General features: G+C 53.7%; 6 protein-coding genes and 1 long non-coding RNA gene across 23 annotated transcripts; 3 read left to right on the forward strand and 4 right to left on the reverse strand.

Moving 5' to 3' along the window:
- Positions 1-1,823: 1,823 nt before the first annotated feature.
- On the reverse strand, positions 1,824-20,911 carry GGT5 (gamma-glutamyltransferase 5). The gene is given in 16 exon segments (XM_060121660.1): positions 1,824-2,216; positions 2,218-2,591; positions 4,092-4,170; positions 5,108-5,218; positions 5,353-5,471; positions 5,611-5,717; positions 6,115-6,305; positions 6,613-6,749; positions 7,601-7,747; positions 8,267-8,424; positions 8,981-9,176; positions 9,690-9,785; positions 10,088-10,218; positions 19,924-20,100; positions 20,433-20,531; positions 20,782-20,911. Coding segments are annotated over 16 exon segments (2,256 nt in total). The 5' UTR covers positions 20,793-20,911; the 3' UTR covers positions 1,824-2,093.
- Positions 20,912-23,009: 2,098 nt separating this feature from the next.
- On the reverse strand, positions 23,010-55,786 carry GGT1 (gamma-glutamyltransferase 1). 14 transcript variants are annotated; one of them, XM_060121670.1, is made up of 14 exons: positions 54,325-55,786; positions 33,595-33,763; positions 32,942-33,106; positions 32,188-32,318; positions 31,953-32,039; positions 28,997-29,189; positions 28,606-28,763; positions 27,529-27,678; positions 26,987-27,123; positions 24,457-24,644; positions 24,149-24,276; positions 23,942-24,054; positions 23,756-23,869; positions 23,241-23,416 (listed from the first exon to the last, which is right to left on the reverse strand). In XM_060121670.1, the coding sequence occupies exons 3-14, from the start codon at positions 33,100-33,102 to the stop codon at positions 23,270-23,272; spliced, it is 1,707 nt and encodes a 568-aa protein (XP_059977653.1). In that variant the 5' UTR covers positions 33,103-33,106; positions 33,595-33,763; positions 54,325-55,786; the 3' UTR covers positions 23,241-23,269. The 14 variants fall into 14 exon arrangements, with proteins under 14 accessions (XP_059977644.1, XP_059977653.1, XP_059977652.1 ...); XM_060121669.1 differs by having other exon boundaries at positions 28,976-29,189; XM_060121665.1 differs by adding an exon at positions 35,579-35,651 and having other exon boundaries at positions 23,756-24,054; positions 28,976-29,189.
- Positions 42,625-45,652, forward strand: LOC132504347 (uncharacterized). Its single transcript, XR_009534856.1, has 3 exons — positions 42,625-42,839; positions 43,662-43,737; positions 45,550-45,652. It is a non-coding gene; the product is annotated as an uncharacterized LOC132504347 (long non-coding RNA).
- On the forward strand, positions 46,117-52,683 carry LRRC75B (leucine rich repeat containing 75B). Its single transcript, XM_060121677.1, has 4 exons — positions 46,117-46,293; positions 48,784-48,912; positions 50,463-50,578; positions 51,930-52,683. Exons 1-4 carry the CDS (start codon positions 46,117-46,119, stop codon positions 52,453-52,455), a joined length of 948 nt encoding a protein of 315 aa, XP_059977660.1. The 3' UTR covers positions 52,456-52,683.
- Positions 55,787-69,630: 13,844 nt separating the features above from the next.
- SNRPD3 (small nuclear ribonucleoprotein D3 polypeptide) lies at positions 69,631-80,991 on the reverse strand. Of its 2 annotated transcripts, none has more exons than XM_060170541.1 (5): positions 80,791-80,991; positions 80,381-80,427; positions 78,840-78,983; positions 71,625-71,817; positions 69,631-69,875 (listed from the first exon to the last, which is right to left on the reverse strand). In XM_060170541.1, the coding sequence occupies exons 3-5, from the start codon at positions 78,963-78,965 to the stop codon at positions 69,814-69,816; spliced, it is 381 nt and encodes a 126-aa protein (XP_060026524.1). In that variant the 5' UTR covers positions 78,966-78,983; positions 80,381-80,427; positions 80,791-80,991; the 3' UTR covers positions 69,631-69,813. The 2 variants fall into 2 exon arrangements, with proteins under 2 accessions (XP_060026524.1, XP_060026523.1); XM_060170540.1 differs by lacking the exon at positions 80,791-80,991 and adding an exon at positions 80,564-80,769.
- On the forward strand, positions 80,558-93,275 carry GUCD1 (guanylyl cyclase domain containing 1). Of its 2 annotated transcripts, XM_060170538.1 has the most exons (7): positions 80,558-80,729; positions 81,255-81,422; positions 85,731-85,815; positions 86,666-86,831; positions 88,011-88,102; positions 89,981-90,222; positions 90,900-93,275. In XM_060170538.1, the coding sequence occupies exons 1-7, from the start codon at positions 80,624-80,626 to the stop codon at positions 90,989-90,991; spliced, it is 951 nt and encodes a 316-aa protein (XP_060026521.1). In that variant the 5' UTR covers positions 80,558-80,623; the 3' UTR covers positions 90,992-93,275. The 2 variants fall into 2 exon arrangements, with proteins under 2 accessions (XP_060026521.1, XP_060026522.1); XM_060170539.1 differs by lacking the exon at positions 81,255-81,422 and having other exon boundaries at positions 80,560-80,729.
- Positions 93,276-103,134: 9,859 nt separating this feature from the next.
- UPB1 (beta-ureidopropionase 1) lies at positions 103,135-125,461 on the reverse strand. Of its 2 annotated transcripts, none has more exons than XM_060120834.1 (9): positions 125,158-125,461; positions 123,711-123,798; positions 117,396-117,490; positions 114,016-114,177; positions 112,247-112,416; positions 107,869-107,950; positions 106,906-106,945; positions 105,595-105,749; positions 103,135-103,618 (listed from the first exon to the last, which is right to left on the reverse strand). In XM_060120834.1, exons 1-9 carry the CDS (start codon positions 125,353-125,355, stop codon positions 103,535-103,537), a joined length of 1,074 nt encoding a protein of 357 aa, XP_059976817.1. In that variant the 5' UTR covers positions 125,356-125,461; the 3' UTR covers positions 103,135-103,534. The 2 variants fall into 2 exon arrangements, with proteins under 2 accessions (XP_059976817.1, XP_059976816.1); XM_060120833.1 differs by having other exon boundaries at positions 106,906-106,948.
- Between the last annotated feature and the right edge of the window lie 13,207 nt (positions 125,462-138,668).

Consider the following 138,668-nt stretch of genomic DNA (forward strand, 5'->3'; position numbering starts at 1 on the left):
ATGTTCCTCCGGGCTCTACACTGTGGCGGCTTAACTGGCAAGACAGGCCTCTGATCCTAACGGCAGGACACACTCGCCTGGGAAACTTTCCAGAAGGGCATTTGAGATAGACCAGTGTTCCTGCCACGTTCTCAGTTTTTTTGTGTGATCACTGACATGTCTAGACCTTTGCTCTTCCTTGGACCCGTTTGTCATTTATACTTAAGCTTGCCAGATTTAGCAAGTAAAAATAAAGCCTGCCCAATTAAATCTGAATTTCAGATAAGTGCCAATGTTTTTAGTATGTGTTAAGTATCGCAATTCTACTTACATCATCCTAGAAAGTAATTTATTTTGTCAAGTTTCCAAAGTTATTTTTATTAAAATGAGTAATCTTTTCTAGTACTTCTAACTTCCTCTATAGCTTAGGTTATTTCCCCGTTCTCATTTCTTTTTTGTGTGTATTTACACGTCCTTCATTTTTACTAATTGGGTAGCTAATAGCTTATATATCTTTTTCAAAGATCTGTTCTTCTGACTTCAAGTTTATCAATTTCTGCTTCAGTTGTTACTAAATTCTTCCTCTTGCCTTCCTTACTGTTCTGGTTGTTCTTTTACTAACTTGGTATGCTAGATATTTTGTTTTGATTATTATTAATGTAACTATTTAAGGCAATATATTTTCCTCTGAGCCCTGCTTTAGCTATATTCTGTGGGGGCTGATCTGTATTGATGTGAATGTTATTTTGAAGATACCGCTTTGATTTCCTCTGTGTAACAAGATGTTTAAAGAGGCTGTAAGAGTCGCTAACTGGGCTGGGAATGCATCTTGGTTGGCATTACTTGTGGTCCAAGAGGGATGTGGGCAGGGGCCAGGCAAGTAACCTAGGGTGGGATGAGCAGGGAGCAAGAGGAATGGGCTTCCTCCGGGGCCCCCAGAAGCCAAGGAGGGCTCTGTGTGGCCTCATGGCAGGATCAGGTATGCATTTTCCAAGGCTCATCACTGTCACGAGTAGGGAGTGGATCGAGGCTGTGGCAGCGGCAAGGAGGCAGAAAGGGACGAAGGGATGGAACCAAGGCCAAGCCACGCATATGGAGGGAGAAGACTGGGTGACTATCATGGAGGGGGGAGAGGGGGGCACCAGAGAACTTCCGGCTGCCTCAGAGCTGGCTTCTGGTTGGGTGTATTGAGTCCGAGGTGCCCGTGGATCCCAGGTGCTCTGGAGGTGGGCGGGTGAGTGGGTACGTGAGTCTGATGGTCCAGAAACCTGGGCTAGAGCCTGGGCGGGGACCCATCAGTTCACAAGTGGTAACTGAGGCTCCAGGGGACAGTGAGGGTCCCAGGGATGGCAGAGGGTGAGTCAGGAGTGCAGGGACACCGTTCTCATGCTCTGGGGATGCAGCTGGGAGGCACTGCGGCGAGGGTGTCTGTTGTCTGAAGGCCCTCGGTGTGTAGTGCTCTGTCCCAGCAGGCACAGGAGCAACACCCAGCCCGTCCTGTGCGGCTGAACTCCAGGCAGAATGGGAGGTGATGGATCTGTAGTGGCGCCCTTCCAGGCGGAGGTACACCCCTGTGGGATGTTTGGGGTGAAACAGGAACTCCCAATGCTCCCAGGACTCGGCATGGGGCAGGACCCCCCCAGGGAGGGTGGCGCACTCAGGAGCTGGCGGAGCCATCCACGGTGGCTGGGGGCTCGTGGGTCTCAATCGGGGGTAGTTTGGTGACTGGCTGTGGGGGTGGGGTGACCCTGCACCTAGCAAGGGGAGGCCAGGGCTGCTGCTCCACCGCCTACAGTGCGTGGACAGCACCCCCGCAAAGAATGACTCACCCAAAACATCAACAGTGCTGAGGGTGAGAACATGTTGGAGTTGGGGGCTGGGGAGGGCTTAGGTCTCGCTTCCTCCAGCCTCTTCCTGGCACGGAGGACAAGCTCCAGGACGGGCCTGGGCCAAGGGCCCCCAGGAGCCAGGGACAGGTGCCCCCAGGCCACACCCCTGCCTTCCTCCCAACGGCGTGTGCGGAGCCCCAGCAAGTGTCCAGGGGTGGCCTGGAGAAGGCCCAGCCCGTGTCTGGTTTCCCTGGCTCCGTGGTGGTGTGTGTGGAGGGCTGCAGCTCACTGCACGTGCTTTCTGAAGGTCCCCTCCCCACCTCGACCCTGAATCAGGCGTGGTGCAGCCTTTTCTTTAATCTTGGACTGGAAGATACACAGGTGGGGAATGGGGTTTCGGGGAGCGGGGGGCCCAGTCCTGGGTGAGAGGCCTGGGGAGGTTGGAGGGGTCAGGGCAGGGCCACAGGGGCTCTGGGAGGGCAGGGCTCGGCCCCCACAGCCGTCCATCTGCTGGGCTGTCCCCACCTCTTGAAGCCCCAGGCTGACCGTCCAGCCAAGGGGTCCAGATTCTGCCGGACCAGGCTAGCCTGGACGTGTGCTGGGTGGGATCCCAGCTCTGGGGAGGGAGCAGCCTCTTTAGTAGCCTGAGGGCTCCCCACCCTTCCTGGGGTCCGCTGCGGCGTACACGCAGGCCCCGTCCTGGGACACGGCCTGGACCACGTTCAGGAAAACGGGCCTCTCGGTCTGGCTCTGGCCCCGGTACTGGAGCCCCTTCTTCACCTCCTGGAGAGGAGAGAAGGCTGGTCATGGAGGGGCTGGGACCCGGGCAGGGAGCTGAGGACCCTGGCCGAGGAGGCAGGACTGGCAGGGGCGGTCTGGGAGAGGACGGAGGGGCGCTGGACGCAGCCTTGTCTGCAGGCATGGAGTCTACGGCCTCCCACTCCAAAGGCCCCAGAGGAGAAGCCTGGGCTCCAGGGGATACGATAGGAGGACATCGCCTGGACTAGAAGGAAGCTGAGATGCAGGTTCACTTCTGTCCTGGATCAAGGACACCAGGGGCCTCAACGTGACAACCAAGGAGTCCAAGGGCTTCTGTGGAGAAGATAGCTTTCAACGTTTTGAGGACCTTGAAAGCAAAGTCTTCTAGAAGGCAGAGCTTGGGCCCTTTGGAGTCCCAGGTCACCCCTACATAAGAAAGGCCCAGCTCAACATCTGGCTCCTGCCCTGGACAGGAGGAATGGCCCTGGTGCCAGCATTTAGGACCTGCCGTCTCAACACCAGCATGAGAAGACGTGGGTCCCAGACTCTCCAGGGCGCCGCCCCGCTGGTGGAGGAGTCAGCTAGAGGCTTCTGAACACCCATGAGTCCAAGGACATGGACCCCAGGCCACAGGCACCAGCGGTCCCCAAGGGTGAGGCACTACGAGCACGGGCTGTAAAGGCTCAGGTCTGAGACGGTGAGTGTGTGGAATTGGAGGGCGTCAGGGCCCAGGTGTTGGTGTCTGAGCGCCCGAGTACCTTGCCTCGGGGCCTGGTCCCCACACTTGCCAGTCTGTGGCTCTTCACACAGATCCTGGCACGTGGACACCTGTGTTACTCGGGCCCCGCATTCGCACTTAAGGTCAAGGACCCCCGCCCACCAGGGCCCTCAGTTCCAGGTGCCCTGCAGTCCCCAGGACCAGGGCCTCCAGGACCTGAGCCATGGGTACGGCGAGGTCTCCAGGCACTATGGCCTTGGGTGTGTCTCTGCCTGCCGTGCTAATTACCTAGTGTCCTTAGGTTGGAAGGCCCAGCTCCTCACAGCCCTGCAGTCCCCAGGACCAGGGCCTCCAGGACCTGAGCCATGGGTACGGCGAGGTCTCCAGGCACTATGGCCTTGGGTGTGTCTCTGCCTGCCGTGCTAATTACCTAGTGTCCTTAGGTTGGAAGGCCCAGCTCCTCACAGCCCTGCAGTCCCCAGGACCAGGGCCTCCAGGACCTGAGCCATGGGTACGGCGAGGTCTCCAGGCACTATGGCCTTGGGTGTGTCTCTGCCTGCCATGCTAATTACCTAGTGTCCTTAGGTTGGAAGGCCCAGCTCCTCACAGCCACAGCAGGACCTGTGGTCCTCGGAGACCATTCTTTAGCGTCGTAGTGGCCAAACTCCAAGGCCCTGAGGAACAAGGACCCTCCTGGCCTCAGGCCTGGGCCTTGGCTCTGAGGGCCCTTGGAAACTCAAGGTCTCCACCCAGTGCCTCAGGTGTTCTCCATGGGAGGTCCTGACCTGTGTGGCCAACACGCTAACCTTCCAGGGAGCTGAGGGCCGTGGGCTCGGGGTTCTCTGGATTCCAGGCTGTCAGGTCCAAATTCTCAGAGTTGAGGTCCTTGGAGAATGGTGTTCACAGAGTAAAGACCTTCAGTCAAGGTCAAGGAGAAGGGCCTAAGAGGATGAGTCCTGGGAGAGCATCAAGTCCTCCTGCCACGGGGAGGACCCAGGGAGGGAGGGAGGCTGGGAGGGAGGGCCTCGGACTCTGAGAGTTTGGGCCTGACGGGCTGAGGTCCTTAGTCTCCAGGCCCAAAGACCAAGGTTCTCAGGACTACACACCCCCTTGGACTCAAGGCCCCTCACTCTGTGGTCCTCAAAATTCCAAGGGCCCTGGGAGGCGGCCTTGAGACCAGAGAAGCTCATAACAGGAACGGCAGCTTTGATGACCTTGAACCCCAGCTGCTTGAATGGACCCTGGGCATGAAGTTTGGAGTCTTGAAAAGCTGCTAGTCCTTTAAAGTGGGTCCTAGTGAGGGCATCTGCCAGCCCAGAGACCTTCCAAGGAGGCCAGCCATCTGCCCAGGAGGAGGGGAGGGGCTGGGAGTCCCACAAGAGAATTCAGCTCCTGGGTCTGCTTGTGTGGGGAACCAAGAACCCAATGCCATTGGAGGGAAATCCCTCTGCAGACTCCCAGGAATAATAGACTCCTTGAGAAATAAACCCGCAGATAAAAGCTGCAGATCGCACAAGGAAGCAGATCACCATGAGGGAGGGTCCGAGAGGCCTCAGCCGGGGAAAGTAGCTTCCGGATAGAATGGCCCAGAAAGAGGAGGGACCAGGGTGCAGGGGAGCTCGTTCTGGGAGTCGTGTGAACAACACCCTGTCCCCTGCCGTGGAGACCAGCTGCCTGTTGCCTCCCCCATGGAGCTTCTCAACTCCTGGTGGCCCCCAGAGCCAAAGTGCACCGGGCACACTCAAAAGCTGAGGCCCCACCGGCGGCTCTGAAGGCAAGCGCTGAGGCGTCTGTCTAGCGGTCTCTCGGCCCACGGCCTCACCTGGCTGAAGCTGGGCTCGTACTCTACCCGGCCCTTGCTGTCCACGTGCAGGATGGGGGCTGCAATGGCAGCTTGCAGGTCAAGGCCCAGCCACAGCTTGTTCATGATGGCCTGTTTGGGGAGAGAAGGATGCAGGCAGGGAGGGAGGGAGGGGCACCAGCCACCCTCCCCAACCCCTCCCAGGACATGAGGACAACAGGGCCGCCCAGCAAGGGCACGTTCCATCCAGGAGCCCCCAGACTCACCTGGGCCACAGCAGAGATGATGAGCTCCCCGCCAGCCCCGCCGATCACCAGCTTCGACCCCTGGGCTGCGTTGACCAAGATGGAGGGGACCATGGATGAAGGGGGCCGCTCACCTGGAACTGGAGGCCGGACAGGTATCAGTGCAGCCTCGCTTCTGAGCCAGCGCCCCCCGGGGCCACCCCCTCCATCCCTGTCTCTGTGCTGGGCCTGCCCGGCCTTCCTGCCTTCCCTCCTCTCGCCCGGGGGCATTGTGCTCACCGGGAGGGGGGGTGACTCCGGAGCCCCGCCGGTGCCTCCAGCACAGGTCCAGGAGCTCGTTGTTGAGGAGGATGCCCGTGCGCGGTGAGTACACCATGGCTCCAAAGCTGTGGACAGAGGCAGAGCTGGGCGCAGGCCGTGGGCTCCCGACACACATGGGCTGCACCCCAGCGCTCCAGAAGCTCCTCGTTTTAGCAGCTGTCCTCCAGCATCCTGGAGCTGCTCTTCCCTCCCTGGCCCTGCCCCCAAATATCCACCTTGTCCCCCACCACGGCATCCTCCTGGTTGTAAGGCCCATCCTCATCCCGGCTCAGGGCCACCCCATCAGCAGCCTTTTCGGCCAGAGGTGTCAGGGTGTAGGACCCTTTTGACACAGGAGAGGGGAAAACAAGGTACCACTCGATGGACACAGCCAGGGAGGTGCTGGGAGGCCAGGCTGGGGGTGGAGGGCTGAGGTCTAGGGGGTGGAGTGGGGCCTGCCCGCCTGCCCCCGGCCCCACGTACGGCGTATTGATGGTGCTGGTGGCAGACACAGCGCTGCCATCCTCGCCCAGCACGGACACGTGGGCCGTGCCCATCCTGTGGCTCCAGGTCTCGGCCAGGCTGTAGTGGCTGAGCTGGTGGTCACCCCGGGTGTCGATCTGCTGGTGGATGTGCTGGGCCAGAGCCTCCCCCAGCAGGTCCTGGGAGGCGTTCTGGGGTGGGCAGACAGGTGACAGGGTCAGTGAGAGGCCAGGTGGTCCCCTAAGGGTGTCAGAGATGCAGCGCCACCACTGCCTTCCCGTACCTGCCCCTCCAGGGCTCCCTTCAGACTGCTGTACCCTCCCTGCTCTGGCCCACTGCCAGGCCATCCGGTTCTAGAACCAACCATGTACACATCCCTCCAGCCTCACCCGCCAGGCTCTCAGGGTCTGTGGATGGAGCACCCGTCGGCCTGACCCTCCCTTCGTGCTGAGCCCTGGGGCAGGGAAGGGGGCTCTCCACCAGCTCAGGGCACCTCACCTGGACCTCCGGGTGGCTTCGAGGGTCCCACAGCCGCCACTTCTGCCCCCTAGCAAACTTGAGCGTCTCCACGAGGTGATGGTACAAGTTCACCCTCCCCTCGGGCCTGGCCACTGACTCCGCGGAAAAGTTGAACCCTGGGGAGGGGGTGGGCGCAGGTGGGGGTCATCCTGTGTAGTGGGTCGAGAAAGATTTGTCCATGTCCTAATTCTCAGAACCTGTGAATACCTTATATGGAAAAAGAGTGAATATTACCTTGTATGGCAAATGTGTGATTAAATTAAGGATCTTGAGAGGAGCGGATTATCCTGGATTATCCGGGTGGGCGCTAAATGTAATTACACATATCCTTATAAAACAGACACAGAGAAGAGGGAGGCTGAAACTGCAGGGATGCAGCCACAAGCCTAGGAATGCTGGCAGACGCCAGAAGCTGGAAGAGGCAAAGAACAGATTCTCCCCCAGGCCCCCCGGAAGGAATGTGGCCCTGCAGACACCCTGATTTTACTTCTGGGCTCCAGAACTATGAGAGAATAAATTTCTGTTGTCTGAGCCACCAGGTTTTGGTAATTTGTGATACTTTGTTACGGCAGCCACAGGCTGCATCAGGCAGCCCCATCTCTGGACGCTGCCAGGATGCCTCCCGCACCCCGCAACCCCCTTGCAGGCTGCAGTAGGCTGGGCCTCAGCCCTAGCTGCACACAATGGACCGGCAGCTCACCACCTGCAGAGCCACTGCACCTGTGCCCTGCGCCGGGGTCACCTGGGGGCACTTAGTGGGTAGATGACGGCAGACTCTTCAGCAGAGCCCAGGCGTGGGCCACACCGGAGGCCAGCTCTAGAACGCACCGTCCTGGCCCACTCCTCAGCCCAGTCTTCAGCATCTGAGGAGGGGGCTGAGCTGGAGGAGGCAGTGGCTACCCAGAGCCTGGCTGGGCCTGGAATTCAGTTCACGGGCGCCAGACCCCCTGGCTCCTGGGGGCCTCACCTTTGAGCACATTGAGGACAAAGCTGAGAATCGCGCCCCCTGCAGGCGGTGGCGGTGAGTACAGGGTGTAGTCCCCCAGGGGCACCTCCAGGGCGTCCACCACCTCAGGCCGGAATGATGCCAGGTCCTGCGGGGTCAGCCGGCTCCCTGGGGTGAGACAGAGAACTCCATGTACAGACGGGGAAACGAGGTGCAGAGTGTCAGCCAGGGACCTTGGTTTACACAGTGGGGGCCCCCCTCGTTCCCTAGCCTTCTAGGCTCAGAGGGGTGGTGCTGGGCCTGTGGGCAGTGGCCTCAGGGCTGGGGGATGGGTGGACAGAGGCCAGGGACGGGCAGGTTGGAGGGGAGAGTGGGAGAAGGTGGGGGAGGTAAGCTGGCCTCTGAGAGACTGAGGGTGGCCAACTCCAGGCCCAGGAGCACCCCTGCAGCCACCGATAGCTCCCGTCTCGTGGCCCTAACCCTCAGGGTCCTGCTCCTCGGGGGCTTTGACTGCAAGGTCCCTGAGACCAGCAGTGGGCATGACTTGGGCAACAACCTCTCCAAGCCCTGGGAGCAGCTGGCCCCCTCTCAGGGCGAGGGGAGGGGAGGGCCGGACCCACCCTCAGCCCTGGCGCCCAGACCCCTCTTTCTCTGGCGGAACGGGGCTGTGGGGCCTCACGTGCTGACCTTCCTTGGCAACGTCCTCCAGCAACATCTGGCCCAGCCTCCCTGTGTAGAGGGCCTCTGCGCCTTCCGCAGCCACGGTCTCCAGGGTGGCGGCCAGCGCGGGCCAGGGGAGTGGGTCATGAGGACTCAGGGGTTCTGTCCCATTGAAGAAGAGCTGCCTGGGGGGTGGGGGGCAGCCTCAGGGTGAGGCCAGGTCCTGGAGGGCAGCCACACTTCTGCAGGGACCCTACAGGGAGGGAGTCCTGGTCCGGAGTCCTGAGGGGCTGTGGTGGACATGGGGGCAGATTCTCCAGGATTGGGTGGGGCTGACACCCCTCATGTCTCTCATCACCCAGGCCCAGGGAGGACACGCCCCCCACCACCACCACCACCACGCCAGCGTCCACCCAGGGCCTGACAGCCGGCATTCCTCCTGGTCAGTGGGCTGCCCGGGTGGGCGAGTGGGATGGCCAAAGCCCTCCTGCCAGCCCAGAGAGAGTGGGTTGGGGGGGGAGGGCAGGACCCAAATCTGCACCCTGGGAGCCCCATCACTTTGGCATAAACTGTCCCTGGCCTGAGCCCTCTGATGAGGTTCTGCCACGTGGAACCGGAGGTCTCTGAGCTGTGACATAGCTCAGTGACATATTGGCCAGCCAGGGCCCCGGCCCCCAGAAGGTTGATCCGCTGGCTGGAGGAGGAGCTGAGGAGGGGCCCTGGGCCCCCATCGGAGCTCACCTCAGGGACGATGCGTGCAGGGAAGGGCGCAGGTAGCTGCTATGCAGGAAGCGGCTGAGGATGCGGGGCACGCGGAGGCCCCCCCGGAGCAGCGCGATGGTGGGCCTGAAGAGCTGCGCCCAGGGCAGGTGGCCGTGGCGGTGGTGGGCCTCAGCGTAGCCACGGAGCTCCCCAGGCACCCCGATCCACTGGGCACCTGCACGGCACGGGGGTCATGCCCCTGCCCCTGGGCCGCCCCCCTTGGCCCCCGGGGGCTGTCACTCCACTCTTGGCTGCCTCGCCCCCCAGCCGTGGCAGCCAGAGCGAGCCTTCTGGAGCCCACCTGGGACCACGGCCCTCCCCCCTCACACTCCTGTGCCTCCCCATTTCCCTCTGCACAAAGTCCATGGCCAGGCCTGTGGGACCCAGAAAAACTGGCCCCATCCCCACCCCCCACCCCCAGCCCCCCAACCTGTCTCCACTGAACCCTCCGGGCCTTCAGCTGAGGTGGTCCCTCTGCTTGGATCGTCCCTCCCAACTCAGAGAGCCCTCCCCCGGGAAAACCCGGGGAGTCAGGACCTCCACAGGGGCTCCCCATCCCCAGCTGCCACCCCTCAGTGCCAGGGTGGTTCAGCTGTCCATCAGGGGCGCTGCCCCTTCAGGGTGGGGGCTTCTGGTCAGCCCCAGTGGTCTGGTGGGGTGGGAGCGGGTGGCCCCTCTAGGGCCTCACCTGTGCCCAGAGGCTGGGCCTGCTTGCACTGGTCCAGCAGACCTGGGACGTGGCTGGCGGGTACCGTCTCCCTGGCGTTGATGACCTCCACCTTCCCTGGAGTTGGGCAGGGCGTGTGGGGTGTCAGGGGCACCCCGGTGGCTGCCAGGCCTCACTGCACACCAACAGTCCCCCTCAGACAGCCCTGGCCCTGCTCTCGACCTCAGTTTCTCTCTCTACCATGAACTGGCCTCTGCGCTGGTTTAGGCTTTGCAGAGGTTGGGGGGCACCAAGAGACTCAGGAAGGGGCCTGGGTAGACAGGGCAGGTCGGCCACACTCTCAGGTGGTCTAAAAGGACCTCACTGTTAGCACCTGTGGACAAGCCCATCCTCCCCACGGGGGTCCCATATGGACTCACCTGTGGACGCATTGTAGATAGTGAAGATGACCCCTCCACCCAGGCCCATGCTCTGGGGGTTGACAACCCCGGTGCAGACCAGAGCCGCGATGGTGGCATCCACGGGTGAGCCGTGCTGCTGGAGGATGGCTCTAGGGAACACGGCACAGAGTAAGTGGCCTGGCTGCCCTGCCCTGGCCTCCTGACCTGGGCTGCTCTGCCAGCATTCACTGGGGAGTGGGGACAGCTGGGTGGTCTGCTTGCTGCCACCAAACCGCAGGTTAGTTTTGAGACCACACTGGGCTGCCGCCTCAAGTCCAGCCACTCACAGGTGTACAGCGCTCTACAGATTGCAAATTGTGACGCCATTTACACTGCCCCTGGCTGTATATAAGGTTCTTCTCAGTTTACAAAGTGCTCCAGCTGCCATTAGTCCCTAGGTCCTCCCAGCAGCAGTGGCTCATTTACAACAGGCAGAACCAGGCCCGGGCCAGCCCCTCCGTTCCTCCCGGCAGCGCTGGGAGCCTAGCCTGGCAGATGCCACTCCTCATCTCACTGGGGACACGCTGGCCCAACCCCTTCAAGACTGGATTTTTTCAAGTCACCCCGGGATCCTGCCCTGCCATCAGGGCTTAGGGCTTGGGCTGATGGGTTCCACAGCCCCTCCCAGGGCCCCACGGTCTGTGGGAATGTTCTCAGGCCTCAGTCTCCCCACCTGTCCATGGGCAGCGAGGGGTGAACCCTTCAGCTCCTAGGTGCTGGTCAGACTGGCCTGTGCCGAGGAAATGCCCGTCTCCCTGGGGCACAGCCTTGCACAGCTCACTGGGGGCTGCCTCTTCCCTCACAGCCAGGAATCCTCCCAGCACCTCAAGGTCACAGATGCGAAACCAAGGCCCGAAGAGGGGCTGGGCCTGGGTCCCCTTCCCCCACCACTGACCCCAGCACCTTCTCAGCTCAGGCACACTGATCCGACGACTCCATGCTGGGCTCACCCCTCCCCGGAGCCACGTATCCCTGCTCTGGGCCCACACGTGGGCACACATGGGGGCCACATGGACACAGGTAATCTTAGAATGGGAAAGAGGGCACAAAGACAGAAGTATGAAAGAACTAAGATTCTACATCCAGGCACAGAGAAACACACATTTTAATTAGAATAAAACACCATAAACAAAGAAAAAAGACAAACTGGAAAAAACTAATTTAAATTCCCATCACAAAGGCCGCATCTCACTTGACCTCGGAAGTGCTCTCCGCACTAGGCTTTCAGGACCCCCACCTACCACACTCCGGTTTTCCTCCCACCACCCCAACCTCAAGATGTTAGAAGCCCCAGGCTCAGTCCTCGGTCCTGGTACATCTGTGTCCTCCCCCAGATGAGCTGATCCAGGCTCAGGGCTTAAAATGCAACCTCTGTGCTGATGACCCCCAAATTTGATCTCCCCTAAACTCTAGGCACTTATCCCCAGCCATCCACAGGCTACCTCCCCTAGGCATCTAAGAGGTATTTCACTCTTGACATGACCTAAACTGCACTTTTTCCTTCCCTCCCACCTCTGCCCCCACAAACTGCTCCTTTGTTAGTCATCATGATCCTAGAAAAGGACACAACCATTCACCCTCAGGCTATAAACCTCAGAGTCATCCTTGATTGGTCACTTTCTTTCATCCCCATATCCAATGGCCAATCCTGCCTGTTAGTTATACCTCCAAAATACACCTAGATTCCAATCCTTTCTCATCACCTCCTCCACCACACCACCACCCTGGTCTAAGCCACCAGCATCTCTCACCTGGGTTACTGTAACAGTCTCCTATCTGGTCCCCTGCATCTGCCTTGCTCCCATAGGTTTTTTAAAAAATAATCTGTTAACATGTAAAGCAGACATCCTAGTAATGAAAGACTAAACAATTCAGACCAAACTTCCACAGACAACTAGAAAAGCCAGACAAATAGAAAACATCTGCTCAAAGGTGTCAGAAGCAGGAGAGAAATACAGGCCTCCGAGTGAGAGGAGCCTGGCTTTTGGAGCCGCTTTTCCCCTCCAGACGACTGCCAGTCCTGGAAGAGGAGGCTGAACGGCCAAGCAGGGCTTCTGACATCCTCAGAAGAGGATCTTGCTGTGGTTTATGTCAAAGAGTGTTTTTCCTCTAAGTTTTTTTTTTTTTTTTTTTTTGTGGTACGCGGGCCTCTCACTGTTGTGGCCCCCACCCCGCCCCCCGTTGCGGAGCACAGGCTCCGGACGCGCAGGCTCAGCAGCCATGGCTCACGGGCGCAGCCGCTCCGTGGGATCTTCCCAGACCGGAGCACGAACCCGTGTCCCCTGCATTGGCAGGCGGACTCTCAACCACTGTGCCACCAGGGAAGCCTGTTCCTCTAAGAGTTTTATAGTGTCTGGTCTTACATTTAAGTCTTTAATCCATTTGGAGTTTATTTTTGTGTGTGATGTTAGGTAGTGTTCTAATTTCATTCTTTTACATGTAGTTGTCCAGTTTTCCCAGCACCACTTATTGAAGCGGCTGTCTTTTCTCCATTGTATGTTCTTGCCTTCTTTGTCATAAATTAGGTGCCCATATGTGTGTGGGTTTATCTCTGGGCATTCTATACTGTACCACTGATGTATATTTCTGTTTTTGTGCCAGTACCATACTGTCTTGATTACTGTAGCTTTGTGGTATGGTTTGAAGTCGGGACGCCTGATTCCTCCAAATCCGTTTTTCTTCCTCAAGATTGCTTTGGCTATTCGGGGTCTTTTGTGTTTCCATACGAATTGTAAGATTTTTTGTTCTAATTCTGTGAAGAATGCCATTGGTAGTTGTTAGGGATTGCATTGAATCTGTAGATTGCTTTGGGTAGTATAGTCATTTTCACAATATTGATTCTTCCAATCCAAGAACATGGTATATTTCTCCATCTGTTTATGTCATCTTTGATTTCTTTCATCAGTGTTTTATAGTTTTGTGAGTACAAGTCTTTGGCCCTAGGCAGGTTTATTCCTGGGTATTATATGTTTTTGCAATGGTAAATGGGAGTGTTTCCTTAATTTCTCTTCCTAATTTTTCATTGTTGGTGTATAGGAACACCAGAGATTTCTGTGCATATAGGCCTCAAATTATTTCTAAACAGTTTTAACAATCTTTATACACGCTCGTTAGTGCTCAATTAAAAAGGACTAAGCTGGGGCTTCCCTGGTGGCGCAGTGGTTGAGAGTCCGCCTGCCAATGCAGGGGACGCGGGTTTGTGCCCTGGTCCAGGAGGATCCCACATGCCATGGAGCGGCTAGGCCTGTGAGCCATGGCTGCTGAGCCTGCGCATCCGGAAGCCTGTGCTCCGCAATGGGAGAGGCCACAACAGTGAGAGGCCCGCACGTACCGCAAAAAAAAAAAAAAAAAAAGATTAATATAATTATAACCATTATAACAAACATATAAACCTTTCTCAGTATCAAAAAGTATATCAGAAAGAGAAAATAAGAGATATAGTTTGCAAAAAACAAATAATTTTAAAAGAAATAGAGAAAAAAGAAAAGAAAAAATATATATATATACACACATACACATATGCATTTGAAAAAAGAGAAAAGAAACACAGGAAAAATAAATCCAAAACAAATGAAAATGATTTCCTCTAAAAGAGAGAATAGGAACAGAATAAAGGTGATATGGATGAGAGTGAGACTTTTGAGAATACCTTTTTATACAGTTCTGACTTGTATTCAGAAGGAAAATTAAACAGAAAGAATGAAAAAGAAAACCCTAAAATTGAATTTTAATTGAAAAAAACTAAGCTAATAGTATATTGAACTGTTAACATAATCACACAGGAAAAAGAACTTAATTAACTGCACATCTTTCATGGGATATATCTTAAGGACCAAAAAAACCTCTGCAAAGACATCTTGAATTTTCTCTAGTAGATTCATTGTTCATAGTGTATTGTTGAAGTAATTCTGAAACTTTTTTGTGAGTACCTGGGGATACAGCAAGTAAGTAAATATATGGACATTGCTGGGAACTTCTCATAGTTGCAGAGACAAGATGGGATGGAGGAAGATGCAGAAGACCCCATCATAGTGGATTTGAACTGGAGGTGTCAGAGATTTTACATTTTTTCTTGTTCTATGCACTGATACTACCTAGAAGCAATGGCATCCCAATAATAATGAACCCTCTTAGCATCCAGATTTTCATTTCTAAAATACCATTCTCTACCAATTCCTGATTTCAGGTCTGAGGGAATATACAAATAGATCCTGGAACATTTTGTGTACAAGTCAAGAAAATTCTCTAAGACTGATGGATTCTTGTAAAAGAACATAGATGCTGGCTTAAAGGGGCTCTCACTGGTCAAATTTGTGACAATTTGAGCATCAGAAAGAGTAAGTGATGGATTATAACATAGTGAACTAAAATAATCCATGAGTCAATAGTAATACTCAAGAATATCTGGGTTGGGGAAGGGGGATCTTTTTTACAGAAGAATGTCGGCAATGAGTGGTGAAGAAATGACTAGTTTAGAAATCGCCTTTTTGCAAACACAAATGTATCTGTTGAGACGATGATAAAAATCGATGCTAAAACATGGGATAAATGTTGTTTGAGAAAAGGATATTCGCCTGGTCTCAAAGTATCAAACCCTATGTTACTAATTTAATAGGGAAATGGTACCCCGTACAATGGAGAGATCTGGAAGACACCACCTTTATGAAGTGATCCAACTTGGCATCACAATGATGAGAGGGTCTGACATTGTGTTCCCTCTTGTGTGATACAACGGGAAGGCAAAATACCTATCTTATATTGTGTTTAACCTGAATCTGATCGTAAATAAATTATAAAAACAAACCAAGATTGTAAAGAAAGACTGATACAACTGAACCGACTTCTTTAATGTCACAGAATATCAACTTTTTTTTTTTTTTAAAGCAGGGGATTATTCTAGATTAAAGAAGACTAGAGAAACATGACAATCACTGGATACTGGATCTAAAAAGAAAGATGGGTTGGGGGTGGGGGTGGGATGAATTGGGAGATTGGGATTGACATAAACACTAATATGTATGAAATAGATAACTAATAAGAACCTGCTGTATAAAAAAATGAAATAAAATTCAAATTAAAAGATGAAAGAAAAAGAAAAGAAAGAAAGAAAGAAAAAGAAAGGAAGAAAGAAAGAAAAAGAAAGAAAAGAAAGAACAAGAAAGAAAGAAAGAAAGAAAGAGAAAGAAAGAAAGATTGGGTCAATTGGAAAATTTTTGAATTGGACTAGGTATTAGGTACTATAATTTTACCAAGGTTAAATTTCTTGAGTGTGATAATGGTATTAAGGTTATATAGGAGAATAATCTTATTCTTAATAGATACATGTTTGAAATATTTAGGGATAAAGTGTCATGATAAATGCAACTTATTTTCCAAATATGTGGAAAGATAGATATATGGAGAGAGAGTGAGAGAGCACGAGAAAGAGACAGAGAGACAATGTGGCAAAGTATGAACAACTGGTGAATCTAAGTGAAGTGTATATGGGTATTCTGTCCATTTTTCTGTGGGTGTAAAACTTTTTCAAAATAAAAATATGAACATTTAGGGGAAGAACAATAAAAAAACTCGTGGAATGCAGCTAAGCCAAACTTTGAGGGAAAATTATAGCTTTAAGTGCATGTACTAGAAAAGACTTTAAAGATCAATCATCTATGTATCCACCTTATAATTTGTTTTTCCCAAAATGTATCTCAAGATGAATATTTTTTAAAAAGCAACTTAAACTCAATGGAAGGAGGAGAAAAGAGCCAAGATAAAAGTAGAAACTAATGAAAGAGGAAATAAATGAATCATAAAGAAAATCAACAAAGCCAAAAGTTGATTCTTCCAAAATACAATAAAATTGATAAAACCCTTATCAAGAATGATAAGAGAAAACGCTAGTTACCAATATCAAGAATGAAAAACGGGGGCTTCCCTGGTGGCGCAGTAGTTGAGAATCTTCCTGCTAATGCAGGGGACACGGGTTTGAGCCCTGGTCTGGGAGGATCCCACATGCTGCGTCGCAACTAGGCCCGTGAGCCACAACTACTGAGCCTGCGCGTCTGGAGCCTGTGCTCCGCAACGAGAGGCCGCGATAGTGAGAGGCCCGCGCACGGCGATGAAGAGTGGCCCCCGCTTGCCACAACTAGAGAAGGCCCTCGCACAGAAACTAAGACCCAACACAGCAAAAATAAATTAATTAATTAATAAACTACCCCCAACATCTTCTAAAAAAAAAAAAAGAAAAAGGGGCCTCATTACAGACTCTGGACATTAAGAGGATAATAATGAGAGGACGTTATAAACAATTATATGCCAACACATGACAACTTGCACAAACTGGACAAATTCCTTGGAAAGAACTTACCAAAACTGACTCAAGAAAAAATAAAAACTTGAAAGTCTTATACTTGTTAAAGAAACAGAATCTGTTATTTGAAACCTTCACATGCACACAAAGAACTCAGGCTCAGAAGATTAACCAGTAAATTCTTCCAAACGTTTAAGGAGGAAATAACACCAATCTTAGGAACAAGAAACAACAACAACACAAAACCTATTCTTGCAGACTATGGAAAAGGAGAGGACATTTCCTAGCTCTTTTTATGAGACCAGTGTAACCTTGACACCAACACCTGACAAGGACATGAGAAGAAAGGAAAATTACAGACCAGTACCTCTCATGAATATGAAGAAAAAAATCCTAAACAAAATATTAGCAATTCAAACTTAGGGATAAATAAAAATGATATTAAATCATGAACAAGCTGTGCTCCTTCCAGGAATGCAAGGGCAGTTTAACATTTATTGCATTTTTTTCTTTTTTGGCCGTGACACCCGCGGCATGTGAGATTTTAGTTCCCCATCCAGGGATCGAACCCACGCCCTCTGCATTGCAAGTGTGGAGCCTTAACCACTGGACTGCCAGGGAAGTCCCACTGCACTTTTTTAAAGGGAGAAAAATCATTTGATTGTCTTGATAATGCAGAAAATGCATTTGATATACATTTGACAGAAAGATGGGCAAAAGATTTTAACAGAAATTTCACAGACGAGGATACCCACAATGACCAATAATCACTTCCAATCCCTCAGCATTAGGTGTGGAGTTATTGTCTATCTCCCCCCACTACGAAGGCAAGAGCCTCGACCATCTGGTTACCACTATGACTCCAGGACAATGGCTGGCAGGTGGCAGGTGCTGCAGGTAGCCAAGCATCACACACCTTCACGCATCCACGATGCCCGCCAACATGTACCACGAACACGGTCATGTCAACAGGCAGGATGGTATGCGCTCGGGGCCACCTGGGTTGGGGTTCCTACTCACCAGGCACGTGCCTCACCCTCCCTGAGCCTGGGTCTCCTCAGCTGTGAAGGGGCCAGTTGTGGCCAGCAGAGAGCTGCGGTGCAGAGCAGTCACACTTCTCTCACCTGCCTGTCCCCAAGGAGCTGGAAGGCTGCTGTCACATACACACTCGGACACGCACGCTCACACGTGTGTATGCATGATGCCCAGGTATACAGGCTGTTTCCTCCTGAACCCCAGAGGGTTGGAAGTGCAGTAATTTCCCGGTGAGCCAACCGGGAGTCCAGAGAGCCACTAGGGTCACAAGGGCTGGGAGGGGAGGAAGGGTGACATCACACCATAATCCCGTGAGCCTTCCCCACAGCAGGGTCCCCTGTTGAGATGCCGACCACATCCAGACCAAGCCACTGTTACAACAGGCCAGGGACACCTCCTCTGGGCTGCGTGCGCTCCGTGACAGAGGTGCCAACACGAGCCCCACTTCACAGGTGGGGAAACCGAGGCTTGTCCAGAGTCCCCATTCTCCTCTGCACCCAGGGCATGACCCACAGGCCGACTCCTGAATGGGTCTGAAGCAGCTGACGAGACCCAACCTGCGGGGCCCAGCCCCTCCCTACCCCTGACTCCAGGGCCCCACAGGACAAGCACCCTGGGCCCCCCGCCGGCTCCCTCTACAACTACCCACATGGCCACTGAAGCTCTGGCCTTTACGATCCGAGCCCAGGGGCTGGGCAGGCTGGAATCCTGGGCGGAGGGTGGGGACCCTGGGAAGACTCCACCCTCCAACAACCCCGGAGAGATTCCCCCTCTGCAGGGGCAGCAGAGCAGGACAGTCCCAGCTGGGCCCGCTCATGCTGTGACACCCAGCTGGTCCCTTCTGTGCAGGCCTAGTTTCCTCTAAGTCAAGTGGAACTATGAACCCTCCGCTCAGGATCCTGTGTGGCGTTTCCGAGTGATCACAGCAGACAGACATCACAGAGCCTAAAAATCACCACTAACCCTGGTCTCCCTAGAAGGCAAGCACTCACGTGGAGCCTTGGAACTCCCAGTTTGAACATGAGCCTAACACACTGGCATCACGCAGGATGGGACGGGCCTCGTTGTCACCGTGCTTCTATCGTGTGTACACTAGGCTCGGAGCCGGATCCTCCCCCAGGGGCTCTGGCTGCTGCAGGAGTCCCAGCCCCACTGAGAGAACCCAGTGCTCACAGGGTGGAAGGAGGTGGGGTCTAGGAGGCCCTTGCAGGATCTCCCCAGCCCTGCCAGATCGTGTGAGCCTCTGTCCCACAGCAGCTGTGGCAGCTCCAGGCTCTCTCCCACCCCTGGTTTCTTAGAACAAGAACAGGAAGTGGAACGCCGAGGACATGAAACACTTGGGGGGAACCACATCTGCTCACCTCACCAGCGAGGGTTGCAGAGCAGAGACCCCAACCCCCGGCCCTCCAAAACCCCCAACAAAGACTTGGGGAGACACAACAGGCCCGGAACCCCCTCGCAGATCCGTGGCAGCAGCCCCCCACCCCTGGGGGCCGCGTCCCCATCAGTGGTCTCTGGGTCTGAAGCCCCAACTTGTTTGCATCCTTGCAAATATGGGCTCAGGGGGCGCAGCGCCTCTGCAGTTCTCAGAGCATTGAGAGGGGTCATTCCCCTCCCGGCCCCTGGGAGCCCTCTGGGAAGACCAAGCAGTCTGCCCCCAACTTGTCCCTGTCATCCTAGAGGGAGCCCTGAGGGAGGGACAAGTCCTCTTTGGTTCACAAAGCACTCCTGATTCTGACAACGGCCCTTGAGTCAGATATTCCGGGAAGCAGACTGAGCCGGCAGGGAGGGGGCTGCTAGCCCAGGCTCCCACAAGCCCAGAGTGGGGCAGGGGCCAAGAGGGGTGTCCTGCGCATCCTGTCATGGCAGGCAGCGGAAGCCTCCCGTGGGCTGGGCTTCCTGGAAGAGCGTTGGGAAACATCAGTTGGGGCCCCTCTCCACAGCCCCCCTGCCCCGGCCCACCGAACATCAGTCACTCTGCCTGCCACTGGCCTGGCCCCAAGCCTTGACACGCAGAGGGGAGGCCGCAGGGGACATGATGCCATCAGAGGCCAGTTTTCCAGGGCCAGGAGGGGAGCCTGGTCCCGGCAGGCAGTCCTCACATATGGAGCCCCTGAACCCCCTCACCCATGTCCCTGGGGAAAGACCCCAGCCTTGGAAAACTGCCAGGGCTTCTCTGAAGGGGCCGGGACCAGACAAGCAACACTGTAGCAGTGCCCTCGCTGGGCCTCCCAAGCCCCGGAGCTAGGACCAGCCTCACACACCACCTCTGCTCTGCCCACACTGTTGTTACCCTGTGCACACCTGCTACCTGGCCTGTGCAAGGGCCCTGAGGCTGCTTCCTTACTGGAGCCCAAACCCACACGACCCCCACATGCCAACATGCACACACGTGTGCCTTCTCCACACTCTCACCACTGGTCACAAAGTCTCCGGGAGGGGTCAGCGCCAAGGGCCACCCAGTTCCCACCCACTTCCTACTCACCGTCCAATGTCCGAGCAGATCTTAGAGTCCGCAGCAACCGCAGCATGGGCAAAGGCCTGGGGGCCACAGTGGACACGGTGCCAAGAGACGACCACGATAGGCACGATGATGGCCAGCGCCAACCCCAGCCCCAGCAGGACCATGCTGACCGTGGCTCCGTGTCCCTGGGCCATGGCTCTGTGGCCCAGGGGGAGAGAGGAGGTAAGTGGGGACACACACCAGGGGGCGGAGAGATACAGAGAGACAGGTGGATGAATGGACAAGATGAGCAGATGGGCTCACAGATGATGGGACAGATGGACAAATAGACTGGAGCCAGAGACAAACAAAATGGATTGACAGCCAGATGGCTGGACAGAGAAGGAAGGTCAGATGGACAAGTGGACAGAGTCAGGATTACAGATAGATAGACAGACAGGTTTCCAGGAGAACAGCGGGCAGCCAGGCGGACAGGTGGGAATGCGGACGGGCGGCTGGCAGCAGGGCTGCTGCCTTCCTCCAGCGCCCACCTCAGAGGCGGAGCTGGCCACCCGCCTGGACTTCCAGTTTTCAGCCCGTCTTGGCCCTGGCAAGACGCCAGGCAGCAGGGCGTCTGTGGGGAGTTTTTCCTGCCAGAGAGGAGTCAGTGGCTGCCGTTAACTCCCTCACTGCTGTTCCCACTGCTTGTCCCCTGAAAGCCTCGGTACAATCACCCCTCCCACCGGTTGCCAACGCCCAGGGCTACCCTGTCCTGTCCTGTGTGCGTGAGGACTTTGTGCCTGCTTGGCTTCCCGGGGGAAGCTGGGGTGCAGGGCTCCCAGGACCCTCCCCTGGATCAGGCTCAGTGGGGCAGGGGGCCAGGGCAGAACCCCAACTCACCTCCTCTTCATGGGGCCCCGCCCAGCCGCAGCTCACCGCAGCATCCTCAGAGCCAGAGGACACTGGGGCTAAAGGGGACCAGAGGCAGACACAGGGGGACCCAAGGCAATGTCAATCAGGACCCGAGTTCAAGTCCCAGCTCAGCTGAAGCCAGGGCAGGGGGGTGGCCAGGGGTGACCAAGAGGGGACTTGGCTTCCCTGCCTGCTCAGGGGAGGCGACTGGAACACCAAATACCCAGGACAAGACTTCTGTGTGGGGAATGAAGACAGGGCCTGCGTCCAGCCCTTGGCACACAGTGCCCACCGGACTGTCCACCCCCGGGGCCTGCTGTCCCAGAAATGCCACTGGGCCTCAGGGAGCGGGCTTCCCTTCCACCTGCATCTCTGCCCATCCCTGGTGGAATGTCTGCTTCCCTCTTCCTGAGCTGACAGCACCTCCTCTCCTGGGGGCACCGGCCTGCACCCTACCCTGCCCAAGCCTCAGGGTGCCCAGCTGGGAGGTGGCTGGGAGAGTGGGGGCTCCCCGAGGTGCCCCCTTTGACGAGACTCAGCAAGGCCCAGGGTGCAGGGGCTGGACTCCCACCCCCAGAGCCCGCACATTCTCCCAGCTTCCTTTCCAGCTGAGCTTGCCCTCCCCAGGTCTCTTTACCCCTTCTGGCACAGCAGAGAAACTGAGGCACGTGCCCGCACTGCCACAGAGCCTGCCAGGCCCCCCTGTCCGAAGCCCCTGCCAGCCTGATCTGGAGGGGCTACTGGGGCACCCTTGGGGGGTGGGGAGGGCTGCGGTCACCTCCCACCACCCCCACCGGACCCCCAAACCATAGTGACATTGCTCAACCAGGAACCAGAGTGCATTCCTGGGCCAGGGCCAGCCCGGGAGGCAGAGGAAGCAGGGACAGGGAGGTCAGCGGGGTCAGGGTGGAACAATGCCCCCTCTCCCCAACCTTCCTGGTCAGGCAGAGGCCAGGATGCAGGGACTGCTAGAGCGAAGGCCCAGGGAAGGAACAGGCATTGTGCTGGGCTGGCCAGAAGTACGATCAGGGAGGCACAGCCAGAAAGGGCCCTGTGTCCAGGGGCACAGGGCATCTGTGTCCAGGAGATGAGGGGCGGGAAAGAGAGGGGAAGCCAAGTCTCCAGGCCCCAGGGGGGAGCTGAACCCCATAACGGCTGGGGAACTGGGGTGCACCCCGTCCACGTGCTGGGGCCCAGGGAGTTCCAGGCCAGCCCCCACCTCCGCTGGAGCAAGGCCCACCCCTCAGGCCTCAGTCTTCTCCCCTTCCCTCTGGGGCTAAAATGAGGGCTGAGGAGAGACCTGCCCACCCCACCAGCTCAGCCTCCATCTTGTCCCCCCATCCCCCAGGGACCCCAAAGATGCCACCCTCCAGGGCTCAAGGCTCAGACGTGGGGGCACTCTGCAGACCAACACCCTGCTTCCCTGTGGGCACTTTGGAAGCATCAGGATTTTCTGCCTCATGAAGGAGAGCCCAAACCTGGGCTCTCCTAGCCCCGTGCCCCTGCCCTCAGGGGCCCCCACTGGTGCTCACTAGGCAGCGGGACGTCTTGCTGTCGTGCTGGGACCCCCTCACCCCTGCCCGCCTCCCCAGGTCTTTCCCAGCACCTCACCTTGGGCGTTACAACTGTGTATAAAGGATGAGTTAGGAGGCCCTGAGGGAGGGAGGGGCTGGCCCCGGTGGGGGAGGCTGGGTGCTGCGTCTTGTGGTTCTCCCCCACCCAGAGCCACCCTCCCTGGGGTGCTGGCCCAAGCCCTGACCCCTGGGGATTTGGCGACCTCTTCCAGTTCATGGATCCCTGAGAACCGGGCCTCCTTCTGGAACGGATCACAGCTTGGGTTTCACTCTGGGTTTCTGCTTGGAAAGCCCCCTGGGCCTGGCCCTGACCAACATGTTTTGCTCCAGCCTCTTGCCCAATCCCACCCCCACCCAGACCTCAGCTTCACCTCAGTGTGTGCTGGTTATGGTGAGGCTGGACACCCGCCGGGCTGAAGAGGTACCAGGGCTCCCAGGAGGAAACGCCGGGGCCATGCGCCCCCTGGTGGCTCACACTGGGAAGTGCTGCTGCCCAGCCCAGGGAAGAAGTGGCCTGGCTCTCGTCGTGGGGCTCAGGGTGAGGAAGAACAGTGCTTGGCATGGCCCACCCTGGGCCCCCACCCCAGCCCTGCACCCCCAACTCCCGCCCCGTTCCAGTGAAAATGCTGAGGCTGGCTCCAGTGCCTGAGCTGTCCAGACCTCTGAATCCCTTCTCTCCATCCTTCCCTGCCAGGTGGTCCCACTTCACACAGGATGCTGAGGCCCAGGGAATTGGGAGCTGGCCGGCAAGACCGCCCAGAGCCTGGCACTGCAGCCCCCATTTATTGCACTGCTTTGCCGCTCACAGGGGAAGCATGTCCCCCAAAGTCCCACTCCCAGCCCCCCACCCCCAGCGGACATCTCATCCCTGGGCTGCTGGTCCACCTTGCCTGCCTGAGTACTCAGTAGCCCGCAGGCTCCCCGCCTTTCCTGGAGTCTGAGGCAGCCGCCCAGCCACCAGCTGTGCGGACAATGGCCTGTACCACAGCAATGAAGGTAGAAGTGACCTCGGTGTGGTGGTGCCGGGTCTTCAGGGCTGCAGCCACTGCCTGGGGGTGGGAGGGAGAGGGAGGCCTCAACGGGGGCCCAAGACACCATCTGAACCACGCCTGTGTGGGCATGGCTTCCAAAGACACCGGTGGCGCCATTTCTGTCTGAGTGGCCACGAAGAGCAAGTTGGGGGCAGCTGGGCCGACTGGGTCTCATCGGAGCAGGTGGCCTGGCCCTCAGAGCATGGGGTGCAAAGTGGCCCAGGCAGCGGGCATGAGGGTCATCTGCCCCAGGCAGAAGACAGCAGCCATCGTCCACTCCGCAATGACACAGGAGATCCAGGCCCTGTTCCAGGATTCCCAGGGGCCCCCACTGTGACTCAGCACCACCCCCCCAACCTGGTCAATGTCTTTCTCCAGCGTCGTGGTGTTGGGCAAAAGCTGGTTGTGCAGCCGGGGCTCCTCCACTGCCTGCTTCACATCGTAGCCGAACCACAGGCTGTGGATGATGGCCTGCGGATGAGGGGATGGGGTCAGTGTAGCCCAGCGGGCAAGGGGCTGGGGGCACAGGCAGGTGGCACATACCAGTGCAGTGGACGTGGTGATCTGCGTGCCCCCAGAGGCACCCACCACCATGCGGACCTGGCCGTCCTGACCCACGATGATCGCCGGGCACATGGACGAGAGCGGCTGTTTCCCTGCAGCCGGCCGGTGGGAGGGAGGGGACAGAGGAGCTGGTCAGCTGCCTGCTGGGACACCAGCCCCCTCCCCACCCAAGCCCTGTGCCCACACCTGGCGTGATGAAGTTGGCCGGTGAGGGGGGCACCCCGAACTTGTTGATGATGTTGGGGGAGCTGAAGTCATCCATCTCATCGTTGAACAGGATCCCATTGGCCCGTGACAGCACCTTGGAACCGAAGCTGCAGACCAGCTGGGTCAGAGAGCTGTGCCCACCCCTGCCCCGTCCCACCAGCCCCACGTGCCCACCAAAGTGCCAACACGCTCCCTGGGGAGCTGGGGGCAAGCACTCTACCAATGTGGAGCCCCCCTTCTAGGACACGCAGGCAGCCCCGGCCCACCCGGCCACCCAGCAGCCCTACTAGAGGTTGATGGTGCTGGTGGCCGACACAGCACTGCCATCCTCTGAGACCACGGACAGGTGGGCGGTGCCCCCGTCATCCGGCGTGTAGAACTCGGGCTCATAGTAAGAGGCCGGGTGAGTGGTGTCATCGGAGATCCGGGCCCGGAGCTGGGCAGCGAAGAACTCGGAGCTCATGTTGCGGACCACCTGCCGAGACCCCAGAGCTGGCCTGAGGAGGTGAGGGAGGTGGGGAGGGGGATGGGCTTGTGCGAGCAGCTCTCAGGAAGCCCCCAGCCATGGCTCTGACCATAACCCTCTTGCACCCAAAATCTCACGTGGCCCGTCTGACCCCCTCTCCCCAGCCTCTGTCTCTGTTGCTGTCCAGCAACTCTGAATGTCTGTCCGTCCTCGGAGTCTCCACTTTCATTGCATCCAATCATTCATTCATTCAGGGAGCTTGTAACTTCATGCCCAGCACTGGGGGATCAGCAGGGAACAGACACGCAGGTCCCCACCCTCACAGCAGGGAAGACAAAGGCAGGCAGGGATGTGCTGGAAAGAACAAGCCAGGTGAGGGGGGTTGAGTGTGATGGGGTGGGAGCAGAGTGGTCAGGGAGGGCTTCTCAGAGAAGGTAATATCTGAAAAAGCCACCTGAATGGTAATGCAAAGGCCCTGAGGCAGGCCTGTGAGTGACAGGTAGACAGTGAATGGGGTTAGGGAGAGAAGAGGCTGAAGATGCCAGCAAGGGCTGATCCCATACGTCCTTACAAGCCCTAAAAGGACTTCAAAGCCACCTGTGCTTAGGGCAGAGGAGTGATGGGTGTTATCCCTCTGGCAGCTGTGTGGGGGTGAAACCCAACCGGGAGGCTATGATATCCACCAGGTGAGAGTTGCTGGGGGCTCACCAGGTGGAAAAGAGGAACGGAGAAAGGCCCCAAGTCTTCAGTCTATAGTGGCCGCTAACTGGGGCAGGTTGGGAGCCTGCTTTGGGAAAGGAGCTCGTCGGACCCTGAAGAATCTGTCTCAGGTGGGTGATGGGCCACACCTGATGTGTTGAGTTCATGGGCAAGGCAGGGCGCAGGAGGCTGAGCAGAGGAAATGCCTCCAGAAGGTTCCAGCAACACCCATGAATTAAGTGACTAATCCAAGGGGAGAACGTTCAGCCTGAATCTACTTCCAAGGAAACAGGGTTGAATCCAGGAATTGGGACATCCTAAAAGACAACTGCCCTGGGCCTTAAAATCAACAAAACAGCCCAGGGGGTCCATTGAGGCTAAGAGATGGCAGACGTGACAGCAACAGCAGGTGTGAGCTTGACAGGCTGGGGGCCTCAAGACACGGATGGGACCCTTGGGAAAAAGCCGACCAGACATCTAAAAAGGAAAAAACAGGGAGAGCAAGGGGGAAACGGATGGAGATGGGGAGAGAGGAAGGAAATGTGTCGAAATGTCCATAACCTTGCAAATTAAAAAGTCAAGGGAGGGAGGTGCTGGTGAACGTGGTGAGATGCTGCAGAGAGTGGACCGAAGGGGAAACGGAGGCTGGTCTCAGGACCTGGCAGCGCAGGTATGGAGGGAGGGAGGAAGGGCGGGCACCAGGGGAGAGGGCTCCAGAGAGGAGGTGGTGGCCAAGTTTGCCCCAATGGGGAGCAGAGGGACGGGGAAGCAGCTGGAGGGTTCTGGACCCACAACCATACACTTCTTTCGGAAATGACCCATCAGAAAGGGCAGACTGGGAACCCAGGAGGGAGAGCAGCAGTGTAGGAAGGGCGTGCAGAGTCAGAGAGTGGATGAGCAGAAGGCCAGTCTCAGCCAGGAGGGAGGGCAAAGAGGGGCACGATGCACTGGCTTCCACCACCTCAGGGATGCCAGGTGCTGATGTGGGGAGCAGTGAGTGCAAAATCATCCCCAGGTAAGAGAAGAGGGGCTGCTGAGCAGCTGCGGGAGGTCACAGGTCAGTGTGAGGGGGTCTGCGGGTCCACCTTGCGGGGAGGGGGGTACCCAAGTAGGTAATGAGGGATGTGATCGGGGTGGAGGTGGAAGTCCAGCCTGGAGCCGGGGCACCTGGCGAGTGGGTGGGTCGGGCAGTGCAGGGCCTGGGTGGGGATCTGGGAAGTTAGCTCCTGGGTGTGACCAGGGAGCATGTGGCTGGGGCCTCTGCCCACCCGGAACACTGGTCCCCTCCCTGAATCCACCCTCCTCCACCCTGAGGGCTGTGATGCCCCTGTGCATTCCTCACCTCGGCACTGACCACTCCAGAGCCTTCCAGGCCAAGGACACAGCACATGCAAAGTCCCCGAGGTTGGACCGTGGCAGAGGAGGGCACTACCACTCACTGACAAGTCTGTCTCTCCCACCCTGTGAGCTCCGTGGGGCAGAGGCTAGGACTCAGGGTCAACAGTCCATCCTAGCACACAGTAGGCCCGAGGGCAAGTCAGTGGCAGAAATAGATGAATAAAGGCTGAGTGAGGCTGGGGTGGCCCGGGGAGCCCTCCTGGCATCTCCATGGTAGGCCCCCCACCCATCGAAGGCCAGCCCCTGCCCTTTACCTCAGTCACATTGACAAACTTGGGGTCCCCAAGCAGGGTCCTCTTGGCGTAGGCAAACCGGAAGGCCTCCACTATGCGGTGGTAGGTCAGGCCCTTCTGCTCAGGTGTCTCCACGCTCTCCCGGGAGAAGTTGTACCCTGGTTGGGCAGAGCCAGGCAGGTTGGTGGTCCCGGTGGCCCCAGGACATCCCAGCTCAGCCAGGACAGCTGAGTGCCCTGGAAAGGGGGTGGTCCATGCCTCCCTGACCCACCTGGTTCACCTTGAGAAGGGGGATGTTTAATAACCAACAGCAGTGGCTGCTTGGGAGGCGGGGGAGGATGGAAGGAAGCAAGGGTCCCCCAGGTCTGGGCCTCACATGTCAGCCACAGGGCTACCCAGTCCACGGGGTCACAGATGCCCACTCAGATTTACCAGATGTGCCCTTTGGACCAGGCCGCCCAGCATGAACTCTGGCACTGAGAGCCACCCCGTGATCCCGAGACCTCACACGGCTGTGCCCACCCCCAGGACGCTGCTCTGCAGGGCCGCGGAGGGCAGCTGACCTTTGAGGATGTTGAGGATGAGGGCCAGCACTGGCCCGCTGAGCGGGGCACTGGGCACATAGAGCTGGGCGTCCCCGAGGCTGATGCGGAGTGGGTGCTCGATCAGCTCTGCGCGGTAGTTGTTCAGGTCCTCGGCCGTCACGATGCCCCCTGCATGGGGTGACATGGAGATGGGGCACACTTCTGGGGGGCCATCAAGCGGGGAGCCCTGTCTATCCCCGGACCTCCCTGACGGTGCCACCTTCCCCTGGCCAGGTCCAGGCCAGCGCCCTCCACCTGCTGCCCCACTGGCCTCTGGGTCTGTCGTCTGTCCTCTTGGCGGCCAGAGGATCTTCTCTAAGTGGGAGATATCTGCTCCCATCCCCCCGTCCCCTACCTCCGCCCGCCCCCCCCCCCCCCCCCCGTTGGGTGGGTGGAGGGAAGCTCTTAATCTCTAGGGAAATGGCTCCAGACATACCAAGTATTTACAGGCTAATTTCCGATGTCAGTGGTAAAGGTCAACATGCTAATCACCCTCCTCCCTGACACACTGGAAAAACTAACATGAAGAGGCCATGGCTCGGTGAGGGAGAGGCAGCATGGGGCTCCTGAACCTATAAGAACCTGCCCACAAGTTCCCAACCGCAGGCCCTGCATGCAGCTCCTCCCATGCCTCGCTCACCAAGCCCACCCTCATCCCCTGTGATCCTCCTGGAGAAATAAAAGCCTTCTCTCCAGGCCTCAAACTGTTCTCTCTGCTTACAAAGTCCAACCTCACCTGTGGCTCAGGCACCACCTCCTCCAGGAAGTCCTCCAGGGTCTGTACTTTAGCACTTCCCCAACCCTGGCTCCTGCCTACACCTGCATTCCCCCCACCAGGGTTTTCTCTCCTGGACTGCAGGGTTTCTCTCAGCTTTGACTTAACCAGGAGCTGTGGATCCGTGTGGCCTGTCATTAACTGCAGACACATCTGTGACCCTCCCCTGCCAGACACTCCCTGAGGGCCCAGTGTCCAGGCCAGGTAGGACCCAAGGACCCCAGGCTCAGTGTTCCCACTGTGGAGTTCCTGGCCCCAGGCCCCTGAGGTCGCCCGCTCACCGGCCTCCTGGATGTCCTTGACAATCTGGGCCGTGAGGCTCCCGTTGTAGAAAGCCTGAGCGCCCTCCGAGGCCAGCGTCTCGTAGGTGTCGGCCAGCCGAGGCATGGTCACTCGGTCCCCCTCCCGCAGCACCTTCCCATCCCGGCAGAACACCTCGCTGGGGCAGAGGGGGCTCCCGTGAGGCAGGCAGGTGGGGCGGACTCAGCCACCCCACTCACACACACACACAAGAGAACAAAGGATGGGGTGCCCCTGTCCACAGAATCCAGCCCAGGTGGGGCCGGGACCCCACCCCCAGGCTCAGAACAGGCAGGGCTTTGGTCCCTCGTTCAGTGCAGGTTCCTTAAAGTGCCACCCGCTCTCGCCCACCAGTAGGGACCACAGACGTGCCACAGCTCAGGGTGCCGCTGGATAGCAGCCTGGCTTCTCTGCAGGGCTCCCGCCAAGCTCTTCCCCACAGGGAAGCCCTGGCGGGCCAGCTGGATGCTGGGCTGGAAGAGGCGAGCCCAGGGCAGCCGCCCGTGCCGCTGGTGTGCCAGCTCATAGCCGCGGATCTCGCCTGGAACCGCCACCGACAGCCCACCTGCGAAGACAGGGACACAGCTAGTGGCTCCACACGGGGGATGTTCCAGGCACATCCCCAGGTGGGACCAGTGAGGCTCAGGAAGGACATAGATTTTTGAGGTCACATCTGGACTCAGCAGGCATGAGTGTGGCTCAGCTCAGCTGTCTGATGAGGGCACAGGAGGGAGGGGCGGTAGCACGTGGGCTGGGTTCCGCTGTCCCAGGCCTGGATGCCTGTCTCCGCAGGTGCCACCGTGTCTGAAATCCCGTGCCAGGCCCACGGTTGCACAGCGAGAGTATAAGGAAGCCAGACCTCACCATCTCTCCGTTTGAGCCTCCTGGGCCACGAGGCCCCTCATCCCATAAGACTCAAGTGTTTCTCCAAAACCCGCCAAAGCCCCCAGTGCAAGCCCAGGCCACTCTCAAGGCCGGGCTGGTCCCAAAGCAAGGGCCTCTCTCTTCCTCTCTTCCATTGTCCCAACTGGGACCTGAGCCCAAACCCCTGCCCTGTCCCCTCTCTGGGTCTCGGTTTCCCCATCTGACCATAAAGAGTTTTGTTTCCCAGCACTGTCCTTTGAGGAGCCATGATTCCCCTGGAAACAGAGCCCTGGACCCTGGTTCCCCACTAGGCCTCACTGCCCCTGCCACACCCTAAAGCCAGCACTGACCCAGAAAGTTTCAGCCACAGCCTCGGCTCCCAGGCACCCTCCTGCTCTCAACCCTGAGATGCAGGGTAGGGGGGCACTCCCAGGCTTGGCGGCTGCAGCTCTCGAGCTGCCTCTCCCACCCTGAGTGGGGCACGAGGTTCCAAGAGCCGGGTTGTTACGACATTGGCACATCCTGGAAGGTTTGACACCCAGCACACAATTCCTCCCCCTTATATAAGTGCTGCCCTGACCTTGGTCAATCAGGCTCTCATGCCACACTCTCACCAAGGTCACCAGTGACCCCCACGCTGCCATCGCAGGGCCTCTTTCTCATCTTACCTGGCCCATCACTCTCTCTTCCTGCGTCACTTCTGCATCTCCCTGCCCTCTCCTCTGTCTGCACCAACGCTTGGTGCCCTCCTCCATGTCAGGCTGCAGGGTCCATTACACGCTGACAACTCCCAAACTGACTCTTCGGCCTGCTCCCCTGATGGCCAGATCTGAGGATGCACCTGCCCACTTGAAAAAGGCTTCTCAAACTTAACACCTTGCTGGTCTCTGTAAGGGCCACCCTGTCCTTCCAGGTGCAGACCTGAGACCCCAACTCACCCGAGACTCCTGGGTGAGCGTCACACCCAACCCATCAGCAAATCTGCAGCTCCGCCCTCCAAGTGTGCTCGGCCCAGCCACCAGCCGCCAACTTCATCTCTCCCTGGTTATCACCGTGACATCCTGATGGGCCACCTGATGGGCAGGTAACTTGCTCCTCCTCTTTCACAGCAGCCTGAGGGGGTCCCATCAGAAAGCGGCCAGATCCACCCAGGTCCCCCTTTCGACTCAGGGAACACCTTTACCTCACTCAGACATGATGACCCATGAGGTCCAACATGACCTGGGCGGTTCTACCTGACCCTGTGTCCTCCTCTTTCCCCCAGACACCCCCACGGCTGCCCCCAGCCCCAGCCTCTGGGTCTTTGCTCACATGCCCTGACCAGGGCACCTGATGAACCCACAAGCCCTCCAACCCTTCCCACCTCTGCTTCCCAGGCAGTGCTGTGGCACATGGCACACCCATGTGTGTTATCTCTCCCTGTTCCACCTGGAATGTGCATTTCACCTGTTACCTTTGTTTCTACTGGCTTAGGGAACAACCCCTGATGCTGTAGGAGGTGCCCAACAAGCTCTAGTTAAATATGTGAATTCCAAGCATCCAAAGATGCTAAGTCTGTAAGATTCCCACAATCTCACACTCTGAATGATTTCATTTCTACACTGAGTTTCCCAATGGGTAAAAATTCAAAGACTGTTGGAGGGGATTCCAAAACGACTGCTCTCAGCACCCTACACAGGGCTCCACCTGCAGGAGGGGTCCTGCAAAGCCTGCAGGAGGGGTTCAGACCCACTATGGCCTTTAATCCCCACACCTCCTTCCCTCCAACCTCATCCTGCAATCCACTGGGGTCCTTGCAGGGGCGCCCCCTGGTGGCCATTGATTTCCCTTGGCTGCCTGGGGAGTTGCAGGGATTTCCTTCTTGGCTTAAGGACAGGTTAGAAAAAAGAGACTCCTTCCCATACTCTAGAGAGCTATCCCCACCGATGAACAAAAGAACGAACGAATGAATGACTTGGATGCCCTTTAAAAACCCAGGGTTTAGATAGCCTGGGTTCAATCCCAGCTTTACCACCATCCAGCTGTGTGACCTTAATCAGTTTACATGACCTCTCTGGGCCTCAGCATCCCCACCTGTAAAATGGAAATCAACACCACGCTACCCCTGCCAAGCGTACAGGGAGGATTCAAGGGGCTCATCGGTGAAAAGGGCTGAGCAGAGTGCTGGCCCCAGGACCCCAGCACATGCAAGCTGTTGTAATAGTAATCACTCTCTCCGTGTTCTAGCTCCGGGTGGCCCTGGAGGGACCTGAGCAGAAATAACAGAAGCTCTCTTTACCCTCTGTGATGATGGGCTTGACCAATCATTATGGAGGGTTTTGTGGGGCCAGGAAGGGATGGGAGGGGACTGCCAGAGCCACTCCCAGCCCCAGATGGGATGGGGGGAATATGGAGGGTGTGGGGGTGTGCTCATGCCTTCCAGCAGCTCGTCCTGCCCCTGCACCCACACCGAGCCTGCACTCACCTTCCTCCGACTGCTCTGAGCTGTTGAACATGCCGGCAGAGGCCAGCTGAGGGGCCACCTCTCGAGCATTGATGACCTCAGCCTTTCCTGGAAGAAGAAGCATGTGGGCAGTCCGGACCAACACCAGCCCCTCACTTGTGTGAACCTAGGAGTTGCCCAGCTCTGCCTGCCCAGCCCAAGTGCAGCCTGAGGCAGGCAGCCCCGCCATTCACCTCCCACCCTGCCAGCCACTCACGTGTGGTGCTGTTGTAGATGGTGAGAAACAGGCCACCCCCGATGCCCATGCTGTGTGCGTTCATGAGCCCCACGCACAGCAGGGCCGCGATGGCAGCATCCACCGCTGAGCCGCCGTCCAGCAATGCATCCCTGCCAGTGGCACGTGCCGGGAGTGAGAGCCGGCGGGCTCTCTACCCTCCGAGATGCGCACCCCTCCACACGCCTCCCCACCGCCTGGCCACACTGCCCAAAGGAGGATGGAGAGGAGCCCATAGTTTTTGATTTTTTAATGTAAAAGACTGTTGTATTCTAAAACCAACGGGCTTAAATGTTCCTCTTTTTCAAGCAAACAGATGTACGTGACTTATAATCGGAAAAAAAGGGGAAATTGTTACTTTTTATTAATAACATCTTTTTTCTGTTTAAGTTTTTAAGTGAGAACTGATCTTTGTACATGTGAGCTAGGGGTCTAAAAATAAAACAGCAGAGTTTATCTGAAGAGACAGACACCCTTGAACTGAGAAAAGGGCTCAGCTGGACACTGGGAGACCCACACCCTGCTCTCAGGGCCTGTGTCCCCTTCTCCCCTGACCAGAAGCTGCTGAGAAGGTCCAGGGACAGGATAGGCAGCTCCATGCACACCGAACACCCCTCATCCAGGCAGCCCGTTTACCAGTGGGGAAACTGAGTCCCAGAGAGGCGAGGGTCTTGCCCAGGTCCACTTACGGTGGCTGTCTTCCAGGGCCTGTGTCCCCACACCCTGCCCCACTCACCTCCCGATCTCTGAACAGCGCTTGGCATCCGCGGCCACGGCAGCTCTGGGGTACACGTGGCTGTGGGGCTTGAAGGTCTCAGGCAGCCAGACGCAGAGGCCAATGATAAGGAGCATTAGGACCACGGCCACCAGGGCCAGCAGCATGGACCGCTTCTTCATGGCTCTGCGGGCACGGGGGATGGAAGGGTAGAAGGTCAGGGGGCCACTGCTGACCTGGCCTTGGGCGCATCATCGTCCCACAGGGCACAGCACAAAGTTGAGCCTCAGACATATGTCCTCGTGTCTCCTTCCGGCCCCCAGAATGCATGGGCCACCCAGTCCCCAGATTTTTGCTCAAGCCACTCCCTCTGCCAGAAGCTCCTGGTCCTACCTCTGCCCCCCCAAATCCTCCTGCTTATCCTCGGGGCCCCCTCCCAGTAAGGACCCCATCTCCAGCAGGGAGCCCCCCGGATTTCACTTCCAGAGAGGAGCCCCTGATCCTGCAGTCACTCCGGGAGGCACAGGCCTGGCCTGATTCCTTCCCGGCACTGTTCTAGGGTCCCCAGAGTGACCTGCCACAGAGCGTGGGGTTCAGCTTTTGTTGTGTCCTCAAAGGGGGCACCCACAGTCTCCTGAAATTATCAGATGAGCCACCGTGGGACCAGAGCCTACCTTCCTCGGCGGGTGGGAGCCCTGAGCCTCCCAAGGAGGTGGCCACAAAAGACGGTTTGGGCTGAACAGGCCGGAGAAATAACTGAGGTCTCCTTCACGCTCTGCAGGAGCCTGCGGCCGCAGAATCTGCTCCAGGGAGACTCCCGCACCACGCAGTCTGCTTGTTCTCCTGAAAATGGAGCAGGTGTCTCTGACGCGGGCTGGGCCTGGCCCTCCGGGGAGCAACGTGAGGTGTCCCTGCCTCTGATGAACTCCGTCAGCCACTCCCATGTTGGTGAATATTCCGTCCCCACAGTGCATTTCTCTCCTGCACAGCACGGGTGTTGCACAGAGCAGGGCAGGGAGCTGTCATGTGACCAAGGGGTGAGGGCCAGTGTGCCAGCCGAGGGGATGGAGCATGGGCTCTGGGGCCAGCCTGCCCCGTCTCACCTGTGTGGGACCTTGGGCAAGTCACTGACCATCTGACCATCTGTCCAGTGGAATGACAGAAGGGCCTGCTGGGAGTATTGTGAAGATGAAGTGGGTTGGAAAGCATGAAGTGTTAGGTAAGTGTTGGCTATGTTGGCAGGGCCTGGAGGTCTGTGTATGGCAGAGGGGAGCTGGTCAGCCTCCACTCACCGTTTATTTCCCTGTTGACTTCCTGCCAGGCTGTGAGGGAGGGATGGAAGTAATCCTTGGGGTCCCCGTGGCAATGGCAGCAGGCGAGGGGTGTGACCCCAACGGGGGAGGAGAGGTGTGGTGACAGAGGCAGGGTGCGTCCTCTCCCGGACTCAGTTCCCTCCAAAGGGCGATGTCTGCTGGAGAGCCCAGGGCTGGGACCCCTCTGGCTACCCTGTCCCTATTCACAGGGTCTCCTAGAGCTGGTCTAGGAATGGAGTCCCACCCAACGTGGGGGCCCAGACCCCAGCACAGAAGGGCTTTCTCCTCCCCAAGCTCAGGGGGCGGTCACACAGCTGACTACCACTCCACACCCCCAGCAGGGTCCAAGCCAGCCTCCTCTCTGTCTTGACCACCTTGACCGAATCTAGGCACCACCGTTTCTCGCTGGACACCCTCCCATCCCCCACCAGCACTGCCTGCTCTTCAGTCCTTGGAAGAGCGGTCAGAAGGCAAGGCTCTCTCCAAAGAGCCAGCCAGGTTCTGCCACCACCACTGGCCTGAGGACAGGCCATGCCCTCTGCCAGGCCTAACAGCTCTCAGGGCGTACCCCGGGCCCTGGCAGGGGGCCAGGTCAGGGTTCCTGATAGAGGCAGCTGTGCTGGGAGGTCTGCGGGACCTCAGGAGCTGGGCCAGCAACCTGAGGCATCTGTTCCAGACCTAGAACTTTCCCATTATATGAGGTGGGGTGGGCGGGGCAAGACAGGAGCCGGTGTCCCCCTCCCCAGCACAGGCACAGCCCCACCCGTCAAGGAGGACCCCCAGTCCTGTCCACTGGGTCAGGCCACGCTGGGCAGCTTGAGGGCATGGCCTCATTTCTCCTGGGCTTGGGACCATCCGCTGAGACCCCACCCCCACAACTCTAGGTCCTCCTCTCCACCCTCAGGCCCCTAGACAAGCCAGCCAAGACCTCCTGAGGTCCACACTCCAGCCCCCCACCAACCATCTGCTTGCGCATCCTTCCACCCAAGGGCCCAAGTGGGCTCCCCAAAGGGCAGGGGGTACCCTGTGAGGCTCTGTCTGCCAGGGAGTGGGGGGAGGGGTGGGCCGCACTGACCCATCCCCTTCTCCCTGGGCAGGGCAGTAGGGAGGTCTGACTCAGCCCCCCATAGGCAGCCATCCCAGCCCTGCGGAAGACACCCTGCCGGGTGACTGTGCTTCTGTTTCCCATCCCCCACACACGTTTTTCTCAGCCTCACTAAAACAACGTCCAAGCCCAGAGGACTGGCTCTCACCCAAATCAGTGTCAGGAAGGGAAACTGAGGCCAGAGAGCGGGTGCTTGACCTCCAATAGCGACCCTGCTCCTCCCCAGCCCGGTGGGCTTACCTGAGGCCTGAGGGCAGCGGGGGCCCGGGACAGCCCCTGTTCCTCAGAAGACAGCTCTGGGCTGGGACACTGGCTGGGGAGGAAGAGGCAGATTTGTCTGCCTGGGAAGGTCTTGGCCACAGTGTAGGCCAGGCCCCCCCACTCCCAGGAGCTGCCCAGAGCCACGCCTGCAGCCCTGCCTGGGCAGAGCTCCTCTGGGGGCCTCAGAGCTGGGCTGGGATCTGGGGTGGGGGTGGGCTCCTCCCAGGAGGAGCAGAGGCAGGAAAGGAGCAGGAGGGGCCAGAGGAACTCACATGCTCACGTAGTCCAGGGGGTGGGGGATGGGGGTGGGAGGGGTGCGGGGGGAGACGGGGAGAGGCTTGCAGGGGGGGGCACCTAGAATCCCTGTGTGTGTCAGAATAGGTGGAGAGCGGGCGGTCCTCAAAGAGAGGTCTGGCCTGGCAGGGAGGATGGCCGGAGGGTGGCCGGAGGCTGCTGTCATGTCACGGCAACAAGGAGGCACAGGGACTCGGCCTATTGCCAAGTGACTAGAGTTCACGCAGCCCTGGGAGGGCCCTGGAGGTACGAGGTGCTGTCAGCAGTGACCCTTGCGGTCCCCTGGATGGTGGCAGCAGGCAAGGGCTGTGGCCCCAATGGGGAAGGCGAGGTGTGGCGACAGAGACAAGGCATCCCTCCTCCTGGACTCAGGCCCCTCCGAAGGGTGGGTGTCCCCCACAGGCTTGCCCTGTCCTTGTTCAGAGTATCTGAACTCCAGGGTCAGACATGGTGTCCCAGAGATGGTTCCTAAGGCCGTGGAGCAGGGGTGTCACCAGCACCAGAGCAGAACCCAGACCTGAGAGGCTCACCACACCCCACAGCTGGACGGCAAGGGTACCTCCCTGGGGCACGGCCCAGGGCTTCAAGTCTGGAAGGTTCCACCACCTATCCAGGAACATTAGTGCCCCAGGCCCAAGGAACGACCTAAACAGCCTGGAAAGGCAGGGCCCAGAGACGGCCAGAGCGGGTCCAAGGTCACACAGCCCACCAGTGCACACCTGGCTACCCCGTACCCGCCCCAAGTTGCTGCATGTCCCTGACCAGCCCACCAAGGAGTCCAGAGCCAGGAGCAGCTGCAGACCCGCCCCAGGGAACTTGGACACTGCCCCCTCCCCCTTTGGCTTTCGTCAGCCAAGGAGAAGGCTCAGCCACTTCCTGAGTCATGCCTCCCTCCCCCTCTCCCCAGCTCGCTGTGCCGAAGCTGCCCAGGAGCCCCCACAGCCCCCATCTGTGCCATCTAATCCGCAATAACCCCGCAAGGCTGCATCATTTGATAGGTAGGAGACGTGGAGGCTGACCAGACATTGCTGCCTGCCCTGGGTCACACAGCCAGAACAGGCCTGGTCCTATCACTCAACTGCCCTTGGGCGGGCTTGGCATGGAACCGAACCAATGCACTACCATGAAATCTTCAACCAGCATGACCCTGGGATGGGGGTGCCATGACAGCTCTTTCCCTAGACACCATCCCCTCCCCTGCAGACCAGGGTAACTAAGAAGATGGACAAGGCAGGATCCAGGGACCAAGGCCCAAGACCTGTCCCCAAGGACTGGACATCAGCCAGGAACATCAGGGTATTTGGTCCTGCCTGAATGGCTGCATTGCAGCTCAGTCGGCTGGGAGGGGTCTGCAGTGGAGAGCCACAGGGCTCTGTCTCAATGCCTGAGCCTGCTCAATGGTTTTCTCCCTGCCTGGGATGGCATGAGACATGGCAGAAGTGGCAGGAAGGTAAAAAGAAGGTCTGAGTGGGCAGAGGATGACCCAGACCCCCCAGGTGACCTCAACAGGAAAACCCTGAGCTGAGGCAAGTTGGAGGAAGCCCAGCTGCAGCTGCAGGTTCTATGGAGGGGAGACAAAAGCGAAGGTGTCTCAAAGGCCACGTCAACTGAGGCATACATACGTACAGAACAAAGAAAGCCCTTCCTCACATATCAAGTGTGTCACATTCTGTCCCAGTCAGCCCCCCACACCCACATGCAGAGAGGGGACCTGGGGGCAGTTGGTCTGGGCTGGAGGTCTCCTCCAGACCCCACGGCTCCTGTCCTAGGCACAAAAGGTGGTGAGTTCTCTGCCCCCAGGAATATGCAAGCCTCACCCAGCCAGAGATACTGACTCTGCCATCAGCACCACCCCCTCCGTGGGGTTTCTCTGTTAATCCTCCAGCCCCAGAGTCACAGGGGCGAAACTGGGCACAGCCCCAAACCCATTCACAGGCCTGAAGCCGAGGCTTAGGTAGAAGCGACTTGGCCCTGGAGGCACATGGATGGACAGGTAGGCACCCTTTCACCTTCCTTACTACCAATGCCCACAGTGAGGAGTGACGTCCCCTAGGTATGAGAACACAGCTCTGGGCAGGAAGCTTACCATGACCCAGACTGGATTTGGGAGGCTCCTTCCCCAAGACCTGATAACCACTACCTGCCAGAAACCTGTCGAAATAGCTATACATGCCTGCAATGACCACAAGGGGGCGGGCGTCCCCGGAGTTGTGCAATCACCCCTTGTACTTGTACCGGCCATGCCCCACCCCCACCATGAGAGCAAACCAGAGCCCGAGAGATGTGGCCCGAGGACACAGCACCTCAGCCCCCATCACCACTCACCTCCACTCCAGACCCGCCACCCCAGTGACCCCACCACCACCCCAGGCTGCCCCATCCTTCTGGGCCTCAGTTTCTCCACACTGCCCTCCTCCCTCTCAATCCAAGAAGCCCACTTCCCCACCCTCCTCCACCCACCCCACAACTGTAGCAGTCAGCCAGAAAGCCTTGTCAGGCAGCCTCAAACCCACTTACTGGAAAAGAAACAGAGGCTCCCAGCCCAGACCCAGTCAGACCAAGGGCCTAAGGCTCTGCCCATCCGTGTGACCCCTCTGCAGGATCCGTCCACACAATCCCCACCCCCATCACCCTGAAGGGCAGCTCACTCCCATGACGCAGGTGTATAAACTGAGGCTCAGAGAGGACGGGGGACTCCTCCAGAGCACAGCCAGGACATAACAGAGCTGGGGCTGGAACCCAGTCCTCCAGATGCCCCCGAGAGGCCCCAAGCCTGAGCTCCCCACTCCTACGATGTCCAGCAGCTCAGAGATGGTGAGCTGAGCTTCAGGGTCACATAGCACTGGGGTACAGCCAGACGCCCATCCTGCCCCAGCTCACCTGGCTGCAAGGCTGGTCCTCCTTCTGTACTCCAGCACAGAGCAGAGTCCCCAGTGCCCAGCTCCTCCCCTCCCTCCCCCTGCTGGCCTGAGTGGGGGAGGCTTTAAAGGCACAGGAACCTTTCCAGGTGGGAAGAGGACTGGTTCCTGGTCCTGTCCCTGGGGCTGTGTGACCTGGGACAGCAGGTAGCCTCTTCAAGCCCAGTGGGGTCCCAAACCCTGCATAAGAGACCTGAGCTTTGAGGGCCTCGGTAGGGCTACATGAGGCTGGGTTTCAGGCAGAGGCCAGTTAGGCCAAGGGTCCTCTGGGAGGAGGAGAACTCCCGGCCACGTTCAATATCCAAAGAGAGGTCCCACAGTGCTGGGGCACAGCCAGATGCCTCCACCAACAGGGGTGGGTGTGTGAGCATCAGAGGCCCCGCCAGGCCTGAGAAGCCTGACGCTTTCTCTAGAGTTCCTGGTCAGGGGATGCCCTCGCCCCCACGCCCGGGGCTGCAGATGTCCACAGGCTGTCACTCCAAGGACCCTGGTCACCGTCACCAGGACAGAAAGGAGTCACATGAACCGGGGAGTCTTTCCTCATCCCTCAACTTCCTGGGGTTGAGGAGGCAGGCTGATGGAGGATGGGGCCATCTGCTCACGCCCCCGCACCTGCTCCAGCCAACAGGATGGGGTGGGTACCCCCACAGGGCTGGCAGGCCCAAGTCTGCCCATTCTTCTGAGGTCCTGCTCAGAAGGACCTCAGCCTGCTGCTTACACGTATTCATCCATCATTCATTCATTCACTCACTCTCCCATCTGACCCTGGCCCATTCAGATTCTTCTCTCAAGCAGCCCCCAGCCAGACTGAAGATGGGATAGTATAGTCAACCAAGGAGGAAGAGGAGCCCAGGACCCCCAGGGAGGGGCAGAAACTATGCGGGGGGGGGGATCCAGATAGCACTGGGATCGGACTGTGGAGGCCAGCCAGGCAGAGGGAACAATTTGAGCCTGGGGCATCTCCGCAGCAGTGAGGGTACAAGGGAGACTCTTGACCGCCCTGACCCTTCCTGAGCCCTGAGGCATCAAAGCTGGAAAAGGAAGTGGCTGAGCTCAGACCCTGAAGGCCAGGCCAGTGCATCTGGACTTAGAGAGCCCGGGGAGGCTGGTGAATGTGCCACCGGGCTGGGTAACCCATTAACCCCAGCTCACTCATTAAGACCCTGGTGGGTGACCATTAGCTCCTCAGCCATTCTGGGAGTCAGGCAGAGGGCAGGGGCCATGGGAAGAAGGGAGTGTTGATGGGGCGTTGGCTGGGGGCTGGCTGAGCTTGGGTCTCTGTGTCCCTGCTCCTGGAGGAGCTCCCCTGGGTCAGGCCGGCCTCCAGCCAGGGGAGCTGCCAAGGCAGCCTGGGGGCCCCACCCCACCATCCCAAAACCTTTCATCTGCTAATCACCCCTGTGGTGCTGGCACCAGCGACCTAGAGAGTTTGGGGGCCTTGGCCAGACAGGAGGCTCAGGCCCTGGACCAGTGGTCGGGGAGGCAGGCACCTGGCCCATCCCCCACTCTGAGAAGTGGGTCCACAGAGGCCTTGGAGGCCACTTTCCTGCTCTAACAGGTTCAGGTCTGCCCCACTTCTATGCCTGGAAAAACAAAGCACTTGTGGGGCAAGCAGGGTGTTCCTGGCACAGGAAACCTCACCCTAAGTAGAAAAAGCACTTACCCAAAGCTACCCAGCAGGACAGCAACCCAGGAAATGGGGAAAGACCTGCAAACCACTTCCTACCAGTGGTGCCCCACCCTGCTGTCAGGTCCTGGGAGTGGCTGTGTCTGAGCCCCCAGAAGTGCCAGCTGAGCCTGTGCCCCAGGTGGGCCACATCCGGCTGGTAGAGACACAACATCCTGGGCGTTCCCTGGTGGCCTTGTGGTTAGGATTCTGGGCTTTCACTGCTGGGGCCTGGGTTCAAAACCTGGTGGGGAACTGGGATCCCACAAGCCACGTGACTCGGCCAGAAAAAAAGACACAACATCCCAAAATGCAGTTGGGAGCCTCACAGTGAGTGAGCCAGGCAGGCAGGTCCAGACGCAAGCAGCATCTGACCCATCCTCCAGAGCTGCTGGGCCAGGATCTCAGGGCCCACCGGGAGTCAGGAAACCTAATATCATCCGAGACATTTTGTGTCCCCTGGTATCTGCACCAAGGAGACATCTGGTCAGTCGGCTGAACAAAAGTTCATCTTCATCAATTTGAGGACCACAGAATCTCAAATGTTTGGCCTCTGAGCTCCCATCTCCATCACCCCAGAAGGGTCGGCTTGCACACCTGCCATGACAGGGAACTCACTACCTCTAAGGACAGTGAGACTGGTTGTTTGGCAGGTTCTTCCCAATGTCAAGCCCCAATTGCCCTTCTTGGAATGCCTTCTGCACCGGCTTCAGGGGGACCTGGCCTAACACCCTGCCCACTGTCAGAGGCCACAGAGCAGGGCTCCCCATACCCTATGGCTATTTGGCCACCACCTCTCAGAGCCACACAGACCACACTGAAGGGACGGAAGGAGAACTCGGGTTTGGTGAAGGGGCTGGTGAGGCCCAGTGGTAGTGGGAAGTGAGCTCTGGTCAACTGCAGGCATAGGCAGAGAGCCCCCTGTGTCCCAGACACTCCCTGGTGCCCTTGTAGCGGTTCACCATCTCAGCACCCACCTTTGATGTGAGGACAGAGGCTGGAGCTCCGGCAAGTACATGGGCCTCCAGGGCTAGCAGCTTGTTAACACCTGGAAACTTCCAGCAGCAGAGCCAGTCTGGCACCTGGTGGACCAAGTCTAATTCCCAAACTCAGAGGCAGCGCAACCAAGGGCATGGGCTCTACAGTCCCTAGGTTCAAGTTCAGTCCCAGCCCTGATGGCCCAGGGTCTCCTCTTCCTGCCTTCAGTTTTCTATCTGGATAGCAGGGATCATTAAAATAGTTGTTGGGCAGATGCACTGAGACGGCCATGCACAGGCTGCTGTGAGCACCATGACCTCCATGGTCCAGCACCCGGGCCTGCAGCTGCCTCTCCCTCCTGGATGAGGAGCTCAGAGCTCAGAGGTCATAAGTGCCCCACTCCTGGCCGCCGCATCCTCCCTGCCTACGGCTCCCTGCATAGGTAGCATTTATCACATGACCTCATAATTATCTGCGGTGTCTGGGAGCTCCAGGGGGTGGGGGAGGAAGGCTGCGTCTTGCCCACACCCCAGCCCCCAGCCCAGCACATGGCTTGGTCTCCCGGAGAGCCGACATACTCCTATCTCCAGGTGTGTGTGTGTGGGTGCAACGCCCAAGCCCACCTGTCCACGGCTGCCATCCCCCACCCCGTGACCCTGCGCAGGGCTAAGTGGGTGCGCGGTTTCGCTAATGCCAAAACTGCCCCACACTCTCCATGCACACCCTGCTCAGCCTGCCTGGGCTTGTAGAAGCCCTGCCCCCACCCCCTTTTTCAGCATCTCTTTGGCCCCCCCTCACTGAAACATCCTGTTGGCTGATGTTTCAGATGCCTAACCAACAAGCCGGAACCTGAGCTAGGCAGCTACCCTCCCAGACCTCCACCGGCCATGTTAGCCAGGGCCTAGCCCTGGACACCAGCCCACGCATCCTCCCCGGCCCTGTCCAGCAGCCCCTACCTCTACACCCCCTCCTGCTCGCCAAACCTGACCCCCCAGCCCCCCGCACCGCCCCCTCTCACCTGGCAACTTTGCAGAGTCCCCAGCCGCTCTACTACTGCATCCGCAGTGCTCTGAGCACATCCCTCCCCCACTGAAAAACACTTCAAAGGTTCACGTGGCCCTCCAGATAAATTCCTGTCAGCTGGGGCCTGCCCCTTCCTCTGTGTGATTCACCCACTGTCCTACTGCTGGGGCTCTTCCATCAGGCCCCAACTTCAACGCCACCGCCTCCTCATTGAAGCCCTCCTCTGTCTCCTGGTCTGATGTTTTCCTCGGCTCCCGCAGTGTCTGGGACCCCCATTACAGCTCCCCACCTCTGCTGTTCCTTTAACCTCCTGCGTCTTTGTCTCTGAAGTATCCACAGGGCCCAGTGATCATCACTAAATGTAAGTATAATGGCTGTCAGGTGGCTGGGTGGATTCGGCATGAAGCCACGGAAGATTGATTAGAGCCTACACATGCCACGTGCATGTGTGCTGGACGCTTTCCTTGCTGCGTCTAATCCTACACCTTTGCCAGATGGGCATTCTATTTTCCCCATTTTACAGAGGAGGAAACAGTTTTGCAGAAGCTACTGTAGTGGGCTGAATAGTTTCCCCCCAAATCCACATCTGCCTGGGAGCTCTGAATGGGACCCTATTTGGAAATAGAGTCTTTGTAGAAGTCATTAGTTAAGATGAGATCATCCTGGGTTAAGGTAGGCTCTAAATTCAATAAGGTAGGCTTCCTGTAAGAAAGGAGACACACAGACACAGTGAAGGAGGCCTTGTGGCCATGGAGGCAGAGATTGCAGTGAAACAGCTACAAGCCAAGGAAGGCCGAGAACTGCCGGCCATCGCCAGAAGCTGGCAATGGGCAGAGAGACGATTCCCGAGCACCTTCAGAGAGCACAGCCCTGCCAACACCTTGATTTCAGACTTCTGGCCTCCAGAACTGGGAGAGAATACATTTCTGTCGTTTTAAGCCATTACCAAGTTTGTGGTAATTTGTTATGAGAGCCACAGAAAACTAGTACCACTAACTACCTTGCCCGTGTTTATATACCCCAAAAGGGGGCAGGTCCAGGGGATTAGGAGCTGGGGCCTGAGCCTACACCTGTGACCCCCGTGGTGACTCCTAGCCCTGCAGGAAGCTCACAACCTATACCTTAGAGCCAGATCCAGGGGAAACTGTCTCCATAGATTGTCTGTCTGCTTCCTTCCTCCTAGTGAGTTCTGAATCCATCCTGCATCCTTCTTTGCAGTGGCTGCCAGGAGGCTCAGTGGCACCTGGCTCCTTGCTGAGGTACCATCAGCCCTGGGCTTCCCTGCCTCCTCCTGGGCTTGAAATATCCCACTGGGTGGGTAGAGGAGACGCCCGAAGGTGGGACAGGTCCAGCTGCAGTGCCAGCAACAGCCCTCCACCCAACCTGCTGGGTCATCAGGACCCTGCTTCCCTGTCATTCCACCTGGGCCACCAGCTGTCGGTGCTACTTGTCTCCTGGAAGTTCCCACTTGGGGCCCAAGATGCCCCCAGCAGGGCCTGGGTTCCATCCACTTGACTCTCTGGCTCCCAGGGGTGGTAAGGCTGCCCCGAGAACCCCTGAACCTCCACATCAGCCCTGGGGGCTGAGAGGGCAACACCACAGCCCTCCACCCACGGGGTCTCCCCAAACACAGCTCAGCGGCCCAGGGCAACTCCAGGCAGAGGGGCCAGCAGGCTTTAGTTAAGCATACATGGAGGCCGGCCAGTGGGGGGACAATGCTACCATTCCGGAGGGCACAGCTCTGTCTCTGGGGTCCCCTGTCCCAATCAGGTTAGGCCAGAAAGAGTCAACCTCGCCACCCCTCACAGGAGGCTGAGGGAGGCCCATGCAGGGATTTCGGCCCAGATGCCACCCCTCCCTCCTTTCCTGGAAAACGTTCTCCAGGAATCTCTCAGCCAAGGACACAGAGGGTGGGGCAGGGGTTGAGGGGTGGGGCTGGGGAGCAGTTCTCCACTTTCCATGGGATTCCAAGCTCTGGGCATACTCCCTCTGACGCTGCCTGACGGCCCCCCTTCATGACATCCAGGCTCAGCCTTCCCTTGCCTTCCCCCCGCCCCCACCCCGTCCCCACCCCACCCCCTCCCCCAACCTCGGCCTTCTCGCTTTTGAGGAGACAATGTCCAGACCTGGCTCAGCCTCTGGAAGGATATGGTCACGATCTGGGAATCATCCCAGCTCTGGCTCCAGCCCTGAGATTGGGGTGGGGGACGTCTTACCAGCCTGCCAGCTCTGGGTAGGGGTCTGCGAGGCCCCTGGGGCAATGGGGCTGCTGCTGAAGTCTCTGGCCCAGTTTAGTGAGAGCAGCACCTTGGCCCCGGAGGAAGGCAGGCCGGGCAGTCATGCAGGTTTGCCAGGGAGGAAACCTGTGGTGCCAAGGTGGCCCCAGGACAAAGCTGGCTACATAGCAGCGAAGGGAGGTGTCTGGGTCCAGTCGCAGATGGCAGGAAAGAAGGGGCTCCGGGATAGGAAGGCCCCAGGAACAGGCCCAATGGGGGCACCCAAGCAGGCAACGACAAGGGCTGGGGTTCAGTGGGTGGTCAGGCCCTCTGCCTTGTCTCAGGGGCTCAGCCCCAGGGCACCACAGAGCCCAGCACTCTGTCTTGGACAGTCTTGGGGGGGGCAATTCTTAACTCAGAAGAAGGAGCCTAACTCTACCCTCACTTACTACAGGCCCTCGGACAGCCTCTCCTCCCCCTATCGCTGTCCATGCTCAACCCCCGGCACCCGTGCCCAGCTACACTGTCCTCCCAGGCAGGACACACCCTCCTTGCTGTGGAGGTCAGGGTCTGGAGCCTAGTGCCCCAAATGCCCCCTACCCTGGGAATGTGAGGGGCCCAGAGCTGGGTGGGGGGTGCTATAAGGGGCAGCAAGCCTCCAATAAAGACCTCTCCAGCTAGGGGGCCCTTGGCTCAAACTTGGTCCCGGAGTAGCCAGCCCCCACCCCACACACTTTCCCCACTTCTGTCACGGGGAAGACTGAAGCAGGGGCAGGTGCGGCTGGCCTGCTGCCAGCCTGCCCAGAGCCAGGCTGAGATGGTTAACCAGCATCCCCCATCCCATTTATCTCCCAGGTGTCTGGCAGAGGAGGCTGGCCTGCCCAAGTCTGCCCCCAGCCAAGCAGGGAGGGGTGATAAACATTTGTCAACTCAGAAGTGTCCACGCAAGGCGGACAGGTCAGATGCTACAATTGCTCGCTGCGGCTGGGGCGGGGGAGATTCTGAAAGCAGGCGCTGGCACTGTCTAAAGCTGGCAAACGGCAGCGGAACCCCCACCCATCCCGCCCTGACTGCAAGTCCAGTGCTCTTTGCCCCGCCAAAGCGACTGTTCCACAATCAGCACGGAGGCTCGGAGCCTTTAAAGGCGCCGAGGGCCACCTCGTCCCGGCAGCTCCAGTTCCTGGCGACAGGGCTCGAGCCAGGTCTAGCGCGGGCGAGGGCCTCCTCCAGGGACACCCCCAAACCGGGTGTGGGAGCTCCGGGGCCCCCAGCAAGAACCCTCTTCCCTTCCTCCGCCTCGGCCCTGCCGGGACGCGCAGCCTTGGATCCCGCGCTCCCCGCCCAGAGCATCCCGGGCGGGGCCAGGGGCGGGGCGCAAGCGGCCCTGCCTCCCGCCGGCTCGGCGCCCGCCGCGCGGCGGCCATGGGGGCGCGGCTGGGCCGGCGGCCCGGTCCCGAAGCGGGCTCGGAGGCTGGGGCGACGGCGGGGTGCGGGCCGGCGCCCTATGAGCGCCGGGTGCGCTGGCTCCGCGAGATCCAGTCGACGCTCCGCGAGCGGCGGCCGGAGCGCGCCCGGCAGCTGCTGCGCCTCCTGCGCCAGGTGAGAGAAGCAGCCAAGCAGCCGGCCGACCGGCCGGGGCTGGAGGCCGAGGAGGGGCCGGGAGGAGATGCGGAGCTGGCCTCGGGCGCGCGGGCCGGGCGGGTTCCGAGGGGAGGGGACGACTGGCCTCAGCGGTGGGGGTCTTGTCTGGGCCGGAGGGCGAGGGAGGGAAGGCAGTCAGCTAGAGTTGTGGGGTCGGGGGGACTGTGAGTGTGGAGGGGGTCCCATGACTGTACGCGTCTCTGGGGTTTGAGGGTGCTCCCAAGCCTGGAGCTAAGAGTCCACATTCAGGCCCTTAGAAGAAAGGAGGGCGGCTGGGAAGAGGGCAGGTGGGGGTGAATCATCTTGTATTGAGGGGCAATGGGAAAAGGATGGTTCCCCACTCCAGGGTGAAGGGAGGCGCTGCACTGGACCCCGAAGCAAGGACCTGGGGAAGCGACAGCCCAGCTGGTCAGTGGGTGCAACCTCTCCACGTCAGCTCAGACAAAGCCACAGCACACAATGCCCATCCTCCTAACGGGCAGCTCTCACCCATTGAGTACCCACACCTGGCATCTGTTCATCACAACATCACATCACGACGGGTGGGGGCTCTGGTTCCACATACACCAGGTACCTGAGTCCCATGTCCCTAGCCCTGGGTTGCCTTAAGAGACATGGGTTCTGATCCCAGCATCACCACTGAGCAAGCCACTCCTCTCTCTGCCCACACCCCTATACCCTGCAGCAGCTGCCACCACAATCGGCCCCGTCCTGTAAGCCGAAATCAGCTGTCCCAGTGGTCTTTGACCTGCAGGTGGATGATTGGGAAACTGAGGCTTGGAGAAAAGCAGTGAGCCTAGGGCCACAGAGCAAATTGGGGGCCAGCCAAGGCCAGAGCTCACGCTCCAGTCTCCCAGCTCTGCTCCTCCTGCTGCACTGGGTTTCCTTTCTCTGGGCTCAGCAGGCTGGAAAGGTGGGGCTGGCCCTTTAAGAGGAGCTGTCCACATCAGCAGAAGGCAGGCTTTGGTCTGGGACCCTGACTGGGTCAGCCCAGGCTCACCAGCCATCCTTCCCTTCTACTGGATCCTCCCTAGCTGTCATCTCCAACTTGAGCCGTGTTTAAAATGCAAACAACAGAGCAGCACAAATCAGCGAGAGACTATTCAGAGGCACGATCTCTGTCCAGCATGGCATCTGCAGCCCAAGGCACCAGCTGGAAATTTTAGCTGGGGAACGAGCTAGGTTGCCCACTGGTGTCCAAAAGGTTGGAATTTGAGGCCCGCCTGTCCTTGCCCATAACCTTCAGGGACTCTGCAGTTATGGACCTTGGTCATTCTGGCCTGGCCTGACCTCCTGTGCTCTGGGCTTATACACAGAACATGTTACACTCTGGCTTGGGGAGGGTCCACATGGGGTCTCGAGGCCCCTCCTGGCTGTGCCTGTCTCGTCAGCTTGTCGGCATATCCTCTAAACGGACCCCCGAAAAGGCACCACACCGGGCCTATGGGAATAACAGGAGGAAGAGGCCAAGGGATGAAGGCAGGAAGGCCAGGGCAGGCCAGGGACCTGATGGTGGGATCTGTGTGAGGGGTGGGAGGATTGGAGGCTGGACAGGAAGGCTGGTGGGCGAGAGAGGGTGTGAAGGCCAGGCCACAGGGAGTTCTGAGACTGCAGGCTGTGTGTGAGTCTCTGCCATCACACAACCTTGAGAGCATTTGGTTTCCACTGAAGGGGTTAGGGATCAAGCGTGTGTTTCATAGAGCTGGCTCTGGCAGCATTAGGGTGGACTGGAAGGGTATCAGAAGGCTGGGAGCCCCGGGAAGAGGCTGTGAGGGGATGAGGCCTGAAGCTCCTTGAGCAGTGGGCTTGGGGTGGGGAGAGCTGGGCAGAGGAGGGATGAGGGAAGAGTGCGGGGTGATTCCTGGGCTCTGGCCCAAGTGCCTGGGAAGATGGGATGGTGGCACCCTTTACTGAGCTGGGGCACAGGAGGCGAGACACACCCAGTCTGAGTTGCCTTTGGGTTGTATGAGCTGAGAGAGATAGAGTTCCACCCTGACAAGAAGGGTCTGGACCCGTCAGCAAAGAGGTGGCGGCCATAGCTCAGGAGAGCTCGGGGATAGGTGGATAGAGGCAGGGGCCCCAAAGGGAATGAGGAGGGCAGGGGCATTTGGGGATCATCAAGGAGCCCCCAGAGAATACCCCAGACAGGCCCAATCCCAGAGGAGCCAGGGGGTCTCATCAGAACGTTTCACCTCCAGGGAACCAGTCTAAGGGTTCCTGGACCCACTTACCACCTCCCTGAGGCCCCTGATGCACCGACCCTCTGCTCATCCAAAGGGTCCACCTGCCCCGGACAGTTTGCTCATCGCCATTGTGGGGAGGGCTCCAGCAAGCCTCAGAGGGGAAATGGAGAGAGGGGAACAGATGTGAGAGCCTCTGGCTGACTGGGATGGGGGCTAGGGGAGGGAGGCCTCGACCCCTGGCTCACTCCACTCTCACTACCTGCAGGACCTAGGCCTCGAGGGGACCCTCCTCACAGACATCCTCTACAGGAATGTGGCCTTCCTCAATCTGGTGGACCCCATCTCCCACGACCTGCTTGTGAACCTGGCCCGGGACCTGCAGTGCCCCAAGTCGGTGAGGCACGGGCCCCAGGCTGGGTAGTGTGGTTGACAGACCAGAAGAGCCCAGAGCTGGGAGCTAGGATCTGGGCCCTCACCTGGTCTGCTGCGTGGCCTTAGGCGGGTCACTGTCCCTCTCTGGGACCTGATGCCAGTTTCAGTGTATGAGGCTGGCCAGCAGCTGGAGCACATGGGAACTCTGCTTTCCCAGCCCTGGAAAGTCATCTGTTGGGTAGACCCGTTTCCTCTTCTTTTTTTGGCCCTGCAGCATGGCATCCAGTATTTTAGTTCCCCAACCAGGCATTAAACCTGTGCCCCCTGCAGTGGAAGCACGGAGCCCTAACCACTGGACCGCCAGGGAATTCCCTAGACCCGTTTCCTGAATTTCAGCACTGTGCGCCAGGCCCTGGGACCCAGGCAGGTAGTCGTATGAGGACCCTTCGGGATACAGGACATTCTGACAAATCCATTGATGGAACCAGGCTCCCAGCCCCTGAGTCCCAGAGCCAGAAGAGAGCTCCCTTGGCTGGAACCCCTGTCCACATGTTCCCACTGCGTCCCACAGCAACTCAGCCACAAGCACATCCCTCCTCGTGTTGAGCTGGCACCTGCCACCTGCAGCCTCAACTCCCCTCCTGCCACCGCGTCTGCCCAGAACACCTGTCCCCACCTGCTATGTCGGCACCTGCGGACGTCCTGCCATAAGCATGGAAGGTGCCGCACTCCTGACACAGCCTGTGGCCAGCCCCCGGCCCTTTGTCACAGTGAGCCCCCGAGTGAAACAGGAATGCCCACTCTGGGCTCTGCCAGCTCTGAACTGCCACGTCCAGGCGCGCTTGTCACTGAGGGGTCTGTGAGGCTGGCCTAGGGCCATCGCAGTGACCCCTGGGCCTTGCTGCCACTGTGGTGCCCGCTGTTAACAGAGGGACTGGGTAAAAGAATGTGCTGGGTGGTGGAGCGTGCTTGGTGCCAGCCTGTGGAAAGCAGTCCACCCCACATCCTGCCTGAGCTGGGCCTCTGCAAGGGTCCACTTGGGAGCCAGAGAGAGCCAGGTGGTGGTGCTGGAAAATGGTAACCCTCCCTGCTGGCAGCCCAGACCCAGGCCCCACGGGTGCGGTCTCGCTTGGAGAGTGAGAGGAAGAAGAGCGTGCTGACCTGGCTTGTTCCTATTCCCTGGGGGTGGCGTCAGTGGAGCAGGGCTCCCTGGAGAGGCCTGGTCCTGCCTCCCCCTGTGGTGAGTCCCAGGGGGGCACCGAGGGTAGACAGGGAGCCAGTGGCTGATAGCCCGAGACTCTGGCCCAGGGCCTGAGGACAGGGAACAAGGGCCCATTGTCTGGGCTTCCTCCCGCCGGGCACCACGGGCCTCAGACCAGCCTGTCCAGCTCCCAGTGGGCAGCCTCCCCTGGCTCTGTGCCAGGCCACGGGGCAGGGGGGCGGGGGTGGAGGGGAAAACCAGTGGGCGGCTCAGTGATCCGTGATGAATGCCTGTGCGCATGCACACACTTGGGTCCCCAAGGCCCGGGGGCTCACAGGGCTCCGCCTCCCCTGACAGCGCTGCCCCCGCAGGACTATGAGCTCTGGGAGTCCTCGGACAAGACCTGCCGGCAGCTCATCTACCACCTCACCCCTCACTCCAAGCGGCAGCAGGGGTCCAGCCTGCCCCGAAGGAAGACCCAGAGCTGGTAAGGGAGCCCAGACACAGCCCAGCCGCCTGGCCCCTGGGGGGGTCCCTTCCCAGGCCTCTGTCAACAAGAGCTGGGGCCTGAAATCCCACCCTGCAGGCCCTCACCCTTGGCTGCATCACTGCCCGTCACTGGCCGGTGGCAATGCAGGCGGATGCTCCCCAAGGCCAGCTCCTCTCCGTGTGACTGCCTCCTGCCATCTGCCTGTCCCTCAACGCCCCGCCTATCACAGGGCCTGGCCCCCCTGGGGGCCTCAGCTGGAGTCAGCAGAGTCCCCAGGACAGGCTGGGAGGGAGGTGGAGTCTGGGTCATGATTCCCATTTTCCAGGGAAGGAAACTGAGGCCAGGGGAGGCAGAGTGTCTCGCCCAAGGCCACACTGCCCTGCTTCCTGAAGCCCTTTGGGGACTCTTTGCCAGGCTGCCTGAAGCTGAGGCCTCCAAGGCCAGCCCAGCAGCTCACTCTGCAACGGGGTCCCCCTTAGTCACTCCATCACAACCTCGTGGCCACAGACTCAGCCTGGGAACAGGCCACTGGCACCTGGGCCCTGGTGCTCTCCCCTGCTTGCCCCCCAGCCTCCTGCCCCCTCCCTCAGGCCTGGTGGCCCATGCTGAGCCTGGAGCCCATGGGGTTGTTCCCTGCCTTGGCAGGTGAGGGCCCTGGAGGTGTTCCCACTGCTGTCAGTCCCCAGGCAGGCCCATGTTCAAATGACAGGAGAGAACTAGAGGGGGTTCTGGGGGCAGTGGGGGACCCTCCTCAGTCTCTAAACCTCCCTTCCAGCTTAGGACACAGGGAGCCCTCCCCTAGGGCAGATCCCACCCACATCCCCCAACATGGCCCTCTTGCTTACCCTGGGCCTGTTCCCACATCTGTCCTTATTCCAAAAGGGTCAACCTTAGAGGAGGCACGTGAAAAAAAAGCATGGGCTCAGGGGTCAGAACACCCCGATTTGGAGACCTGGCTCCCCCTTAGTGGTGTGTGACCGTGGAAGGGTCACGTCACCCCTCCAAGCACCCATTTGCTCCTCTGCAGAATAGGATAATCATTCCCACCCCACTGAGTTGGCATAAAAATAAGAGACAACAGATGTAGCAGGTGTGGTGATGCAAGCACACAGAGGGTTTTTATAACAGCTCATGGAGCCTTAACGCAAGTGCATCTAATCCTCACAGCCAGGTCGCCTCTTAACCAAAGGGGACTAAGGCTCAGAGCGATTCAGAGCATTGCCCATGGCTACTCATCTAGGAAGTGGCCATCTGCAGGGCCTGGGCCTTGCTGCCCTGACAGAGGGGTCACTGTCTGAGGCAGGTGGGGCCCTTGCTCAGTCCCTCCCCACCCTCGACCCTCCCGCAGCCTCAAGAGCAACCTCCAGAAGACTCTGCTGGCGGGGGAGACCGTGAACCTATCGGGGATACCACTGTCGGTGCGGGACGTGCAGCATATCATGCGCTACCTGGGCAGCCAGGGCGCCAGGCTGGCAGTGCTGGACCTGAGCTTCACGGGGCTGAGTGATGAGCTGCTGCACCGGCTGCTGCCCAGCCTCTGGACGCTGCCCCGCCTCACCCAGCTTCTGCTCAATGGCAACCGGCTGACGCGGGCTGCCGCCCGTGAGCTCACTGAGGCCATCAAGGACACCACCAAGTTCCCGGTGCTGGCCTGGGTGGACCTGGGCAACAACGTGGATGTGGCCTCCCTGCCCCAGCCCCTGCTGGTTGGCCTGCGCCGGCGGCTAAGCCAGCACACCTCACTGCCCACCATCTACGAGAGCCTGGACCCAGAGCCTGAGGGTGGCATGGTCGGGGCCACGGCCCTTGCCTCCACCTGGGGCTCTGCAGCTGCCGGGCCAGGGCCCGAGCCCCAGGCCTGCTGCACCAGGTGACCTGCCACCCGCCCTGGCTCCTGCTTCCTGACTGGCAACGCACCCGAGCACGTGGGAGGGGGTGATGGAGGCGGAGTTACCCCACAGGACCCGGATCCAGTGCGCAGAGGAGGATGGGCTCACTGGAGACTGGATGGTCGGTCCAGGCTGGAGTCTCAGCCTTCCCTCAGCAGGAGGGGCCCGGCACCTACTGTGCAGACCCCACAATAAAGGCCGATGCCACCTCCACCTCAGCCTTTCTGCATTGTGGGCCTCAGGGCCACTGAGCACCAGCCCTGTGGCTGGGTTTGGGAGAAGGGGTGGCTGGGACTCAGGGGCCCTGCCTGCCCAAAAGGGAGGGGCCAAGCTCACACTGGTCTCCCCTGGGTGCTCCCTGGGCAGGGTTCCCACGGAAACCAAAGAAGGGGGGAGGGTCCGTCTGTGGTCGGGGAGTTAGAGGAAGCCTCCAGAGACCTGGCACTCACGTCTGGGCGGTGCTTGGGCACTTTGAGGAAGGAGCTGGGGAGGAGCAGGTTGGGAGCCCAGAGAGGAGCGCAGGCTGCTGACCTCCCCACCAGGGCCCCCTGGGCTGGGCACGAGACTGTGCCGACAGGGGGCAAGGCTCATTTCCCACAGGGCACAGCACTGCCCACCAGCCCTGGTACCCACCCCCCAGGCCTCCTGTACTTGGCGAGTGGGCAACTCCATGGGGTTGGGGAGGAGAGACATCAGGCCAGAGACAAAGAGCTCTGTGTTCCCTCCAGGCCCTGGGGGCCCACATGCAGAGTCCTCCCCCCATGCGGGACCCCAAGGGAGCATGCAGGGGTGAGGTGGGCACGGCCCACAGCAGTGGGGGGCCCCGGGGGAGAGCAGTACTGGAGCTGCCCCAGCAGGGGGCCATCTCCTGTCTTCCGCAAGCAGCATAAGGGCAGGCTCCAGACCAGACGCCACAGTCACCTCCCAGCCCAGTGTGGGGAGCTGGGCCGGGACAAGGAAGGAATTTAGAGGTGTCGGGTGGACTGAGGCTGCAGCAGGGAAGCCATGGCCCAAGGCTCCCCTGCAGCACTGGGAGGTCAGGACTAGGGTAGCTGGATCCTGCAGGATGAGGAGAGACCCAGCAGCGGAGGGAGCCCCACAGGCCAAGGAGAAGGTGGGGGTCCCCCGGGCCCACATCCCGGGGCCCACCAGCTGACCTTCCCCCATAGCTCTGGCCCACAGGGGACTATGAGTCAGCACTGATTACACACGTCCCCAGGCAGCCGGATGCACAACAGCCTCTTGGGACAGAAGGGAGATGGCCAAGAAGGGTGACGTCGGTCCCAGGACCGACAAGAGGCAGTGAGGAAAAGGAGCTCCTCTCCTGCGCTGCCTGCCAGCCCCGAGGTCAGGCCCCGCCGCTCTCACTGCTTTTGGCAGAACCCCTATCGGGAGAAAGACAGAAAGGCATGAAGAGCACCCGGTTCAGCCCAGCTCTGCTCCCTCTCCGGACCCCGGTCTCTCCTCTCCTCTGTCCACCATCCCTTCCAGCTCTCAATGCTCCATCCTGGGGTCCCGGCCCCTCCCTGGCCTCCTTGCTTTAAAGACATGAGCCTGCCCAGTGGCTTGGGAGCCACAGAAGTATCTCCCTGTGTCCCCCGCTCTGGGACAGGGGGCTCAGGCTCCCCAGGAGAAGGCAAAGCGGGTGCGGGTAGAAGGGGCCACAGAGAGGAGAAGGATGAGGAAGCCGGCCCAGGGCCAGGCAAGCTGATAAGCCCGTGTCCTGCAGCTCCCGGCTGGAGAAACGCCAAGCTGTCTGTGTCCCTCCTGCCCCTCGCTCCCTGCCCATCCCTGGCCCTCATCTGCCCACAAACCTTGAATGTGACGAACATGACCACTCAAAGAGATTCTTACCAGGATGGTGTGAGGACCTTGGCCGGGTGTTGCCAGGCGAGTTCTGGGAGAATCCAGGCGGAGGCAGCTGTTCTCAATCTCCTCGCCTCTCAGATGCATGCACGCGATGCACTGGCTGGGCTGGAGCATGAAACAGCTGGAGAGAGGTGGGCTGCCCTTGTTCCCACGCAGGTGTCCAGGGCCCCTTCGAGGGGCCCTTACGACCACCAGTGAGGCTACTATGCAGGCAGGGACACCCCAGAAGTCATGCAGCCTGTTGGGCAGAGCGTGCCCTCCAGGCCGGCCCCAGCCCAAATTCCAGACCAAGGAGGCGCTAGGTGGGCGTCGCTTGGGCCGGTCCTCTCCTAGGCCCAGTCTCAGAGGCAGACAGACCTGGCCTGGTCCCACCCTGTCACCTGCTGGTGGTGTGGTCCCCTCGGGGTCTGTTCCCTCATCTTGGGAACGAGGCTCACGAAGCCTCCCCTTATCCTGCTGGAGTGAGGCTGACAGAAGGATTGGAAAGTGCCTGCTGCGTGGGGGGCACAGGGCAGATGCTCTGCAGCATCAGTGGGGCCTCCACCCAGGGCTCTCTGGGTGGGAATGGCAGGAGCCCAAACCTCGGGACTAGACAGGGCTGAAGCCGTTTATTTATTTAAGAGGGCTTCTGTAGCCTCTCTCAGGGCCAAGCACTGTTCCGATGGCTTTACACCCTTTTAATTCTCTTTGCACTTGCAGGAGGTGAGTGCTATTACCACCTCCATTTTGCAGGTGAGTGAGCTGAATCAGGGAGAGGTTGAGTAACCTGTCCAAGGTCAAAGGGCTAGAACTGGAGATGCCGAGAAGTGAGCCAGGTGGCCTGGCTTCAGTCTGGGATGCTAACCCCTGCCTGCCTCACCCAAATTCCTGCCAGGGGAATTCCACCAAGCCCTGCCAGAGGCCATTCGAGGCAGGAGACATCACGGTGGCCCCGCTGGCAGGTGCCCTGCAGCGGAGAGCAACCTCCAGCTGCACTGTCCTGGAACAAGACCAGGCAGGACCTCCCTGGCCTCCATTTCCTCATGTGCAAAATGGGTGGGGAGGGGAGCCCTCTTCTGGGATGGAAAGGGACTGGTGAGGAGTGGGTTTGGAAGTACTTGTCAGACTGAGCCCCACTCTGGGGTGTGGGATCCACGCCCACTTCCGGTGGCCTGGCTGGGACAGCTGCAGGTGAGGTGCCTTCACCTCCTCAGGTCTTGCCAGGATATTGAAAGCATCAAAAGGAAAGATGTATAAAAGATGACTGTTCTCTGCAGGACCTCGGTGACCAACACTTGGGAACTTCTGTTCCTGAAGGGAGGACATTTGAGTCCAGATAAAGTTCTTTAAGATATGAGTCTACAGCAAAGGTCAGCCTCTGCAGACAGTCTTTTTGAGAATCCAGAATCTCAGATGACTGATCTTCCCAGTGGCTGATATTAACCCAGCACAGAGGTTTTTCTCTAGGTCCTGGAGAGAAAGGAAAACATACTTCTTCCTCTTAGAGATAGTTGCCAACCAACAATGGAAAGCAGTATTTCCTTTCCCAGCTGTATACTTTAATTTTATTTTTTAAAAATAATACTGGGAGTTCCCTGGTGGTCTATGGTTAGGATTCAGCACTTCCACTGCCGGGGCCCAGGTTCAATCCCTCGTCCAGGAACTGAGATCCTGCAAGCCACGTGGCACGGCCAAGTAATAACAACAACAATAATGATAACAATACCTTATTTAAAAAACAATTCTTCCTTGTCGTACAACTAAAATACAATTAAGTACACTTCCCTGGTGGTCCAGTGGTTAAGACTCGGTGCTTCCACTGCAGGGACTCGGGTTTGATCCCTGGTCGGGGAAGTTCCACATGCCACGCAGTACAGCCAAAAAATAAATAAATAAATAACATTAAAAAAAAAAAACCCAATTAAGTGGACATCCCAAGTGTTACAAGTTGAAATTGTGCTACATGGCGCATTCTGACTTGTGTATAAATCCATGAAGTAAACGTATCTGTCACACCCAAAAGTCTCCTTGTTTGTGCCCCTTGGCAATGTCTCCCTCCCACTGTCCCTTTCCCCTCCTTCCCCAAGCAACAATTGACCTGCTTTCTGTCTCTATAGATTAGTGTGCATTTTCTAGTTTTAGATATATGGAATCATACAGGGTGTACTCCTTTTTATATGACTTCTCTCACTTAGCATAATTGAGACTCCCACAGTGATGCATGTATCGATAGTCCCTTTTAATTGCCAAGTGGCATTCTACTGGATGGATGTACCACAATTCACTCACCTGTTGGTGGACATTTGTGTTGTTTCCAGTGTTTAGCTATTACAAATAAAACTGCTATGAATATCATGTACAAGTTTTTGCATGAACAGATATTTCCTTTTCTCTTGGGTAGTGATATCTCAGTATGTTTTTCTCTTCTTGTAATATCTTTGCCCGGTTTTGGTGTCAGGGTAATGCTGGTCTCATAGAATGAGCTGAGGTGAGACGTATTCCCTTCTCTTAAATTTTTTGGGAACGGTTTGTGTAAAATTGATATTATTTCTTCCTTAAATATTTGCTAGAATTCCTCAGTGAAGGCACACAAGCCTAAGGTTTTCTTTGTGGGAAGGTTTTCAACTACAATTCCAATTTCTTTAATAAATGTAGGGCTTTTCAGGTTAGCTATTACTTCTTGAGAGAGTGTTTGTATTTTGGATCTTTCAAGGAATTTGTCCATTTCATCTAAGTTGTGGAATTTGTTGACATGAAGTTGTTCATAACATTCTCTCTCTCTTTTTTTTGGACGTGCCGCACAGCTTGCAGGATCTTAGTTCCTTGACCAGGTATTGAACCCAGGCCCTTGGCAGTGAAAGCGTGGAGTCCTAACCACCGGACTGCCAGGGAATTCCCTGTAACATTCTCTTTTAATATCTGTGGAACCTGTAGCAGTCACCTGAGCTGACTCTCTCATCCCTGAGATTGGTAATTTTGTCTTCCTCTTTTTTTGCCCTCATTGCCTGAGCAGTCTGGCTAGAGATTTATCAATTTTATTGATCTTGTTAAAGAATCATCTTTTGGTTTCACTGATTATTCTCTATAGTTTTCTATTTCATTGATACCCACTTAGATCCTTACTTGTTTTCTTCCACTTACTTCAAATTTCTTTTTCTAGATTATTTGGGGAGGGGGCAGCTTGTGGGATCTTAGTTCTCCAACCATGGATTGAACCCGGGCCGCGGCAGTGAAAGCACAGATTCCTAACCACTGGACCGCCAGGGAATTCCCTCTAGATTTTTTTTTTTTTTTTTTTTTTTTTTGGCTGCGTTGTATCTTGCTGCGCGCGGGCTTTCTCTAATTGCGGTGAGCCGGGACTACTCTTCGTTGCGGTGCGCAGGCTTCTCATTGCAGTGGCTTCTCTAGTTGCAGTGCACGGGCTCTAGGCACGTGGGCTTCAGTAATTGCAGCATGCAAGCGCAGTAGTTGTGGCGCACGGGCTCTAGGGCTCACGGGCTTCGGTAGTTGTGGTGTACGGGCTTAGTTGCTCCGCGGCATGTGGGATCTTCCCGGACCAGGGACGGAACCCGCATCCGCTGCACTGGCAGGCAGATTCTTTTTTGTAAATTTATTTATTTATTTATTTATTTATTTTTGGCTGCATTGGGTCTTCGTTGCTGTGTGCGGGCTTTCTCTAGTTGTGGCGAGTGGGGGCTACTCTTCGTTGTGGTGCGTGGGCTTCTCATTGCGGTGGCTTCTCTTGTTGTGGAGCACAGGCTCTAGGTGCGCGGGCTTCAGTAGTTGTGGCTCGCAGGCTCTAGAGCACAGGCTCAGTAGTTGTGGCACACGGGCTTAGTTGCTCCGCGGTATGTGGGATCTTTCCAGACCAGGGATCGAACCCGTGTCTCCTGCATTGGCAGGCGGATTATTAACCACTGTGCTGCCAGGGAAGTCCCATGAAATCTTCTTGTCTGATATTAATATAGCTGAGATCATTGACCTGAGACCTTGCCTTTTTCCTAATATAGGTGTTTACTGCTACTTAAAAAAACAAAAACAAAACCGCACAATGTACAAGCTGTGAGTGGAGTTTATCCAGTGTCTTACTGAGGACTGTAGCCTGGCAGAGAGCCTCTCAGATAGCTCAAGAAACTGTTCAGAAGAGGTAAGGGGAGAGGTCAGTACATATGTGATTTTGGCAAAGCGGGTAGGTGCAACCAAGCACACATCTCAGTAGAAGGTTGCTGTTAGTCACAAGGAATGGAAATCTTAGTTAATGATTTAGTGCTTTTCTAAGGGAAGATGCAAGAATCCAGGTTCATAAAAAATTTCTCCTGAAAATATCTATCTTATGGTCTGTTCTGCCAGTTTTCACAGAGCACAGAGTGCCTCATTCCTGATCTCTGTCCTGAACTCTTTTCAGGGTGTGTCGAAGGTCAATGGCTGCAGTGGCTTATATTCAATCCTTGTGGAGCCGAATGTCTAGTGACATTCTTTAGTGGGTAGTGCTATAAATTACTTCTCTAAGTTCTGCTTTAGTGACATCCCACAAATTCTGATATGTTGTTTCCATTTTCAAGTCAGTACAGACTACTTTCCAATTTCTCTTTTGGTTTCTTCTTTGATCTACGGGTTACTTAGAAGTGTGTTATTTTGTTTCCAAATATTTAGAGATTTCCCAAGGATCCTTGTGATAAATGATTTCTAATTTAATTATAGTGTGGTCAGACAACATAATATGGCTTGAAGCCTTTTGAATCTTGATCAATGTTCTGTGTGCACTTGAGAAGAATGTGTATTCTACTATTGTTGGGTGTCCTGTGTTAATCAAAGTCAAGTTGACTTACCACGTTGTTCGAGTCTACTATATCCTTGCTGATTTTCTGCTTACTTGGTCTATCAATTATTGAGAGAACTGAACTCTGACTGTACTTGTATTTGTCTGTTTCTTATTTCTATCCATTTTTTGTTTCATGTATTTTGAAGCTTTATTATTAGGTGCATAAATGTTTAAGATTGTTATGGCTCCTTGATTAACTGACCCTATCATCATTATGAAATAACCTTCATTATCCCTGAAACCTACTTGTCTGATATTAATATAGCTACTCCAGCTTTCTTTTGGCTAGGGTCAGCAATGGTATTCTTTCCCATCCTTTTACTTTTAAACTATTTATGTCTTTAAAGTGTTTCTGGACTTCCCTGGTGGCGCAGTGGTTGAGAATCTGCCTGCCAATGCAGGGAACACAGATTCGATCCCTGGTCTGGGAAAATCCCACATACTGTGGAGCAACTAAGCCCATGCACAACTACTTAGCCTGCGCTCTAGAGCCTGTGAGCCACAACTACTGAGCCCACATGCCGCAACTACTGAAGCCCGCGTGCTTAGAGCCTGTGCTCCGCAACAAGAGAAGCCACCACAATGAGAAGCCCAGGCACCGCAACAAAGAGTAGCCCCCACTCACTGCAACTAGAAAAAGCCCATGTGCAGCAAAGAAGACCCAACGCAGCCAAAAATAAACAAATAAATAATAAAGTGTTTCTTGTAGGTAGCATGTAGTTGGGTTTTGCTTTTTTAATCCAATCTGACAATCTCTGCTTTTTAATTAGTGTTTATACCATTTACATTTACTGTGATTATTGATATGGTTAGACTTAAGCCTACTATCTTGCTATTTATTTTTTATTTATCCCATCTGTTCTTTTAAATGTATTTATTTATTTTTGTCTGTGTTGGGTCCTTATTGCTGCACGCGGGCTTTCTCTAGTTGCAGTGAGACGGGGCTACTCTTCGTTGCGTGGGCTTCTCATTGTGGTAACTTCTCTTGCTGTGGAGCACAGGCTCTAGGCGTGCCGGCTTAGGTAGTTGTGGCATGCGGGCTTCAGTAGTTGTGGCTCACAGGCTCCAGAGCACAGGCTCAGTAGTTGTGGCGCATGGGCTTAGTTGCTCCGTGTCATGTGGGATCCTCCCGGCCCAGGGCTCGAACCCGTGTCCCCTGCATCGGCAGGTGGATTCTTAACCACTGCATCACTGGGGAAGCCCCCATCTGTTCTTTGTTCCTCTTTTTCTTTTTCTGCCTTATTTTGGTACAATTATTTATTTATAAATCCATCATAAGTCTCCTCTGTTGGCTTAACTTTTTATTGAAGTAAAATCCACATAATGTAAAATTCTTCATGTTAACCTTTTTTTTTTTTTTTGCGGTATGCGGGCCTCTCACTGTCGTGGCCTCTCCCGTTGCGGAGCGCAGGCTCAGCAGCCATGGCTCACGGGCCCAGCCGCTCCGCGGCATGTGGGATCTTCCTGGACCAGGGCACAAACCTGTGTCCCCTCCATCGGCAGGCGGACTCTCAACCACTGCGCCAGCAGGGAAGCCCCATGTTAACCATTTTAAAGTGTGCAATTGAGTTGTTTTTAGTACATTCTCCATGTTGTGCAACCATCATCACTATCTAATGACAGAACATTTTCATTACCCCAAAAAGAAACCCCATATCCATTAAGCAGGCACTCCGTATTCTCCCCTCCCCCAATCTCTGGCAATCACTAATCTGCTTTGTGTCTATGAATTTGCCAATTATGGACATTTCATATACATGGAAATGTACAACATGTGGCCTTTTGTGTCTTCTTTCACTTACCATGTTTTCAAAATTCATCCATGTTGTAGCGTGTGTCAGTAATTCATTCCTTTTAATGGCTAAATAATATTCTAATTGTATGGATATACCACTTTTGTTTACCCATTCATCAGCTGTTGGATATTTGAATGTTGGCATAATTCTTTGTTATTTTAGTGTTGCTTTCAGGTTTATATTATACATTTTTTAATTATCATAGACTTCAAGTAATATACCACTTCTAATATAAAAAATTTACGGTAGTATATATTTTCCCCTCTTGGCCTTTATGCTAATATTGTCACGCATTTTACTTCTACATGTCATAAGCGCCATAACACAATCTTCATTCCTTTGTGTAGATCCAGATTTCCATCTGGTCTAGTTTTCCTTTTTCTAGAAGGATGTCCTTTACCATTTTTTGTATAGCAGGCCTCCTGGTGATGAATTTTTTTCAGCCTTTGTGTGTCTGAAAACATTTTATTTTGCCTTCATCTTAAAAAGATTTATCCCCCCCCCCAGGTATTGAATTCTAGATTGATAATTTTTTCTGTCAATACTTTGAAGTTGTTGCTTCACTGTCTTCACGTTTGCATGGTTCCCAATGAGAAATGTCATCCTTATCTTTGTTCCTCTAACATTTTTTTTTCTCCAGCTGCTTTTTGGAATTTTTCTCTTCACCACTGGCTTTATATGCCTTGATGTCATTTTCTTGTGCTTGGAGTTCATTTAGCTTTTGGGATCTGTGGGTTTATAGTTTTCATCCAGTTAGGAAAGTTTTTGGTCATTATTACTTCAAGTACTTTTTCTGTCCCCTCATCACCTCTCCTTTGGGGACTCCAACTACCCATATATTAGGAAACTTGGAGTTGTCCCAAAGCTCTTTTCTTTTGCAAATTCTTTTTTTCTGTGTGTTTCACCTTGGATAGTTTCTATAGCTTATGTCTTAAAGTTCATTGAGTTTTTCTTCTGTAATGTCTAATCTGCTGTGAATCCCATCCAGCTATAGCAGTTCAATGAGAAGTTTCTCTTTCTCTTTTCCTTCTCCTTTCTCCTCCTATTACACCCCCTTGTCCTTCTTTTTGTTTTCATTATTATTATTTTGGCTGTGCTGCATGGCTTGCGGGATCTCAGTTCCCCAGCCAGGGATTGAACTCAGGCCACGGCAGTGAAAGTGCTGCGTCCTAACCACTAGACTACCAAAGAACTCCCTCGTCCTTCTTTTTAGATTGTACTTGTTTCTACTTAACTTTTTGAATATATGAAAGAGTTAAAACAAACGTCTTGGGCTTCCCTGGTGGCGCAGTGGTTAAGAATCCACCTTCCAATGCAGGGGACACAGGTTCAAGCCCTGGTCCAGGAAGATCCCACAAGCCATGGAGCAGCTAAGCCTGTGTGCCACAACTACTGAGCCCACCTGCCACAACTACTGAAGCCCACATGCCTAGAGCCCGTGCTCCACAACAAGAGAAGCCACCGCAATGAGAAGCCCACACACCGCAATGAAGAGTAGCCCCCGCTCGCCGCAACTAGAGAAAGCCTGCACACAGCAACAAAGACCCAACACAGCCAAAAATAAATAAATAAATTTATAAAAACAAAACAAAAAAACAACCGTCTTAATGTCCTTCTCTGCTACTTCTAACATCTGTGTCAGTTTTGAATGTTTTGATTATTCTTATTACGGGTTGTGCTTTCCTGCCTCTTTGCATGCCTGGTAATCTTTGACTGGATGCCAGACATTGTGAATTTTACTTTGTAGGGTGCTAGATGTTTTTATGTTCCTATAAATCTTTTTGGGCTTTGTTCTAGAATACAGCTAACTGACCTGGAAACAGCTTGATCCTTTCAAGTCCTGTTTTTATGATTTGTTAGCTGGGTCCAGAGCAATGCTCAATCTAGGGCTAATAGTTCATTTATGATGCAAGACTTTCCTGGATACTTGTCTTAAAATACATCATATTTTTGTATTATTCGTGTTTAATGTTTTTTTATTGATTTTTTTTTTTTGCGGTACACGGGCCCCCCACTGCCGCGGCCTCTCCCGCTGCGGAGCACAGGCTCCAGACGTGCAGGCTCAGCGGCTATGGCCCACGGACCCAGCCACTCCACAGCATGCGGAATCCTCCCAGACTGGGGCACGAACCCACGTCCCCTGCATCGGCAGGCGGACTCTCAACCACTGCGCCACCAGGGAAGCCCCTATTGAATGTTTTAAAATTTTTTAAATGGTGCTTTGACATCTTGGGGCCTTGCTCATCCTGGAGAGACTGCCCCTCCTAAAGTTAGTTATTTCCTAGAGATAGTAAACAATTTGCCTGCACAGTATACCTTTCACATAAAAACTAACCAACTCAAAGTCTACCCGCAACGACGTTTAACTCTCACACGCCAAGCCATTATCTGCCCTGCTATAAATCACCACAGGGCCAGGTACCACATAACTGCAGACTACCCCTATGGCTCAGAGCCCTCTGATTGGTTTAAATTATCCAATTCTAGACTTACTCAAACTGGTCTACGCTGCCTCACCCATGCTTTCCCCGTGGAAACCATAACAGAGCTTCTGGGCCATGCTCTCCTTTCACTCCTGCCTCTTGACCCACCTGATGTTTCCTCGTGTGACCCTGCATGGCATGGCATGCTCCCTGCTCTTGAGAATTGTAATAAACTCTTCTTTCAAGGAAGTCATCTCCATGTCTGTCACCTTACTATACCTGATTAAAATAAAATTCTTGGTATAATAGTCTATCCACTATCCTGTGAGTTGAGTTTTTCTCTGGCCGGTGGGAACACACTGTTATAATCCTTTTTGATGGTTCCTTCCCCATCCTGTTTCCTCACACTTGTATGCTGATCGGTATTCTGAATATTCAAGAGGGATCTTCTGCAGACCTCCTGGGTCCTCTATGCAGCTTTCTTCTCCTGCTGTTCTGTACTATGAACCCGAGCTGTCTCCTCAAACCAGAGAGCCTAGTGGTTCCCCCTGTGTCATAGCCTGGAAACTCTCACAAGGCAGTAAGCTCACCTTATTTGTTTCCCATCTCTCAGGGATTTCTCTCCTTCAATGTCCTGAGTTTTGATTTTTTTTCAGGCATGAGGGTAAGTCTACGCAATTACCTCCATCTTGGCCAGAAGCAGAAAAAAATCCTGTGTGCTTTGACTTTATTTTTTTAAAAAGGTTATGAAATACTCAGCAGGTGAGTATAGAAGCTGAGACAGTATCAATGAATCAACTGAGTCTAAACCCTCCCTTGTATAGATAACAAACCAGAGGCCTAGACAGAATTGGTAGTGGAGGTAGTCAGAGCCAGAATCCATCTCTTAAGTCTTGGTCTAGTTATCTATGACATCATCCTTTGTTCTGTATCTTCTTTACCTTGCCAAGTGGTTTTCAATGTTAAAGTCGTATGTTTTCAAAGGAAAGACATGTTTTTTAAAAAGAGAGAATGTGCTTAAATATTCAGACCTTCATATGATCTTGAGACTGCCCCTTCCCAACTCTGGCAAAAAGTTGGATGCTTACTCTCCAGAGGGGGTTAGAAGGTTTCTGGACTAGGAAGCCTTCCCAGAGACCTGGAAGATGAAGTGAATCTGGACATGAGTGCTGAAAATACCCAGTCCTCTTCCCCCACTGAGCTCCCAGTAGGCCAGCAGTTCAAGGTGAACGCACCTGACAAGACTGAAGGTTTCTCCAAGGAATCTGACCAGCCCAAGAGGAAAGTCCTAAAGATACGGACATTGGAGATTTACTCAAAAAAGTCCAATCAGGTCACCTTACAAACATATATTCTTTTTAATACCCTGCTCTTAAACGTAAGTAGACTACCAATGATTGCCAGGCAGCTAAGGAAAGTCTGTAACACGAAAGACTAAAACAGAAAGGGGTAAGAAAACATCACGCAGGAGATGAAAGCTTCAACACAGCATATTTTTTTTTTTTTTTTTTTTTGTGGTACGCAGGCCTCTCACTGTTGTGGCCTCTCCCGTTGCAGAGCAACAGGCTCCGGATGCGCAGGCTCAGCGGCCATGGCTCACGGGCACAGCCGCTCCGCGGCATGTGGGATCTTCCCAGACCGGGTCACGAACCCGTGTCCCCTGCATCGGCAGGCGGATTCTCAACCACTGCGCCACCAGGGAAGCCCAACACAGCATATTAATTAACGTCCTCAGAGATAGGAAGATATTGCAACCCTGGAATGAGGTCATATTTTTTTTTTGCCCGTGCTGTGTGGCATGTGGGATCTTAGTTCTCCAACCAGGGTTCGAACTCGTGCCCCCTGCAGTGGAAGCATGGAGTTTAACCACTGGGCCGCCAGGGAAGTCCCAAGGTCCTATTAAAAACAAAAAAACAGGACTGGTGTTCCCAGGTGGCGCTGTGGTTAAGAATCTGCCTGCCAATGCAGGGGACATGGGTTCAAGTCCTGGTCCGGGAAGATCCCACATGCCACGGAGCAACAAAGCCCGTGCACCACAACTACTGAGCCTGCACTCTAGAGCCTGCAAGACACAACTACTGAGCCTGCACGCCTAGAGCCCGTGCTCCACAACAAGAGAAGCCACCACAATGAGAAGCCCATGCACCACAAGCGTAGCCCCCACTCGCCGCAACTAGAAAAAGCCTGCACACAGCAACAAAGACCCAATGCAACCAAAAAATAAAATTTAAAAATTAAAAAAAAAAAAAGAAAAATGAAGCTTCAGAGAATCAACTTGGGGAAATCTACAAAGGAGGTCAAAAAACAAGAAAATGGGGGATAGGGGAGGCAAGGAGAGAAAAGAGGAGAAAAATAGGTAAGTCCAGGAGATCCAACATCTGAATAACAGGAATTCCAGAAAGCAAAATCAGAAAACCAAAGGTAGGAAATCATTAACAAGTAATTCAAGAAAGTTTCCCAGAAATGAAGGATTAAAGTCCATTCTGAAAAGGTTCAGCAAGAGCCTAGCACAATGCACCAATAGACCTTTGCCAAGGCACGTCAGTGTGAATCTCAGAACACTGGCAACAGAAGGGAGAGTCACATACAAAGGTCAGCACTCAGAACGGTCTCAGACTTCTCCACATCAACACAAGATGCTAGATGAAAAAGTAACGATGCCTTCAAAATTCTAAAGGAAAACGAACACCAACCTAGAATTTCATACTCAGTCGAGTATGAGAGAACAAGACACTTTCAGACATGCAACGTCTCTCAAAAAATTACTTCCCATGCACCCCTTCTACAGCAGGTCTCTACTGGACGAGGTAATAAACCATGACAGGAAAAGGTTACACAAACAACAGGAGATTCAACAGAGGAAAGTCCATGATAACGGCAATACCTTAGGCACAAAGGAAAGCCAGTCCAGAGTGGGGCCAATCAAGAAGAAACTGATCAAATAGATGATGTATTAATGTCTACAGAGAAGTCTGAGGTTAAACCAGTGACAAGCTGACAGAAAATTAAGCCAATAAGAATGTAAGTGAATTAATTCTAGGAAAAAGTTAGTTCTGCAGGAAAGTAACCTAGTCTACCACCTGGCTCAGCTGTGATTTAAATGCCCAGCCCTAGTAACATAAATACTGAATATGATCTAACCAGAATTATAATATCAGGGAGATGGGTGATGGGGAGCCCATGCATGGTGGGCAGGAGGAAGGAGAAGCTGAAAGATAAATGCCTAAAACGAAATATCAAGGAGTAGCCATACAAACAGGTTTAAATTGAGACATGGAGGCAAATACAAACAACCAGCCAAGAGTTGAAAGGGACTCCCCAGAAGCAGGGGAAATGGGGGAGAGGGTCAGACAGGGCAGGAGGGCTGTTGTTTTTCATAATAAGCCTCTCAGAACTATTTGCTCTTTCAATGTAACTGATTTTTTTCTAAAGTGCAAGATATAAAACTGTTTATAAAGCTCTATGTTTTAGGTTAATCTTCTTTATTGTTTTATAAAACTTCCAGGGAATTCCCTGGCAGTCCAGTTTGGGACTCAGCTGCTGAGAGCCCGGGTTCAATCCCTGGTCAGGAAACTGAGATCCCACAAGCCGTGTGGTGCAGCCAAAAATCAGAATTAAAAAATGTAGCGCTTACATAAAATAAGACACTCTAGACCAGGGTCAAAATGTGACCTTGGATATACCGAATTAGAATCATGGAGTCGTGGCGGCAAGGGCATGGTTTAAAATGCAGATTTCTGGGTTCAAATTCCAGACCAAGTAATAGGCACCTCTAGGGGTGGTGCTGTGCAACCTTCACTTCTAACAAGATCTCTAGCCGATGTGGAAACCACTGCTCTAACTCACTATATTACTAATTCAGGAGGCTCAATTAAGAAGCCAATAAATCAATGTCTAAATCAAGGGGAAGGGGGAGGGTATTCCAGACAGGGCACTATGGGTATCATAACTTCTACCTGAAAGAAACCCACTCTATATGTAACTCAATGTGCATGTTTCTTTTCTTATCAGAAACAAGTTAACTCTTGTTCACATCTAAAACAAATTAACTCCCTTCCACAGTGAGTTCACTGGAAACCACCCCACGTGCAGGAAACCCTCCACTGGAGCAGCACTGCTTGTTGGGTCACTGGCCACACTGCATCCAAACATACCAGAGGAGCTGGGGGTGGGGGAGCAAGAGACACAACACAGGGGCTGCTCTCGGGGGGAACGGTCCTGTTAGCTGACAGACTCAATGATGCTCACTGTCCTCGAGTTATTACAGGAATGAAACAAGGTCTGTCACCACGTGGTTGTGTCATAACCACAAGACAAAGCTTACTAGAAAATCTCTACTTGATACAGATGGCCAACAAACACATGAAAAGATGCTCAACATCACTAATTATTAGAGAAATGCAAATCAAAACCACAATGAGGTACCACCTCACACTGGTCAGAATGGCCATCATCAAAAACATCTATAAACAATAAATGCTGGAGAGGTTGTGGAGAAAAGGGAACCCTCTTGCACTGTTGGTGGGAATGTAAATTGATACAGCCACTATGGAGAACAGTATGGAGGTTCCTTAAAAAACTAAAAATAGGGGCTTCCCTGGTGGTGCAGTGGTTGGGAATCTGCCTGCCAACACAGGGGACACGGGTTCAAGCCCTGGTCCAGGAAGATCCCACATGCTGTGGAGCGACTAAGCCCGTGCGCCACAGCTACTGAGCCTGTGCTCTAGAGCCCGCGAGCCACAACTACTGAAGTCTGCGTGCCTGGAGACCGTGCTCTGCAACAGGAGAAGCCACTGCAATAAGAAGCCCACACACCATGATGAAGAGTGGCCCCCGCTCGTGGAACAATGTCCACGTCTCTTTTCCTACCCTGCAAATAGGTTCATCAGTACCATTTTTCTAGATTCCATATGTATGCGTTAATGAACGATATATTTTTTTTCTCTTTCTTCAATCTGTATGACAGACTCTAGGTTCATCCACATCGCTATAAATGACCCAGTTTCGTTCCTTTTTATGGCTAATACTCCGTTGTATATATGTACCACATCTTCTTTATCCATTCATCTGCTGATGGACGTTTAGGTTGCTTCCATGTCATGGCTATTGTAAATAGTGCTGCAATGAACTTTGGGATATATGTATCTTTTTAAATTATGTTTTTCTCAGAGTGTATGCCCAGCAGTGGGATTGCTAGATCATATGGTAGTGCTATTTTTAGTTTTCTGGGTTTTTTTTTAATTTAATTAATTTATTTTTGGCTGCGTTGGGTCTTTGTTGCTGCGCGCGGGCTTTCTCTAGTTGCGGCGAGCGGGGGCTACTCTTCGTTGTGGTGCACGGGCTCCTCATCGCGGTGGCTTCTCTTATTGTGGAGCACGGGCTCTAGAGCACAGGCTCAGTAGTTGTGGCGCACGGGCTTAGTTGCTCCGTGGCATGTGGGATCTTCCCGGACCAGGGCTCGAACCCGCGTCCCCTGCATTGACAGGCGGGTTCTTAACCACTGCGCCACCAGGGAAGCCCCCTCCCCATTATTTTTAAAGTCCTGACACATCAGGATCATTTTTTAAAATTAATTAATTAATTTGGTTTTGGTTGTGTTGGGTCTTCATTGCTGTGCGCAGGCTTTCTTTAGTTGCGGCAAGCGGGGGCTTCTCTTCTTTGCGGTGCACAGGCTTCTAATTGTGGCGGCTTCTCTTGTTGAAGAGCACGGGCTCTAGCCGCGCAGACTTCAGTAGTTGTGGCACACAGACTCTAGAGCGCAGGTTCAGTAGTTGTGGCACGGGCTTAGTTGCTCCGCGGCATGTGGGATCTTTCTGGACCAGGGATGGAACCCGTGTCCCCTGCGTTGGCAGGCGGATTCATAACCACTGTGCCACCCAGGGAAGCCCTGAATTACCTTTTAATATTGGATTACTTTTGCTAAATGCTGAGTCACTGGGGTTTCCAGGCTACAAGGTCACAGTATTAGGTTTTTTTCACAGACCATGACCACGTGTGTTGTGTCGTTCAAGCTGAGCTGATGGTGCGCCCACAAAGGCTGCCTGAACAAAGTGCTGCATGAATGTCCGTGCCGACAAACGAGGCAATCTGTGCACCCTCGGAGTTGTTCCAAGGGCTTAACCAGCAACCGGCCTGGAACAGCAGCTTATGCTCTTATCAGTAACTATGCTACTTCAAACTGGAAAAAAGCAGGACATCTCCCAGGGTGTGAAAGTTTAACCTGCTGCCAAAGCAAACACACACACACACACACACAAAAAAAACTACAAAATGAACACACAGTCCTTATATTCTCAAAAAGAGAAAAACCCACCACAATTATTTAGTTTAACATTTACCCAGATCTAAAGAAAAAGATGTCAAAAGATAACCTAGGACATATACATACGCACGCACCCCTGACCCAGATAACCTAAAAGAAAAAAATAAGGGCAAAGTTCTGTCCAAGATAAATTTATCTTCGTTTCTGGAAGATGTTGCCACGTCCCATTCCACGTCCTCTCCCTCTTGCGGCCACTACAAAGTGGGGAAGAGAAAGGACAAGGCCAGGTCAGTAAGGACTCATATCACAGAGCAGCCAGAGCCCTAGGACATGGCCCAGGAAGGGGACTGAAAGGCCACCCCGTCCAGCACCACGCTCACCCCGTCACATTTCACGGGGTAAACAGAGACCCTGGGAGGGGCAGGTGCCTGGCATCAGAGCTGGAGAGCCCTGGACTCCTGCCTTCCAGCCCAGCACTGTTCCCTACCAGAGGCAAGGCCTTGTGGCAAAGGTGGTTTGGGGACCCAGTATGGGAACCATAGAAAAGGTGACTTCTCAGAGCTGGCCCAGGGTGAGCTAACAAAACATGACAGATGCATTTAATTCACACTTAAAATTCTGAAACAAACAGATGTTAAATGTTAATATCTATTAAATCTGGGTGAGGGGTTTTATTATTCTTTGAGCTATTCTGCAGGTGTGAAATATTTTGGAATGGGGGGAAAAACCAAAACCACTCCCCACATAAAGATTGCTGTTCTCTGTGACCCAAAGGTTCTAGGAGACCAGTGGCTTTGAAGAACAGGTGACAATATCCTGATGGCTACTAACTGGAGCCTCACCCCTCTCCTCTTACAGAGCCTGGGGCTGGCACAGGCACAGTGGCTCAGGCAGAGGTCAGCGGGCCGAGGCAGACTCACTGCCAAGTGCCTTCTAGTGCACGGCCACTGGGCTCCTCCCTTTGCTAGAGAAGATGGTATCGTTACACAGTGACAACGAGGGCAGCCCTCCTTGAGGAAGCAGAGAGAACAGCAGCTGTAGCACAAAGCTGGAACTTCTGAAAATAGTTCCTTCTCCAGGACAAAGGTCCAGAGCTTTGGTCCCATCTCCCCACAACTATCTCTCTTCTAGGAAGGGCAAGGAGATTCTCTGATCAGTTTTTCTGGAGGGCATTTTAAAGGGTTACTCTACTGAGTCTTTAAACTCAACATATGTACTGCAGCTAAAGATACTGACAGAGACGCTGGTGACTTTCCTGCACTGTAAAGCCTTTTACCAATAAATACTAAGACAGTTCCTAGCGACTGCATTTGCTTTCTTAGCTAATCAACATGGCAGAACTTTTCAGGACCCACATACAAAACTCTGGTTGGGCTAACCAAGAAAAGAGGTCAGACCAAGTCACCGGGAAAAGGCTAGTCCCACTTTTGGAAAGTGGTAAAGGAAGGACTTATTTTCAAATGTAAGAAGTTTTGAAAATGAAGTCAGCCCCCTTTAATGGGTAAAGATGGCTCAAAACTGCTTACTTATCTGAAAGTGGATCCCCCCCCCCATTTCCCTTATTTATATTGCGTATCAGGAGACATTCCCAGCCTCAAGAGGAACTATTATCCCATTGCTTTAGGAGTCAGCTAATCAACACCACAGTGCCTCTAGTCAGCAAACTAGGCCAGGGCAAGCTTCCCCCAGACACCCCAGAATTTCTGAAAACAAAGGGCCTCCTAGAGAGTCATTATAGGAGACTTATCTACTCTTTCATTTAAGTCCCCATCTTCTTTCTAAGGAGCCACTTTGGAGTTTGCATAGCTCCTGTGAATGGGATCAGGTGAGGCAGACAGAGAAGGCAGGGCACTTGGATCCCCCAAGACTGCAGGGAAAAGGGGTGGCAGTGGGTATGGAGTGGCTCAGGTCAGGTCCACCCCCATGCCCCAACAACAACAGGGCATTTCTAAAAGGTACACGACATACCCGCATGTCACAACCAGTGCACGAGGAGCACCTACCTTGGGCCTTCAGAATAGCAGCCTTTCCCCGACCGGCCCCCGAGCCTTGGTTTTTATTTTTCATGCTCTTTAACATGGGTGCGTTTTTCAGCATGTCAGGCAAAATCAGAAAGCGGATCTTGCTGCCACGGATGTACACCTGCTCCAGCTGTGCCACTCGGCCATCTCTGTATGTGACTGTGATGTTGGACATCTGGAAGGGAACCACCGGCTCATGAGTAAAGGCCAACAGCACCAGTGGAGAGCAGGGTACGTGAAGACAAGCCTTGGCAAAGAGGGGAGTCCAGAAATGCAGAAACTCACATCACTAAGTAAAGCTGGGGGAACTCCAGAGGGCCTAATGTGTGCGCCAGGGACTGTGCTCAGCACTTCACAGAGATGGTCCAAACAGTATGAGATTTCCCCCCCACACACCTTTTTTTTGTGTGTGTGTGGTACGCGGGCCTCTCACTGTTGTGGCCTCTCCCGTTGCAGAGCACAGGCTCCAGACGCGCAGGCTCAGCGGCCATGGCTCACAGGCCCAGCTGCTCCGCGGCATGTGGGATCTTCCCGGACCGGGGCATGAACCCGTGTCCCCTGAATCGGCAGGCGGACTCTCAACCACTGCGCCACCAGGGAAGCCCGAGATTTCCCATTTTTAAAGATAAAAAAACTAAGGCACTTGTCCAAGGTCCAACAGCCAGAAGGCAGGGGCTCCTGATTCAAACGCCTGGACTGGCCCCCAGAGCCCCAACTCTGCCATCCTCGCTCTCCCACCAGCACGTGATAAACTAACTGAAATGGCTTACAATTGCTTGTCCAAACCCTGTGTCCCCTCCCGTATCTGCCCAGCACATGGACTGCAAAGGCACCATGAGGGTTACGAGCGTGCACCAGATGCGGTCCCTGACCTCCCAGGGGACACACTCAAGTTAAGTGAGACAGAGCCCCTCTGGCTTGGGTGACAGGGACTGAGAAGGGGGGGTGGCAGTGCCTGCACGAATGGCTCAGAATACAGGACAGGTGTGAGGCGAGAGTTCACACAAAGACCAGACAGGACATGGAGCAGAGGAACTGGGACTGAGGGCAGGGTCGTCACCTCAGAGACTATGGGGCCATGCAAGTTTGTGGATAGAGGCAGGGCAGACAGGGCTAGGGCGGCACTTCGGACAGATGAATGCGTCAACCATGGGATGGGGGGTGGGGGATGAAGGGGGGCTTAGAGGAGAATCCAGCCAGGATACTGGCCGGGCGTGGGAACGTGACACAAACCTGCCAGTGCCAATCTCAACAGGCACCACGTTTATCAGATAAAGCAGCTTATTTTACCAGCCTTCTGGATGGAAAAGGACTACAATTTATTCAGAATGGGTCAAGCCTACATGGGAGAGAGGTGTGCTGGCTCCCCAATTTCTGCTGCTTGTTGTCACCTCAGCCTGACTTGCTCTTTTCTTCAAGTGTTAACTGGCCCCCGGGGCCTCTGCATGAGCGCCCAGCGGCAGAAAGATCAAACACGCTCTAAGGCTGCCCTGCAGCTGCCAAGCCGCCTCCCCTCCAGCACATCCTGGTACATCTCACTCCCTCCTCTGTCACTGCCTCCCCAACCCTCTCTGAGAATCCCTGACAGAGGCTGTTACGGAAGATCAACAACACTTACACTGAGTGCTTTCACAAACGGCACGTGTCCACCTGGGCTGAAGCAAGAAAGAGCCCAGCATCCCTAGTCCTATTACAGCCTAGGAACCAGGCGGGCCGCTGCCTCGCGCTCTCTCCACGGCACCAGCAGAGAAATGGCCGTGCCGTGTATCCCTCCGCCGGGTACACAGCTTGTCAACAAGCCCGAGCTGCGCTCGCATCATGAGCTAAAGGCAGCAACTTGTGTGAACTCGGTTTAAATGAAAGTCAGGCAGGAACACCCCGTCCATTCAACTCTCCCAAACAGCCACAATGAAACACAGATGGCATAAGCCAGGTGCCCAACTGCAATGACACTTTGGGGAGAGAAGATCTTAGTACAGACCGTCTCTGTACTCATTACCCCCATGTCTGGGGCCGGGGTGGAGAGTGCTGGGTGGCCAAGGATAGTCGGTCACAGCATCCCAGCTGCGGGGCACATGGCGAGCAGCCAGCAGATGTTCACCCCCTCCCTGTCCCACCATCCTCATTTTCCTGTCTGGAACCTGACAGTCAGAACTGAGGGCTTGATGCTTTCAGAGGCAATGGGATCCAACAGGTTTACTCTAGGCCTCATTTTAGAGACTGTCGCCAAGTTCACAGACTTGGGAGTCAGACACTTGGGTTTAGATTGGCTCCTTCCATGCTTGGTCACCCTGGGCATCTGGAAGCTTGTCCTCAGAGAGGTCCTGTAATGATTCAAGGACCTATTGTATGTAAAACCCCAGCATAGTACCTGGCACAGAATGTGCATGCAATGAACAGAACCTTCTGGCACTATTAAGCACACAGCCATTTGGAGACAGGTCCTAGTTTGACAAGTTAAACTAAGACTTCAAAATACTTAACAGCACCCAGTAGAATTTAGAGTTTGGTTTCTAAATTCTACTCCCAACCTAAAAGAAAGCAAGGCTCCTGAAGAAATGGCTGATTCCAGAGCTGGGTTAGGGAAGGTAAAAGATGAGCCTGTAACAAGCATCTTATACCAGAAGGTAGGGATGTGCTCCCCCAAAATGACCAGGACACACCAAAGGACACAGGAGTCAGCTTGAGAGGCTCCTACTGGTCAAATCTGGGATAACTGGAACATCAAAATAAACATTGACAGCAATGGATTGTAACACCCTTAACAAAACATATTGACAGTATGAGCCTATATTGATAGTAAATGAATGGATAAATGGGGGGTAAGGGAATGCACTTCCATACAGCAGACCCAATAAATACAGAAAGAATGATGGAGGAAAAACAAAAATTATTCTTTGCAACCGTAATAGTAAAAAGATTCAAGCAAGAATCTTCACGGGAAGCTAAATGGGGCTGAGGAATGGGACAATAATGAGGAACAGAATGCTCACAAGGTATTTACTTCAAGAACCTCCCCACAAAATTCTCATTAGTTACAAAAGGAAAAGGAACATACAGTGGAGAGACCACATAACACCTTAACCAAAAGATCAAGGTTAACATTGCAAACAAGGGGCAAACAGGTGTTTAGGCCTGACTGACCCTCTGAGGAGACAAAAATCACACAATAACAGCCCATAAAAGCATAACCCAAATCTAATTAGGAAGAAGCATCAGAGAAACCCCAATCAAGGGACATTCTAACAAAATAACTGGCCTCTAGTCTTCAGAATCATCAATGGTGTGAAAAACAAACTTGGAGGAACCGTCCCAGACTAAAGAAGCATCAAATGAGTTGACAACTAAACCCAGGAGGCAGAGAGGACTACACGGCCATAAAGGACACACTGTGCACCTGTAGAAACTGGATACACTGCAGGTTAAAGTACTGACTCAATCTTGGAGTTCTTGAATAACTGTACTATGGATACAGTAAGAGGAAATATACACAGATATACACAACATATTATGCAAAAAAGGAGTATGATGACTGCAATCCACTCTCAAATAGCTCAGAAGAAACATCTAGGTAGATTTTTCCACAGACCATTATGCCACAGCCAAGAAAACAGTTCAAATAGTCCTGTCACTGACAGGGTGATCATGCCAAAGCCCCCAAAGCATCATTTCTGCAGAATCTATTAACTATCACTTTTCCCCCACCAAAACGTCTAGGAATTATGTCACTTTAAAGATAATGAAATTTTGGATTTGGCCCTTACTCTCTTTTTAAAAAATAACATTTACTGTGCTTTATGATCACAAGCTTAACACATGATTGTCATTTTAAGGTAAGAAAAATATTTTTTTTAATTTAATCACATATAATTTCCCACAAAAAAACAACTATTCACTTTGGTCTTCCTCAAAAACCTTTTTTTGTTTTAAATTTTATTTACTTATTTTTTTGGCTGCATTGGGTCTTCGTTGCTGCGTGCGGGCTTTCTCTAGTTGCGGTGAGAGGGGGCTACTCTTCGTTGCGGTGCATGGGCTTCTCATTGCGGTGGCTTCTCTTGTTACGGGCTCTAGGCACACGGGCTCAGTAGTTGTGGCTCGCAGGCTCTAGAGCACAGGCTCAGTAGTTGTGGCACATGGGCTTAGTTGTTCTGGGGCATATGGGATCTTCCTGGACCAGGGCTAGAACCCGTGTCCCCTGCATTGGCAGGCAGATTCCTAACCACTGCGCCACCAGGGAAGTCCCCCACACCATTTTTATAATAGAAAATGTTATTAAAACCCAACATCAAATGGCAAACACTGAACTCCAGCTGCCCTCTAGCAAAGAACAAGCAGAGAGAGAGCCAAGAGGACACTCTCATCCCCAAAGGGCACACTTACTGGGACTAGGAAGAAAGGAGAACAGCAGGCACCATCGGCCTCCCAGCCCGGGGACATGTGAGTCAACTGTGCTGGGTGCTCATCACAGTGGGCTCAGCTCCGCCACAGCCTGCTGGGGTCTATCCAACGCGCCAGGTTTCGCTATACCCCGTGAGGCCTCGAATCTTGGCATGGGCAGGGTAACAGGCTGAATTGTACCCACCCCCCAAATTCATATATTGAAGTCTTAGCCCCCACCAACATGACTGTATTTCAAGACTGGATCTTTACAGAGGTAACTGGGCCCTAGTCCAATATGACTTATGTCCTTATAAGAAGAGATTATGATACGGACACGCACAGAGGGAAGACCACATGAAGATAAAGGAAGAACACAGCCATCTATAAGCCAAGGAGAGAGGCTTGGAATAGATCCTTCCCTCATGGCCCTCAGAAGAACCAACCTTGCAACACCTTGATCTCGAACTTCTAGCCTCCAGAACCCTGAGAATAAATTTCTGTTGTTTAAGCCACCCAGCATAGGACTCTGTTATGGCAGCCCTAGCAGATTAACACAGGTGGAAGGAGGTGGCAGGCCCCCACTGTCTGACACGCAACGGCTCATTTATCCTGCACTACAGTCCTCAGGCTGAGGTGCTATTTTTATCCCTGATTTAGAAAGGAGGGAACAGAGGGTGAGGGAGGTCCAAAGCTCACGACAAGTCACACCAGGTGGCAGGCTGCAATGATTCCAGATCCATCACAGGGTCTGTGTGCTTTACTTCACACTGGCTACCATTAGAGAGAACACCAAGGGCACCCGGTCAGACACCTTACCTTCACGTTATAGATGGGAAGTCTGAAGCTCTGCAAACTCAGGAAGCTATCCAAATAAACAGCTGAATAAACAGACGAAGATTCCCATCCTAGTCTTGCATTCTACTCACCAAACTGAAGCACCTTAAAATGGATGAGGATGCCTTCAGCCAGAGGACTGGACCTATGACAGCCATACCTCATGAAGGCAAAGGAGGCCTGGCCCCACCAGACCTGCAGAGAGGCCACCCACCCACCTCTGTGGCATTAACACCGAGGAGAGAAACCTGCAGTCAACAGATGTCTATTTCCCCAAACACGAGGGAACCCCCAGCTGGTCAACCTGGCAGGAAGAGGATGCTCAAAGCTACAGAGAAATCACAAATAAACCAATGAACCCTGTGAAACAATGGATACTTAGGACACCTGTCCTGCAATATGACCTTGGGTAAGTCACCTCACCTCTCTGACCTTCAGTTTTCTCACCTAGAAAATATCAACAGGTACCATATGTTGACATTTACAATGTGCAAGGCGCTGAGCTAGTTGCCCCCCCCGCCCCACACACACACACACTCTCTCTCTCTCTCTCTCTCATCTGATCTTCAGAACAGCCCTGGGGTGGGGGTATTACCCCAGTGGCAGTCTTAGGAGTGCACTGCTCGGACTGGGATCCACCACAGCATTCACCCTGAAGCCACTCTCTTGTCAGGCTGCCAGCCAATGATTGACCACAGTGGGGGTATAGCGCCAGGCCACCTGTGCCCCATGCTAGACTCTTCCAATGAGAAACCTTCCTTTGCCTGGCTGAGACTTCCTCAGAGATACATTCCTACTCAACCCTCCTTCCTTTCCTCTCTCCTTTCCCCAGTGTCAGACCAGCACCCCAGACTGAAAGCTCTCCTGCTCCCTCTCCTTTACCCTTTATTGTTAGCTTTCCCAGTCAATCTCTTGCAGAACTAATTCTGTTCTCATTTTACAGATGAGAAAACTGAGGTGATTAACATGCCCAAGGTCAATCAGAATTCAAAGCCACATCTGATTCCAAAGTCCAAGCTCTTAAGGAGAAATTATGTTACACTTTGTAAAGCGATGCCATACAAATCCACCTGACTATTAACAAAAAGCAATGCTGTGCCACGGGAAGGGCACCACATCAAGAAGTGGCTCCAACATTTATTAACAGTGACGTTCAGTAGATGAGTCCTTTAATCTTATTCTTCCTATCTTTTTTTTTTTAAGGTTTATTATTTATTTATTTTATTTATCTCTGGCTGCGTTGGTTCTTAGTTGCGGCATGCGGGATCTTTCGTTGTGGCTTTTCTCTCTCTAGTTGTGGCGCACGGGTTCCAGAGCACGTGAGCTCTGTAGTTTTCGGCACATGGGCTCTAGTTTAGACATGCAAGCTCAGTAGTTGTAGCACTCAGGCTTAGTTGCCCCATGGCACATGGGATCTTAGTTCCCTGACCAGGGATCGAACCCACATTCCCTGCATTGTAAGGCGGATTCTTTACTACTGGACCACCAGGGAAGTTCCCTATTCTTCCTATCTTATGGATGATGAAACTATCACCAAACCTGCTTATCTCACAAGGTAGTTGCTATAAATGCAATCAAATGAGATGCCTCCCCCAAGAAAAATGGCAATAAACACAATATGTGAGCGGAAGATTCTGCTAACTGCAAAGCACTATGCAAACATATGGGGTAAATGAACAGTGGCCCCGAACCCGATGGTCCTCTTGAAGGTAGTGTCACTTTTCTTAAACAGGTCCCCAAAATATGGGAGAAAATGATTATGGGATTGGGAGACACAAAGAACAAAGTTAAATATTCCAAACTTCCGAATGGCTCTTATTTCTACTCACATCCCCAGTACCTGTAGCAGTGCCTGGCACACATTAGGCACTCGGTAAATAACTGCTGAATGAGAACTTCAAAAAGACCCCCAGCCACCATCTTTCTGTCCTCCAAGGCACAGGCTCAAGCTTCCCCCACAGCCTCAAGTGCAAAGCAGGATACCTGGCAGTTCATGTTGTCCTCCGCTTCGATGAGCTTCCCTCGATACACCTCACCAGTGTTCGTCTCACATGTCACGATGTGACCCTCAGCCTCATGCAGGACTTTAATCGGCACGCCAATAGACATCTCGGCAGGAAAAGAGTTCTACAGTGAGAGAGACAACAGTTAGTTCACCTTTCAGAGCCCAAGAAGGTATGTGGCAAACACCACGCCCTCAAGGCCTGAAACTACACAAAACTTAGACAAGATGCCAAAGGTGCGTTTGTTATTATTATTATTATTTTTTACAGAAAAAAGTAGCTTAATTCCTAGCTTGAAGGACCTATCTGGCAAACACATGCAAGATGTGGGTGGGGAGGAACAGGGGAGCTAAAGGGAAAGCTAATGGGAATGAAAAGTTCCTCCCATCTCCCTCCCACTGTAGATCGCTTACTTTTCATCAAATAACTATGTGCTCCCCAATACTGTGTGTTGGAGAAGAGAAGGTTGAAATGCATGTATATTTGTCAACCCTCAGTTGTAGGTAACATCTCTTGGAGAACCTATGAGGCAGACCTGAGCTGTCCAAGGCAGTAGCCACTGTCTGCATGCAGCTACTGAAATTAAACTCAATTAAAGTGAAATAAAATTAAAATAGAAAATTCAGTCCCTCAGTCACATCAGCCACGTTTCAAGAGCCCAATGCAGTGGGCACTAAGCAGTGCAGATACAGACCAAAAGATCCAGGCAAATCGAGAAGAGGCAGTGCATTTAATTCAACCCATTAACTGCTCTCTGACCCTCCACTTACTTCACCATCAAGGCTAAAGAGAAAATAGCAAAGTGTTCACAAAGTGACAGTGTGCTACAAGCAGGAAATGCTTATCTTGGAGGAAAAACATAATCAGGGCAAGAGCCCGACTTGACCTAATTGAAAGGGAAAAGCAGTGGACTTTTTCCGTTCCAAGATGGGCACATCTTGTGTGGTCAAGAGAGGAAAAGGAACAGGAGAGGTTGGGAAAGACAGGCTCCCCTGGTGCGGAGCCTTAGGAGTGTGGATTTTATGCTGAACGCAGTGGGGGAACCACGGCAGTATAGGAATTATCCGATGGAAAGGCATCCGCACTTACAAAATGAATCGAACACGATTTAGAAGCAGAGAAACTTGATAAAAACTTGTGTAACAGTGTAGAAAGCATGAAGGGACCAGGGTCTGAAAGGGGGATGGAGGCTGAGATGCAAAGGGCTTTGAAAAGGATCACCCAGGTAGGATTTGGGGGAAGGAGGCAATCAGTCAGAAATGATCTCAAGACCATTACCTGAATGATTCAAAAAACACCGGCCTGGAGAGATATAGAAACTGAAGAGCATGTACTTTGGGGAAAAGCTAACGAACTCACTCCCAGGCGCTAGTGAGGCGACGCTCATGTTTCGATGGCCAGGCTTCCCGCTCTTCTCCCTCCCCGAGCCCCGCAAAGCTTCCCGGCAGCGCGTCCTCCTCCAGTCCCCGGCTCCTCGCGGGTACCTCGGCCTACCCTCGCCCGCCCCCGGCCTCTCCTCACCGGTTCCGGTCTCCTCTTCCTTTCTGGTGCGGAGGTAACTCTTGCGACTGCGAAGGCGTTAAGCGAGTGAATGGCGGGTCCCGCGCTCCCAGAATACCACGCGTTCCCAAAATGCCTCGCGCAGGGCCCGCCCCCTTCCTTTTCCTAGTGGCGGGCGCGGTCTCGCCTCTGCTTTGTCCTCACCCTGCCGGCTGGGAAACTTGGGCTCTGGTATAATAGTTCCGGGCCCGGAAGAGAGGGCTGATGACCGGACCCAGGTGCCGCCGGAAACATCGACCCTTGGGCCGGCAAGGGCAGAAGGGGGTCGCGTTTCCAAGCACCCCACACCAGCGACGGGCTGGACGGCAAGGTGGGCATCGGGGGCGAGAGGCGGTGGGGCCGAGGGTCAAGACCCGCCCTCACAATCTAACCTTGAGAACCCGGCAGCGCCAGGTAAGGGGCGCCCTGAGCGAGGTGAGTATCGCACCATACGGATAGGGAAACAGGGACGGAGCGGAGCGGGGGCGGCCTGTGACCGTCCCTCCAGGGGGTTGGAGTGGGGCTTGCTCTCCCGGAGCCCCGCGCTCTGCCTCGGCCCGAGGCTGGCGGAGGAGCTGGCCGGGCAGAGGCGGAGCTTGCTTGGGGAAGAGCCTCTGGGGAGCCCGCGTTCGCCCGGGCCTGGGCGGAGCTTCCGGGGAGCCGGGCGGGGAAGGGGTGCGAGGCCCGGGAGGCCAGGGGCGGGGCTCCCGGGAGCCGGGACCGCTAGCGACCGGACGAGCTGAGATCCCGAGCCCTGGGGCCTGGAGGCGTAGGAGTCGGGGCGGGGCGGGCCGCGGCCTGGAAGGGCCAGGGCGGGGCTTGGGGCGGCCCAGCCGCTGCCTCCCCTTCACCCCAGCGCGCTGGTGCTGCCGGTGGCTGCCCAGGAACCCGGCGCGCACGGGTCCCGCTCCAGCCCCAGTCAAAGCCGAAGCTGCAGCCGGCTCCGGGCCGGGGCCATGGGAGCCCCCCGCCGCCCGCGTCATGAGGACGGAGGCGGAGGCAGCGGGGCCGCCGCTCGAACCCGGTCAGTGCTCCTCGAGGGCTCAGCTCTCACTCCGGGGAACAGGGGGGGACCCCGCCCTAGCGCGGGGCAGGGTCCGGCCGCGCGACCTTGGGCCGACGGCCGCCGCGGCCCGGGCTGTAGAGCTTTGAGCGAAACCTGGCCAGGTGTGCACTCCGCCTTGGCCACCCCACCGCCAGCCCCGGTTAGTTTGGGTTTCCTGATACTTCCTGGCCTGGGACCCCAGGCAGCTCTGATTGCGATCATGGTGGGAGGGTCCCCGTTGAAAGTCAGGAGCGGCACCTTCCCCAGAAGCGAAAAGTCCTCCTGGGGCTTGGAAGATCCTGTCCCCTCGGGTAGTTAAGGCCTAGAAGGGCTGGGAACTGGCTGGGAGTACAGAGCAATGGGGGAGGGCCTTCCCCTGGCCTTCCCGACTCAGCGTTTTGTCTTGCTACAGTTCTTCACTCTCTAGTTCCTCTGCCCCAGGTGGCCTGAGTTCCTTTGGGGCGGAAACACAGACTGACCCGTTCAGTGCGGCGGGCCTCAATTTGCTTTTCTAAGTGGGGGAGGGGGAAAGCAGTGATTCCTGCTCTGCTTAAGGCACAGGGTTGATGAGAAAGAGAAAGGGCTGGTAAACTCTAAAGTGAAGTGCCAACACACTGGAGAGGTCAGGAGCACAGGAGACCCCAACCCTAAGGCATTAGTGGGACACTGTGATTGCAGCAAGGAGTAGGGCCCGGGGCTACCCTGGGATTTGCCTGCCTACTCCTCCAATTACCTAACTCTGTGATCTTGGATCAGACACTTGCCTTTCCTGAGCCTCTGTGGTGTAGTGACTCACGTTTACAGGGAGCTTTCTGTGGGCAGGCACTGTGCTAAGTTGTTTACATGCAGAGCCTCGTTAATGCTCATAATGACAAAGTCGGTTACCAATGTTATTTGCACTTTTGCAGATGAGCAGACTGAGGCCGAGAGGGGTTAAGTATTCAGGGCCAGTGAACTATCTTCCTTCCTTGGCAACAGCTGCCAACTGAAGCCAGGCCAGCACCTTCCAGGCAGACCCTAGCTCTCAGGTGGGACAGTCCCTTGGCTCCAGGCATCAACATCTGGCAGCAGCTTTGGGCTTGGAAGGCCTCGCCTACTCTTATCACCCCCCACAGGAGTATCTCTGGGTCCCTCTTGGCTGACCTGCTTGTGCCAGGATTCGGGATGGCCATGTGGGGGACGTTTAGCCACATTGGGGGTGGGGTAAGGATAAAAGAGTTAGAGATCAGGGCAAGAAGAGAAGGGGCAGCAGAGTTCCCGAGGGCCCTAGAGAGCCGCCGACCCCTGCGACGTTTACAGCTTAGGCATAGGGGAGGCACAGGAAGAGTCAGAGCCTGGCCAAAGATGGCCCAGCTAGCCAGTGTCAGAGCCCAGGCCACAGAGCAAGGAGGGAGCTGTGAACAGAGGGGCACAGTCTGGAAGCCTGGGGGAAAGGGGAGTATTGTGACACGTGGGCCTGGGTATCTCGAAGGATAAGGTCTTTTTGAAAAAAACTCCTTTCATTCGCGATTCAAGCATGTGTGTGTGCCTGCTGTGGTCTGAGGGTTGGGAGGAGGCAAATGTTGTCTGCCTGCCACTGAGGAATTCCCAGTCTGTCCAGTGGGGAAGTTACACACCACCTCCAATCCTCCATATAAAGGGCCTCAGGGAGGGAAAGAGACCAGAGCATTTGGATGGGAGACCACCTTTCGGACTAAGGGATATGCAAGAGCAAAGGCTGGGGAGTAAACAGCCCATGTAGAGAAAAACAAAAAGGCAGTTTAAAGCCACAGTGAGGGGTTCTTGAAGAGGGAGGCACCCACCACAAGGGGACAGCACACTGCATAGGCTTCTCCCTCCACTCAGCCCGTTGGGAGATTACTTTAGGATGTGAACACCTGGAGGGCAGGGCTTGGTCTCAGTTACCTGTAATGTCCCCAGAGCCTGGCACACAGTGGTGCTTAATAAGTTCGTTTTTTTTTCCAGCAAAGGTTTGATTTACTACTAAGCATCAGACATTAGGCACTGGGAATAACAGTGAACAAGATTAGCACATTCTCTGCCCTTAGGAAGCTTACAGCCTAGTGGGGAGACAGGATAGCTTTATTTTATTTTTCTTGTTTTTGTTACTTTTGCTAAGTACTGTGAAGGAAACAGGGAAATACTGTGAAGAAGAGCCCCTTCTCCCAAAGGTACAGTCAGAAAACGCCTCTCATGGGAGGAGACTTTGAGCTGGGACCTGAATGACAAAAAGGGGAAGACTTGAGTACTGAGGGTAAGAGAGTTCCAGAGCTGCACATATAAAGGTCTTGGGGTGAGGGCCAAGGTGAAGCGAGTGAGGTGGGCCCTACAGACCTTAGTAAGAGATAAGAACGTTATTCTAAGAGCAATGGGAGACTGGAAGGGATCCCTCCAGATGCTGTGTACAGAAACAGGAGAGGGGCTGGGGGTAGAAATTGGGGCAGAGGACAGGCAGAAGTCAGGCAGGATGGAGCCCTGGGGGTTGAATCCATGGCAGTGGATGGAGGGAATATTAGAAGGCCTCTAGTCATGGCCTGGGTTCCTTTTAGAGCCAGAAGGAGGGAGCAAAGCCTGAGCCTGCCTGGTCTCAGTGTGCCACGCCCCAGCTGGATGGAGATCAGGACTCACGGCAGCGCCTGTGAAGGGCTTCGCACACATTCTTGCCCCAAGTGCCCACAGCACCCTGCGGGCTGGGGTCTGTGAGAAAGGAGCGGGCACCGAGAGGCCATGTGACTCACCCAGCTGGTGGCCTGCACTCACCCGTGCCATCCTGCCTTCCAAGGGCCCCGCAGGTGAGGCATAGGAGGAGAGAGGACAGTACAGTGCAGCGAAGGAGCAGTCACGGGTCCCTGCCTCCTGGGAATGCATGACAGCCCAGTAGGGCACAGATGAGCTCCATGCGAGCGTCTCCTCCTGTGAGCCAAAGCATGAACTCTGGCCCGGCAGAGTGCAGATTAGGGAAGGGGCACGGCCAGCCTGGCATCAGGGAAGGCCCCAAAAGTGCTGGCATCTGAGCCAGGCCTTGAGACCGGGGAGTGTTTAGACATGGGGAGTAGGAGCTTGGGACCCACTCCAGGCAAGAGGCTGCCTGGACAAGACCAGCAGGTGAAAGGCCAGGACAGACTCCAGGATTCATGGGTGGCCCTCCTGGTTGGTGCACGCGGAGGAGGCCAGGGCAGCTCTGCACAGACCAGTCGTGGGTTCAGGAGAGTCCCCCGGAGACCCCTGAGGCAGGGAAACCACATGGGCTGAAAGGCCGTCCTAAATGAACAGAGTGCTCACAGCCGGAGAGAAATCCTTCAGTTCTTTAGACTCTAAGCTCTGTCCAGATTCACAGGATCCCAGGGCAGGAGGGTCCTGCAGGCCGCGTGCCAGCTTGCCTGCCCCAGCCCTGCCTGGTGCTCCCTGGCTCTCCTCTTTAAGGCACACCCCCCCACTTCCCCTATCCTGGCCCCTTGTTCTTCTCCTACGCTGCTTGTTTTTGCTGTCCACCAGGGCAGGGACCTGTCTGTGTCACTCACGACCATCTCTGGTTCACATGCCAGGCACTTACTAGGCTCTTGGGAATTATTTGTTGATTGAACAACTGAATCAGACCAAAGTCCCTACTTTAGAGATGGCCAGACTCTGTCCAGCATGAGGGAGTCAGTGGCCTAGCCCACAGCCGGCCAGTGGCAGAGCCAGGGCTGGAATGCCAGAATGCCTAGGTCGGGCCCTTTGTGCTCCACCCAGAGTAGCTTTCCACATGCAGACACGTGACCGTCCCCTCCTTGTAGCCCTGGGGGCTGTGGAGTCAGGGGCCTCAGGAATTCAGACATGAATATCTGCTGAGTGCCTCCCGGCTGCCGCCCTGTCCCTGCCTCCTTGGAGCACCCACCACAGAGAGGGCTCTGGAGAGGGGCCTGTGGGGCTGGGAATGCATGGAGTGGGGGGCCAGGCACAACAGGGGTCGTCATGGAGAAGTGACGTCCGTGGACAGGAGTTAGCTGGTGAGGATGCGGGGAGGCGAGGAAGCAGAGGGTGCTGGAGCAGCAGCCATGAAGGCCTTGTCCTGGGGAGGTATGGGAGCTAGCCCACTGGAGGGTTTTGTGTAGGGCTGGCCTTCTCTGACCGGCATTTTGGGGAGATCACTGCCATGGTGAGGAGAATGGATCAGGGGGCCTTTTGTAAGGCAGTGCACTGGTCCCTGAATGGCTCCTGCAGGATCTGGGCAGCAGCTGATTATGGTGGGAGTGGCAGTGGTGGGCCCTACACCAGGGTCTGTGACCTCCGTGTGTTTCCCTGCAGGGGACTTTGTGCAGCTGCCCGTGCCCATTATCCAGCAGCTCTACCACTGGGACTGCGGCCTGGCCTGCTCCAGGATGGTGCTGCGGTGAGTGGGCAGGCCTTAGCCCTCCCAGTCCACAGCACCTGCTCTTGCGGGGTGGCACACAGGGAGAGACCTGGGTGGGATTCATCGTCCATGTGGCTCTCCTCTGTTGGGGCTTGTGGGAGGCCCAGCTTCCATCTAGGCTCCATCCCACCTGCAAAAGCAAGCAATGGTGGACCAGGCCTTCCAGGTCTGTGTCCTGAGAATGCCAGGGCTCTGGAATGGCCAGGAAGTCCCAGGTGCCCGGGCCTGGCCCACAGAGTGACCCCATGATTGAGATGTGGTGTCCTCCCCACTCCTGGCCTTGGACTCTTGGGAAACTGAGTCACTAGGGAGCTGACCGCTGAGCTGAGGCTGCGTGAATATCACAAGAACCTTGACCACTGGGGCACGGAGGGACCATAGCCATCTCCTTGTCACAGAGTTTTCAGGCAGCAGCCTAGAACGCCAGGGCAGCCTCTCCCTTACCCATTTTACCTCCTGGAATTCCAGGCAAGATAGGGTTCAAGAAAAGGATTCTGTACCTAAAACTTAGAAAACCACTGATGTGGTCCAAGCACTTAGATGGTCCTAGAGATGAAGCTGGCGAGGCCAGAGAGGATGGCAAGACTTGACCAAAGTCACAGCCAGCAAGAGAGGTCAGACGCAGAATCCAGGCCCTGGACTCCGTGGCCGGTGCAGTGCCCCCAGCAGCCTCGGGTTGTGCCTGGCAGTGTGTGGGCAGGACGTAGGAGTTCATGACAAAGGACAGAGCCTTATGGGGGCACAGGAACTCAGACAGTGGCTGGCAGGCCCTCGGGTAGAGGGTGACCCGGGCCAGCTTCCCTGACCTCAGCAGCCCATCTGCCCACAGCTACTTGGGCCAGCTGGACGACAGTGAATTCGAAAGTGCCCTGCAGGAGCTGCGACTGACCAGGAGCATCTGGACCATCGACCTGGCCTACCTGATGCGCCACTTTGGCGTGAGGCATCGCTTCTGCACCCAGACCCTGGGCGTGGACAAGGGCTACAAGAACCAGGTGAGCGCCGGCCACTGGCCTTCACCAGATGTGGTGATCAGAAGAGGGTGTGGTCCAGACCTGGACGCCCAGGTGAGCACCCGGTGTTCAGAGACCAGGGAACCAAGGCAGACGTGCTAAGGGCAGAACTTGTGAGCTGTCGGACCAGATCACCTTGGGTCCAGCTGCTCAGAGGACCCCAGTGGTGAGCCGGGTCCCTCCTGACACCCCCACCACAGACACCCGCTGCCTGCCTTCGACAGCACCTGACGATGCACAGAGGAGCGTCCGGGTGACCTTCCTGTGTCCTTCCCTGTGTCCCAGCATGAGCCGGGCCAGGCCTCAGAGCACACACTGTCCTCCTCTACCATCACTCACCGATTTTCTTCCTTCTCATGGGGACAGCTGGCTCCAAGTTGGGTCATTGGTGTTCTGGAAGAAAAAACAATATACTGTCTTTCATTTCTTTTATTTTTCTTTTTAAAAAGAATGCCAGCATAGCCTTTCCCATACCCCAGTGCATTTTCCCACCCTGCACAGCTGGAGCTGGTCTCACCTGCCTCCCGCAGGGTGGATCACGGCCCATGCTCCAAACTTTGGCAGAGCAGAGTCGCTACTGGCCTCGCTGGCAAGAGGGTTGTCGCACGGTGGCCAGTGCTCGTCAACCTAACTCTCCTTTGAACCTTCTAGGCCAGGGGAAGAAGGCTGACAGATCTGGCTTGGTCAGCGTGGCCGCGAGGCAGAGGAAAGGGCCTAAGAGCAGGGTATTTTCTGCCTCCCCCACAGGGGCTCTGGCCCCCTTAAGACCCCTGCACCAAACAGAGATTGTTCCTTGCTAACATATACTGGCTGAGCCGAGTGGTGGCTAGATATCCAGGGGCCTCAGCCGGCCCGTTTGCTCATTTACTCCAGACTCCTGCCCATCAGGGTACACAAGCCCGGGACGGCTAACCTTCCTCAGGGTGCCAGCCTGAGCCTGCTGCCCACCCATCGCCTGAGCATCCTCCTCATTCTCTGTGTGGTCCTGCACTCCCGGCCAGCCGCCCTGCCCACTTGGGACAGACACAGCCTTCCACCCAGGCATGCTGCCTGTGCTGTCCCCCTGCAGGCTGGGCTCCTCTGCTAACTCCAGAAGGTGCTGTTTACTTCATCCAAGTGGGGTGAGGGCAGTGGCCTCTCCAACTGCCCTTCTCTCTTCAGTCCTTCTACAGGAAGCACTTCGACACAGAGGAGACCCGGGTGAACCAGCTGTTCGCACAAGCGAAGGCCTGCAAGGTGCTGGTGGAGAAGTGGTGAGTCCACCCCACCCCTGCCCTTCCTTGTGCACCTGCTCACCCACAGACTTGCAGGTTGGGGGGAGGCCTCAGGAAAGGCTGGGGAGTCAGGCAGAACTGGGGTTTCCTACCCAGCTGGCCCTGGGCACTGACTGACTTGCCCCCCCTCCCCAGGCCTTAGTTTTTCCATCCATAAAATAGGGACAAGTGGGGCTACATGACCTACTATACACAAAACTCTGGCCTGGGGTAGATCCTGAGTGGGGGATGGAGGGACAGGTGAGCAAGACAGACACCAGCCAGCCCTCGGGCTGCTCACAGAATGGTAGCATGGGACAGAACACAGGGACCCTAATAAAGGGGTGACGGCCTGGAGAGCATGCTGGCACGGTGACGGAGGGTGACAGGGACAGCCCAGGGTGACACTGTCTAGGGAGGCCTGGCTGCCAGATCTCCCCACGGGCTGCTCGACCTTATGTGGATCCCGCTTCTCAATCTACGCGTGGGGGCAGGACTCAGGAGACCCCACGAGCGACTTGGCCAGATGCGAACCATTTCTTTCCCTGGGCTCCCTGTAGGTAATGCGCCCAGGCCTGCTGGCTCAGACCTGGGCTGGGTCCCCCAGACCTCCCTTGGGTCTCCCATTCCCCCCAGATTTCTGTTTTCATTGTAATGTAACCTAGGCACACGAAAGCCCACTGGGAAACAGGGAAAATGTCTCCACACATCCTCGGGCCCCGTGAGCACATGTTGGAGGGAGAGGCAGCCGATGTGTGCTTAGTGGCACTTGACAGGTGCTTCCTTGTTGAGTGGAGAGCTGGGGCTGTCCCCGTCCCACAGGTGAGGAAACTGATGGGAAAAACAGTGTGAGCCACCGTGGCCACCCCAACTCAGCCGTGCTGTGACTCGAACCTGGGACTTGCACCCCCGGGGTCCCATGGAGTCTGCCCTTTTCCTTCCAGCCCAGCCCCTGCTTTTCCCGGTAGCTGAAATCCCACCCTGGTACATACCGTTGGCAACTCAGCCAGCTGTTTCATTTCAAAGACCAAATGGAAAAAGGGCGTATTTCCCTGGGCCAAGGCAACAGACCAGACGGTCCTGTGACTCAGCGTGGCTGGAGTTGGGCCAGGCCATGAGGTGCTAATGTGTGCTCCTGAGGAGCTTGTAAGGATGGAGGGCCCAGAGTGGGTGAACGTCCCCCCCGTGAAGATGGTGGGGCCCCAGGCACAGAGGACCCTTGCAGCCCTTCTCCCCTCTGGGTCTTACTTGGACTTGCTTCCTTCTGGGGGCATTGGAGGGGGGCTGTGCCTAAGAGTCTGGAGCAGCTGGCTGAACTGAGGGTTCCCCTCAACGTGCTGCTGACCAGTCCTTCCTGGGCAGCCCCTTCTGCCACGAGGAGCCTTAGAGAAAAAGAAAAATAACCCTTTCACAGAAACACTTGGTTTTGAAACTGGTGAAGGCGTGCTTGACTCAGATTTTGGGAAGCAAATTAAACCAACAGTTTACATTAATCACGCATCATTTAGGGTAAAAGACCAAGGCAGGGGGTGCTTGTACAAAAGAACTCACTAACCAGGTCAAGAGGTGGGGTGCTGCGCCAGTGGCCCTTGATGGGGGTCTGTCTGGAGCTGAACTGTCACCCTGTGAAGGGCCTGATGGGTCCAGCTTGTCCTGGGCACGCTCAGAGCCCTCCATCCCTGGTCCCATGCTTGGCCCCCATCTGAGCCTGGGCCACCGTAACAAAGCAGGACATTCCCACCTGCAAGGAGCCCAGGGCAGACACGAGCCATGTCCCCAAGCTTTGTGACACAGGACAGGACGGGTCCAAGTGGGGGTCCACTTGAGAGACGGGGAATGGGCCCCAGCGGCGCCAGCTGACCATCCTCCTGCCCACAGCACAGTGAGCGTGCAGGACATCCAGGCCCACCTGGCACAGGGCCACGTGGCCATCGTGCTGGTGAACTCAGGGGTGCTGCACTGCGACCTCTGCTCCAGCCCCGTCAAGTACTGCTGCTTTGCCCCCAGTGGCCACCGCTGCTTTTGCCGCACCCCCGACTACCAGGGCCATTTCATCGTGCTGCGCGGCTACAACCGGGCCACTGGCTGCATCTTCTACAACAACCCGGCCTATGCTGACCGTAAGTGTGGCAGGCGGCAACAGTGGGCAGGGCGGCCCCTGGCCCCCACGTCTCCTCCCATTCAACCTGGTGTGGCCAAGACCTACCTCAGTGCCTTCTCCCCAGAGCCCCTCCTCCCCCTGGACTCCCTCATCCTTGCCACCCCTATGGCCATGCAGGAAACCAGCCACTTCTTGGGGCTGTGCCAGACTCCATACCCCCGTCATCACAGGCCAGCCCTCTCTCCCTCCCACTGCGCCAGCCCCCTGCCACCTCCCGGGGCCCACCCTGCTGTCTCAGCTGCACAGGCCGCAGTTTCCATCTCCCCCAGGCCAGCCCTCCGAGGATAGCCAGCACACTTCTCAGAAAGGAAAGTCTGCCCAGCCCCGGCCCCAGCCCTGGCTCCAGAACCCCCCAGGGCTCCCATGGGCCTGGGGATGGGGAAGGACCATCCTGACTCACACAGACTTGTCCCGTGCGACCTCGCGCGTGTTTCTTCCTCTCTCTGGGCCTCACTTTCTCCATCTGCTGAACTGGGGAAAGGTCAGAGAACAAGCTCACACAGGCTGCAATAGGCAAGGAGGGCTTCCTGAGCAGGGAGGGGCAGCCAGGCATGTGGGATGTGGCTTCCCTGGGCGCTAGTCAGGCAGGTGCTCGCCTCACCCACTGACCCTGCTCTGCCCCTCGTGCCCCAGCAGGAATGTGCAGCACCAGCATCAGTAACTTCGAGGAGGCCAGAACCAGCTACGGCACGGACGAGGACATCCTCTTTGTCTACTTGGACAGCTGACAGCAGGAGCCTGGTGTGCCCAGGCCCTTGGACCCCACCCTGCCCTGCCCCAGCTGGGCCCGCTCAGGAGGCCCTGGCCCAGGTCTGGGGCTGCCAGGGCTCAGATGTGGAACTGTGGCTCCGGCTCATGTGACCAAACCCCAGGGAGTTCTAGGAGGCTGAGTCCCACGTGCTTAATCCACCAGCGCTGAGCCGTCATGCCACTTACCCTGCACTCCTGCTGGTTGCTGGGTCGTCCCCAGAGCATCTGGGTGGAGCCTCCCCCAGGACCCCGAGGCTGACTCCAGCTGTGCTCAGGGGACATCCACCCCTACGGGTGCCCTTGTTGCCTGTGAGCCAGACCCAGGGCAGAGGGAGAAGCCTGAGCCCATCTCCGCACAGACCTGGTGAATGAGCCCTGAAGAGAGATGTTGCTTGTCTGTTTGGAGACTGTGTAGCTGGCCTGGGCCCCGGGGCTGGGACTGCTCCAGCCTTGCAGGGACCTGGAAGTACTGCAGACCCCCCTGGGCCTTTGGTGGATGCTGCCGCCCCCTCCCACCTCCCAGTGGGACCAGTTCCTGCAGCTGATTGCAAGGCTTCTGGCCCCTGGGGAAGGCTGGACCTCAGGCAGAAATGACTCTGAGGCCCCTGCGGCCCTCCAGGTACTCCATCTCCTTGGGGTGGAAACCTGGGCTGCAGGTGGGACCCTGGCTCCTGCTGGCCAGCAGTGCTCACAATGCCTGACCCCAAGGGCCAGGAATAGCTGCCTGGTCCCCAAAGATGCTCACACCCACGAGGCTTCCTGACTAGGCAGGCAACGGGGCTTGTGTCTGAGGGCGGGGAACCCCAAGTTTCGCAGGGTTGGTTGCTGGGGCCCTGGGCCTGCGTGGCTGATCAGTGGCTGGGTGTGTGGGGGGTACTGTGACCCTCCACTACCCGCCCTGGTGTTCACATCAGGACCTTTTGCACAGAACTTTGGGTCTCTTCTATCTGACAGGAGGGGTGTTACCTACCCAGGATCACACAGCACGGCACCATAGCATGGACTAGAGCTGTTTTCTTTTTCTTTTTTTTTTTTTGAGAGGGGGAGGGTGGTGTTTTTGAGATTTAAGTTCTCACTTTATGGGGGTGAGACTCAACCTCAAGTAAGACAATAATAGTGAGATTGTAGGTACTTTGGAACCACTGACACCTCTCTTCACAGGACAGGTAAGCCAGCCCAAGTTCTCTTTCAAAGGGGCCTCTCACCATATGGACAAAATCTGGCCCAGGAGAGTGGTGGAGCTGGGTCTTGAACCTGGGTCTGCACCTGAAAAATAAGGACAATGGATCATTCCCAAAAGGGCTGGGGACACCCATGCCTCGGGTTGCCTCTGGCTAGGGGGAAGGGATGCCCCAACAGCCACACCGCTGCAGCACCCTGCATCTCTGTCTTCCGGTGCCTGAGGCATGATGTGGGGCAGCTGCTGCCCCTCCCTCAGACTGCCGACCATGGCCATGCTCCACGTCTGCCCCCATGGAGCCATGGCTACTCTGAGGGGCAGGGGTGGGCTCTGCTGACAAGGGCTGTCAGACCACCTAACCACATTGTTTCTCAACACCAGACGGCCTTGACCAAGAGGGAGGCGTTGTTGGCTGGGCAGCCACCCTGGGTTTCAGAGACTAGTGCTGCCTGCAGACTGGCCTCGTGTCCGTTGCCTTAATGCTGGGTGGCCCAAGATCCCAGGGAGCGCTGTCCCACGCCCAGGTGGCTTTGGGTTTGGGTGTGCTCAGGAGGGGTCCAGGTAACACTGGTGAGGACATATGTGTCAAGGGAAACAGAGGAAGTGAAGCTTTCAGGATGGCTCCCTGTGAGTGAGGCTGGCACAGAGAGCAGCCTCCACAAAGAGCGGTCACGGCACCTCTGTCCATCAGAGACACTCAATCCCTGGGCTTGGAGGAGGGCTTCTCAGGGCAAGCACAGGTTAGAGGTCACCTGTCTGGAAGATTCACAAGAGCCACCTGCCCCTGGGGTGGTGCCACCTGCCTGGGGAGGGTCATGGAGGCAGGACACAAACCTCATTGTGTCGTATTCTCGCACAAATCATGAAAATGGGGCTGGAGATAGAGCCCAGACATCAGGAACTCTGCCTATAGCACGTGGCACCACAACCCCCTGGCCACACACAGGGGGCCACGCTGGACAGTTGGCTCTGTTCACTCCAGCCACCTGGGGACAAAAGGGATCTTTTGCATTACAGAGATTTTATACATATATTTTGTTTGTAATGAGCCATTCTCAGTAAACATTATCCTCACTGCGAAATGAGTGATTCCTGTCTTCTCCCCGGGTTCTCAGCACCAGTGCATGGGAACCTGAACATTCAACCTGCCACAGCGGGTTTAGCTGGGACTGGAATAGCTTCCTGCTTCTCAGACTTGCATCCCTTCCAGTGCCTGTGGAGGCACACACAAGCGGAGCTGGAGGTGGAAGAGTCTTGGAGCTCAGCTCGACTTTGACTATGGGTCTTGGAGAGGGCCTGGATGATGCATAGCTGTGGGCAGGAGGAGGACCTGGGAGGGCGGGGGAGGAGTGGGGGGACAGTGGGGCCCACAGGAGGGCATGGGGGGTGCAGAGGGCAGGACTACAGCCTTCCCTGCACCCTGAAGCCTTATCTGCTGGCTACTGGACTCCTGGCATTTTGCTTGATAAGAATCTACAGAAAAGGACTTCCCTGGTGGCACAGTGGTTAAGAATCCGCCTGCCAATGCAGGGGAGATGGGTTCAATCCCTGGTCCAGGAGGATCCCACATACTGCGGAGCAACTAAGCCTGTGCACCACAACTACTGAGCCCGCGTGCCTAGAGCCCGTGCTCCTCAACAAGAGAAGCCACCGCAATGAGAAGCCTGTGCACTGCAACCAGGAGCAGCCCTCGCTCGCCGCAACTAGAGAAAGCCCGCGTGCAGCAACCAAGACCCAACACAGCCATAAATAAATAAACAAATAAATAAATGTTAAAAAAAATCTACAGAAAAAGGAAGTGTTTGGAAATCCTGCCTTATCTGGCATCCTCAGACCTGCCCCAGGTCCTACAGAGAGCTGATGGAGCCGGAGCCTGTAGGTCCTGGTCTCCGGCCGGTGCTCTCATGCTGGCTGACTGCTGCTCAGCCCCTCCCCAAGCCCCACATTGTGGAGACAGAGGTCTGTAAACTGGAGAACAGCCCTCTGGACACAGCTTCAGTCAGGGAGCTGACCACCTGAGGTCAGTGTGCCCAGCTAGTGTGCCAGGCAGCAGGGCAGGTCTCCTATGAGTGTAGCCAATAGCATGTGAGCCCTGGCAGGGAGCGCACCCCTCTGCACTTGAGCATGAGCCCTGACCATTTGGGGAGAAGGAGCCCATCCTGAATGGACATATCATGGGTCGGGACAGGCATGGGAGAGATTGGTTTGGGGCCTCTGAGTGGCCCCTGAATACAATTATGGGAGGAAAATGACAGAATGAGGGAGGCATTGAAGCAGGAGGGACCAAAGGGGGGGCGGGGCATGGTGAGTCCTGGGTGGAGTACGTTGCCCAGAGCATGTGGACGGGGGGCATGGGGGGGGACAGGCTGAGGACTCCTGGGAAGGGCCCCACTGGGAGCCAAGGGGCCAGACCAAAGCAGAGGTTTGGGTGCAGGTAAGCTGGCGCCTTTTGCCCAGGGTCACTCATGGGGTTACATGAGGGTCTCTCAAGCTGTTGGGCAGGGCTGCAATTGCCTCAAGGCTGGACTGGGGCTGAAGCATCTGCTTCCAAGCTCACTCATAGGGCTGCTGGTCACAGGCTGCCTGGGCATCCTCATGACATGACAGGAGGTAATAAGAGGGAGGGAGGGAAGGAAGGAGGGAGAGAACAAGAGCACGAGAGCATGAGAGCAAGCGTGAACACCAGGAGGCAAGGATCACTAGAGGTCCCATAGACCAGAGCTAGGAACGTTCCGGAGACAATCCTCTCTAGCGTGTCCTGAGCCACGCCCTTTAGAATACTAATGGTGAGAAGTTCTATATGACGGGGTGCCCTGGTCAGATCAGCTTGGCAAATACTGCATGCTGCAGCCCCCGCCCAGAGATTTAGGATGTGCAGAAAAGACTCTATAATCCTGCGGCAGGGTGACCCCATTCATTTAGGGTTTCCCCAAACTGCTTTGCCACAGAGTTTGTTTCTGTGGAACACTAGTATTCTGTGAAACATGCCCATCCTTGGGTAACCACTGGTCTAGTCCAGTGGGGAGACTGCAGCCCAGAGAGGGGAGTGACTGGCCCGAGGTCATCGTTCAAAGAGTTATGGACAGAGCTTGACCCAAACCCATCATTGCTGCTTTCCCAACCCTTGGCCCAGGTCACGGCCAGAAGCAGACCAGTGGCCCTGCAGGAGTGAGCCGTGCCAGAAGAACCAGTAAGTGAACTCTGGGTTCTGGAGCCAGAGCTGGGCTGCACTTGTCCCGGGGGTCCTGTCTCCAGGTAGGGAGCCTGGCATGTGGCCCCAACACTCTGGAGGAGCACAGATCCTGTTCTCTGACTCACCTCCGTCCAACCTGCCCCAGCTGCAGTATCCAGGGACCCACATCATGGATTTCCCCTGGCCCGAGGGACACCTCAGCTTTACCTGAAAAAACTGGCAGCTGATCCTCCAGGGGGAACTTACATCCCCAACTCCTTCTACCAAAGCAAAGCCATTGGCTCTATGGTGACCTCAAGTTCCCCCAAATGCCTGGGTCTTATTCACCAATGGGTCAACTAAGCTGAAATCCAGTGGTGTCCACTGGCTGCTCTGCTGTTTACCCTCAGCAGCACGGCCCAGAACCAGAAATGGATGTGAGTCCTCTGCTCAGTGCGAGAATCCCAGGCCATTCTCATGCACTAGGCCAATCCTCCACTTGGTAAACCCTGATGTGTTTTTACTGGCTCTTGGGCTGTTGTTGGGTCTGCCACCCCGCAAACTTCAAACTGTCTAGATCACTCATGTGGATGCCCAAGCCTGTTCTCTGATGCGACCAACTGGGATAAGGCTGGTGATTGCACCCCTGGGCCACCTGACTGCCACCTGGATTCATCACTGGGCTGGGTATGCCAACACACCCACCACCTTGGACCTGGCGCAAAGGAAAAATGGTTTCTGATGTGGAGGCCACCACTGCATGCTGGAGTTGTGATTCCTGCCAAGGGCTGGCCCATTTCTCTTGCAGGGAAGGAGGTCACCTTGCCCACCTTGCCCGGGCGGCACACCTCCGACTCCATCGTACCTCCCACCTGCTCTCGGGGCTATTCATGGTGACTCATCACGGTTGACACTTTTTAGGGTTATGGAGTTGCTGTTCCGTTCCAATCAGCCAACTCTGGGCACACCGTTGTGGCCCTTGAAACTAATCTGTGTGGTGTTTTTGGCTTTTGGGGCCATTTGCAGTCTGACAAGGTGTACCTTTCATCACAAAAGCTAATCAACAATGAGCAGAAGTCAAGATATGCTGTGGACCCTCCACACTCCCTGCCATCCAACCACAGGCCTCTGGAAGCATTCAACACTGGAATGCCTCCTCAAAAATCAACACAAAAAGGTTTCTGGCTCTACTTCCCTCACTGCCTCCTGCTCCACACACTTTTGTAAAGCATTTTGGCCATTGAATGCACCTGTCCCCCACTTCCTGGGGACATCTGGATGAAAGTGGTAAGAAGGTCATAAGGACCTATTTTGAAATTTGGGGATTCAGACTTGACTATTCCTGGACACCTTGCTTCTTTCTTTCCCCTGAGAGCAGCTCTGGGCTGGCCTGGTTGGCACATTTTCTAGGTGAAAGCCAAGCCAAAAGGGGGCCTAGGGATTCAAACTTGATTCTGGTTCAGCCACTTTGATTCTCTTGATGGACTGGCATGGTCTTAGATCACAAGGACCACAACCACTTGGGTGAGGACATTGCTCGAAGAGAACCCCTATGGCGGCCCATGCGGGACAAAGTGGGGAATATATTGGGTCTCTCTGCATTTTATAAAAATGTCCTTTTCTTCTTGCACCTGACCCTTCCAAACAAAAGGTTTTGGTCTGAGAAGGAGAAAACTGGGGAAAAAAATTTAACAGGTGACATTTTAGCTACTGGAGTTTAGCTATGCTGATTTTGGAGGGGGAGCAGCAACTCTGGCCCCTAGGTAGGAAACACCTTAGATCCCAGGAGATAGGTAGAGAGAGGCATTAATCACGAATGATCTTTGCCTTTCATAATTGCCTCTGGAGCCTTCCAAAAATATGCCCTGGTGCAGTTCTCCCAAACTTCTGCAAGCACCTTAAATGTAACAGGGTTTGCCCTCTTCCTGACCAGATGGTTTTGACTACAGTGTGATTCCTGTTAACCTCACCAGAAGTCCATTGGAAATGCAGGGGATGTGGTTGGCTCCTGTATCTTCCAGGAAAAACTCCTGCAGTACCACCAGATGCCTTCCCAACCCCCATTCCCATAGAACGCACTCAGTCACCCTGTGGGGAAGAAGAATGCCACCCAGCTGGCGGCATGGGCAAACAGAATAGATTGGATGACTGCCCTCAGGCAGTCCTTCCAAACATGAGGATCAGACTCAATTATTCAAACTCAACTGGGAACCCAAAGGCCTACCAGCTGGCCAGGAGGCCACACTAGAGGCATTATCAACCTCTGTCTTGACGGATGGAGGTCCCTCTTGGGGGACCCCAACACTTGTAAATAACACTTTCTTTCTAGGGGCACCATGTGTGCCCTGATGACTGTACTTGTGTGGACGCCATGCATGAACTCACCAACCTCCCTGAACAGTGTCTTGCATCTTTATGGTGGTTATAACAGACCTTCAAGTGTTTATTTGTTTTGTTTTGTTTTGGTTTTTTTTTTTTTGACTGCGCCGTGGCTTGCAGGATCTTAGTTCCCTGACCAGGGATCGAACCTGGGCACTAGGCATTGAGTGCGCAGAGTCCTAACCACTGGACCGCCAGGGAATTCCCCCTTCAAGTGTTTAAACAAGTACCACCAGTAGGTTGGGTAGCCCACAGACAACTGTGGAGACCTCACTGAAATGAGGCTATCCTGAGTTACCCTGGGGAGCTTGCTGGACCAATAACTGACCCATTATTTAGGTGGACTCTGTGGGTAGTTATCCCTGTGATGGTAGTCATTGATTAGAAACAGTGATGCACAATTTGTCCCTGACTGTAGCTAAAGTGACCAGTGATACCACCTTGGCCCTGGAAGTCATTCAGGTCAGTGTCAACTTACTGGCCAGAGTGGGTACGAATGATAAACTTGCCTAGGCTTCTTCCTTGTGGGCCAGAGCGACGACTGGGCAATACCTAATACATCCTGCCATTCTTGGATTAATGACCTAGGTTAAGTGGAGAGGTCAGTATTTGAGAAAGCCATTTGACTTTTTCTAAGATAGACCTTGATGGTTTATGGGATTTGTCCAGCCTGTTGGGTCGAGGACCCAGGGGTGGGGGGTGGGTGGGGGAGGTGGGATTGAGGTTAATACTGCAGGTGGGACTCATTCTGCTCCTTGAAGTGCTGTGGGTGAAATTAATTAAATGCCAAGAGACAAACTGAATTGATTTAGTCCAGCTTCTGTTGATCAGATTAATGAGAGCAACTGTTGGCGTGGTACACTCATGGGGATGTTGCCAGAAGTCAAGATGGTGTAGAAATGAGGGGTGGACATTTTTGGAAGTTATCGTTGTGGGTCTCTCACATTTCTCGAATTTTTGCATGACTTGCGAGCTAAAGCCATGAATGCCTTTGTCCCAGACTATTTTTCAAGGATGTCTGCTGAGCCAACAGCCTTGTAAGATATAGTTCTCCCTCCAGAGCAAAGCACAGGTGTTCTTGAGACCTTGGTAGAGAGGGGCAGCGTCTGTCTTTAGAACAAGGAGCAGACATACTTTACCGTCCAGTATAAAAGAGTCAAATACTCTAAGCTCTCATCTCTCTTTTTCCCTTTCTCTCCTTCATGCAACTCACTGTGTGTGTAGGAGCCACTTGGCCCTCTTTGTGTTGTCTTGTGGGAATTGGGGCTCAGGGAACTCCTGCAAGAAAATGCTGGTCCTCTGGCTGCTGCTATTGTTGTAACGAAGTCCTTTGTCTCTGATCCAGGAGTGTTGGTATCTTTTGCGGAGCATCCATGAAACTGAGGTCAGCTAACTCATCAGCTTGCACGTAGGGTAAGATGTCAGATTCTTTCCAGCTCTCGACAAGACGTTCATGCTTTTCAACACAGTGAATTCCATTTCTTGGGACCTATCCTAAAGAAAACAATAAAATTAGACTAATTTAGCCATGAACGTATTCATACCAGCATCATTTGTAACAGCAATGAATAAATACATACATACATACCTTAATGTCTAACGTAGGGGAATAATTAAATAGGGGGCCATCTACATGTCGAACACTATGCAGCTGGTAAAGTGTTTAAAAACAATTTTTTTTTATAGTGAAGGAAAATGTTCACATTACATTGAGAAACAGAAGGGAACACCACAAAATTATATGGACATTATGATCCCAATTATGTTAAAATAGGCATAGTCCATAAAATAGTACTGGAAAGAAATATGCCAAAATGTTAGCTATGATCTATCTCTGGGTTGGAGGACTAGAGATGAGTTTTTTCTCCCTTCTCTGTATTTTTCCTTATCTTCTAAATTTTCTATAAAATATTGGCTCACTACAATCTGAAGAAAAAAGCCGATTTCTCTTTTGAATACCACAGTCCCCAGCCATGAGATCCTCTGCCCAGGGTCCAGCTGAACCAGCGTGCCTTCCTTTGCTCTACAGAATTTCCCCAGGGGCCTGTTGTGCATCTGGAGCTGGGGACAGGAGAAACAAGAGCAGAAGCGGAGCCCTCAGCCTGCACCATGCAGACATCTGCATTCCAGGGCCCATGACTCGTCGTGGACTGAGGCGTGTGACCAGGAAGGACTTCCCAGCACAATCATTTAATGGGTGTTGTTGGGTTTTTTGGGTTTTTGTTTTTTTAAATAGTAACTAGCATTTATTGAGCTCTTACAAAGTGCCAGACTATTCTGAGTGCTTTACATCCTCATAACAAAACTATTAGGTAAATACTACTAATTTTTTGTTTTTTGGCCACATTGCATGGCTTGTGGGATCTCAGTTACCCAACCAGGGATTGAACCTGCGCCTTCGGCAGTGAAAGCGCAGAGTCCTAACCACTGGACCACCAGGGAATTCCCTGTAGTTTTCATTGTAGAAGTCTTTCACCTCCTTGGTTAATTCCTAAGTATTTCTTTTTGAAGCTATTCTAAGTGGAATTGTTTTCTTAATTTCCTTTTCAAATTGTTTAGTATATAGAAATACAATGGATTTTTGTGTGTTGCTTTTGTGTCTTGTTGCTTTGCTAAATTCATTTATTAGTTCTAATACATTTTTTTTTCTAATACTCTTTTGGTATGAAATCTTTAGGGTTTTCTACATACAGGATGTCATCTACAAACATGATTTTACTTCTTTCAAATTGGGATATGCTTATTTATTTAATTGCTCTGGCTATAACTTCCAACACTATGTTGAATAGAAGTGCAAAAAGCGGGCATTGAGTCTTTCACCATTAACTATGCATGATGTTAACTGTGGGTTTTTCATATATGGTCTCTGTTACGTAGTTTACTTCTATTCCATGTTGAGTGTTTTATTCCGAGTTACGTTGAGTGTTTTTTTAAACCATGAAAGGGTTTTCAATTTTGTGAAATGCTTTTCCTACATCAATTAAGTTGATCATCTGAGATTTTAATGTGGCATGCTACATTGATTTTTGTATTTTGGACCATCCTCGCATTCTGGGAATGAATCCCACTTGGTCAAGGTGTATAATCCTTTTAACATGCTGCTGATTTCAGTTTGCTAGTATTTTGTTGAGGGTATTTGCATCAATATTCAAAGGGATATTGGTCTGTAGTTTTGTTTTCTTGTAGCATCTTTGTCTGGCTTGGGTGTCAGGGTAATGTTGGCCTTACAGAATGAGTTAAGAAGTGCTCCCTCCTCTTCAGTTTTTTGGAAAAATGTGAGAAGAATTGGTGTTCTTCTTTGAATGTTTGGTAGAACTCATCACTGAAGCCTTCAGGTCCCAGGCTTTTCTTTTTGTTGGGAGGGTTTTGATTACTCCTTCAGTCTCCTTAATAGTTATAGGTCTATTCAGATTTTCTATTTCTTTGTGACTCAGTCTTTTTTTTTTTTTTTTTTTTTTTTTGCGGTACGTGGGCCTCTCACTGTTGTGGCCTCTCCCATCACGGAGCACAGGCTCCGGACGCGCAGGCTCAGCGGCCCTGGCTCATGGGCCCAGCCGCTCCGCGGCATGCGGGATCTTCCCGGACCGGGGCACGAACCCGTGTCCCCTGCATCGGCAGGCGGACTCTCAACCACTGCGCCACCAGGGAGGCCCATCAGTCTTTTTTTAATAAATTTATTTATTTTATTTATTTATTTTTGGCTGCATTGGGTCTTCGTTGCTGTGCGTGGGCTTTCTCTAGTTGCGGTGAGTGGGGGTGCGCGGGCTTCTCATTGCAGCGGATTCTCTTGTTGCGGAGCACGGGCTCTAGTCGTGTGGGCTTCAGTAGTTGTGGCACACAGTCTCAGTAGTTGTGGCACACGAGCTTAGTTGCTCCGTGGCATGTGGGATCTTCCCTAATCAGGGCTTGAACCCATTTCCCCTGCATTGGCAGGCGGATTCTTAACAACTGTGCCACCAGGGAAGCTCCTGTGACTCAGACTTGATAGGTTTTGTATTTCTAGGTATTTGTCCATTTCATCTAGGGTATCCAATTTGTTGGCGTACAATTATGTTGGTTCACAACCTCAGGAGTTCCCCGGGTGAAATTTAAAACTGGCCCCTGCTCTCGGAGGGCAAGAGACCAAAGAAAGAAGCATCCACTCCAGATTGGCAGGTGGCAGTTTTAATAAAAGGACTTACATAGGAAGCTTGTCTTGGGCGGCTGCAAGATGAGTAGATCTCTGCCACCTGCCTGTCAGAATCTTAAGAGTTTACACAGACGCCTTAATGGGGTTCAGTCACTAAATACAGTCCAGATGGGCTCAATAACACACAACTCTCTCAAGGCTGCATCACCGATGTCGCTCCTAATGTAGGAACCGTGGGCAGAATGGACATTCCAAGGACACGGAAGAGGGTAAGAGCCTCCAATTGCCCAGGTCCAGCTCACAGCTCATCAGTGCCTTTAAATCCAATCGAATTAGAGAAGAATTCCAGGAATCCTAGAACCAACACAGAAGACTCATCCTTGAGATTCTGTTCCTCTAGAAACAGTTCCAATACCAGAACCTATATCAGTTGGGGTCCACCAAGGAAAGAGAAACAGGGGAATTCCCTGGTGGTCCAGTGGTTAGGACTCTGAGCTCTCACTGTCGAGGGTGCGGGTTCAGTCCCTGGTCAGGGAACTAAGATCCCGCAAGCTGTGAGGCATGGCCAAAAAAAAAAAAGAAAAAAAAGAAGGAGAAACGGTACGACACATATTAAGGAATTCATTGCAAGGAATTGATTTCAGTGACTGTGGGGTCTGGATGGACAAGCCTGAAATGTGGAGAGCAGGCTGTCAGGAAGGGCAGACTGGAATGCTTGGGCCTGGGCTGAGGCTGCTGTACACACGCGAATCCCTGAATCCCTTCCTCATCCGGGAACCTCAGCCCTGCTCTCAGGGCCTTTTGACGGATTAAATCAGGCCTACCCAGATTATCTAGGATAATCTCACTTGCTTGGTTAACTGGCTATGGGCTTTAATCACATTGACTAAATACCTTCACAGCAACACCCAGATTAGCGTCTGATTGAATAAATGGAGACTATAGCCAAGATGACTCTTCCAATGACTTTCCCCCTGCCCGCAGCCACCAGGCGCCTCAGTGACTCTGGTCAGCCTCACCTCCCTCTAGTGCATACACTCCCACGCTGACCCTCGAATTGCTGCCAGTCTAAACGGAGAAGCGGAGAAACTCAGGACTGGGGCCTCCCACCTGTGTAACTTCAAACCAACCTGCACAATGGGTGCCTGGGAATGTCTTTATTTATTTTTTAAATATTTATTTATTTTGGCTGTGCCGGGTCTTCGTTGTGGCACACGAGATTTTTTTAGTTGCAGCATGCGGGCCTCTTAGTTGCAGCATGCATGTGGGATCTAGTTCCCTGACCAGGGATTGAACCCGGGCCCCCTGCATTGGGAGTCTTAGCCACAGGACAACCAGGGAAGTCCCTGGGATTGTCTTTAATTGAATTTCTAAAATTCACTTAACAAAGTTTAATCATTTCAAAGTGAACAATTCAGTGGATTTGGTACATTCACAATGTTGTATAGCCATCACCTCTACCCAGTCCCCAAATATTTCCATCACCACAGAAGGAAACCTGGTACTCATTCGACCCTCCCCACCCAGGCACTTTAAAACCAATCTGGGCAGCAGTGCTGTCAGGGCATCAAGCAGGGAGAATTTGGACACTAGAGCCCAGAGCCCAGGCTGATCTGCTGTGGGCAGAGGTGCCCTCCTTGGCGGGCAGCGGCTGAAGCCTGTTACTCTTTCACAATCTTGGGGCTGTAGTTGGGTTGGACAGCTTCGGCAAGCTCCCGTGCGTACATCTCGTACCTGCCTGTCATCTGAAAGCGAAACACAGACTTTAGAGGTTCCCGTTTCATAACCGCCCTCATTTGCTCACCACCACCTGCTGCCACTGGAGGGCAGCCATGGGACAGAAATGCATTAGGAAGGCTGGTTGACAGGACAGTCTCAGAGTATAATATAGAGGCACAACCCCCGTGTAACCTTTTGGCAACGATTCCGGGGCTGTGGCGAAGATCACGGATGCCGGTGATGACTCACACCCCCTAGCCCCTCCTGCTGAAAGACCTCTGTGATCTTCGGCCAGAAGGTGTGGTGGCTCCAAGTCAGGAGGGAGGAGGGCTTGACCTGCTCCCGGTCACGAGCCAGGAGTGGAGTTGCTGGGATTCGCACCCTGGTCCCCTGGCTCTGGAGGCCCATCCATTCCACATGGCATCTCATCGTGGACACAGACAGAGGCTGGGGGTGGGGCCGGAAAGCCCACCCAGGGTGCTCACACCCCAGCATTCCCTCCCTCCCTCCTTTCCAAAGCCTTGTCGGGAACTCATGCCCATCACCACAGCTTGGGAAGGCTTCCGCTTTCAAAAAGTTACTAATGAGGGCTTCCCTGGTGGCGCAGTGGTTGAGAGTCCACCTGCCGATGCAGGGGACACGGGTTCGTGCCCCGGTCCGGGAAGATCCCACATGCTGCGGAGCGGCTGGGCCCATGAGCCATGGCCGCTGAGCCTGCGTGTCCAGAGCCTGTGCTCCGCAACAGGAGAGGCCACAACAGTGAGAGGCCCGCATACCGCAAAAATAAAATAAAATAAAATAAAAATAAAAAATAAAAAGTTACTAATGAGAAACCATTCTGTTTATTGGTTCCGACTTCTAATTTGTGTGGAATCCTGCATTAATCTAAGCTTCCGGAGGAGGAGAGATAGGCCGGGAGACTTTCATGTGGGCAATGCCTTCTCTGTCCAATGAGAACTTGGGACTCAGGAAACATGCCCAAGGACCCACCCTCACATAAACAGGGGAGTCAGGCCTAAAGCCCACATCTGGCTGGATCCGAGGTCCTGGTCCCTCCCAGACCTGCTGGGCAAAGTCATTCCGTCCTGACAATGCGATGTTCATTTGTGTGTATGATTTTCTTTCTTTTTTTAATTTAATTTTTTAATACAGTATGTTCTTATTAGTTATCTATTTTATACATATTAGTGTATATATGTCAATCCCAATCTCCCAATTCATGCCCCCCCACCCCCGCCCCCCCCACCCCCCCGCCTCTTTCCCACCTTGGTGTGCATATGTTTGTTCTCTACATCTGATGATTTTCTTATAAGTGGGTGCAGAGTTGGTGGAAATACTGCTAGACACTAACACAGCAAACTCCATCTGTGTCCTTGATGAGATGCCATATTTTTGGGGGGGTCCCAGGCTGCAAGCACCCTACCCCAGGAGGTGGGCACTTATACTCCTGTGGTGTCACAGGGTATTGGTCTCCAAGGCCACCTGGGGCCTTCGAGTTCAGCCTCTTGTTTTACAAATGGGAGTACTGAGGCTGGGAGCAGAAGGGGCTTGCAAGGCAATGGCAGAGTCAGGCCTGGATCCCATTTCTCTGCTTGACCCACTTCCCTCCATTGTCAAGGCCTAGACTCGGGGCATGGCCACAGGCAGAGCCAGACATCCACATTTACCTTGTGATAAGTGCAAATGCCTGGAAAGGAAAACAGGATTAGCGAAGCCAATCCACTCTATTCTCTGGACAAATGAAATTGAGATTAATTTGCTTGAAGGTGCCCAGAATCTAAATCAGATGAGCAGAGAATTTATTGAGGCCGGCTGCCTGGGCATCGTTTGACCCAGTGGTTCCTCCCCTGAGCACTGGCCCTGGCCTTCAAGGAGGCAGACACCAGGCCTTCTGCTCAACTCAGAGCCTCACGCGGCTGTCCCTGAGGCCCACAGCAGCCGCGGTTCCCAGGGCTGGGGGCAGGACGGGCCCACGCGGAGGAGCAGGGGACTCAGAACCCACCTTGAAGCCCCAGATGTCATTCACCTGCCGGCAGAGGTTGAGGTCGAGCTCGGTGACCAGCAGCCCATCCCGGTTGCGGGAGAGCCCAGGGGTCCGGCTGCCATCAGGGGCCGCCACGTAGCTTGAGCCGTAAAAGTAGCCGAAGTCCTGGTGAGCTGTGAAGGAGCAAAGGCAAGGCCCCGGTGAGCTCAGGCAGACATGGGTGGACTCGGCAGGGGGACGGGTGCACCAAGAGACTCCCAGGACAAAGGGTCCCCACCTCCCTTCCCAGTGGTGGCCAAGGTCCCAAGGACCTGCCTCCCTCCTTGTGCCTGGAGGCCCAGCAAGTGGCTGCATGTCACCCTCAGAGCCCTCACCTCTGCCCCAGGAACCTTTTACAGGTCACCCTAGTAGAGGTATTGGCTTCCGGCTCCAGCATCAGCCACCATAGCCCAAGGGAGTTGCATGGCTCTGCAGGGCCTCCTGTGGTGGCCCCGCACGGTGAGCTGGCAGCTCTGCCCTCGCCAGCCGTGCCAGCTGTCACCCCCACCCTCCCTCCACACCTCGGTCCCCTCACCAGTAAAGCAGGGTAACAGCCACCCTGAAGGTGTGTAGGGAGCATGTGGGCGCAGTGCAGGGCCCAGCTGGCCTCACTTTCCTGCAGGGAGCTAAGTGAGACTAGAGACTCATGAGGTCTCCAAGGCCTCACGTTGGAGGGGATGTGGAGCCCTTTCAGGAAATGCTTTTCTGGGAGACAGACCCCCTCAGCACCCCCTGCTTCCCAGGGCGGGAACCATGAGCGAGTTCAGACACCTCCTTGGTGAGGGGGCAGCCCCCCTCCCACATTCCAGGCTAGAGAGGTGAGGCGGGGGGTGGGGGTGGTGGTGGTGGCAGATTCCTAGCAGAGGTGAGGTGAGACCTGCCCTCAGATCAAAACAAGCTGTGGATTCTAGGAACCCAAGGCAGCCATGCTGGGCTCTGGGGCATTTGTACAGCTGGGGAGTGAGGGGTGTGGACGAGGACAAAGGGAGGGGAGAGTGAGGTCTGTGGGGTGGATGATGCACCCCTATTTCAGGGCGCTCACAAAGGGCTCCCCCACACCTCAGTCCATCTTCACCCTAGTCCCGGGGGAGGGATGGAGTCTGATCCGATCTCTACTCCATCCTCATCCGGGGAATGAGGTGGTCACAGGCCCAGGAATGCCGATCCACATGGGAACACAGCTGTGCAGACACAGTCTGTGGGGTAGACCCTGCCCGGAAGCGGCAGATGGGGAAGGAACAGTGAGGCCCACCCCTCATATGCAGTCCCACGGAAAGTTACGGGACATACCTTTCTTGCCATCCCCAGAGGTGAACTCGTTCGGAAAGAACTCCTGGGAAATAAAACCAAGGTAAGACACACCTATAGGGGGCGCTGCTGGGTTGTTCATCAACGTCAGGCTGGGGTGAGGGAGTTAGGAGTTAAAGTGATGTGGACCAGCCTGAACTTAACTGGTCCCTGCTGAGTCCCAGCCCCAGGCCAGCAGGCGGCCAGCGGGGCATCTGACTAGCCAGGGGAAGACCCGGATTTTGCCATCTGCTGGGAGAAGAGAAAGTCATTGCAGAGAGTGGTTCCCAGGGCCGTGGAGGGCGTCTGAGGCTCGCCTGCTAGAGTCATAAAGTCCAGCCTGGGGTCTGCGAAGGCAGCGGTGGTGGTGGGGGTGGTGTCTGCTCGTGGCTCTCAATATCTTCCAGAAGCCTAATGGAAACTGCGTATCCAGCAGGGACAGGGATACGCGGGCTAATTAAAACACCAAGCCTCTTTACGTTGTCAGAAATTAGACCGACTTAGTGTTCTCTCTGACTGATCAGATGCTCTGATTAGAGTTTGACATCTGATTAGTAAGAATGAGGAAGAGGATGTGTTTTGCAATAAATACATGGCGTGTGTAGTCAGAATCCTTTGGTGCATGAGGTCAAGGGTGGGTGGGGAGAAATTGGGTACTTGGTGGTACTGAGGTGAGAGCCTTTCAAAATGGTTTCAGCTAAAGACAAAACAGACAAAAACAGGGGAGGGACAGTGCTTTCTTCCAAAGTGACAGAAGCCAGTCTGCCCCCTGCTGGGACCCTAGCATGTGGGGTGTGCCTGCATGCAGAGAGGAGGTGTAACAACAGGTGTCCCCAGCAGGGCCACAGCAACAGCAATTCTTTCCCTTGTGGCTTTTGCTGCTCTGAAGAGGCTGGGCCCCGCTGGCAGGCAGGTTTCGCGGCAGCTGCAGGAGGGCTCTCTGGAGGCCAGGCCTCGGGCACTTACCTCGCCTACCCGGTTGATGGCGCAGGTGAAGCAGTGATTGGCGATGGCTGCGTTTCTGGCCTCGATTGGCCACAGGGACTCACTGTGAGAGCGGAAGGAGAGGAACCAGGTTGCCGACTTCCCAGCCAGGCTCAGAGGATGCTCGGCCCCGAGCTGCAGCCCAGGTGCCAGCCTTCCAGGCCTGCAGTGGAGATGGCCAGGGAGACTCACTGCATCCGTGGGTGACCCCAAACCCACAAACAGGCCGGCTCATCCCCGGCTCAAGCCAAAGCGGCCTTTTGGAGAGGGCCCAATGCAGCAGAAGCAGCCCTGGATCAAAGCCTCATCCTGACTCAGTTTCCTTTTCTGAAACTTCCTCAGAGACCATGCAGATGAAGCTTCTGGGGGCGGGGTGGGGGTGGGAGGCTGTGTGGCAGGAACCCCTTAACTGCTGCTTCTCACTCGTTCCCTCCTCCCAGGTGGGGGTCAGGAACCCACCTCCCAGGCTGGTAAATGTCAGAAGGGAGCTGGGGCCCTGGTGGCTTGTGTGTAACGTGTCCCCCAATCCCTACCCTGCTGTGCTGCCTTGCAAAGCAGTCTCTCCAGGGGGAGATTTCAGGCCTAGCAAACAGAGCACACCTGAAAGGAATTTAGGTTGTAGGTGGGCATCGCCTCCCCTGTGCTGGCTCCCATTTCTCAGTGCCCCCCCATCTCCCTCTTCTGAACCCTGAGTCTCACAGCCGAGGCCCCCTGGTTCTCCTACGGGCCCGGGAAGGAGTCATCCCACAGGCACAGCTGAGCTGCAGGCCTCCCTCAGTCCAGCACCTGCGAAGTGGGGACAGGGTGGGAAACTTCGCCCCAACCAGACAGGTCCTTCCCCAGCCCACCAAAGAAAATGTGCCGTGGGATTCAGTGGGCCTCCTTGTCACTAATTATCTGTCTGAGGAGCAAGGCGATTAGGATTCTGAACTGACAGATGTAATGCCCACTTAGAAACGCTGAGTGACTGGGAGCGGGATGCCCTGGAATCTTCCTTCCTGTCAGCATGCACCTGGTTTAAACCACAGAGTAGGTGGAAGGGGTGGGTGGGTGCTTGTCACAAGCCTAATTCTCAGGAGGATTCACGAGTCTGGAAGAAAAAAAATCACAGGCTTGATTGAGGGGACTCATTTTGCCGCTTTTCTCCCCCCTCCAGCTGCTAAGCCGAGCTGACAAAACTTTTAAGAAAGGATTTTTACAGAAACACACCCGTCAATGACATTTTCGGGAATTAAACAGACAGTTGCAGAGCGAGTGCCATAAAACATCATTCTTGCAGTTCTCCAGGGAGGGTGCGGAGTGCAGGACTCAAAACCACAGCTGGCAATAAAACGGAGGCTCTCAAAACAAGCAAGGGGGGGCTTCCCTGGTGGCGCAGTGGTTGGGAGTCCGCCTGCCGATGCAGGGGACGCGGGTTCATGCCCCGGTCCGGGAGGATCCCGCGAGCTACGGAGCGGCTGGGCCCGTGAGCCATGGCCGCTGGGCCTGCGCATTCAGAGCCTGCACATCCGGAGCCTGTGCTCCGCGACGGGAGGGGCCACAGCAGTGAGAGGCCCGTGTACCGCAAAAAGCAAACAAACAAACAAACAAACAAAACAAGCAAGGGAAAGGAAACCGGAGGTTCGTGAGAGCCGGGGCATGTGGGAATCGTGGAGAGCCCGGTGGGGGTATGGGGACATCTGCCACTTTCCCAGCGCGGTGTACACAAGCCCCTAAAAATAATCACAGTGGGAAGGGGAAAGGCATCGAGGGGTGGGGATGGTGGCTTTCCTATTAACACACATACGTGGTAGAAATCCTTGACCACACAGGCTGCACGGTTTGTCAGGATGACTCAGTTCGTCAAAAAGCACTTTGCCGGGGCTTCCCTGGTGGCGCAGTGGTTGAGAGTCCGCCCTCCGACGCAAGGGACACGGGTTCGTGCCCCGGTCTGGGAGAATCCCACTTGCCGCGGAGCGGCTGGGCCCGTGAGCCATGGCCGCTGAGGCTGTGCGTCCGGAGCCTGTGCTCCGCAACGGGAGAGGCCACCACAGTGAGAGGCCCGCATGTCGCAAAGAAAGAAAAAAGTACTTTGCCTCCATTGGGTGCTTGGAATTGTGGGACCCACAAATGAGGATACCCTTCCAATCTGTGCATGTGCACGTGTGTGTGTGTCTGGGGGGCTCTGATACAGGAGGTGGGAGATGCCGGAGAAGGGGATGGATGCTTCCAGAAGCTGTGAGCCGATGCTTGTGCGCAGCTTGTGGGGATCTGCCTGGAATTGTGCTTGCCATCAATTCTACAAATAATCATTCAGTATTTTAAGAAACTCAGAGTTGCACCATCCTAGTGAACCACCTGTTGTAATTTTCCCACGCTCTACGACCATCCTCAGTCTTTGCAGAGTTCTGATCCCAGCCTGGAAACATCTTTTTCTCACAGGCTTTCATCATGGTGCTGCAGTACCTCCATGAAGATTTGTTTTAGTGGCTGTACGATAACCCATGGAAAAGACGGGCTGGCACTGACCTGACTCTGACCTCTCTCTCCCTTCCAGCTTTTCTTGTAATCAATCATGCTGCCATGAGCATCTTCAGGCAGGCAGCCTTCCCCTCCTCTCTCAGATGCATCCTCAGGCTAAGGTTCTCAGACTATAATTATCTGGTCAAGGTGTGGACACTGTGGGAACTTGTGAGACATGCTGCTTCTGAAAGACCTGTCAGAGTTTTAACTGCCAGCAGAACCACATCCTTGGAGGGCACCAGTTGGACCACTGTTGGCCAAGGAAGGAAGATCGATAACTTAATAAGCCAAGGACATGTGTGTATTACGTTGAGGTGCTTCTGTTTGCTTAATTGGGGCTGATAAAAGCCTGGGGGCGCTTGGTTGGAGAGGTGACCATCTGATTCCAGGCCACAGCTGTGCCCGGCCCAGCCTGACAGCAGCTGTACCCGGTGGGGCACTGGCTTCAGGATCCACCAGGGACCCCTTTGGGAAGATGGAGCTTGCTGGATGTCTTACACATGGCCAGCAGGAGGGGCTGCTCTAGGGCCCAGAGGTTCTGCCCAGCCTTGGTGGCCCGACGACCAGGAATCACCCTTTGTCGCAACTGCCAACGGATGTTGTCATAGTGGCCATGCTGCCAGGAGGCCCCCAGAGATTCTCTGAGGGGAGATCCAAGACTCGAGTGTCCCCTTCTGCCCGACAGTGCCCCCCTAGACTTAGACAAGATGGGGTGCATGGATGGGGCAGCAGGTCTGGGGTAGCAGAGGGGGGTCTGCGTCCTGCGAGGGACCTGCTGTGCAGATCAGAACACTGAGGGAAGTCACGCTGTGGAGGGGGCATCACGCTCAAGAGAAAGGTAAAGTGAATGTCACATCCTGACTTTTAGAAGAAATTAGACTGAAATTTCACGGAGAGCGAGGACAAGAATGACAGGGGTGGGCTGACAGGGAACTCAGGGCTGCCCCCCAGAACTCCCCCAGCTGACCCCACGTGGGGACCGGGACTCCCCCTCCCGGCCCTGTCCCGCTGACAGAGAGTGAAAGCCAGTACCTCCTGACCCAGCAATGCTGCTTTGGAGGAAGTGAGCTGGGGAGAGAGGTATTTGCACACAAATTCCTAGAGCTTTGGTACTTGATGATGCAAAGCTGGAAACCACCCAGAAGCTCAGCCTTTGGGGAGACAGAAGCAGCGGAAGCGCAGTCGTGCTGGGTCATCTCAGCCGCCTGCTCTTATTCAGTGAGGGGCCCAGGGCTTGCCCAGGAGCTCAGGGGTGCCAGGCCCACCCTCTACCCTGGTCACAACAGTTTTATCTACTCGGGGGTGAGGTTAACACCCAAACACGGGTTCTGTGTTATCAGAAGGAAACACTTGGTCGGCTAAAAACAGGTTTCAGAGCCACCTGACTGATGTCTTAAGGACCCTCTCAGCTCCGACCCATCGTCTGCTCCTTCTCTCGTCTGGGTGTCTGCCCTCCGTGCTCCGGACTCTGCAGACAGGAGACTTAGGACTCCTCATTCGTCACCCCACCTCCCAACCCCCCAGGAGCACAGCTGTGACAGGAGGGGGAGCTGAAGCTGGCCAGGTACCTCCGATGCTCCAGAGCCCTTAGAAGGGGAGCTTTTCTGAATTCTGTCAGCGGTGGGGGAGATTATTATTACCTGAGACACCATCATAGCCAAGGACGGCATTTTGCAGTACAGCACAGCTCTTTAGGAGGGATCGTAATTGACACTTGCAGTATTTTTTCCCAGAAAAGTTGGCACCATCCCAGGATTCGGATGACCTGGTGGTCGCACCTGCCTGCTGTTTCCCAAACCTGCCTCCGCGCCCTGCAGCCTGCCCCCAGAACCCTCCCAAGTCCCCTGTGCCAAGTGACCTGAGCACTCCGATGGTGGCCGAGGGGTTGAAGATGATCTCAGCACCGTTGATGCTATACATGAGCCAGTTGAGGGGGTGGTGCCGCCCGTAGCAAATGTTCACGGCGATCCTCCCGAACTGAGTCTGGAACACGGGGTGGCCCAGGTTCCCCTCCATGTAGTATGTGGACTGGAAGACAAAGGGTCATGTATGGATGCCCCTGAGCTGTCAAGTTTCCCTTCCCTTAGACTTGACAGAAAAATGAAATGTCACCCATACTCCAAAAGGGATGCTCCTGGTATGACTCTACTTTAAGTTCCAAAATTTCAATCCACTTAAAAAAAAAAACCCAAAATCTGAAAACCCAGACACAATAACAAGCAGCTGACCCAAGGGGAAATCACCGTGGCTTGAGCACTTACCCACAATTTCTTTTGTGGGATGTTAAAAAGTCCCCAAAGCAACTTCCCACAGTATTTCAAAGATAAACTTGGTGAGGTTTCAATCATGGTACACCTAGAGGCTGAGGTGTATGGTCAGTGTTAACACAAGTTGGTCAATGTCCTCACCAACCACCTGTTCCCATAAGAAGGTTAGAGCTGAAGGGACGGGGGCTCGTCCAGAGTAGCTCTTACCCTGCTTGGGGGGAACAGCGTAGCCCAGCGGACACAGGACCTGCCTGGCTAACGAAGGCCAATATGAGACTAGAATCCCACTCTGAAAGTGCTCTTCTCCACAGAGCTCCCTGGGCACTCTGCCTGGGGTCAAGGACGTCCCTGTGTGGCAGGCAGGTGGGACACAGTCCTGCCAACCCTGCCTCTCCGCCTGCCCCCTTGGGGTGCTGGTCAGGGTCTCACACAGATCTGCTTCCTGCCTTCTGCCTCCTCCCATTAATTTCAAAATTCGTCAGAGTCGAGCAGCAACCAGGATGTGCACACAGGGTGGAAGCCAGAGCAGATCCTTGTGTGTTGAGACAAGTCTGTCACTATCTGTGGGGAGCTAAAGATTAATCCCAGGGTAAACAGGTGAGGGGCACATCTTCCCGCCCTCACCTCCAGCTGTCACTGGGGAATGCTGGCTTCTTATTTCTCCCCAGAGGGCCTTGGCTCGCTCTGCACATCCTTTCTCGTCTGCCTGACCAGCCTGAGAGTGGCTGGGACCCCCACAATCAGGGAGGGCGGCGAAGGATGGGGATATCACATCCTGAACAACTGTACTTACTGCAGATCAAGTTCAGACTTCATATCTTAGGCATTAGGTGGAGTTCATTTCCCTCCTTCAAACATCCACCTCCCTCCACCTACACACCCATGATGGGCATTAACTGACCAGAACAGCTCCCCTGACTTACAGCCTGATTATGGGCACCAAGCCCCAGCTAACACACCTGTGCACAGACACACATTCCTCGCTGTCACCTGACATGTGGACGTGGCTGACTCAGACCCCATGGGAGCCATGGACAAGGACCTCTCCCCACCAAACAAGAACTAGACTGTGACGGACGCGGAGCTCAGGGCCTGAAAGGGGCCACGGGAATCATTTCACGCTTGTGCACTATTGATTTTGGTTTTAATTTGTATATGACTTACTTCAAAGAAAAATTCCAGGAAGCCAAATCAGGTTATATTTTTTAAAAAATAGCCCTCTGCGCTAAAGGCGTTTGGGACTCACCGGGAATCCCGCTGCATCCCATCCGCCTGTGTGATGCAGTGCAGTGCAGGGAGGCCCCCAGCGCTGCTGCCACACCGTGCTGCAGCTGCGCTGGTCATCCGAGGGGCAGCTCACCTCATTGAAGTCGCCCACTCTGGGGATGTGATTTTTCCTCGTCTTGCCCAGGACGGCTCCAGAGTTGGAGATCACCACGGCTGTGTTCCACAAGATGTCCCCATGCTCCGTGTCTCGCTCCAGGATGGGGGACACCACCACCATGTCATGCTTCCTCGCCAGCTGGAAAAAGGAGCACGGCACATTCCTATTTTCAAATCAAGTGTCATACATTTTTATGGAAGAATCTAATGGTGCCCCTAGATAGTTAGACGGGGTTCTGAGCTCTCCCTGCATCTGTTCTTTGAAGACTAAATGCCAGCGTTGTCCTGACGCCCAAGCTTAGCTAAACAGGAACCAGCATCGTCCTTGTGCACTGTTGGTGGGAGTGTAAAAACGGTGCAGCTGCTGTGGAAACAGTATGGCGATTCCTCAAAAATTAAAAACAAAACTACCGTATGACCCCATAATGTCACTTTTGGGTATATACCCCAAATAACTGAAATTAGTCTTTTTTCTCTTTCTGATACAAGTGAGAATAATAACTATTTATTCATTCACTTTACCATTTACTATATGTCACGTGTGTGCTAATAGGTGAAATGCATTCTCTATTCTTAAGCAGTCTAAACTTAAATAATTCTAGTCAGAATTAAATCACTTGAAATTTCAATTAGCCTAGCAACCCTAATGAGAGGGTGTATGGGTTATATCAGGATTTCTGAAATATTGAAAATAGCCCTGGGGACCTTTTTAGTGTGGATAAGGCTGATTTCCTAATTCTAAAGGGTGCACAGAGAGCTAAGTCTTTTGTTTTCCAATGCTGTGAGCCCTATACAAAGATCACAGACCCTACAGTACAAATAAAATAAAAGCAAGACTTAAAAGCCACTTCCCATAGACCTTCAGATCCAGAGGCAATAACAAGACAAAACAAAAAAGAAGGTAACAAGCGTTGACAGGATGTGGGGAAACAGGAACCTTCATAAACCGCCAGTGGGAATGTAAATGATGTCGCGTTCCTGGCGGAGTTAAACACAGCTACCATAGGAGCAGCAACCGTGCAGGAAAGTAGATTTTCACACCGATGTTCTGAGCAGCGCTATTCACAACAGCCAAAAGGTGGAAGCAACACAAGCATCTAAATAAATCGTGGTGTATACATGCAATGGAGTATTATTCAGCCTTAAAAAGGAAGGAAATCCTGGCCTATGGATGACATGGCTGTCATCCCTGACATGGATGAACCTGACGACGTTATGCCAAGTGAAATCAGCCAGGCGCAAAAGGACAAACACTGCAGGAGTGCACTCATGTGAGGCATCTAAGCTAGGCAAATTCACAGAAACAAAGTGGAACGTCAGGCACCAGCAGCTGGGGGTGGAGGGGGTTGTTCCATGGGTGGAGGGTTTCAGATTTACAAGATGACAAAGTTCTAGAGGTTTGCTTCACAACACTGTGAAGATACTTAACATGACTGACCTGTACACTTAAAAATGGTTAAGATGATTAATTTTATGTTATGTGTTTTTTACCATAATAACAAAGAAAAAAGGGATTTCCCTGGCGGCCCAGTGGTTAAGACTCTGCGCTTCCATGGCAGGGGGTGTGGGTTTGATCCCTGGCTGGGGAACTAGGATCCCACATGCCATGTGGCACAGGCAAAATAAATAAATAAAATAAAATAAAATAAAATAAATCAGATGTCTAATCTATACAAAAAAAACCCAGAACCAAACCAAACATAACTCTTGACACCAAATTCCTTTTGTCTCAAATAAGAAGTTCAGGATCTGGTGACCAGGATGAGCAGCCCCAGCTGGTCATTTGTCATCAGCTCTTACCAGCCCGTTGCTACTTCTGACCTTAATGACAGAACAGAGGGATGGCACGGCGGGCAGAAGGGGATGCTATGAGCCACGTGGGGGCAGCTGTGGTCCCGGGGCCCTCGATACAGACAGGGGTCCCCTGGGACCAGCTCATCCCCATCCTCCCTTTGCTCTTCCTTCCTCCCACCCTGGTTCAGGCACGCCATCTGCAATCACTTCCTGCCTCGTAGCACAGAATCAACAATCTGGTGGCTGAGAGAATTTTCCCTACAGCCTGAGAACAGGGATGTTTGGAATCACAACTCAGTATTGATAGAATCACTATGATTACAGTTCTGCTCCAAAATCCCCTAAGTACATGTAGAAAGTCTGAAATGGGACATTGGAGAAATGAAAGGAGTTATTTTTTTCGAGGTGAGAATAAGTATAAGTCACCATTTGTAACCTCTTGGAATATCATTGGGGTTTTCTGGATGACCGCTTTATTAAGATACAATTCACGGAGCATAAAGTCCATTCTTTCAAAGTGTGACATTCAGTGGTTTTCAGTACATTCAGAGTTGTGCAACCAACACCACAAGCTAATTTTAGAACATTTTCCACACCCCAAGTGGAAACCCTGTCCCCATGAGCAGTCACTCCCCATCCCCTCTCCCCACCCAGCCCCTGGCAACCACTAATCTGCTTTCTGCCTCCAAGCATTTGCCTACCCGGGATATTTCATATAAATGGGATCATAGAACATGTATTATGAGGTTTTAATAAAGAAAAAGGAAGCCCAGTTTCTACACTGATGAGACGGTCCATGCAGAGATGCTTCCATAACTCAGGTGAACAGCAAGTGGGGTAGCAGAGCTGTGGACACAGACTCGACCTTGACCTCAGTCCCCGAGTGCCAGCGCCACACTTGCCAGCTGCAGACCCTACTACGGGAGTCATCTCCAGGACCCCCTCCGTGGGCTGCAGCCCCCTCACTTAAAAAGCCATTAAGGGCCCTTCCGGCTCTGAAACTCTGATTTTAAGTGAAAGTACACTAGGGACTTCCCTGGTGGTGCAGTGGTTAAGAGTCCGCTTGCCAGTGCAGGGGACATGGGTTCAAGCCCTGGTCTGGGAAGACCCCACATGCCGCAGAGCAACTAAGCCCGTGCGCCACAACTACCGAGCCTGTGCTCTAGAGCCCACGAGCCACAACTACTGAAGCCCAGGTTCCTAGAGCCTGTTCTCTGCAACAAGAGAAGCCACCACAATGAGAAGTCCGTGCACCGCAACGAAGAGTAGCCCCCGCTCGCCACAACTAGAAAAATTCTGCGCGCAGCAACAAAGACCCAACACTGCCAAAAATAAATACATAAATAAATAAATTTATTAAAAAAAAAAGAAAGTACAGTAAAAAAAGGGGGGCAGGGGCAGTAAATAGTCTTATCTATTCTTACCTGGCAAAGCAAGAGCCAAATGGGTGCGTTTTCCACGGAGAAGGGCCACCCCTGGCAGCTGCGGCCTCTCTTTGTGACCTGCCCGTGTTTGGCTGCTGCCAGAGGTTAGTTAACAGTTAAAGGTAGGTTAACATCCTACCTCTTGACAGAACTTGGTGGTGGGCCCGTCCTCTGCTGACTCGGCAAATTCCGTCCATGGAAGCTTCTCTCTCGTACAGAAAGCAAAGGGCATAGCTGTGGAGAGGATAAAGGTCAGAATCACATCCAAGCTCATGGTGTCTGAGGTGGGTCCTTGGCCTGGTGGGGGAGGGTTTCCACAGGAGACCCCAGCCCCAAGAGCCTTGGCCTGCCTTCTGAAGCCCATCCCTGGCTGTGGGGACGCCTCCCCTTTAGGCTTCATGGCAGAATAAGAGGCAAGGACAAATGTCCTTCCTATGGTCTTAAAAACACTTGCAACAGAAATCTGAACAGATACTCGCACACCCACGTTCACAGCAGCATGATTCACAACAGCCAAAAGATGGAAATGACCCAAATGTCCATCAGTGGACAAATGGATTAACAAAATGTGGTCCATCCGTTAGATGGAATATTATTCAGCCTTAAAAAGGAAGGAAAGTTTGACACTTGCTACAGCATGGGTGAACCTTGAAGACATTATACAGATTGAAATAAGCCAGACACAGAAGGACAAGTGCTATATGGTTCCACTTACATGGGGGACCTAGTATAGGCACGTTCACAGAGACAGAAAGTAGATGGTCGGTGCCAGGGGCTGGGGGAGGGGAGAATGGGGAGATGTTTAAGGGGGACAGAGTGTCAGTTTGGGAAGATGCAAAGGTTCTGGAGATGGATGGTGGTGATGGTTACACAATAATGTGAATGTACTTAATGCTACAGAACTGTGCATTTGAAAGCGGTTAAAATGGTAAATTTTACGTTATGCCTATTTTACCACAATTTTAACAATACATATATATGTTAAAATTTTTTTGCAAAAGGTATAGCCAGAAACTGTTCCCAACCAGCAGATCCTGAGCTGCTGGCCAATCTGCTGGTTGGTTAAGAGCACAACCAAGGCTCCTTGGGGACAGCGTCAGAGGGCCACCGAGGATGGCGCTGGGACCCTCACGCATCACCATAGGAATGTTCATTGTCCCAGGGACTGAGGCTTGCTCAGGAACAAGAAAAGCCATTCATTTAATGACACCATCAGAAGTTTGGGAACCACTGGGTACGCTGAGCACTCCCCAAGGATAAAAGCATTACTTCTGTGACCTCTGGCTAGATGCCACCATCTAGGGGGCTAATTCAATAGGAAATTTCATTAACTCACTGATTTTTGTTTGCTTAAAAAAAAAAAAGCAGGTACATATACACGCAGTAACAATTCAAAGAACGCCATGCACACCAGATTCTCAAGGGCAGTTTCCTTTGTGGGGTGGAGGGGGCTGCGATGGGGGTAGGCACCAGGGACCTCTGGCTGAGTGTGTCCCACTGCTCCACAGCCTCGGCCACGTGCATCCACACCGGCCGGTCTAATGCTGTGAGCTGGGATCTCATTGGGATTAGATATGCGTTTCCCGTGTCACCAGTGAGGTGGAGCACCTGGCCACATGGTTGCTGGCCTTTCTGGATTCATCCTCCAGATGATCTTGTCTGTACCCTTTGTCCACTTCCTGCTGAGCTGTTTGTCTTTTTCTTCTTGATTTGGAGTACTGAATTCCTTGTTTGGACCAATTCCGCATAGAGTTGGCCCTCTGCATCTGCGGGTTCCCCCAACAGCAGGCGGAAAATATTTGAAAAAAAATTCCACAAAGTTCCGAAAAGCAGAACTTGAATTTGCCACACACGGGCAACTATTTAATTGGCATTTACACTGTATCATGTATTACAAGTAACCTCCAGATGATTTAAAGATTTAAAGTATACGGGAGGATGTGCGTAAGTAACATGCAGATACTACACTATTTTATATAAAGGACCTGAGCATCCCTGGATTTTGGTCTCTGCAGGGTTTGGGGTCCTGGAACCAATCTCTGTAGATACCGAGGGACGACTGTACTCTTTAGATCTTCCTCCTCCCAATAACCCAAGTCCATTTCTTTTAGGAGGATTAGCCTAACGGATGTTTCCAGGTGCTTGCTACTGTTCCGGTCACTCTGAAACTCAGAGTGCAAGGAAGGTTTGTAGGAAGCTGTGTGATGTGGCTGGCGAGGACTACCTGGCCGCTGCATGGGTTGTGTGGCCTGTTTGGGGGTAATAATTGCAACCAACCTTTTCCAAACATGGGCCATGTGCATGCCAATTTTGCAAAAAAATTTTGCAAATTTTGCAAAAAAATTTTAAGGTGCCAGGCCTGGTAATAGGCAGCATGTCCCCAATACCCCTGCGAAGTTGGTGTGACTCCTCATTTCACAGAGAAGAGAAGCATCAGCCTCCAGGTTCCTTCCAGTCCCTGGAAGCCTGGTGCTATGATGGCACCACCACCATCTCAGCTGCCAGGGCGGTAGCCCATGGAGGCAGCTAAGTGGGCAGCAGGCTCTGCCAGCACCAGCCCAGGGGGCCCTGGCACCAGGATCAAGATTCCCCAGGTGCCATCGGTGAAGATGGATGAGCTATTTTAAGGAAGCCAACAAGAAAGCTGTTGATAACAAAGAACAATCCTTAATGACCGTTGTTCACTCTCAGCTTTCAGAGCATTAGGAGAGACTCAAATGCCCCAAGAGAATAAAACCTCCCTTTTCGATTTCATTTCAGCTTGCTAAGCTCTCCAAATTTCTCCATTTCCATTTTAATGGCTTCTTTTCCTGTTTTCACAACTGCTGTAATGTAAACAAACTTTCGAAAGAAGCATGTGGAAGGGAGGTTGGGGGAGGTCGGCTGTGAATTTCCAACTACAGTTTCCAAATTAGAGGGGAAGGGGGTTCCACATTCACTGAACCAACACTCCATGAGGCAGGCTCAGACTTGGACCGGGCCCTGCCCTCAGGAGCTGCCAGCCAAGATGGGAGCTGAAAGGGAACCTGTGTAGGGGAGTTCCCAGGGCCCCCCCAAAGGACGGAGTGTCCATGCTAGGCCTTGATGTATGTGCAGGAGTTTTCCAGATCCAAGAAAGAGAAGTTGGTTAAACCATCCAATATTTTTTAGTGTCTGTCATGTACCAAGGGTTAGTCAAGCCACTAAAGATAAAATCTGGGTAGGGGAAAGAATAAACAGAATGTGGTCCATCCAAACAATGGAATATTATTCAGCCATAAAAAGGAAGGACACTGACACATGCAACAACACAGACGGACCTTGAAACCATGATGCTCAGTGAAATACGCCAGACACAAAAGGCCAAATACCAAAGGATTCCACTTACATGAGGCCCCTAGAGTAGTCAAATTCATAGAGACAGAAAGTAGAATAGAGGTTATCAGGGCTGGAAGAGGAAGGGGAGTACAGAGTTTTGGCTGGAAATGATGAAAAGGTCTGGGTATAGATGGCGATGACAGTTACATAATTTTGCAAATGTATTTAATGTCGCTGAATTGTACACTTACCAATAGTAATAGTACACATATTTTACAATTAAAGTTTTTTAATGTTAAAAAAATAGAGGTGGGGATTGGGGTGGGAAAAATAAACACCACCGAGGCACTGATCACATGGAGCTTACGGTCTAATGGAAGAGGCAGACAAATCAAAAGCATCACACAAGAGTATACGTGTAACGAGAAATGTGAAGAACGTGATGCACTTCTGGGTACAGGTGGCAGATGGGACACACTCCTTTGCTCTTTCCTGAAACCCCACCAAATGAGAGTAAAGGGTTTTTTGTGTACAGGTATAAACCCACAGGGATGGGGCACGAGCCAGGGACAAAAACAACAAAACATGGGAGGCTGGAGAGCCGAGGGAGGTGGGAGATATCTTAGTGAATCTGAGAACACTGAGTCCCCTCCGCAGTGGAGGAGGCCAGGAAGCACCCCACTCTCCATCACAGACCCCTTGAAAGCTCAGGAGCCAGAGGCACCATGCAGCTCTGAAGGTGGGGACGCAGGGAGGGGCGACAAATAAGTAGGATGGTCAAAAGTCTACTTAAGAAGCAGTTAGAGCCCTTCTCTGCTCCAAGAGGCTGGGTTGAGCCTCTCCCACCCCAGCTAGAGGCTCACTCTCTAGAGACAGTTAAACAGAGGGTCTCTGGCCTTGGGGAACCCAGGACAAAGGTGAGTGGAGTGATAAAAACAAAGGGATTAACTAAACATAAGCATACTGGACTCCTGTCCTTTCCTCTTGGCAGGAGATTAGATGAATTTTCTCTGGGGAATCTGACCAGCCTGAAAAGAATGACCCAAAGATACTACCATAGGCGATTTCCTAACAAACAGCTAAATCCGGTCATCCTATAATGAAACTCAGTGGAGAAGCCCCTCCCACAAACTCAGAGCTTGCAATCAGCTTTTTAATCCCCAATTCTTAAAATATAAGTAATTGGGGCAGCAGCGGGGAGACCAACTTGGAGTAACTAGGAACCATGCAGGGAGAAAAAAAAATATTACTTAATATCCTTAGAGATAAGAGAAGATATTGTAACTATAAAACGAGAACAGAATGTGATAAAATAGAAAATTTCAGACCAAAAGAACTCTCATAAATTCAAAATATGACAGCAAAAACAAAAGACTAACTAGAAGGCTGAATGACAAATTAGATAAAATCTACCAGAAAATTGAACAAAAAGACAAAGAGATGAAAAATAGGCACAAATACAAAAGAAAATGAGGGATCCAGTCCAGAGTTCCAACATCCTAACAGCAAGGAGTATCAAAAAAAGAGGAGAGAAAAAAGAGGAGAAAATCACGAATGAAACAATCTAAGAACATCTCCTAGATCTGAAAGACTCAAGTTTCTAGACTGTTAGAACTCACTGAAGCGTCTAGAAGGATGGATTAAAATAGATACACTCCATGGCACATCATTATGAAATTTCAAAGTACTGGAGAAGAAGAGATCCTACAACCTTGTAGAGAAAAGCAGTCCATATACAATGGAGCATAAATCAAAATAGTCTTAGACTAGTCAACAACACCCAAAGCCAGAAGACATGGAGCAAAGTGTTCAAACTTCTGAAGGAAAATTGTTTCTAACCCAGAATTCTATACCCAACCATACTCTCCAGCAATATTTTCAGATGTGCAAGGTCTCAAACGGTCTACTCAACAAAAATGAGGGGGAAAAGCAAGAAAGAGGAAGCTGTGAGATAGGAGAAACACAAGAGCAAGGCAGAGGGACCCTCCCCTGGATGATGGTTAAGGGAGTCCTGGGATGGCAGAGAGGGGGAAACCAATTCAGAGCAGAGCAGCCAGAAGGCTCTGTGACAGATTCCTGTGAGGAGATGAAACCGATAGACTACTTCATGTGTCTAAACCTCTTAGGGGGATTTAGGAAACCAGCAGAAAGTTTGGGGTAGACTTTGTGGTAAGCATGTACAAAACAAAGCAAACTGCAGGGAAAACAGAAAGCTATTCAGGGAAAGAAATCAAAGCGATTTCCTCTGAATCTTGGTAGCAAATGGACTGGGGACAGACCAGGAAGGGTACATGTGCGTAGAGGGGGCAGGAGAGGGCAAAGGACTACACTGTCTCCTTCCATCATGGGAAGTCAATAAATGATGCAAAACTGAAAAATTAGGAAGCAGCAACACAAGCAAAGGTAAATTCCAAAAGAACCAGCTCAGAGAAGAAGTAGCTGCCTCTGGGGAAAAGGATAGCTATTTTTTGGTAACAGACCTTGTAGACCCATTTGAATCTAAACCATGAATGTGTATAACTATGACTAAAAATAAAATAAAGAGGTACAAGATAGCAGGAGTGTTTAATAGGGATGCAGCTTTACACAGGGAGGCAGGCTCTCAGCTGAGATCCAAAGGTCGAGCAGGGTTACAGGCCAGGGGAGAGGAATGCTCCAGCTCCAGCTCTGGCTCTGGGTGGAGGGAACAGTGGGCGCAGTGGCCTCGGGGGAGGGGAGTAAAGTATCAGAAGGTCAGGGCAGAGCCCGGCAGAGATGGGGAGGAACAGATGATGCAGAGCAGAGTTTTCATACAGATCTTTCCCAGAAGGTGTGGGCAGCCAGTTAGAAGGGGCCAGAGTGGAGAAGACCAGCTGGAGGCGATTACAGAAGCTGAGGAGATGCTGACATGCCTCGGATCAGGGCAGAGGTAAGGAGGTGAGAGGAAGGAGTAAACGGATTCAAGTTTGGGAGGAAGGCTGAGGCTCAGAGGAGAGACTGAGGCACACAAGGAGGAGGAAGGCTGGGGTTCTGGGGCTGCTGGTGTTGTTGACAAAGAACCTTTCTATGGATGACAAAAGAAAGGAGATTTTAAGAACTCAAGCAGCAGACAGTCCTGGCGACGTGGAGATAAGACAGCACTGAAGGCAGCAGAGAAAGCACCCCGAGAGAGACTTACTCCATGCTTCCTGGAAACAGATGATGTTGACTCCACACATGGCAGCCACCTCTACGATGGCCTCGATGCGTCTGTGCAGGGCAGTGACCTGGCAATTTAAACAGCGAGGATTAGTTGGTTGAGACCATCTTTAGAACTCAACACCCACGTGGCCGGCTGCAAGAGGATGAGGAGGGTGGGAGGTTCTGGTATGTTGGACTGTCCTTGGGTCCAATTCTGCAGTCAAAGGTGGCGGTGCAGAGGCTCTGGGGTCCCACACACACTCAATGCCGCCTCGCTAAGCCTCGGTTTCCTTGACTAGAGAATGGGGAGAACACTACCCACCTCGGGGGTTGCTAAGAGGAGGACGTGAGGATGTGAGTGCTTACTGCGAGAGGGGCCACACTCAGTGGGCCCACCACACACCACAACCATCCCCTGGGTTAACTGCTCCCTCGCCCCCTACCCCCCAGGACCCAGTCTGCTTATGACTTCCTGCATCCACAGCTTCGGGGACGCTTTGTCCTGCCACTTCTGTTCTCCCATATGTATGGTGTCTTCCAATGACTCACCTTTCCCAGCTGTGCCCTCTGCCAGAACGTGCTCCCTTTCCCCACCCAAAATTCCCTGGATGTGTTATCCACAACACGTGTTGCCCACAGAGGGGTAGCTCTTCCAGCAAGGGGCCGAGAATTGGGGTACCTGCATTCTCCCCGGCCTGTGTGTGTCCCTATGGTGGCGCTGTTCCCACTGTGCTGTCACATTCCTCCACTGACACTCCCATGACCCCACGAGCTCCTTGGGAGCAGTGTCCTCAAGTTCTCTGTGCTCAGCATGACGTCTGGCTCCCAGGAGACATTCAGAAGTGTTTGTTCAAAGACAGACCAGAGGAACCAGGCTGAAAACCCAGAGACCACAAATGCTTCCTGATGGACGCTCGGTCTCCCTCGAGGGACTGCGTGCACGGGGCCCCGCGGATGACTGCTGGGTGCCAAGCGTGCTTCTAGGCTCTGGGGGGTGGTGATGACAGCATCCCTGCCCCCCAATGACCTGACAACCTGGGCTGAGGAGACATATTCACAATCTGACCAATGTCTGGGGATCTTAGGATCCAGGCAGAGGGACACACGGTGGACAGATGGGTCCTGACTGGTGTGTGCCGGCAGGAGCCCGAGAGGCAGTTCCACAGAGAGCGCGTGAGTCACAGGGGCACCCTCCCAACTGGTAAACGGAACTTCAGCTCGATCGCAGGAGAGGAAGTGGAAAGGAAGGTGGACAGAATAGTGAGGAGTGAGAGGAAGGCAGAGAAAGGGTAGGAGCCAGAAGAGAAAGAAAAGCAAGAGACACGGCTGGAAGGAAGTGGGGGCCAGGGCAGAGCCGCTGGGCAACCATCCGGGGACAAGATCGAGTTCAAAACACAGAGCGGCCCGCTGCCCGTTTATGTATTTACAGTCAAAAGAGGCCAAACCTGTTTCACCACAGGGGTGTCCGCGGGGAGGGGGGTTCTGTTCTGAACAAGCCCCATGCGCACGGTCCGGGGCCTCCTCTGCTGCTCCGTCACAGCCTGAAAGGCATAGCCCTGCAGCTCAAAGTCCCCTTTGGAGGCGGCTTCAAAAGCCCTGCTGGGCAGGTCGAGCTTCCTAAACAGGCAGGAAAGAGGGGACATGATCTGCCTGAGGTCTGCTGCATTTAATGACCCTCCAGAGTCACTCCTCAGACAGAGAAGAGGTGGGAGCGTCCCGGCAAGAAGGCCCAGCAGCCGGCCAGGGCCAGGGCCTCGGCCACATGTGGGAAGCTGAGGCGGGGCTGGAGCATTGGGCCTGGTGGGTGGAGAACGGGCTTCCCTGGGGAGACTGGAGCTGGGAACAGCATGGTCAGGCTGGGCGGAGGAGGGCAGTGGGGAGGGGGCAGCAGGGAAACTAGTCACGAGGTTGATGCTGGAGCTGCTGAAATCAGGGGTGGTGGTGGTGGAGGTGGTGGTGGCGGGAATTGAAGTCTCAGCAGGCAGCACAGGAGAGAGGGAACAGATTCCCAAAAATGTCTGTGGACTAGAGTGAGAGGACCCTGCTGAGCCTGGGGGCTGCGGCAGGTCATGATGAGACAAAGGAGCTGTCGAGAAGGAGGCTGGGAGCCAGTTAGGAAGAGAGGCCAGGACGATAGCAGGACGGAGGGTCCCGTGGCCATTTGCCACTAAGGATTACAAGTCTTTGGTGACACCCCCACCCCATCCTGTCCTGCTTCCCGCCAGGGGAGAGGGCAGCTCCTTGCCTGATGCTGGGTGAGCGTGGCGGGGCCCAGATGTCCAGACCGAAGGCTGAAGGGCTGATCCCTGTTTGTGATTTATTAACAGAAGCAAGTGGATTATTTATAAAACCTCCCACCAAAGTGACCATGGGCCACATGGCCCGTTTTGTGCCTGGCCCAGGGGTGAAACCCGCAGGGGCATGGGACAGGGCCCACAGCCAGGAAGGCCTTACCACCTAGGGGCACGGTGGTTATGAAATACCCAGAGAATGCATCAAAAAATAACCTGACAACCATTATCTAATAATATTTCTCTCCTACTTTAAACCACTTTCTTAAAGACATTCCTTTCAAAATCACAGCCCTGTCAGCCTGAGCCCCCTGCCACCGCCCCCTGCCAGGCAGTTTCCCTGTGATGGCCCTGACAGCTCGGAGTTGGGTTCCACCCCTGACAATCAGCCTGCTTTTCAACTAGTCAGGGTTCCGTGTGCTTCAGCAGGTTAGAAATAGCAGCAGTGCCCACACTGCGCCTCCTGTTGCCATGACTGCCTCAGAGACAGTCCCCCACCTGCAGGCGGACGCCCCCACTCCCCCGGACAAGTCACCATGGTGGCCAGGACAAGAAGGAGGGCCTGGGGGCCGGCTGCCCTTGGGAGTGGTCCTGGTAGGCCGTCCTCAGCCTGCACTGTCAACCAGGAAGACATCAGGTGGAAAAGCTCGCCTCAGGTTTGCAAGCCCAGCTGTAACCATCACCTGGAAGGGGTCCTTCATCCTCTGGCTAACTCTCCCCACCCACTGACTGCAGCTGTCAGCTCTCCCCACGTTTCTACCTTCAACACTCAGCCCCGTCATTCCACGATGCTCGACCTCCCTGCTTCCATTCCCATCCCTGCCCACAGCTCCCTGCAGACACCCGTCCCCTAGGCCAGGCAGGCCAGGCCTCCACTACCTTCCGGGCTCTACCTCTCCCCAGCACCCCCCACTGTCTGGCCACTACCTGAAGGTTTCCCCGCCCTCCAGTTACCCTGGCATTCCTTCACCCAATCCTGCCTGCTTCAACCTGGAGAACCCAACTGGCCCTCGAGCCCCATTCTCTAACCATGTGCTGTGTCCACCAAAGGCTTGGCTCAAGGATGTGGCGTGGCACCGACCAGCCGTGGTGGAGACCAGCAAATGGGCCACAACCTCACAAAGGGGGCTCCGTGCTGCCCCCAACCCTCCCTTGGTCCCCATAGTTGGCTCTTGCCCCTCTGCCCCTCATCCTGATACTAAGGCCCCCACCCTGGGGGCCTCACCTACAACTTCAAGGAGGAAAGCCCATCACTTCCTGTCCTGGCTCCACACATCCCCTGGCCTTTCCCCGGGGCACCCCCTTTTCCAGCGAGGTCAAGGCAGACCTTGCCCAAGGGAGCCCAGCCCCAGCTTCCTTGGCAAGCTCTCGCTTCTGGAACTTCTCTTTCCCCTCTAATGGCTCTTTACCATCAGCATTTTAAATAATTAAACCAGAGCTTTGTTACAAAAGAAACACATGCTCATGGGGGGAAAAAAATCAAACAGTAGAAAATGTAAAATGAGTTCCCCTCCATCTCAGAACCTAGAGACAACCCCCTTAACAATGTCTTATGTATCTTTCCAATATTTTTGATATGCGTGTATGTTACACATACAAAGGTGTCCTTCTGTATGTTCTACTCTGCCTTTATTTTTGTTTTTGGCCGCGCCAAGCAGCATGTGGGATCTTAGGTCCCTGACCAGGGATTGAATCTGTGCCCCACTGCATTGAAAGCACAGAGTCTTAACCACTGGATCACCAGGGAAGTCCCTTCATGCCTTTTTCACTTAACGATATACCCACTTTGGACATCTCTCCCTGTCTCCTGCAGACCTGCCACATTCACCATGACAGCTGTTTGAGTCTCTCCCATTAAAAAACCAGAAAAAAAGAAAAAAGGGAAAGCGTGCTCTACACAGGCCTCTCTTGTTCTGGAACCACCAGCCTACTGGTTGCTAAAGCCAGTGGACTCCCTGCTGTTCCCATCCTTACAGACCTCCTTGAGCCACCTGACACTCTGTCCCTGTCCCAATCAGCATCCTTGATACTGGCCCTAGGGTCCCCCCCGCATCCTTACCTCTAGAGTCTACCACAAAATCTCCACCTCCTCTGCCCCTTTAACACTGGGACCCCCAGATTCCTACTCTGCACCCACTCCTCCACCTGGAACGACCATCTCTAGGACAATCCCAAACCCAGCCTCCCTCCACCCTGATGCCCACCTCTGCAGAATCTCTGTAGTGGGCTGACCTGTGGCCCCTCCAAAAGATATGTCCAACGTCCTAACGCTCAGAACCTGTGAATGGGACCTTATTTGGAAAAAGAGTCTTTGTGGATGTAATTAAGGATCTCAAGATAAGATCATCCTGTATTACCCAGGTGAGCCCTAAATCCAGTGATGGGCTAAGAAACGCCCAGAGAAGAGACACAGGGAGAAAAGACCAAGTGAAGACAGAAGCAGAGACTGGAGTGATGCTGCCACAAGCCAAGGAACGCCAGAAGCCACAGAAACTAGAAAAGGCATGGAAGGATTCTCCCCCAGAACCTTTGGAAGACTATTCCTGCCAACACCTTGATTTTGTACTTCTGGTCTTCAGAACCATGATGTAGGACAACCATCAAAAGACAGAAAGTCCCTCGAGAGTAGGAACCGTGGCTAACCCATCCTTGTACCTCTAGTGCCCAAGACAAAAATAAACAATAAATGTTTGTTGAATGAATAAATGTTTCTTGGTTCTGGCTGTCTTAAAACTGAGAGTTGATGTTCTCTGGGGATTTCATCTGTCTGGCACAGGCAAAGGCCCATTTAGCTCATTCACTTAGCAAACATTTACTAAGCATCATCTTTGTGTTGGGCGCAGCAATTATTGGGGTGGGAAGCTGGTCTTGTGTGGAGCAAAGGGGGAGTCCAGGGGAGGGGCTCAGGATTCAGGTCCACCAGGCATTCATAGAGGCAGCCATGCCCGAGACAGGCCATGAGAAGTGAACAGAAGAATTTTTAAATGACTAATTTTCTTTTCTTTTCTTTTTAATAAATTTATTTATTTATTTGTGGCTGCGTTGGGTCTGTTGCTGCGCACGGGCCTTCTCTAGTTGCTGTGAGTGGGGGCTGCTCTTCGTTGCATTGCACGCGCTTCTCATTGTGGTGGCTTCTCTTGTTGCGGAGCACTGGATCTAGGCATGTGGGCTCAGTAGTTGTGACTTGTGGGCTCTAGAGCGCAGGCTCAGTAGTTGTGGCACACGGGCTTAGTTGCTCTGAGGCATGTGGGATCTTCCCGGACCAGGGCTCAAACCTGTGTCCCCTGCATTGGCAGGCAGATTCTTAACCACTGCGCCACCAGGGAAGTCCCTAAATGACTAATTTTCTACCTTCACTTTGCAGTCTGTTCATAGCCAAATCCCACTCAATCACAAGTACAAAGGTTTATGCCCTAGAGGTGAAGCTTGGAAGGGGCTCAGTTCTGGGTGGAACAGAACCAAGAAAAGGGAAAAGGAGAAAGAATGGAAAAGGGGAACCACTTACTCAGTTATTGTGAGCCAAGCCCCAGGAGGAGGCCTGGTGGTCACTGATTAATGGAATTTGGCTCCCATTTTACCTCCCATTCCAATCCCTCCCCACCCTGGAGCGATCCAAATGTGCATACAAAGTCCCTTTTACAAGGCAGTCCTTACTCTGAGCTCTAGAATGGGTCCCAGCAAGTCCCCTACGTGGGAAACTTATTTCTATTTTCCTAAGACTCTCCCTGACACCCACAAGCTCTGTCTTTTCCCAGGGGAACATGCCCACCTCACCCTTAAACACCCTGAGACACCCCCTGCTTCAGGACACCTTCTTTAGGAGCCTCAATTCTAAGAGGCTTCCCCCCTGACAAGCCTTTACACATGTGGTGGGAAGCAGTAATCCAGCATGAGCACACTGGAGGGGACTTGAAGTCCCGGGCACCCCTCTTTGGGTACTAAGAGCCATTTTGGACAACGTTCTGTACCATGCCCACCCCGAAAGGCAGCTGTTCTACCTTTACCATCCACTAGCTATGAAAACACCTGAGACTCTGAGGTCTGGCCTCCCTGCAGGAACTCCACATCAGCTGGTGGCTGGGAATCTCTGATCCAATCAACACTCTCCAGTTTCAGGTGAGCTGATCAGGTTCCTGCCTCAAGGTCACTGCCACAAGGGCAGGGAGTGCGCAGTCTGGCTGGATTGGGGGAGCCCACAAATGGGCAAGAAAGTGGAAGGACGTTTAGTCAGGAGTTGCATGGGGTCAGAGTTTGCATTACATTCTAAGGGCTGTGGGAATCCCTGATAGAGTTTTAAGCAGGATATGATTTACATCTTCTGGTTGCTTTGAGAAAAGTGGACTGAAGAGAAACAAGAGTGGAAGGGGAAGTGTCTTCCAGCTCTGTATGCCCAGCGTCCAGCAGTGCACTGCCCTCAGAAAGTCCTAGTGATGCACACAGCTGGCTGGGAGTGGAAAAAATTTGCTCTGAGCATGGGAACTAACTCCTGTGGCTTGCCAGTGGGAAAAGTTCCTTCGCCAACCAGATTCAGAGGCCTCTCCCTCCAAGGGTCCGCCAGAGGCTGGGTCACTGCAGGAAGGAGGAGGTGGGGGCTCTGACAGGAGGTAATGACCTAGACAGACACCTAGAGGGCAGGCCTGGCTCTGGGGAAGAAGCTGGTCACTGGAAGCTGGGAAAGAGAGCTGGGTGGTCACAGAGAAAGCACAAAGAGTAAAAACCGTTCTTTCCCTCTAGGCTTGTAAAGTTCACTCTCGGTTGTGCAACTCTGAGCTCCCAGAGCTGTCACATCTATACCTCCTAGGGTCTCAGCTCGCCAATTCAGTACTTCACCACCGCCCTTGTAGAGCCCTTCTTATACTGAAGCACTCTGCCTGGTCCCCCAGACCCACACCCGCTGGCCCCAAGGTCCCCCACCTTCCCAGTCTAGGCCCCACACCTGGTCTCTTTGCCATAGAGAATGCGTTTGACCTCCTGCAGGTCTGCGGGTGGTAGATGCTTCTCCAAGCACCGCTCCAGCGACTCAAATCCAGCCCCGGCCATGGCTGAAGTCCGCACGTTTCTTTAGACGCAAACTGCCTGACGGCCTTTGCCCCCAGGAAGAGGAGCAGGCGGACAAGGCTGCGGCGGACAGCCAGGACCGCGCAGGCGCCATCCCCTCTACTCCAGCGCCCTCGGCACCCGAGAGCTCACGTGGGGACACGCCCCCTCCTCACACATCAGCAGCGCGCCTCCAATCAGCGCCCCAGGACGTCGCGGGTGGCACCGCCCCTTGTCCTTCCCGCCTCCTGCGGCACGCGCCGGCCACGCCCCGTCCACAAGGGACGCAGGAGTCTCTCGCGTCAGCGGTGTGGCTCCCGCTGGCCTGACTGCCTGACTGACCGTCCGCCAGCCGTCCTCGGAGGCCCTCGCTCAGGTGCCCGGGCCGCGTGCTTGTCTCTCGCTCTCCTCACCTCAGGTTCCCGCCCCGAGAGTCGGGACGGAGGACGCAGAGAGGCGGCGAGAGTGGCCAGGATGCGGCCTGCAGGACTGCGGCGGGCCTGAGGTGAACGGACCGTTGCGGGGCCTTCCCGTCAAGCCCTCAGGCTCCAGCGCAGCGCCCGGAGGCAGACGGAGGTACAGGACGAGCTGAGCCCCGGGCGGGATGCCTCACTACTGCCTTCCGGGGCCAGGTTTCTAGAGTTGAGGGGCCGGGCCGCGTGCCCCCACCCAGGGACCCTCACGCCGTCATGGGGCTGATACCACCAAGCGCGGGGCGGTCCGTGCGGGGCGGGCGGGCGGGTGGCTAGGTGTCCTCATGGCCCCCTGGGGGGGGTTGGGGCCGCCGCCCAGAGGCCACGGTGGGCCCCCCCAGAACCCGAGGAACCCCCAGGCCTGGCCCACCCGGCCCGACGGGGCAGGCGCTGGCAGGGACAACCTGGTCAGCCACCTGCAGGCCTTGATACCCCATACGCGGGGCTTCTGTTGCTTCTCTGTGGACCGGAATCCCGCTGCCGAGCGGGGTTGTTTAAACATCAGATAAGATGAACACACAGGGAGCTCAGAGTAGGTGCTGTGGGGCCCAAGGCTTTAGAGACGTTACAGAAGCCTCTCACGCACAGGTTTGGGTCATTGATTTAATGCATGTTCACGGGCAGTTTCCAGTATCTGATGGAGCCGCATTTCAAGAATGCAGACTTTGAAGACTTGCTGTGTCTGAGGCTCCGAGATAAGGGCATTGCACAGAGCAGCAAGACCTAGTACCTTTCCTCTGTGATTTAAGGTAGGGACAAACTTTGTAATTACTGCAGATTTAAATAATTCGGTGTGGAAACGGTATACTAGGTGCCGTGGAGCTCAGAGGAAGGGGTGATTTCTGGCTTAGAAGGGGAAATCGTTTAAGGCCTCAAAGGAGAGGATTCATTGCCGACTCAAAATGCCTCAGAGGGAATTTGAACCCCCCTTCTTCCGCCCTGCTCTTGTCTTCTGTATGGTATTTCCTAGTTTAGTTAATGGCCTTGTTGCCCACTCATTTGCTAAGCCTTTGGGAGTCATCCCCAACTCCTCCATGTTCTTTTTTTCCCCCATGCAATCAACTTCTGCTAAATTTATCTCCTGATTTTTGCTAAAATCCTTCCTTCTCCCACCTCATGCCTGCAGTATGTCATCTTTTGCTTGAATTGCTGCCAGTCTTCTAACTTTACCCCTTACCTCTGATGTCTATCCTTAGTTGTCCCTCTAAAACTAACATCTTTTTTTTTTTATTTTTTGTGGTACGCGGTCCTCTCACTGTTGTGGCCTCTCCCGTTGTGGAGCACAGGCTCCGGACGCGCAGGCTCAGTGGCCATGGCTCACGGGCCTAGCCACTCCGCGGCATGTGGTATCTTCCCGGACCGGCGCACGAACCCATGTCCCCTGCATCGGCAGGCGGATTCTTAACCATTGCGCCACCAGGGAAGGCCGAGGTGTTACTTTTAAATTCACAATGTATGTTAATTTTAATCCTTAGGGAAGGTACTTAAGGTGCTGTGGACTCTGCTCATCAACATTTGGAAGATTTGACGATTTTATGATCGTTGTTTGTGAGCAGTCCTTGCAAGGGCCATGACATGGAGACCCCATCTTCCTCTTTTCTCCTGTGAACCAGAGGGACTGCCTATGACCTCATTTAGCTTTACAGCACACAAAAGCTTTTGCCTCTTTTTGTCCCATTTGATCCTCGCAGTAATACTGTGAACTATGGGGCAGGAGTTCTTGGTATTTGTCAGATTTCCAAGTTAAACATGATACTGGAAATGAAAATACAGGGGCCAATATTTCACTTATAGTCAAGGGCGAAAAGATCTTAAGTGACCCGATTTCTAGGAAACTTTCTAAAGGTCCAGTGTCTGGGTTAACTTGTCCCTATATGGTGTTCCTTAGCTCAGAAGTAATAGTTCTTCTTTCTTTGCTAGAGTGTATTTTATTGTTAATATTATTATCCTTGTGTAGACTTTAAGTGGCTCACATGAAAGAGTTTCGGAATAACACAAGCTGCCTGAAAATGGATTTTGTAGCAGGACAGGGCCAGCCCAGCCAAAATGGTGACATGGAATTTCATTGTCTCCTTTTGAGCAGTCTGAACTTTTGTTCCTTGTTTTTGCTTTGAGTCCCTTGCTTCTCCCCTCATCACTAATCCTAACCATCCCTGCAAGGCCTTCTTTACTCCCAGTAAACTTTCATAGCCCATCTCTTTTTGGTTTTTTTTGGCTGTGTGGCAATGTGGGATCTTAGTTCCCCGACCAGAGATTGAACTCGCGCGCCCCTGCATTGGAAGCGCGGAGTCTTAACCACTGGACTGCCAGGGAAGTCCCTCATAATCCATCTTAATGTTAGCTGAGCAACAATAAAATGCAGTGATCACCTCCATTTTAGTGGGGGAGATCCTACAGAAGGAACCTCTGATGATTAAAGTGTCAGACATGAGAAAAAGCCCTGAGAGAAATATTTAAGTCAGGAGACCCCACCCCTCAGAAAACATTCAGTGGCCTCATTTTTTCTGGAATATGAGCTATCTGATACATCGTATACATTCCTATTGCTACTTATACATCTGTGTACAGGCTCTCACCATTTAAATTATTTCAACCAACATGATCAGTCTTCCCAACTTCAAATTCCTCCTCAGCCTTGGTTCCCAGGGTGATCTGTTCTTCAGTGGCACTTCATTAGTTTAGGCCGAAGTCCTAGAGGGCATGGCATCAGGCCCTCTGATTTGGCCTCATCTCATGCTATAACTCTTCCCTGCCCATACTTTGGGCTCCAGCACTGTCAGACGGTTTCTAGTTGCACAAACCCGCCATACCTTTTCATGCCTATGTCTTTGCTTGGCTTCTTCACCTAGAAAATTCTCACCCAAACCTTAAGATTCATCAGGTGTCTCCTATTCAATAAATCCTTTCCTGGCTTCTCAGGCTTGCTTGAGTTCCCACCTCTGTGCTTCCATAATATCGAATCTGTTAAGTTTCTTGAGGATAGAAGTATGACATGTCTTTGGACAAATGATTGTTGAAGCAAATTGAACACCACATCAATATTTATAAATGTTTATATAGTCATTTACCGGGTCCTTTTGTAGCTGTATATTTAGCCTGCTTTTTTTTTTAATTAATTATTTTGGCTGTGCCAGGTCTTGATGTGGCATGTGGGACCTTTTAGTTGCGGCATGCGAACTCTTTAGTTGCGGCATGCATGCAGGATCTAGTTCCCCGACCTGGGATCAAACCCACGCCCCCTGCATTGGGAGCATGGAATCTTACCCACTGGACCACCAGGGAAGTCCCTTAGCCTGCTTTTTAAAAAGACCACCCTTAGCTGTGGTAGATTCATAATCCTTTCCTTTCAGTAAGACTCTCAGCTGTCTTTAAACCCTGGTCATCTAGGACACAAGGAGTCCAAGTCCTTGAATGGTTCCAATACCAGTATTGCTGTTGGGGGAAAGAAGTCCACCCTTAGGGGCTACTTCATATAGCATAGCTCTGTTTACTCGGAAGTTGCCAGTTCAGTATGTCATGATTCATCCCTCTCTGATTATCTCCTGGCCCATAGTCACTTGGATTAGGAGTTTGGCAGGATCTTTAGCCATCACATTCTTGAGTTGTAGATAACATACATCAGACCTCATTTTCAGAAATGTCCTAGCTATAGGTAACAGAGAGCTGCCTACATGTATTTTGAGAAACAATATAGTATAACAAAGAACATTGAATTGGGTATATAAATAAGTTCTAATCCTGGTTTTGGTATTAGGTAACTGCAGCTTTAGATAAATTACTTGATATTTCTTCCTAATCTATAAAGTTAAAGGTATTGGACTAATTCTCATAAATTTTATGATTTTATGATTGCTAGAGTTTGGCATCTCTTAAGTGTTGTAACAACTTTTTATCTTTTCACTGAGACCTCTTTTTATCTGTATGGCAAGGGCAAGTAGAGCACATGTGGCTAACAGCTAATGGAGAACTCCTTGGATATTAGTGCCTTAAGGCCAGGACTGGGCCACCCTTGTGTTATCGAGTGCCATGGGAATTGCACTGGACTAGAAATCCAAGGACTTGGGGTTCACTCCTGGTTCTATGCCAGGACAAGTCATGACCTTTCTGGGTCTGTTTCTCCATCTATAAATGAGGATAATACCCACTCTACTTTCTTTGAACTAATCCAATAAGCTAAGTGGAAATATCTTTGAAAATCTTTATTGCTACAAGGTATTTTTAATCAGGGAAAAGGTATTTAGATATAATATTCCCATGGAAAATCATAAATATACCATCCTTAATGTACTGGATGCTTATCTTTGGGGTATTTTTTCCAGTGGTGGTAATGCCTTTGCATTGAATCATTTATACTCTTTCCGCCAGTTCTTCTGGTAATAAATAGCATACATTTGAAAGATGAGTAATTTTAAAGAAGGCTGCATTCTGAGGGAAGCCATGAAATAAATCAAAGCTGACTAGCCTAAGCTGAAATCTAGTCCATGACCCATCACTAGTTTGTCTAATCATTTGGGCTAGCAAACTAAGTAAGCACAGGCTGGTGTATCATTAGGAATGCAAAATCCCAGGTTGAGTTTTTGGGACCCAGATTTCATGAAGTTTCAATGTGGTAAATGAATCTTCTTAAATGAACCTTCCTCTCTACTTCCTGCTCTCCCTAAAACAATTGTATACATATGCAGTGGGATTAGTAGCAATATGTGTGGCATTTAGGGGTATTTGGCGGATTATAAGCTCAGTGTGAGTCAGCAGTGTGTTGTAGCTGCAAAAAAGATGATATAGTCTTAGGTTGCATTATGAGAGGTATAGTGTCCAGAACACACCTGTAATCTGTCTTGCTCTGGGCTAGATACAAGGCATGTAGATCATCTTGAATACATCCAGAAAAGAAAGAGATGATGTTGGTGAGAACATCTAACAGCAACAAACTGTTGAAGGCACTAGCAAAACAAAGCAGACAAACTCAGGAAGGATATTGTCACTTTATTCAGATATCTGAAGGGGGCCATGTATAAGAGGTTTATATTTGTTCCATATGGCCCTAAGGAGAGGAGCTGGAGTCAATGGATAGAAACTCAGGGAGGCATATTTCAGCCCCAGTTATTTCCAGCAGGTGATTCAAAGGTGAAATTGGCTGCCTCTGCAGACAGTGAGTTCTCAGTCGTTCTGAGTATTCAAGTATGGTCCTGATGACCACTTGGTGGGAGTGTTGTAGAAGAAAGTCAGTCATCAGATGGGTAGTTGAACCAGATAGTCCATGATTTGTATGTATTGCTTTAACATGAACCAAAAAAAACTTAGGGATATTAAATCCAAAGAGCCACAAACAGACCATGGACCAATACAAGATAGTTTGGTATCTGAAGAAGTGAAAGTCAAGAAGAGTGCTCTTACTGAAGAACCAGGTGATGGGAAGATTGTAGTAGTAGTAGTAGTAGTACTAGTACTAGTAGTACTAGTAGTATTTGTTGTAGTGTATTTGTTTGGTTTGGTTGGTTTTAATGGAAAAGGACCAATTTTTTAAAAATTCATTTATTTTTGGCTGCATTGGGTCTTTGTTGCCGTGTGTGGGCTTTCTCTAGTTGTGGTGAGCAGGGGCTACTCTTCATTGTGGTGCGCAGGCTTCTCATTGTGGTGGCTTCTCTTGTTGCGGAGCACGGGCTCTAGGTGTGCGGGCTTTAGTAGTTGTGGCTTGCAGGCTCTAGAGTGCAGGCTCAGTAGTTGTGGCGCATGGGCTTAGTTGCTCTGTGGCATGTGGGATCTTCCCGGACCAGGGCTTGAACCCATGTCCCCTGCATTGGCAGGCAGATTCTTAACCACTGTGCCACCAGGGAAGTCCAAGGACCACTTTTATTGCTAGTAGTGTGGACCTAGATTCTGGGACCTAATAGTGACAGGAGTTTTGGTCCCAGAATCAGAGGATGAAACAACTATCTTGTGGTAGGAAAGAGTAATTTCAACTTGGAAGTGGTTGTATCTGGGGATCAGTTAGGGGAGAAACACTGTAGTGGAATTAAGAGACTAGGCAGGTACAGCCCAGGGGTGAAACAAGTGTATAGAAAGAATTAGATATTTGTTAAGCCAGACCAAACAGTTTTGTGGTACTCTACCATCTATAGGTAACTGGTGTCTCAAAATCCTTAGCACTGAAGCCAAGTAGAATTTGTGCTCTGAGAGACTGTACTGTGTGTTAATTATCCATTGTGGAGGGTGTGCAGTATCGTAGTAAGGTGCCAGGTTCTCTGCCCCACCAACAACCTTACCACTAGCAAGTCCTGTTTTTAGTCCCAGAATCTGAGTTCCACTTCAGATTTCAACTTTGCTGCTAGCCCTGCCTGAATAATTAATGCCCCAAATCAAATAACTAGTCTGCCATCTTTGCGGCATTAAACCTGTTTGCACTATAGTTCAGTAACTGAATCTGGGTTTTGTTTCCTTAAATCCAGGTCTCTCTCTGGCATCCCAGTGCACTGCCCCTTTTAAACTTAGCACTGCCAAAGACTTGCATCTGGACTTTGAGTCTCATTCTGCTCACTGGGCCCTGCTAGCTGTTGCCAGATTCCAACACAGACTACTTCCTGCCACTGCCAAATCCCAGGACCTCAGAGACTCACCTTTGGGTCTCTGTGGGTGCTGCAGGTATAGGCTTCCATTCTCTAAGAATGAGGTACCCCCTTCATCATCAGGAGCCTTTCCTACAGTCCCAAATTTCTCCCTGATCAAGGGAGTTGGTCTGACCATGCCATCTACATGTGGGAGCCAAACTGATCCTGGCCTCTGCTCAGATCAGTCCTCAGGAGGCTGTCTTCTATAATCAACCTCTGCACTCAATAGCCAGCAAGAGCTTTCTGAACGTGGTACCATGCATCTAGGCGGTGCTTCCATGCTCCCCAGCCCCATCTCTGTTTACTTAACTGGGTACTTTTCCTGTCTAGACTCTGAAGAGTTAGTTTTAGCAGTCCATGGCAAGCTGCACAGCTTGTTTCACAAGGCTCGTATAGCCATTTAACATTTATTCTCTTCATTGGTTAGTTTTATAAACGTGTATTGAGTGAGCCAGACACTGTACCAGGCACTGGGGTCAAACATGAATAAGTCATATGGTGCTCGTTCTCATAATCATAATAATTGCTCCTATTTCTTGAGCACCTGCTG

Source organism: Lagenorhynchus albirostris, chromosome 14 (genome assembly GCF_949774975.1).
Source record: "Lagenorhynchus albirostris chromosome 14, mLagAlb1.1, whole genome shotgun sequence".
Classification (NCBI taxonomy): Eukaryota; Metazoa; Chordata; class Mammalia; order Artiodactyla; family Delphinidae; genus Lagenorhynchus; species Lagenorhynchus albirostris.

What these genes read in the sequence shown, in the direction of transcription:
- UPB1 (XM_060120833.1), bottom strand. Translation starts at nt 125,355, where the DNA reads ATGTCCCCTCTTTCCTGCCTGTTTAGGAAGCTCGACCTGCCCAGCAGG. An exon ending in CTGTTTCCAGGAAGCATGGA is followed by an intron (nt 117,491 to 123,710) that starts GTAAGTCTCTCT and finishes TCCTCTCCACAG; the next exon opens with CTATGCCCTTTGCTTTCTGT. An exon ending in CCACCAAGTTCTGTCAAGAG is followed by an intron (nt 114,178 to 117,395) that starts GTAGGATGTTAA and finishes TCCTTTTTCCAG; the next exon opens with CTGGCGAGGAAGCATGACAT.
- GGT1 (XM_060121661.1), bottom strand. Translation starts at nt 42,534, where the DNA reads ATGTGCTCAGAGCACTGCGGATGCAGTAGTAGAGCGGCTGGGGACTCT. An exon ending in GGACTCTGCAAAGTTGCCAG is followed by an intron (nt 33,764 to 42,473) that starts GTGAGAGGGGGC and finishes CTCCATTTTCAG; the next exon opens with GAGAACAAGCAGACTGCGTG. An exon ending in TGGAGAAAGACATTGACCAG is followed by an intron (nt 23,417 to 23,755) that starts GTTGGGGGGGTG and finishes TCCCACCCCCAG; the next exon opens with GCAGTGGCTGCAGCCCTGAA.
- GUCD1 (XM_060170538.1), top strand. Translation starts at nt 80,624, where the DNA reads ATGACCGGACCCAGGTGCCGCCGGAAACATCGACCCTTGGGCCGGCAA. An exon ending in TGCTCCAGGATGGTGCTGCG is followed by an intron (nt 85,816 to 86,665) that starts GTGAGTGGGCAG and finishes ATCTGCCCACAG; the next exon opens with CTACTTGGGCCAGCTGGACG. An exon ending in ACAAGGGCTACAAGAACCAG is followed by an intron (nt 86,832 to 88,010) that starts GTGAGCGCCGGC and finishes TTCTCTCTTCAG; the next exon opens with TCCTTCTACAGGAAGCACTT.
- SNRPD3 (XM_060170541.1), bottom strand. Translation starts at nt 78,965, where the DNA reads ATGTCTATTGGCGTGCCGATTAAAGTCCTGCATGAGGCTGAGGGTCAC. An exon ending in AGGACAACATGAACTGCCAG is followed by an intron (nt 71,818 to 78,839) that starts GTATCCTGCTTT and finishes GTTCCCTTCCAG; the next exon opens with ATGTCCAACATCACAGTCAC. An exon ending in TGCTATTCTGAAGGCCCAAG is followed by an intron (nt 69,876 to 71,624) that starts GTAGGTGCTCCT and finishes CCCACTTTGTAG; the next exon opens with TGGCCGCAAGAGGGAGAGGA.
- LRRC75B (XM_060121677.1), top strand. Translation starts at nt 46,117, where the DNA reads ATGGGGGCGCGGCTGGGCCGGCGGCCCGGTCCCGAAGCGGGCTCGGAG. An exon ending in TGCTGCGCCTCCTGCGCCAG is followed by an intron (nt 46,294 to 48,783) that starts GTGAGAGAAGCA and finishes CACTACCTGCAG; the next exon opens with GACCTAGGCCTCGAGGGGAC. An exon ending in ACCTGCAGTGCCCCAAGTCG is followed by an intron (nt 48,913 to 50,462) that starts GTGAGGCACGGG and finishes CTGCCCCCGCAG; the next exon opens with GACTATGAGCTCTGGGAGTC.